The sequence below is a fragment of the Bombus vosnesenskii genome, unplaced genomic scaffold (genome assembly GCF_011952255.1).
Source record: "Bombus vosnesenskii isolate JDL3184/JDL3185 unplaced genomic scaffold, Bvos_JDL3184-5_v1.1 scf7180000014527, whole genome shotgun sequence".
Classification (NCBI taxonomy): Eukaryota; Metazoa; Arthropoda; class Insecta; order Hymenoptera; family Apidae; genus Bombus; species Bombus vosnesenskii.
This window is the reverse complement of record NW_022883502.1, coordinates 66,736-210,914: the sequence shown is the minus strand read 5'-3', so window position 1 is coordinate 210,914 and position 144,179 is coordinate 66,736. Positions and strand designations below refer to the sequence as shown.

The 144,179-nt window shown below is 31.7% G+C and overlaps 5 protein-coding genes, 1 non-coding gene and 1 pseudogene across 12 annotated transcripts; 3 read left to right on the top strand and 4 right to left on the bottom strand.

The window, feature by feature from the left end:
* The first annotated feature begins 13,263 nt into the window (after nt 1-13,263).
* Nucleotides 13,264-13,358, top strand: LOC117239992 (annotated as a pseudogene).
* Nucleotides 13,359-29,096: 15,738 nt separating this feature from the next.
* On the bottom strand, nt 29,097-41,183 carry LOC117239982. 2 transcript variants are annotated; one of them, XM_033505806.1, is made up of 3 exons: nt 40,959-41,183; nt 32,733-32,788; nt 29,097-32,625 (listed from the first exon to the last, which is right to left on the bottom strand). In XM_033505806.1, the coding sequence occupies exon 3, from the start codon at nt 32,616-32,618 to the stop codon at nt 30,753-30,755; it is 1,866 nt and encodes a 621-aa protein (XP_033361697.1). In that variant the 5' UTR covers nt 32,619-32,625; nt 32,733-32,788; nt 40,959-41,183; the 3' UTR covers nt 29,097-30,752. The 2 variants fall into 2 exon arrangements, with proteins under 2 accessions (XP_033361697.1, XP_033361698.1); XM_033505807.1 differs by having other exon boundaries at nt 29,097-32,619; nt 40,959-41,182.
* Nucleotides 41,184-53,258: 12,075 nt separating this feature from the next.
* LOC117239981 lies at nt 53,259-62,367 on the top strand. 5 transcript variants are annotated; one of them, XM_033505801.1, is made up of 14 exons: nt 53,259-53,600; nt 53,686-53,730; nt 54,016-54,177; nt 54,285-54,482; nt 54,894-55,013; nt 55,541-55,600; nt 56,747-56,858; nt 56,934-57,057; nt 57,198-57,333; nt 57,771-57,827; nt 59,227-59,352; nt 59,429-59,682; nt 59,894-60,081; nt 60,841-61,141. In XM_033505801.1, the coding sequence occupies exons 2-14, from the start codon at nt 53,712-53,714 to the stop codon at nt 61,139-61,141; spliced, it is 1,857 nt and encodes a 618-aa protein (XP_033361692.1). In that variant the 5' UTR covers nt 53,259-53,600; nt 53,686-53,711. The 5 variants fall into 5 exon arrangements, with proteins under 5 accessions (XP_033361692.1, XP_033361691.1, XP_033361693.1 ...); XM_033505800.1 differs by having other exon boundaries at nt 53,259-53,730; nt 60,841-62,367; XM_033505802.1 differs by lacking the exon at nt 57,771-57,827 and having other exon boundaries at nt 53,259-53,730; nt 60,841-62,367.
* A 7,749-nt stretch (nt 62,368-70,116) lies between these two features.
* Nucleotides 70,117-79,794, bottom strand: LOC117239980 (sialin). 2 transcript variants are annotated; one of them, XM_033505799.1, is made up of 9 exons: nt 79,583-79,794; nt 79,386-79,472; nt 77,892-78,136; nt 76,894-77,130; nt 76,641-76,725; nt 75,528-75,633; nt 74,970-75,231; nt 73,303-73,677; nt 70,193-70,441 (listed from the first exon to the last, which is right to left on the bottom strand). In XM_033505799.1, exons 2-9 carry the CDS (start codon nt 79,393-79,395, stop codon nt 70,193-70,195), a joined length of 1,569 nt encoding a protein of 522 aa, XP_033361690.1. In that variant the 5' UTR covers nt 79,396-79,472; nt 79,583-79,794. The 2 variants fall into 2 exon arrangements, with proteins under 2 accessions (XP_033361689.1, XP_033361690.1); XM_033505798.1 differs by lacking the exon at nt 79,583-79,794 and having other exon boundaries at nt 70,117-70,441; nt 79,386-79,395.
* Nucleotides 79,795-100,795: 21,001 nt separating this feature from the next.
* LOC117239985 (flavin-containing monooxygenase FMO GS-OX4-like) lies at nt 100,796-113,434 on the top strand. Its single transcript, XM_033505808.1, has 7 exons — nt 100,796-101,188; nt 103,317-103,551; nt 109,332-109,473; nt 110,009-110,320; nt 111,565-111,715; nt 112,272-112,546; nt 113,164-113,434. The coding sequence occupies exons 2-7, from the start codon at nt 103,343-103,345 to the stop codon at nt 113,374-113,376; spliced, it is 1,302 nt and encodes a 433-aa protein (XP_033361699.1). The 5' UTR covers nt 100,796-101,188; nt 103,317-103,342; the 3' UTR covers nt 113,377-113,434.
* Nucleotides 113,435-116,783: 3,349 nt separating this feature from the next.
* LOC117239991 lies at nt 116,784-116,890 on the bottom strand. Its single transcript, XR_004494604.1, has one exon. It is a non-coding gene; the product is annotated as a U6atac minor spliceosomal RNA (small nuclear RNA).
* A 13,762-nt stretch (nt 116,891-130,652) lies between these two features.
* On the bottom strand, nt 130,653-132,111 carry LOC117239986 (chymotrypsin inhibitor-like). Its single transcript, XM_033505810.1, has 3 exons — nt 131,946-132,111; nt 130,898-130,995; nt 130,653-130,745 (listed from the first exon to the last, which is right to left on the bottom strand). The coding sequence occupies exons 1-3, from the start codon at nt 131,995-131,997 to the stop codon at nt 130,665-130,667; spliced, it is 231 nt and encodes a 76-aa protein (XP_033361701.1). The 5' UTR covers nt 131,998-132,111; the 3' UTR covers nt 130,653-130,664.
* Nucleotides 132,112-144,179: the final 12,068 nt, after the last annotated feature.

Genomic DNA, 144,179 nt, shown 5'->3' with positions numbered 1-144,179 from the left:
ATGTTCGGATGTGTATGGTAAAGAAACACAACAAGTGTTGCGCGCTTGCTTCAATCGCTCGTAAAAATCTAGTCCAGTCCAATAACAAATCCACACATAGGCAAAGCGGGCGAGCGAGGAATTTTTAAGAAAGATGTTTCTTGACCGAAAGTAGGGCCACTTCTCTCGTATGTGAAATTAGTATTGGGTTGGACTAGATTTTTACGAACAAACGGAGCTCGCGAAGCAAATGGGGCAATGCGTGCGATGTTTCTTTAAAATAACAACTGGGAGATAAATGCGACTATCGCGTCGGCTACGTTCGTGTTCGCAGATACATACTGGAAATTTATGTATAGGCAGACTGCAATGTACTTAATAGTACATATTTTTATATTTTTGTAAACAACTGAGGAATATCGAGCGACGACTAAACCCTTCTGAAGGTAGCATATATCAAGGTCAAGATCATTGGGTCTGGCTCTCCTCTTGTCGATATTTACTAATCGTTTGAGTTCCACGCGACGCGATTGCATTGTTTAGATTTTGTGTCGAGAAGTCCCAGTACATTTGAACGTTACAGACGACTGACGGTATTTTGTATTTCATTGTTATCTTCTCAATAATTTTTATTGAACAACACTTGAAATATTTATAAACTAATAGTAAGCATATATGATAATATAGATGTATTTCATAAAAATAACAAATATGACGAGCGCTTTTGTTTTTTCAAAGACCCCTAGGACTCAAACGAGTAAATACGCTAATCATATGCAAAATATGCAACATAAAAAATACATTTCTGTAATAGTCTGGCGATAAAACAAATTTTACGTACTTATATCCTATTGAAATATGCATTTGCATAAACATCCGCATAAACGTTACAACCAGTCTTTTCCAGAAATTATAAAACTCAACTTATCATATCAGCTGTATTGCTAATCAACTATTATAATACTTGAAACAACTCTAAACAACCAATAAAAAAGAGTGACTATCTTCACTATTACAAATTTTATATTCTACGATATTGATCTCGCACAACATGACGTTTGAATACTATGTATAAATGTATTCATAGCTCGTGAATACATTGAAAAATAAACGTCTGATCAACCATGCATCCGCTGATCTCGATACGGACACATGTTTTCCTTCGCTACTTGTACATTATTCTAATCGTTGAGTATAGAGCAAACAACGATATCTATTTATAACGAAACCTATATGTATCAACAAATGCAAAAATTAATCGTTTTTCGATGCATTAATCATCCTAATAACGATATAAGATAGACGAATTTTCTATTTGTTGAAAATGATTTATTATAAATATTTATATTGTACATTATGCATAGATATATACATATATATATATATTTCCCATTTCAGAAATTTGTTAACTAATTAAATATTTATTACTCACTGACATAGTAAATTATAAATATTAATACACATTCTTTTATAAAAATTAAGATTCGATCTGTTTTCCGTAAATAACCATTCAATAAAAATTCTCTTTTATATATAACCGATAATTAATAATAAGAATACTATAAACATTTCAACTTTTCCTGATATAAAATTCAACAGAAGTATTCGGGGAAATAAAAATTAGGGCAAACTTACCAATTTTAATTACCTTGAAATATGTTGTCAATATTGAACAATTTTTTCCCTGTACATGTAACTACCGCTAGGCTTTAATTTTCAGGTTATAAAGCAAGTTATATTTAATATTATATGTATTATTTAACAATTCATTTTATACATTTTTAGTCTCCAAACAATTTTTCAATGACAAGGAGTATATTTGTTACATGTCTGACCAAATGTAGATTAGAATAAAGTTCAATATTCCATATACCAATCGATTCATCGAAAATTGTTTCACGTTAGTGTTGCCGGCCGTCTAATAGTGTTCGGGTACTATTCTAGGCCAATCTACATATATAGCATTGATTTTTGTTTTCTATTTAGACAATATTAAGAAATTATCTCTCTCGTAATCAAAGTTTAGATAGAATGTAATCCTAACCTGAATTTAATTGACGTTTTGTATGAATATTTTGGAAAAGAAAGCCGAGCGATGCGGCGGTTATGTGGATGAAGAAAAGGTTCTTCAGAATGTTGACCTTGACAACATATTTTTATGGTCACTGGAATAGGTGAAATCGACCCTAGTCTCAATAATTATCAATTGAACTGCTTAGAATTCTTAAATAATTAAAACATTCCACTGATTTTTCATTTTACATATAACGCATTAAATAACAAAAATGTTAAAATGTAATGTTAAGATTGCTTTGTCTAGAATTTTGAAATAATTTAATTGGTTTTTCATTTTCATCGTCAAAATGAAATTTTCGTACTTTTCTATTATCTCTTCTGTAAATATGATTCCATTTTTTAATGTACTTGTACTTATTCGAAATAAACTGATGATGAAATTTAAAAATTACTCACATGATATAGATAATTAGTCTAATTGGCTTTACAACAAATATTATATCACTAATGTTTTCGCTTATTATTAGTATTTTCAATACATTTATTCTCTTTATTTTGTTAGTCTTATTGCTCACATAAGCAACTCCAAATTAGGTGATACCACTATACGCTTTTAAAAATAGCACAGCAAATAGTCAAATACATAATCGCACTTCAACGTGATCTTGTTAAATTCGATTTGACAGACATTCCCTTTTTTTTTGCCTAGCAAGAATGACATCCAATTATTATCTTAGAAAAAAATAGATAATAGATTGTTCAAATATTATTTATTAATAAATCCAATATATCTCGTCTTTAATGTGTTAAACTCATACAATTACACGCTACTACTTTTATGGAATAACTTGATAACATAATTTTTGTCACTAGTAAAAATAAAGGAAAAGTAAATCAAACACAGAAATTACAAAAACTAACTTTCGCTCCTCAAACTATTTCAAACAAACCTAAGAAACTATTTTACAAGGAAATAATTTTCTCTGATATATCAGCATTAATCCATGACTCTTTCCCTAGATGTAAATATTATTATCACTTTTTAACTGAAAAAGAACAAATGAAGCAACATTTGAAGTATTTTTATACTGATATTGAGAAATTTCAGAAGTTTTTCGAAAAACAGAGTAAACGCTTCCAAGAACTTATTTTTTAGTATTATCTTATTACAGAGCAATATTCAATCATGTCAAACAAGTGCAAGAAATTACTTTACAAAGCAATCAACGAAAACATTCTTCTGACACGTGAATCTATGGCTCTTTCCCTGCATAAAGTCAACAGGAGTGACTAACGTAACTAATAATAATGTGATTATTACATTTAGATGAGGTCAGTTGTCGTTTAAGAATGAGTCGTGCCAATTATGCTATCCGCTTCTCTCTACTTAGTCACAGAACATTTCAAGCTTCGTTTAATGCTGCAGCAGTAAGTTGCAGATACAAACATCATATGTACGCCCTTGACATTGCCAGCAGCGACAACCGTGACACGTTAATGCGACTAGCTGTCAGGACAGATCGCGCTCACCTTTTGCGTTCTTGCGTAACCGTACACGATGGACGGAGCTAATTGCACAAGGACCTCGAGGCGCTCTTATACCGCGCGTGTCTGCGCACCGCGTTACGTCATAAAGTGCACACGGTTATTTCACAACGTTTCTGTAACCTTGAAACGCGATGCCAATGCCGACTGTTAGCCGTTAACAACGTATTCCGCCGCAAGAGTTCCGTAACAGGTATTAACAACGATTAGCATGAATAATAGTCGAAGCTGTTCTTCGATATTTACAAAATTTCTATAAGCTATTACATTTAGATCACGTAACAGTATTAAATGATTAGTAATTTGTAAAGTAATTTTGATAATTATTTACAAAATGCTTGAAATAAGTTATCAATATCGTCATTCTGAACAACTTTACCCAATACATGTCTTTAAGCAATTACATTTAGATACCGTAGCAGAATCAAATGGCTAGTAATTTGTAAAATAATTTTGATAGTTATTGACAAAATGCTTAAAATATGTTATCAACATCGTCATTCCGAACAACTTTACGCAATACATGTTACAATTACTCGGCTCTAATTTCCAACCTATATTCAAAAATATCTTTATCTCTATGTACTTTTAATACTATTTTTTTTTTTTAATTTCCACTTAAATTATGGCTAATTAGTAAGAAATCAGTATATTAGACTTTTTAATTGTTAAACTTATTGATCCATATTATAATTAATATTATGTAACTAGAAATATTTCTACCAGTATACCGAAAAATCCAGTTATTTGATTATCAAAACTATATTACCGCCGAAATAAAACTTCTGCGATATAACAAACATAATGTTGTTTACGAGTACCGTACATCTTGTCTGTCTGTTCGTCACGTACATATGTATTAATAATAAGAATCAATAGATATTTACACATGTATACATATACACATATATGTTCACCATGCGCAATCTATTGATAGTCTTAATTTTGAACTATACATAAAAGTATTTATGATACATTTACAAAATGGAATGAAATAAAAATTAAGTCACGCTAGCGTTACTGACCAGCGTGGCCCGAATATTACTCTACCATCCAATTACATCTATAACCCATTGATTTTTCTTTTCTTATTTATATTAAAGATGATTAACACCAATGAATTAAGTTTAGGATGAGCTATATAAAGATGTGGTCGTCGCGAGGCGATCACCAGAGTGAAACGTAATAGAAATTAAATTTAATTGAAGCTTTTGTGAATATCTCGGAACATAAGACCGACCGATGGTAACATGTATAGGGAAAGCTTTTCCAAAATGGTGACCTTAACAACATATTCCAAGGTTATCGAAATCGATAAGGAGTACTTCTCTTGTAAATATTAGGTTGTCCGAAAAGTTTCTTTCGTTTCATGAGGTGATGATAGATGAACAACAATTTCTGTTTTATATTATTTTATTGAATTAAGGTATGAATTAAGGTAACACATAATTTCGGTTGATGCAGAAACAAGCGTCAAGCATCGAAAGATGTAAGAATCTTTAGATTTATTACAATTACAAGTAAAAAGTCGTGAAAAACTGTGATTCTCATTATAGTGTAGAAAAATAAAAAAAGAAAACTTTATTTTTTTCTAACATCAATACACTTTACAATCTACTTCCGAACTCTAGGCGTGACTTTCTAAGACTGACTCTTATGATTTTACTTTCGATCGGATCCGATTACTTTCTTTTGTCATCCCTCAACATCCCCACCGTCCATGCATTTGCTAGGCTTCCGCGATCGTTGCCACGTGCTCTTTCTTCTAGAACCTTCGGTGGAAGGACCGTTGGGATGTTGATGGTTCATTAGGCACTTCAACGATATACATTGTCGCCGAGTGCCGCCACATCTTTATCTCTATCGTCAGTCCATCGGATTTGAAGTATGCCGGTCGTGACAATAGCAACGTTAACCGATTACGATGAAATTTTCAGCATGTATGTATCTGATATAAATCTGCAAAACATGTTATTTAAATTTTTATTAAAGATCGATGGTAACATATGTAGGGAAAAGTTGTTCAGAGTGTTGACCCTGATGACATATTTCAAGGTCGTTGAAATCAACGAGATCGTTCGCTTTGTACTATACTACAATTAATTTATTTGCAATAAATGGATTGTACAGATGTTGATTAAACAGGAAACGATGGTTGTTTAACGTGAACTAATCGCAATAATTAAGACAACTAGATAGTTAATTTGCAACTCTAGTCACCACGAATCCGTAAATATTATTTTGTATTGTATATAACATTTATAATTATTATTTTTATTGTGTTTAAAAAAATGACTTTTTACGTGTTTCCCATATCAAATTTTTCACTTTCCTCGATGAAAAAAATTTTTCGTTCTATGCTGTTTACTTTCGAATATAATAGTGTAAAAGTGATATTAAGGCTATATCTTGTCCGCAGTCTTTTACAACTTTGATTCACTTTCCTCTAAAGACTGGCTCTGAGGTCCAGATATATGGGGTGCAATTCTGCTTAACATTAAAGTATCAACACATCGTCGTGAACATGACGATGACACAACATGAAAGCTCAACGAATTTAATATTTTTCTGTGATCGAATATTTTAACTCGACTTTTCAGGGCAGGTTTTAAGGTACTATGAAAAACAATAGAGGAATCTTCAAATGATTAGTAATATTACTATTTCGTAGTATAATATTAATCTTCGTTACATTTACCTTCAGAATTTTCTGAGCTATATATTTTCATACATTTCTAAATTAATAGCCAATAATCAGAATAATTATACAATTAATCAACACGATATTGCAATTTGAAATATAAAAAATAGATAGAAATTCTCGCATTACGAGCTTTAAATCGTCTTATATATATAGAATAGGTTTGCATATTAGCTACACCACATGTTCTATGTAATCTCTTACAACTTTGCTCTTCGGATATCTGGTAATCTCTATTTAACAGACACGCCTCGACATGGTATGTCCTCGTGCAAGATAGCGCGGCTACACAAAGCGAATGCAAAATATTAAAATGTTCTTTGCCCTTTTGAAAAGCACAATGAAGATACACATAAAGGATGTTATACAGATGACAAGTGCAAACGGTCTAATCGTTAAAAAATTTAAGGTTGTGTGTTAATGAGAAAAATGTACGTTTTAAATTTGATGACTATGATTGTGGCGACACTCGATCACGGAACTTTCCAACGGCTTCGCGACACAAAGCGCTGTACCATCAAAGCGTAAGGCCGACATGCCTAATGTACCATCGATATCCCTACGGTTCTTTCGTCGAATATTCGGAAGAATGCATACGCGGCAACACCGTTGCGGACATCTAATAAACGCGTGCGCAGTGGGGATATGGAGGGGCAACAAAGAAAAGAATCTGTTTGGCTTCGAACAAAAGACTCATTCTGTCCCGAGCTGCGAAGTACGAAAAGTTTAGCGTCATAGCGAAGCAAACACAATTCGAGATACGCGATTATTAACTCTCGATTGTTGATCGTAAATTGTTGACTGTTGACTGTTAATAGTTTATTAAACCCTTTTTGATGAACATCAAGAGTATTTCTTGTGGGCACCTTACCAACTACCACCTCATGATCTACGTGATCGTATTACATTATACATATATGGGTGAAATATCTATTTTATTAAAATATCAAATATTTTAAATTATAAACTTGCCTTTTTTATATATATTTTTATATTTTATTATTTACATTTTATATCTCCGTTACTTTTAATAATATGCAAAAATGCCAAAGGAATAAGCCGTTCAATTCGAGAAATGTTACAATAAGTAAACGATATTCTCAAAGTCATATGCTTCGAGATTACAATCCCATTAGTGTTCTCTTTTAACGAGACTACACATTTCCATCATTGAGACCGAAAACCAATCCAATGACCTATAACACTATGACCGTAATGTGGCCCTGAATACGAAAAATTAAAAAATGTTTGCTAATAGATGCGAATAACAAACAACTACAATACAGAGATTATCGAAGGAAAGTTTATCGTAACAAGTGTTCAAAATTATTTTCGTTAATTTCTATCCACTTGCTAATTTGATTGCGAAATAAGCATTGCCCATTCGCGAGAATTTTTACTGTTACAGAAGCACAAGCTTACATCTTCACGTGTTTTGAGAACTTTGTTGAAAAAGTCTTCTCTTTAATAATGCTCATAAAAGGGATTCAGGTATTGCAATACGAGAGTTAAATTAATTTCCATTTTGTTAAACTGGCTTGTGTGAAAAGGAATTCTGTGAGGTGTTTCATCGTATCTCAATTGCTTTTCTTGTTCTTTGTTCTTACGTTCGACATGTTCACAGCAGAGCGATCCAAAATCAAGTAATAGTAATATTAATTTCTAGAAAATGATCGTTAATAAATTTTGAAGTACGACGTAGAAACAAAAATGTAATGCATTAAAAATGAAAATTGCCGAACGAAATAGAGAAAAGGTCTCGATATTTGTAAGAATATGAACAATTTCGTTGTAATTCCCCAATAACTCTTCGCGAAAAAAAATGGAATGGAATCTTAAATTAAGAAAAAATTACATGGTAATTACGTTTTAGGTAAGCATAATACAAGATAAGGTTATTTAAAAACTTGTTATTTGCTACGAAGTTTCAGGTGCTCGTAGGAACATGAAATCGTCGGGCGAAAGCGCGAGGCTCGCTTTCTCAACAATCGTCTTTCTTTTATCGTGACATCAAATTTGAAGTCCTTCGACGGCAACCAAACCGCTCTGTGTTCTCGCTAAAATTATACTTTTAGCTCATCGATGGCGAGTGACATTTCATTGTAGCAGTAAGCGTATATGTTACACTGTTGCCATTCTCATATATTTTCGCGAGCGTGGGTTTCGAGTTAAGTGCATAATTCTGTATTGTGACGATTCGTTCGTCCGAGAAGAATATTCCTGACAAGAATGTACTATCCTGAGCTAATTTCTCTATCATTCAACTACAACAATTTATTCTCTGGATAAAGTCACTTTTTGTTATTTCTTGCTGTAATGGAATGTGATATGGATGTATCCTATTACTAAGTAAAATAAAAACCTTGGAATTGAAGATTTACTGACGCCATTATCCCTATTTATTTCTTTAGTAGATAAGTGTAGATTTACAGTAATTGCTGTCAAACCTTAATAGCATTATTAATGTTATTTATTACCGGGCATGTTCTTTTTTATTTTGATAGTTTGCAAGAGCCGTGTCGCCAAAGATGTTTCTCCGTACGCTTAAATGCTATGTGTGATTTCGCTGATTTCTCCAAGTATGTCTAGATATTTTTTAGGTATAGTTGGCATTCGCCTAGTACTAACGTTACATATATTCAACTTTACTCGAAACTTGTTCAAACGAATGTGCACAATACCGAAAATTGACTAACCTCTGATCATTATCCTAAGGTTGCCATAATTTAGCATCAGTAACGTTCATTTATACCGAATGTAAACGTGATTATGTTATGTTCTTTTCGCTAATAACCGCTTTGATACGAAGCTTAATAGCAATACGCAATAATGGATTAATATATTTCTGAATTTTGTATATTCACCGTTACGTGAAGGTCATATTATAAGGTCATGTATAAGATTTCAATTTCAGCTATTACGCGATGATGATAGAAATATGTAATCCCATTGAGGGAAACATTGATGAGATTAGAGTCCCAAAAAATATAACCTTGAGAAAATTTTTGTTTACCTTAACATTCTTCGAACTAAACAGTTTAATCCTTTGGCATTTTTGCATATCATTAAAAGTAACGAAGATGTTGCTTTGTAACAGAGTTAACTACATATCCATATTATAACATGATAATTATAATTACTAATTAATACTGAATTTTCGTATTAAACAAAAATAAAAGCGAGAAATGAAAAGCTTTATTATAAAGATTTGTAATTGGTACATTTAACAAACCTTTTATTAAACAACTGATGAATAAATTGTTTTTTACTGATGAACATTGCTGTTCCACAACAAATGAACTAATGAACAGCAATAGAATAACGTATTAATCTTACAAATCGTTTATCAGTGATCTACCAATGAATAAGCATTGGTGGATAGCTCCATACTCATGACAAGCTCCATATACATGAAACAATCACATATGAATTTTGAATACATGTTCAACTACATCACAGACCACAAAAATATAGAATATTTGAAAAATCTAGATAAATAGAATACTTTCAATTTTAAATTTAAGTAGAATAATATGTATCAACTCTTAAAGAAAAAGTTAAAATGATATTTTTGATCATGTGGAAGTTTTTACATATTTCTATTCATAAAGATAACATTTGTTGCAATTTATATAAGATAAATATAATCGCAAAAGTATGTCTTAGGACATTAGCAAGAAGATTGGTATCTTTTCTTTTTAAGACAATTGTATGTATTACTTTAACGTACAGATATTTATTGTTGAGGTTGACTGATAGAGGAACGAGTGGATGAATTTGTAATAAAAAATATATTGAAATAAGCACAGGTATAAGTATAAATGTAAATACAGGTATAGTATATGCTGATCCAGATCCTCACTCTTACAGCGTTACAATGCAACAGGAAGAAAAGCGATAGGGAGCACGTTCTTATATTTATAGCAAAGGACATTACCAAAAAGTTAACTTTGTAGCTCTAGTTGAAGGCTGCAAGAAACACCAATAGAAATCTACTTATAGCTTTTTTGTTTCTAGATCTTGTGATCCAAAACAAAATTTATATTCAAGGGCACAATAATACGGACCTCTCCTTATTTCGAATTTTTTGTTTCATTAAATTTTATTCTCCTCGTAACAGCGGTCTCCAGGTTGCGGATATAGAAAAGAAAAGGTGTAGAGTTTTTCTTAAGGTAATTACTTCAACATTTATAACAATCGAATATTTGTAATAATGTGTATACGGTTTAGAGTATTTAGATAGAATAAATATTTATTTTTTTTCCTTATATGTGTATCAGAAGATATACAATGTCCGCAATTCTTCCAAGCTGATAAACACGATAGGTACTTTCTACACTTCTATATAGAAATGTATATAAATGTTAGAAATATACAGGGTGGTTGGTAACTGGTGGTACAAGCGGAAAGAGGGTAATTCTACGCGAAAAAAGAAGTCGAAAATATAGAATAAAAATTTTTCGTTCGAGGCTTTGTTTTCGAGAAAATCGACTTTGAATTTTCGCTCGGTACGCGTGCACTTTATCACGTCTCGGTATAACGGATCTCACTGTAGATCGTTGTTTGGATGAAAAAAAAAATTTAGTCTATATTTTCGACTTCTTTTTTCGCGTAGAATTACCCCCTTTCCGCTTGTACCACCAGTTACCAACCACCCTGTATATCTGTTATGCTCGGACATATTGTGAATACGGACATCGATTAAGTTCCTACCTTTCTTCTTTTTACTATGAATCACAAAAGATGAGGGAAGAGTATTATTCCGTACCAAGTACCAACGATATTCAACTTTGTGATAAATCGCGTGAATGAAAGGCATTCACTGTGTCCTTTGCCGTTCACATTCTGATGTGAGCGGTTTCAGGACAAAGAATCAACAAGCTGGAGGAAGACAGAATTTAGATGATCAAAGAGAACTGTAAGTAATTTTCATAATAGTCAGAGACTTTCACCAGAAAAAGGTAACGTTTGTTTACCAACAGAGTTCATTTGTAACAGACTGTTAAAAATTGCTATACCTACAGCGATTCTACACCGATCGATTCTTCATCTGACCGATCTGTTTAATTGAAGATCTCTTTTAAAAAGGGTGCTGTAAAAATATTCATCTCAAATTTGAATTTCAAGATCAATTTGTTTTTATTGCATTCTCTTATACAAGCCTCAAATGAGCCGTTATCTTGGAAAATGATCTTAAAGTTCCATTGACTGTTACATTGACGTTATTTACAATATGTTTACATTCCGCAATGATATAGAAAGTTAATAATGTTATATTGATAAGGAAACAAAAAACTGTATTCCTTACCACATGAGATAACATAATCTAAATAGAATGACACACCTATTTCATAATTTTCAACTTGCAAAATTACTTATTGCATGGAAGAACTTTTTAAAAAGGAATTGAATGTTGTCAATAAGGACACGATTTGACGTTATTAGTATCATTTCAACTGGATACGTAGAGAATACATAAACGTCAACCATATTCTTTTTAAACATAGTACAATCACATTCCTGTGTTGGTAAATGCATTTCATAATTTCATCTGAGCGCTTAATAGCAGTTTACGTCAAAAACCATTAGTTTATATATCAGGAAATATTTTAATATATGATAAACACAGGGTGGAGCATTTAAATGGACACACTTAATAATTATATTAACAATGGAAATGGTTATATGGAAAGTTGCAGAGAACAAAGTTATCTGAAGGGGCACATGCAATGGTAGATAAGTTTCTATAAAAAATATCGTGATGTATCAATTGATGTGTTAAAAAATATATGGTTTCGTTAAAAGAACGATGATGATCTTGAAATCTTTTTAAAGACTAACTTTCAGAAAAAATATCACTTACCATTATTTGTCCCTCTAAAAAGTATAACTTTCATTTCTAAAGATTTTCCATACGGAAAATTAATAACGGAGATATATATTTAGGTGTTCCTATGTAAATGCTTCAGAGAAAAGTATTAAATTTAGGAGATATTTTAATATATTATCACAATATTATACAAATGAAGTACAATATTATTGTTGTATTGTATCAACTTAATACTTCCCTTTATGGAACAACGAGATACATCGATCGCGATGTAAATAAATGTAATTTTATTCTTAGAAACTGTAGTTGATCTACATATTTCTCCTGCGTGCCCTCCTGCAAGGAAGCTAATAACAAATTGTGCCCTCTATGACGTTATTTAACTCCTGCTTGAAAGAGTTCTTCGTACATTAACTAATTTTGTAATAGTTCAATTTGTTTTAGGTGATCTATTTCTTGTGCTTAGAAGTAATTTCCTGTTTCTTCATTAATATGATACTGTTCACTCTTTTTTCGTTCTTTCTCTCTGACTCCAGAATGTAAACATATTGCAAATAATGTCAATGTAAACGCAAATGGAACATTAAGGTCATTTCCTAATGGAACGGTTCATTTAGAGCAAATGAGTCGTACATACCAATATTTTTCTAATTTATTTATAATTTCATGTAAATATCTCAGGAGCACATAAAAAATTAAACAAACTCTAGATTTTAATAATTGTTGATGCTATATTGTAGATCTATGATTCTTTTCTCCTACAGAAACTTACATCGAGTAACTTACAATACTTGAAAAGCTATCAGATGACCATTTTTCGGCGGGGCAGCCAGCTACGCTCGTTAAGGCTCAGAACTGAAGACGACGCGTCGCGAGTTCGAATCCCTCTAGCCAGGAATATGTTTTCAAAGGATGGGAAACCCAAAAATCTATCTCTTAGAAGTAATATACAACAGGCAAGCTGAGCCTTACTTGACTGTTGTGTGATACCTTTACTACGAGTGGGTGTAATTGTCCAGCAATCCGGGCCGACGAATTTTAACTCGCACTGGTCTACCGTCCCGCTCGTGGAGGTTTTAGCCGGTAAGAATCCGGCACTACCTTCTGCCGCCCTGTGTTCCTCGGCCACAGGGTTGGAAAGGTGTCTATGAAGATTTCCTCCACGTAAAAAAAAAAAAAAAAAAATTTTTTTTTATAGTATGAAAGGAGAGACGTTTAGCACTCCCCTAGACAAGAATGGAACACGTATATAAGGTAAGGCACTTTCGGCGGCACTTACCAAATTTAAGGAGCGGACAGAGAGGGAGAGAGAAGAAGCTCTTACCATAGTAGGGTAACACGGCGGAGGGTGATGGCGGTCAGGCGGCCCAGGGCTGCTCTACCGTTGCCCCCCTTAGGTCACGACTAGCAGGGAGGATGGGGCACTAGGGGCAATGGCCTCCCCTAGCGTCAGATTAATCAGTTAGGGAACTTATAGGATCGGCTCATTATCAAGAGGACGCAGGAAGGGCACCGACAGTAATTCGCAGGAGGCCCCCCCGGGCATTCCTGTCACACACGTAGGCAGGACATCGTGGAGTTTTAGTCGGTAAGAGTCCGACACTGCTCTGCTGCTGCTGCTGCCGCAGCGGCGGAGTGTCCATGAGGATTTCTCCACGTACAAAAAAAAAGATTATCTTTTTCTATTTACGATGTTGCAAAGCTATTGTAACCCTCAACTAATTTGTAATTTTATATATTTGATTTATAAATCTTATAAATTTATATGCAATATATTTATGATACTTGAATAATGTCTCTCATATAAATATCACAATATTTTAGTGTATAAAACCGAATAAAATGGATATTGAAATAAATGAAAAATAATAAAATAAAATTGCGGGACTCCTCAGATTACGGATGTTTCTCGAGGTATGTATACCTTTTTTCTGATTATCGCATTTCTATAATCTACATACATATACAAATATCTGCAGATTTACATATATACTATGTAACTGGTGGTACAAGCGGAAAGAGGGTGATTCTACGCGAAAAAAGAAGTCGAAAATATAGAATAAACATTTTTCGTTTGAGGCTTTGTTTTCGAGAAAATCGACTTTGAATTTTCGCTCGGTACGCGTGCGGTACGTTATAACGGATCTCACTGTAGATCGTTGTCTCGATGGAAAAGAAAAAAAAAATTTTTATCCTATATTTTCGACTTCTTTTACCACCAGTTACCACCCATCCTGTATATGGCAATAAATTACCTATGACAATTGTACTACAATAGCTCACTTAGATACAAAAAAGTTAAACAGAAAAATAGTATTTCTCGAGAAACGTTCTTTTCTCATTTGATATATTGCAAGTTACAAACAAAAATACATTTTTAAAGAAATTTTAATTTTCAAGAAAAGTCAACACAGAATTTTTATTATTTTCCATTTAATTACTTTTAGATAAATTTGTATTTTTTTAAGGCTTTTGTACTTCGAATAAATGCAAGGAATTCAATGAATACTTTTCGTGCAAAATAAAAATAGGTGAAATTTTGTCTGCGAAAAAGCTAGTTATCGTTTTTGGATAAAAGCAATGCTGCAAAATTACAAAATAACATTGAAAATTAAATTTTCATACAAAAATATAAGTTTGTAAATATTTTTTCCATTATTGATATAATTTGACATTGAATTAAGCTACAAATATAATCTTTTCCCCATATTTGTTTTTGTTCCATAAATATTTTGAGAAACTATTTTTAACTGTATATCTCTATTTTTATCGCTGTATATCTATTTAAATATGCGTTTAATAAGATAGTGCATAAATGTAGGGAGGAGGACGTTCAAAATCATTTTTTTAAGCTTTATCACTTTTTATTGTAAATAAAAAATCGCTGTTTTCAAAATTATTTTATTCTATATGAAAAACGTAATTTGTTTAGTATTTTAGTAGCTTGTCGTAAATATGACAACTGTATAAACGAAAACGAGATACGCCAGTATTTCAAATAAGTGCTCAATTACAAGATTGCAAAATATCTACATATTTATTTATGCACAGGATAATGTTGCTGAAGAGAAAACAGGAATCACTAAACGAAACAAGTTGTACAAGGTCGAAAGAAATCGATAGTCATTCTTTGGAAGATATGCTAACAGAATTCCTAAAACTCAAGGAAAGCTGCTTTTAACGATTCTTAGAATAATTTACCATAAGGAAAGAAAAACAACAAACCGTTCACGATACGATTCTCAAATATATACGAATTTATCGCATTTTGTTGTGTCATTTTTTAAAACTTTCATTCTATTCGTTTTTTCTATACATTTATTAATTTATGTATAACTGCTTACATATAATTTATGTAAAACTAATTAAAACTATTAATTTATGTAAAACTAATATTGATTATATCCAACAATCGAGTGTGAACTATGATGTGTGTATAAATTATACGGATATCTAATGTTTATATTACATAAATACCTAATTTTCATGAAATGTTTATAAAAATTTTAAAAAATGTATATCAAATGTTAATTAGATATATCTCTTTAAAATAAGAATTTAAATTAAATATATATTTTAGATTGAATATAACAAATGAAATGAACTAACTGACGATACCTAGCAGAATAAAAATATGATATATCCTCTAACTGGTCCATCTACCATTCAGGCACATTTGTTCATTTTAATCTTAGTATACAATACGTATATGCATTACTATTTTGAAATATTAGGTTACCTATTTGTTACATTTATTGTGAAAACTGTAACAAATGTCTCTTTATTAAGTATTTTATATTAAATGTATAATACGAATAAAATAACAACTAAACCTAACCCCATCTAACATTGGGTGGTAATGACAAAATCCGCAATCACTTAGTTGCCAGCCCAATAAAATAACTAGAAAATAAGGACAGTAAAAAGCATTCAATTTCTACTAAAACATGTGTTTTAACACTACTTGTAACCGATAAAGTAGTATATATTCTTTAACGACATTTTACTAAAATTCACCACAATTCATCTCGATACTTCGCGAAATTACTAAGATCAAATTACAATAATCTACAATACATACTTATCGACCTAAACTATAAAATTATTCGTATTAACAATAAAAAAAGTATTTGTATTAGATATTAACAATTAGAGATAGTTGCTAATATTTAATACAAATACTTTTAAGAAATAGTTATGTTTGACAGAGTATGTGCTATTATTGAAAGCGCTAAGAAATTTTTCACATGAAATTTGTTTAACTCGATAGAAGAAATTTAATGAAATATTTAATAATTATTATAAACCTAAATATTCTATTAAAATTCGTCTATAAAATCAAATAACTCTCCTGTGAAAAATTTGTGTCCGTAGATTTAGTGAGAGAAGCGATAAAGTATACATTTAAATGGAACATATATATATATATATATATATATATATTTGTATATTTTCAACAAGCTAATACGTCTAATGTATTTGAACCGCACATTATAGGCGTAATATATTACAAATTACAAAGACGTGCCTTAATGCGAAACAAAAATGTTAAGTAGCAGCTTAGTCACGATTTGATAGTTTAATAGTGGACATTCAGATAACTACCTGAAACCAGTATTCATTATACCTCTATTGTACCTTAACAGTAGTTCAACATCGTACAAAGCAATGTTATTTGGAACATTCATTTTCTTATAGTACCTACTCACTTTCCTTTCCTCTTTGCTGCTTTATCTGCCCTACTAGTATTTATGACCTATCTTCTTTTATTTCATTGTTATCCTTCTCCTATTTATAGTCTCTTCCACTGGTGTTTTTAGATTTTCTCATTCTTGTACTAAATACTTCTTCCTTCTCTTTCAATATTTTGACGTTTGTTGAAATTTTATACCTGTTTATGACTTCTAAGTTAAATTATACTTTCTCTTCTTCTATCTTTTTGCCTCCTAATCTTATTACTATGATTAATGGTTAGTAATCAAATTCTACTCTATTTCCTAAATAAAACTCTAATTCTGTCAGTTGTGTCCTGTTGTGACTGTCATCACTTCATTGATCACTGATGTTCCCCTCTTCTCCATTATACAAGTTTCCTTCTTCTCCTATTCTTGCTTTAAAATCTCCCAGTATCAACAATTCCTCCTCTGTCTATTCCAACTTCTGCTTTACTTTTTTTGTTATCCTCTTTTCTGTTATCCTCCTCCAATCTCTCTATTGCTATACATTGTCCAGACAATCCATATTTATTCCTCTACGTTTATTTTTCTTCCTGCTAGTCTATTTCATTATTCTAACCTAACCCCACTCTCCTTTAACTCCTGCCATAGCTCCACTGCTTGCAGTTCCCTTCCTTTTCTCCCTTTTTATATGTCGGGTTATCATTAGGATTTAAGTCGCGTAATGTTTCTTCATTTGATTTAGCCATTGTTTTACAAAACAGAGAATATATTTACACGAATAAACAAGATTTTACAAAATATTATGAATAATGAGTTTTATAAATGATATGATTAACAAATGATAAGTTTAATTAATAATTAGATTAAAGAATATTAAGTTTTATCGAACAATAAGAGGAACGAATAATATATCTTACGAATAATGAATTTAACGAATAATGAAATTAACGATTGATAGGTTTTACGAATAATGAATTTAATTTACGCTATTAACAATGTTCCGCGGTTCAAACGAATCCACGGTCAACGGGATAACTTTAAATAATTTTAAAACACAAAAATACGTTTGCTGAATCGCTCGGTAAATTACTCGATGTATCACTTTCCAAGGCGATCACACGAATGAATATCTGATGAAAATCTTTTTCGCTGTACGACTGCATTTGTTTGTTATATGCTCGCTGGAGACATCGAGAAGGTTCCAATCGTTGTTGCTAGGCAATTTCTGTCAAAAGTTTGTTGTATACTCTTTGGAAACATCGAGAAAGATCCGAACGCCGATATTAGGCAATTTCTGTCTGGAGATTGATTCCAAATACAACGTGTCCCATTATATCAGCATCTCTAAAGTACAATTCTATGTGATTTCTAGGGAGAACAATACAACCGATCCACACCTTCATCAGGCAAAACGTTTATCCCGTGACCGTGGCTACGTTCGGCGACCAGTTGTCACCTCGAACCCACTTTCGCTTTTCACAAATGTCAAACAATTACAAATGTCAATTGCTTAATTACAGTTATGACAAAATCTAGGCTAAAGCATTAGAAGGCTTCCTCAAAATTGCAAAGGGAAGGCTCCGGTTTTCCTTTCATCTCCGACATATATAATAAATTGGATAAGTTATCGTCCGTTGGTTTGTTTAATAAAGAGACGAGTGATGAATTCGTAATTAAAATTAATATATGTACAAGTACAGAGATAGTGTATGTCGGTTGTAATCGTCGCTCGCTCGAAATTTGTGTATCAATGACTCGCTATCCAACGGTATGTGACTCGCCTTAATGGTTGTCCTAGAGAGCAATCTAAACAATATTCGTCTATTTGTATCGACTAGTGTTATTATAAGAAGTACAAATGTAACTCCGGTTGACGATTACAAATGATGACGATAATATTTTGTCGGGAGTTCGTTTGCCATTGAACCTAGCAAACCAAAACAACGTTGGTATTCCAAGGCACAATAATATGAGGCAAGAACTTTTCTTTCAATTGGGAGAAGAACTTGCCACCGAATATCAAAAAGAGCAACAGCTGGGGGCAAAGAAGATCCAGCGGAACCAGTCAGAAATGTAAGTACACGTGAACGGAAAACATGCAAGATAAGATATTGCAAAAACAATAAGACTAGCAAAATCTCAAAGATGTGAACAATGTGCTATCCAGAAGTCTATAACTTGTAACAAAAAAAAAAAAAAAAGCGGCGGAAAAGAATAAAATGTACGTTATTTATTTCTAAATAGAAGAAACTATATTCTTTCATTATCAAATTGGTTATTATCTTCGTTCTATATTAAGCAATATGAGTTGTTTCAAAGAACGATCATTTGACCGGTCACGATTAAATATCAATTAATTTTTATATTTAAACAAAAAAATCTAACAGATGTATCAATTATTAATTTTTTCCTCTGCTCCTCTACCTGCTCCCTTCCATTTTCTATAATATTTCTTCCATTTTTCTGCACGACTCCTCCCCTTCTTTGTCCATTTATTCTATATAGATTTTATCCTCCGGCTCAAATTACTTATTTCATTCTTTACCTCCTTTGTAACTTTTCTCTTCCTTGTATGATCTCTGTCCTAAAACTTACCATTCTGTTTACTGTTATCTACACTGTTCCCCCTTTCGCCTCTTCGTCTCTCTGAGACAATTTCTTTAATATCCCTCTTTCTCTTTCTTTCTCGCTCCTCTGTTTGCTTGAAGTCTTCCTCTGCATCTCCTTCAGTTGCGGCTTTCCATATTTCAATCAGTTTTCTATCGTTAGAACTCTTTTTATCTTTGCTCGCCTCCAACGAAGATCTGTCCCTTTCCTTCTTCTCAAATTTTGCTCTATCTCCGATTTTGTCTTCTGTTATTCATTCATTACTTTACTGATATTACACCTTATATTGTTAACGTCTGTCCCTATATTTCTTTACCTTTAACTTGTCCATTTTTTACATTTAACCTTGACTCTTTATGTAAGTGTAATCATCTTACTTATCTATTATTTGATTATCAATAGACTTAAGGTCTCGATACTTTTAAATATTATCTACTAGAATTTACTGTGATTCTCTAATTTTTAATATTTGATAATTGTGTTATTACTATAACAAACATTTACAATTCAGAAATAAAATACCATATGATACAATGCTAAAAAAATAATTCAAAATAAATAATTTTCAACAAAAGAATAATTTAGATATCTTTTATTTAGAAATATTGCACTAATATTGAACGTGAAATCAATTTTTGAAAAGAATCTCATGATCAGAATTTCACCTTAAATATCCTTGGTAATAAGATAAGGTAAGGTAATAAGTAATAAGATAAATCACAATTATAATTCTGCTCGCGTATCTATAACATTGTTAGACAATCTCTAATCTCATGACCTAAATCACAAAACTTAATATCATGTAAAGATATTTAAATAGACTGAATAAATCATAACACAGTAGAACCTCGTTTACCCAATAGGTCTTTTTGATAATAAGTTAAATAACAAGTTCGTCGTAGGAAAATAAAATTATTTGCTGGGTTATAGATTACTCGTTTTAATTTTAATTTTTAATATTGTAATTATATAAGCTTGTTTTCTGATAATTATTGTTTGTGTAAATTAGAATACTATGCTAAAACTAATACTTTTATATTTAATTTTACAAATATTAATTAAACTTATTAAAATGTTTATGTCGTTAAATAATTACGTTGAATTATTATTATTAAATTCAACGAATGCAATATTTTGAAACAGAAAGTAAAGTTTCAATCGCAAACGAAATATAAAATGTTTAATATTTTGTACATAAATTAATATTAGTAGTAGCAGATCTCTAGTGTTTTAAGACGATTTATCTCTAATATAACAGGTACTTTGTTTCAATGTGATACTCTTTAGACTTAGTATGTGCTGAAAATAATACTGCGATGTAGTAGTGTGATATTGCACGCTCTTCGAGTATATTATTTAAACTATTGAATTGGCAGCTAAATGATTCCGGATTTTGTCATTAGGTGGTATTGCAGGTGGAATAATTTATTTCTCAAGTAAAATTTTGTAATTTATTTGCAAACAAGTTTATTTTCAAATAAATTGAACTATTGCTTTATTTGGAATAATTATTTGATCTTTTTCCTTATATTTAATCCTCATGCATTATATTTTATATCAGAGTTTATAAATAAATAGATAAGTTTATTTTCTTATTCGTTCTACAAAATATGAAGAAAAAATTGAATAAACTAAACAAAAGATTAACACAAGCTACTCATATAAGTTACTAGATTCGTAAGCGACTTTAGAACGACCACGAGATACGAAGCTGTCGTCCAGTATTACATTTTAACCAAACTTTGATAATTCTGACTATATGTGCAACAAACATGGCGTGGTTGAAATCGATGCGTCTTATTTGTCCGTGCCAAGTATCAATTTACTGGCAACGTTCAAAACATCGATGGCTCGATATTTATTACAAGGTACATTCAAGTTGCATGCCAACATTTTTCGTCTCGAACTTTAAATTATCCAAATTTTAACACTTTACTCAAGTTTTATGTATAAAAATGTATTTCAATTAGAGAATTACGGATGAATCAAACTGCACTTATTATTTATACTTTATAACCATCAAAGCTACATATAATAATATATTATAACCGACAATAAAGCTGGCGTTTGTAATTGCCGAACTTGACAGAAATAGTTTGTTACTTGATAAATTTTTCAATTTTTGAATTACAAGTCAGATTAAAAAGGGTTTAAACCAATGGAAATACTTCCTATGTTAATACAATCAATGATATTTAAACAGTAGAAGTATGTAGTAGTACATATAATAAATAATAATATATATCACATATTTCTATGTTCTCTTAATAGGTAATTTAACGTTATAGTCTGATAATTGTATAAAGTGATAAATATTGCTTATAATTATTAATTCATTGTTAATTTATATGCTTCGGTAAAATGTACATATTGTTATTATAAATGGATTAAAGCGACTGAATATTTACGTATAAACTATTTTTAATATCCATACATTGTTTTCAGTTCATCAGTTTCAGTAATTTATGCGTACAAAATTTAATGTCTATATACGTATGTATATTTCATTTCATTCTCACTGTTATATTTTATATACCATAAATATAGCTCTATTCATCTATTTACGGGGTACGTCATTTTCACACAAATCTCCAGAGGATACGCGAAACATTTAAAGAGAGAGAAAATCACAGTATTTTAAAATATATACATTTTAAAATAAATTTGAAAAAGAAATATAGAATTGTTTCATACCCGCTTATATAAAGTACTTCACTGGACATTTACATTCTCTTTATTGTTTATTATTTTAAACAGCTTTAGCTCTAATTAACCTTAATTTCATCACAACCTTTTGCGGATTTTCCAGCTTTATAAAAATAGAAGAAGTTAAGAAATCTAAAGAAAAATTACTTTTTGTGTACTCTAAAAAGAATTAATTTATCGAATTATCTTTCATAAAATCAAATTTCATTGTACTTAAAAAATGTTTGATAATTCACAAAACCAAAAGTGTCAAAAGTGTCAAATTAATAATTTAGTAGTAATTAAAAATGTATAAATGTATAAATGTTCGGGTCGAACTAAGACGCAATACACAGAAATATTCCTATATGTATAATCCAATAATAATTTACTCGAATTGAAATAATAATAATGGATATATTAAGTATAACCTAACAATAATAATTAGTCTATTACATAGGTACACATCTACGCAGTACTGACAATTATGTTACTATATCTGATAAAAATGTCTTTAATCATATTAAACTCCTACTTTAAAATATTTATTAAAGAAATTATTTCAATTGGAAGAAATAACTATATATTGTAATATATTAATTATGAACTTCCTCAAAAAACGTAACATTAAATTAAATACCACAGTACTTTACAAACTTTACAGTTTATTCACACTCTGATATAACGCGACTGGATCTGAATAGTTATCAATGACAACACTACAAAGGTTTGTCGCCACGAGCCTGAGTTAACGCATCTATGTCCGAGCAAACGATGCCAAAGTACGCGTGACATTGAACAACGTAGAACCAACGTCAAACGATATACGTAAGTATATGCGTGATAAACGCAAAACAAATAAATCTAACTGTAGTATATATATTAAATGGTCGATATTCGCGGTTAAGTTACGTTCAAAAGATCATTAATCGGCGTTAGTGAAACGGTCGATGAATAGACTTACCCTAGAGATACGAAGGGGTTGATGCAGGTCATGCCCACCATGCATACGAAATCCCCACGGAGAGCCTCCAACAAGGGTGACTTCTCTTGCACTCATCCCGCCTCTCTTATCACTCTCCAACAACCACTCACTCGCGTTTCAATCCGAACGCGAGACGCAACTACGCTGTTTGCTGATACAGACGCCACGCCGTCTCGTTTTACTCGTCTCGAGTTGACCAACGGGGTCGTAGTTCGCGCTTCGCGGCGCAAAATCGTCGATCGCGCGTAAATTCGTCTTGTCAACGCTCACATTTCTCGAATAACGCCTCGCAAAATTTGCCTGCTATCATTTATTATCAACGTTTACTCGAATGGTAGTCAGTACTCCTTAATCAGCGACATTACCGACCATGCATCATCTTTCAACGAACGAACGACGAAAAGGTTACGGACGAAAAGTTCATGGACGACGAATCATACAAATTATTAGTGTTATTGATAAAACAAAAAATAAATTTAACGATTCACGATGTTCTCGGTTATCAAATTACGAACACGAATATATAGTCACTGATGACAAGAAAATTGGAACGAACCGAGACACGAACTACACTCGTCGATGGTTCGCGGAATACTGACGTGACGGCGCATTCCCCTTCCCTATAATCGCCGACGCGCCACCCTCACTTGCCATCCTATGAAACTCAAGCCACCCGGCGAACACGCGTGCCCTCTCCTACAGCTACAATCAACATTTCTTAACTTACGATTCGGATGAACCACTTGTAGCTAATATTATACATATAGAGTAGACGCATTACCATTCGGTCGTATTATTTAAAGGTCACAAGAGAAAAACTTGATAAATATATTTTCAGCAATATTTTTAATTATAATAAAATCTTATTTGAAAATCGGATGAACATCTTAGATATAAAGGTATACGTCTTTTAAACAAGGACATATTTTATAAACCGAAGATATAACTATAAAAAGGTAATACTTTAATATTATAACAAGTACAACCTCGAAATGAGCAACATAGAATCGAGATCGACTGGTTGCTTATTAGGGATCATATATGCTACTCGGCTTGACTTTGTTTTCGAACGCAATAAGGAAAAACACGCGAAACGAGCGACAGGTTGGAGATAGCGGTGAAACAAAAAGTGATTGGCCGAGGAGCATATAACACTCCAGAATCGCTAACGCTAGAGAGAGAAGACATTATACATATTCTATTCGTCTTCTACTAAACGATGTTATTGTTCATTCGATCACAAAAATTGATTGCTTCTGGCTTTCGCAGACCTCTTACTCGGGTTTGGAACTCTCACTTCGTCGACGAGTTGTATAAGAAATAAAGAAGAGGGGATAGTGAACTGCTTATTTCGAGTCAGAAACTAGTAGCTTATTATTTATTATACGAGCCAAAACTGTAATACATAACTTTAAAATTACAAAAAAGATAGAAAAACGCGTTTAGCTTTAAGATCAAATAGCAGACATTTTTGGTAAGAACTTTGGGATTGTTTGACAATGAGTACTGAACTTTAAAACTACGTGTAACAAATGAAAGACATTACTTATCGCGTTCTTATTCTATACTCTTCATTTATCATTATTTTTGGAATATACTTGCAATTGGAAAAGTAATTATTATATCGTTCTTGAAAATCAATTAAATTCGTACCTCTAAATTGACAATTACAAAATCAATGCTACAGGTTTCTAAACAACCATCAGTAAAAGACTATGTAAACTGATATAATCTTCCATCTTCATCCTTTTAATTAAAATTTGGCACTTTGTTTAACAATTTATAATCGCCAAATATATTTTGTAAAATTTGTAAAAAAATCTTATACAATAATTAAAGTCTTTCAATCCTTTGTCATCAGCTTGTAGGATCAACTTACATTATAAATTATTAAACGATATTATTTTACTTATAAGTATCCTTAAGATTAATTCGCACTTGAACAATACTTGGATATTAAACTGTTTACTTTCGCTTTAATACTAAAACATAACATTTAACTAAAACAAAATAAAAAGGTCGACTGTTGATTTTTGAGATATATAAAGGTTCTGCTAATAATAATACATACGTATTGGAATAAAATAAAAAGTTATATGAAAAAGGAACAATATTAATTCAATATATTTTATAGAATGTCAAAAAACTATGTTTATCCTTTCATTACTTACAATGCAGTACTAGTGAAAAAATATAATTCTGATTGAAAACAATTATCAATGAAAATCTTTTTCTTGTAATACTAATTTCAGACATATTTTACTTTGTTTGTGAAATAAATTTAGGTATATTATAGGTAAATAATATTTTTTAAAATGTTAAAAAAGAGCTTTTTTAACATATTTCACAAAATTATGAAATAGACGAATATAATCAACAATTATGACAAAAGCATAAATTCAAGTATATATCAAATATATATTTATTGTGACTGCACAGTAGCAGACAAAAGTTTAAGACAATTATTCGTAAACCGGATTACGAACATCTTATACGCATATTGTTCTTCTATTCGGTTTGTCTCTTTGGAATAACATAGCTGTCTGTTTGACCTTCGTAACCTCAGACCGTCAATTAAATATAAACAATGTAGGAGTTGCAACAGTTAGTTACCGCTTAGCACTCGTAAACAGTGGACATTAGTTTAAGACGATCTGTGTAAAACGTAAATATGAGTAAATGAGTAAATGTCAAAATCATTGTTTAGTGCACCTTTTATTGCTTAAAATTCATTTAGGTAGAAATAGACTATGGGTAAATGAAAAAATTTCGTTGAAAACGAAAGGGAAGAAATCGTAAGGCTGCGAAATCAAAGCAAAACCTTCACTGAAATAGCAAATATAGCGAACAGGTCAAAAACGGCTTGTAAGCACGCTTGGTATAAATTCTTAAAGGCAGGCATGTATTGCGATCAACCGAAAAATGGAAGACTATGAAAACGGCAACGCCGAAAATGGATGACCGGATTCATCGATTGAGCGAAAAGTATCGTTTTCGTAGTGCAATTAATATTGCTGCGGAGATAAACTATAAAAACGATACACGAATTAGTGCTAGAACTGTTAGGAGAAGATTAGAAGGCTTTAACTTAAGGGGACGAAAACCCCGAAAGAAACCACTGCTGAGTTCTAGGAATCGAAAAAGACGACTTGCATTTGCTAAAGCTCATAGGCATTGGACAAGTGAAGATTGGCAAAAGGTGTTGTTTTCAGGCGAATCGAAATTCAATCGCGTCTCTTCTGACGGGATACGGTATGTTAGACGTCGAATTGACGAAAGTTTGAAAACACAGTGCGTTTTAAAAATCCTTAAACATGGTGGTGGGAACGTTGTGGGGTGGGCGTGTCTTTCTTGAGGCGATCCTGGTCCGATATGTCGTATCGATGGAATTGTGGCGGCACTCGATCACGGAACTTTCCAACGGCTTCGCGACACAAAGCGCTATACCTTCAAAGCGTATATTCCTACGGTTCTTTCGCCGAATATTCCGAAGAATGCATACGCGGCAACCGTCGCGGACATCTAATAAACGCGTGCGTAGTGGGGATATGGAGGAGCAACAAAGAAAAGAATCCGTTTGGTTTCGAACAAAAGATTCAGTCTGCCCCTAGTTGCGAAGTACGAAAGCGTCATAGCGAAGCAAACACAATTCGAGATACGTGGTTATTAACTCTTAATTAAGTTAATAACTAGTCGTTAATTGTTAATCGTAAATTGTTGACTGTTGAGTGTTAATAGTTTAATAAACCTTTTTGTTGAACATTAAGAGTATTTCTTGTGGGCACCTTCACCAACAATCGCCTAAGAATTATGGACCGTTTTCAATACATGGACATACTCAAGAACACAATGTTTGTTGAGGAAAATATTAGGTTGGTATGATCACTGGTTGCTACATGCAAAGTTGGTGCAACTTCTAACGACGCTCTTTTGTTTTTGGCGTCCGCCACGTGTTAATTATCTGAATGTATCCAGTGTGTTCATATGGCTGTACATGATGGTAAAATACAGAATACAAAAACCGAATCTGTGTGAATCAATTAAATATCAAACTCCAAGACCTATTTAATAACAATGTTGCCTTTTGCACGCAATAATATGCGTGATGATTTTATTCTTCAAAATGACAATGATCCGAAGCACACGGCTCGGGTTGTAAAACAGTGTTTTGGAGAAGAAAATATTACCGTGTTACCGTGGTCGTCGCAATCACCAGACATTAATCCAATCGAGAATTTGTGGAGCATCATAAAAAAGACAGTACAAGGTTATAAACCGAGAAATTTAAATGAATTTTACAATTGAAACAGCTTGGAGTAATATTACGGTAGATCAATGTAAAAAATTAATAGATGCTATGCCAGCAAGATGTACCGAAGTGATAAGAAATAACGGATATTGGAAAAAATATTGAATTTAAACAAAAATTGTTTATAATTTCTTACCAAAAATTAATATTTTTTGTGTAGTCTTAAACTTTTGACCGACGAAATATACAGATTTCGCTGTCTTTTTATAACTTAGCTACTGAGCAAAATATCAAAATGGAATTTTTTTTGTAAGTATACAAACAAATGTCTAATTAGTCAAAAGTAGAACACTGTATTTATATTTTGTTATGGAAAGTAAATCAATTATCTATTTTTCCATTTCCTCTTAATCTTTCGTTCGTTACTGTATGTTAGGACAGTCCTTTTTTCTACTTTTCGTTTTGAAGCTTTTTAGATTTCTCCTACCATCCTTTAAATTCCACTTTGTAAAAAAATAATACAAGTTAAGTCAAATAAGTCCTAAAGTTCCTCAGTTTTTGACCCTTTGCACTCGACGGCCTTTTCCGTCGGGCGTAGCAGTAACTCGAGGTAAATTTGCGCGTATGTACCGAGTGTCTTATAGGTAGGTGGTTAAGTGGCCTTTCGTTCTTTTGCTTTTTTACAGAATATATGAATTAATTCAACAAATTTCCAAATCCGTTCTTTTTGAGCTTCTAAATTTACAAAACTATAATACTTCTGCCACGATCGTCAAATCCGAACCAACGTCGGAGACGTTACTAATAGAACCATGGTTTTGGAAGAATTTGAGCATAAATATTTCACCTTCGTTTTAATGCGTAACATTTCACACTTCATAACAAACAATATAAAGAGCTTAAGAGTCTATTTACGAACCAATACTGCGCTCTCATCAATTGGAGAGGTCAAAATTTAACAAAATTTAACAGGAACTATCGCCTCTCATTCTTCTCTCGAGTTGCCACACGGAACGCCGTGGTGACGGAAAATAGCCTCTCGAGTGCAAAGGATTAATCTGGAATGCGATGCAACTGCAAAAGAGCTACTTTAAAACAAAAAATTGCTTATTAGTTAAGAAAATATTAAAATATTTATTGTTTATAAATTAAATAACAAACAAGTATAAAGAGTTTTATAGAACAAACATAGAAGTTAATTAAATAACAGAGATTAATACATAGAATTTTTTGTTGCTCTATCTTTCTAAGACTATAATAAGATTTAAGTATGCTGTTTAATTTGATTTTATCAAAGAGCTAAGAAATAAAACATTTATAAAAATGTACTAATTGAAATGAACTATTCTAAATAATTTTCAGGAACCTTTTATCCTTTAACAAATTCAACAAAAAGTAGCTGTGAATTGCAGTAACAGACATTATATAGTAAACATTTATATCTAAAAGTTCATAGAATACATTTTACTGCTATCACATAAAGCATATAATTATCAACAATTATCTACAAGTATAATTTTTTATAATATACGTAATAAGAATAAAATTTTTGGTCCATAGGATTTTGTTTCCTTAACTTACAACAAAGGAATAAAGAGGCGTATGACAAAACATAAATTTAACACGTTGATGCCGGCGTGCGCCATCGGTGGGTCACACGTATCTGTCCCGTGAGGCGACGTGCACTACCGATGGGTCGCTCGAGTTTGTTTGTTTTGTGTATCGCGATGGGTCGCACATGTACATATTTCACAAAATTGATAGTACAAAATAGGTTTGTATTATTTTATCTCAACATTATAACACATCTGTGATTTTTGGAAGTAGCTAGCATACATACTGGCCTTTTGTCAGTCCATTTTAAAAATTTAACGTAACCTAACACTATTTTCGTCGTGTATGTTCCTTACGTACGCCGTCGTTCTCCGACGAACACGCATAACTATTTTTTTTTCTGTACGGAATTGAAAAATTTGTTGATTCGCGCTATGAACGTTTCTTATAGAAAAATCAAAAACAGTACAAAATTAGAGTCCCGTCAGCTTTACTTAACATTTATAGATATATGCAAATTGATATTGCCAAACTACTGTATATCAATGTATTGGTTGAAGTCCATGGAATTCATTGAACCCAACAAGAATCATATAGTTTTTGTAATTTTGCCATAAATTGAGGCCAAAGTTGAAAAATTGTCAGTCTAATCCGACGCTACGCCGCCTCACAAAGCAGACCGTGCATTCGGACGCCGCCTCACAGAGAAAACCATAAATATCGGCGCCGGCGTCAACGTGTTAATTCTACAACATGTTATGAATGTGACTCAAGAAGCATCAATTTGAAGGCTTAGCATAATTATTAAATTGCGGATGTTTATGTAAATTTAAATTTTTAAAAGCACAGACACAGAACTGGAACCTTACACATAATTCATTCTTGCATCTATAACCCATTTGCATGATGGCCCTACTTTAAACGGCCATTTGAAGGCATCAGCGGCGTTCAACTGGCGACTGGTCCCCATCACCGTGCGCGGTCGGTCGTAGGTGTAGTAAATGACATCCGAATTCTTCATGGAGTTTATCGAAAATTTATTGTTCAAAACGATTGCTAGACAATGTTAGTTCGCAAACATCGCATCTTACATTCTTTATAACAGAGGAAAAAGTAAAAATTATTTATTTAAAAAAAAGTTATTTAGGCTAAAATGGAAATTAAATCATATCATTTCTCGCGGAATTCTTTAAAATGGTCAATACATAATGGTACATCGCAAATATGGCATTTAAAGACCGTTTCTCTGCGAGAACGTTTAGATAAGCATGCAATGCATCGCTTTGACGTTCTGTTTCCCTTCGCTGCAGTTGCACGTACCCGAATAGGAAAATGCCTGTCAGTATATCGCGTTATCGAATCATTAGGCGTCTCGCTTACTTTTATATTTGGTAAATAATTTCTCCGGTCAATTGTTGTTTAAAAATATGAAAAGCTCGATCCTTTTTATGATTTTTAAAAATTACATAACTGTTCAGTAACATCACGTTTATGAAGTAAAAAAATATTTTCTTACAGGCTTTTTTACATCTTCGCGTAGTATGTAACTTACTTAACATTTGATCGTCAACATCAACTCCATCCATATTCTAATTATAATCAATTACTATTGTTGGTTTTATACATTTTTATCCGGTATATCGGTTTGTTTTCTCTGTTTCAGCAAATCCTAAGCTAGGCATAGTTGTTAGTAAAACGACATATTTTTTACATACACTTTTTTTACATAGAAGACAGTCGCAGATCGCGTAATAATCCGCGCTTGGATTCAAATGGGTTCAATTTTCCATAAATATATAAACATCTGCAATATAGTAATTATATTTTCAACCGCTTAAACCATATATGTATAGAGACTCTTATGAAAATATATCAAAATAAAATATAAAAGTATGAATTTTCTTTAATATTCGCACATAGACTTATTTTTGTAAATCCTTTTCTTTTTTATCAACCCACAGATCGTATTTATGACGTAAGTAACGTAATGCATCTGGTTCCTCGTACTTTTTATTTTCTTGTTCTTGTTTCTTCTTCTTCTTTTTCTTGTCAACAGATGCCATTTCAATTGTACTAAGTATCACCTGTGGATTTTCTTTGACAAATTCTGCAATTTGCATGAATGGTGTATCCTCTTTCTTGTTGGACTTTTCGTATTCACTACGTTTAATGCGGATAAAGTCTATCTGGCTTTTCTCAAATTGATGTATATCATTCATAGTCGTCCATTCTATATTATCTAGATGCTCGCTGTTTTCATTATTAACAATATATTGATGAATTTCACCTTTGTCCAAATGACAACGATAATAGTACTTTTCACTGTCTTTTTTTAGTGAAAGAGTTTCCATATACTCCGTCATCAAATATCCTGTCAGATCTCGTTCATCATGAATTTTATGAATATCGGAATCGTGGCGTACAGAACAAAGACCAATGTATATGAAATTAGCGTATACACACTCGGTACTAAGCTCTACTTGCCCTTTGTCGATCGTTCGTCCTAGAGTAGCATGATATGTCAGCGTATATGGACGTAAAGGAAATTGAGATATATCATTTTTATCGTGTATCCTACTGGTTTGATATAACCAATTACGATAATCTGGTAAAATCTGATAATAATTAAGGTTAACCCGTCTAATTGTTTTAACGCGATTTTTATCTTTTAAAAAACTGATTGTCAAACCCTCAATTTTCTTGTTTTCAAACAGTATATCCTCCAAGAGAACAGCATGATGGACACCTGCTTCAGTAACGTATATATATTTGTATCCTGGTACTAACAGCAAGGTGGGAAAATATTTATTTTTACGACTATGAAGAGGAACCTCGATATCATCTAGTCCAAAACGAAATGGTACTTCATAATACGTTGTGCCAGTCGACTTCAAATGTTCAATGAAGCGATATAAACGTCTTGTAATGTTGCGATGAGTTTGAGCAATGTAAATAGTATCAAAATTTTCTTCAGTGAAATATTTCGGTCGGAACTGAGTGTATAAATGATAACGTAGTTTATAATTCAACGGAACGTTCCCAGCAGGTTGTACTTGCTGCAGAAGTTCATAAAAACGTGCTACTTTCTTTTTAAACTCGGTATCACATATTCGCATGTTTTTACTTAAATTACTTATTGTCAAGTCCTTCAATATCTGAATAATATAATAATTACTTTCCTTATGAAGTACAGATTTATTGATAGGCTGTAATTGCATAGGATCCCCAGCAAAAATTAAGTGCAGGTTATGTTTAAGGGACAGTATGTATAATAGAAGCAACATGGCCGGTGAGGGTATAGTGTATATGTCTAAAATAAGAACGGATGTGTCTTCAGCGACAAACTTTTTAGAGTACACGATTAACTTATAAAGTTCTCGAATTTTATCTTTATCGATCGTTCGAAACATTTTGAGCGCTTGATGATACAGTAGATCGAAATGATGCATACAAAAAGATACAAACGTGTACGATTGTATATTCTTCAAGGAAAGTTCACTTGCCTGGTCTTTGCGAAATATAATAACCTTTACCGATTTCTGGCACTTTACAGCCAAAGTGCACAGAAGAAACGTTTTACCATTTCCGCTTGGAGCATCGATCGCGATAATTGACTTAGTTTCTTGCTTTAATAATTCGCATATATCATGGTACGCTTGCTTCTGGTATTTATTTAAGTTTTTCATATCTAGCTCCTTCTCTTCTCCAGTACATCCGGTACAATTGGATTGACCGATGCTCAATGAACCGAATTGTTTTTTCAACTCTTGCACCGCAGCGTCACTCATTCTGTTACTTCACATTTGCATGTCGATAAAAAAAATATTTCTCTATTAATATATACTTCATAAAATTACAATGTTTAAGATAAACATTCGAAGAAGAAGATCTTTCTTACTTACCCTTCTAAATAATTTTATCCACTGTTTTGTTTTCCTTCTTCGGATGCTTAAAACATCTGCAAGTATAACACAATCGTTAGATCAAAATCTAAAGCGATATTAACACTTTACCAACCGATAGCCTATTAATCGACTTTTTGTCGCCGACAATCTTTCTCATTATTTGAGCAGTAATTTGTTATTTAGTACTAAGGTACCTTGCTCAGTTACGTGAGTTGCGTTGCTTTGTAAGCTGCCACAGTTTTATAGCAATTTGAAAAACGTACTGTTCGCGATGAACAAAAAGAATGGTATTAGAGAGTCTAAACCGAAACAGAGCTGGCGCCAGGGAGAATCTGCGCCTGAGATGCCGGTCGGACGTGCGTATGTTGGTTGAATCGCTAGCGGTCGGTAAAGTATTAAGTATCGAATATATAGATATTTTTATGCCTCGTATCTAAACCATTATAGATTACTTTCTCGCAATCTTTTTGTCTTCTTCGTTTTTTCTCTTAATTACACACCAACATTATAGCAACTATTCAGTACCGATAATAAATTAAGCGATAATTTAATATTCTTGGATATAAAATGTCAGTGATTATCGAATGAAAGACAAAATATTTACAGTTATATGAATCGTCGTACGAAATTAAAGGATCGTTAAATTTTCAATGAAAAATTGTCAACATTTAAACTGTTACAGCTTCGTTAAAAAATTTTACTACAACAACAGTTGTTTTTACCTCGTATAACCGGAAAGGAAAGCGAAGATACTTCTTCTTTTCGAAAATTTTATAAATTCAGACACCTTTATGGGTATTGCAATATTTTTTTTTTTTTTATGACTGAAACCACTATGTACCTGAAGATCAAATATTTACCTTCCTTCTCTTTACAACGACCTCTTAAAACTTAATGTACGACTTTTCATCGCTGTTTTATTGAACTTTGAATGAAAAGTATGCCGTTAACATTAGCATAATCCAAAGTATATACCACAAAGCCCAAACTATAATTGTTATATCTCAAAATTAAAAAATTATAATATAAGAATTAATATCTCTGTTTAAATGATTTTGGTTACGAATAATCATCATAAATGATTATTGATGATAAATATTTTTGTTGGTTACGAATAATCGTTACCAATGACGAGTATTTTATGTTAGTGGTTACCGATAACTATTATCGATGACGCGAATTCTTTTTTGTTACCGATAACTATTATCGATGACGCGAATTCTTTTTTGTTACCGATAACCGTTATCGATGACAGGAATTTTTTTTGTTATCGATAACCTTTATCGATGAGGGGAATTTTATTTTGATTACCGCTCACCATTATTATCGACGAGATACAAAATATATATGACACTAAATGCTTTTTCGTATCCGACATTTTGAGGATTACCCAGGTGATACACTAATATCACAAACGAGTATGTTTATTCTTCAACAGTATAGGACGAACTTGTGGAATCATTCTGTCCTTTCCAATTTCGTGAATTTTTAAATATGTTGTAAAGCTGTATATTGTATAGATAACCGTCAGTCGGTCTTAGTTTCCGCGATATTCGCAAAAGTATGCCGGTATCGCTACAGTGAATTCTGCTTACAGTTGTGCGCATATGACAGCGTATGCTCCCAACAACTAACACTGACGCAATATGTGATATAAATCAACATGTTCGGCAACTTCAGGCGGCGTATACCCAAGTATTGGTTGTTGGACGCATACGTTGCCTTAGACGCATAACTATAGACAGAAATACATTCTATCTTGTATCTGCAGTTTTTCGTATCTCGGAAACTAAACGAATGGACGGTTGTATGCATAAAAAAAAGTTGTCCAAATGTTAATTTCTATAACATATTCGGAAATCGGAGAGGACGGAACTCCTCTGCGAGTTCTGCAAAATTTTTATCATTTATAATGGTTATTCGTAATTGGCACAGTTAAATATAATCTTCTTTAATCATTTTATTTTTTGAGAAATTTCTTTAAGTTTCAGTGGTGCCTTCTATTTAAATACAAATTAATTTCTATTTAATAATTTCTCACAAAAAGAAATCGAAACAAAGAAATAACTATTATTTTGCGGCTATATCACAAGAAGCTCACACAATTGAATTTGCACGTGTCGTGTGCGTGTGTTTATTGTTTAGTACCTAGACTTCGCAATTGTCGTCCAAGTTTTCCGCGATACTAAGAAATTATAAGGCAACGATATTATTTACAATCGCATCAACCTCTATATATAAAACAAAATAATAAAAAAAAAATATGTAGGTTATTAGCGACTTACAATTAATTAAAATTATAAATTGAGATTTGTAATTTTTGGAAAAAATTGCTTTATTTACTAAGTTTTACATAATTATCAGAACCCAATACATTAAAGTGATTAGATGTAGCGTAGTATCTATGCAGCAAAATTGTTGATCTGAACGTGTATTTCCGATGATATTTTAGATCGCTAAAGCCGAAAATGAGCGTCATTTTCCACTTTTTTTGAAATTTCTGAAATGAAATGATTTTGAAAATTCGAGTTTATGAACATTTGACAAACGTCTTAAATGGAGAAATCTGCGAAAGGTCCTGATCATACAGAGCGCTAAGCGTTACGGGGCAAAACAAATCCTGGCACAGCCAATGGCTTTCTCTGTCGCTTGCCGCTCCGTGTGTTATCAAGGCTTAACCGGACATCTCACGGTGTAACGGCGTAAGAGCTGGAAAATAAAACATAACCTAAACCTAATCCAATACTTATGCTCAGGATTTAACTGCATACGCAGTAACCAATACAGTAGGCTAAGAGTATCAAATTTTAAAAAAGGTATCATCAAAATCCACTAGAGCATTGATCAACAGATTAATTGAAATTTTGTGTGCCTTATTTCCGCGAAGAACGACTCCAATTTTCGGCTTCAGAAACCTCACGAACCCTTAAAAAGTATTATTCTATCCAAATATTTTACTGCTTGGATACTGTACTAGAGCTAAGTGATTTGTTAAAAAGGAATTATAATAGTATGCTTTAAAGCGTATATTCTCCAACAGTAATCGAGATATTTTAACATTTTTTAGCATATTTATAGTATTGACATTTAACTTTTACAATTATCCTTATTTGAGATATAACTCAAGAAACTTACTACTATAGTACATATAATATATTACATATACAGGGAGAGGTGATAATCGTTGTACAATCGGGCAGGGTGCGATTCGACGTGCAAAAATAAAAACAGATTTGGTATAATATTTTTTCACTTGAAGCTTCGTTTTCGAAAAAATCGACTTTGAAGATTTAACAAATATACTTAAATTTGGCTAATGCTGGACTGCACATGAGTCAATAGTCGACAGAGGTTTAAACTATATTTGAAAATAAGTAAAAAATGCGCAATAAAATTTGTTCATGAAATACTCGAATTTAAAACAAAATAAATTTGAAAGTATATCATGTATGTGTACAGAAGCAGTTCGTAATTAAACATGTTTAAACCTTATTTCTTTTTAACGAGGTCTCAAAGAGGTTTCTGAGAAGTCAGAAACGAAGCGTCATATGAAATAATTTTATTCTATATCCATGACTTATTTTTCACGTAGAATCACCCTACTCCACCCTGTATGTACCTACAATGGCAAACAATAAAGTGTATTTAGTTCGAAAAAAACATTCTCCCCTTCCGGAATATTAAGATTGAACTTGAACTTGAAATTCTTTAATATCTCTCATTACAATAATTAAGAGAACAAACAATATTATCTTGGAGAGACTATTTTTATATAAATAAGAAAATTTATTGTGTGTGCAGTGGGCGTAATGCGTGTGTTGTGCAGGTAGTGAGTGTTGTATGCAGTGTAGCAGTATTATACGTTGTTTATTATTTATGTCACCATATTTATTACAAAATGTTACATACATTTGGAGAACTTTCGGACATGCATTTTTGTTACGATGCGACGGACGGTAATAGCACAAAAGCGCAACGTTTATACGGCAAAAAATATGAGACTATGCCCAGCGCAAAGATATTTCACAAAATAGACCAGCGATTGCAGGGTACCGGTATGTTAAGACCTGACGGACGAATTCAGCGCGACAATGTAGAAGGTAGAATGCTGCACCATATTCAAGAAAATCCCAGGTTAAGTACGATGATTATTGCTGTTGAAGAAGGTATCAGCAACAGCAACGTATAATCTGTATCGAAGAAGAAAACTCTACACCCGTATAGGTTTCAGAAAGTTCAGGAGTTAAAAACAGAAGATTTTCTCACAAGAAGAAATTTTTGCAAATGGACGAGTTGGAAAATCCAACGCAAATCCTATTTCCCCGTGAGCATATTATTTACTGGTGAGGCAATATTTAATAAGTGTGAAATAACAAACATAATTTTTTTTTATTATTTAATTTATACTTTGCAATTTATCCAGCTGGACATTTGATAAATATAACAAATATATGTAACGAATATTTCTGGGCATGTAAAAATCCACATGTACTAAGAGATGATTCATGCAGGATGATGCACCATCACATTCAACGCAGTGTAAGAGCATTTGACCAGCTGTTTTGGAAACAGGTGGGTCGATGGAACAGGACCTGTGCTTTAGCCTGCTCGGTCCCCAGATTTAAATCCCCTCGACTTTACTTCCGAGTACACATGATGACACAATACGGCAAAATTTTAAGAGAAAAGTCAAGCTCTGTTTACAAGGAAGCAGAGGACATATCGAACATTTATTGTAATTTAATGTATTTTTTGTGCACACTCGCGGTCGAGACAATCATAACGCGTGTGTGATTTTGTTGTGGTTCTTTGCAGACGGGAGAATCACAGTTTACGTGTCTGAATATTATAGTCTTCCTTTCTACGAGATGTAGGAAGTAAGCTGCTGCTTAGATATTGTTCGGATTGAGAATGACAATGACAGTGACCTCCTTTCGTTAATGTAAAGAAGTCCGATCGTATGCATGGGTATAAAACGATAATAAAACCAATTTGGATGTACGAAATACCATTATGAGGAACAGCAGCAATGAGCCACATAAATAAACTAGAGTCGCTTCAATCGAAAATACTCGGAATAATACTTAACACCCCATGGTATGTCAGAAACGACGATTTACTTAAAGACCAAAAATACCAATGGTCAAGGAAGAAATTGGCAGATACGCAAAAAAATACAAGGAAAGAATGGCAATACATCCAAACCAGCAGGCTGCTGAAACAAGAAAAACCCACATAAAAAGAAGACTAAGAAGAAGGCATGCCACTGACCTCGCCAAAGAGATAGATAAACAAACTGGATGGTATCCCGCTAGGGGTAGTCACCACATGTTATTTAGCAATAAAGTTAGAAAAATTTACCAAATGTCCTGCTGGACGAATTGTAAAGCACAAATTAAAAAAAAAAAACTTTGACTTTCGTCCATGCTGACGATTGTACAAGGGCGATTGTAGTATATTCAGAGTTACAGCCGTAAAACCGTTGAAAACCGCTAGCCTGTGCGCTAGCAAGGTAGAGAACGTAGTATACGACACTCTCAAGTGACTTCGCTATCTGTTCCTAGAAACAGGGATGACGGAATTCAAACAATGGCTGCGAGCGTTCGAAGCTTCACGTTTTTACGCAAACGTAAGACGTCAAAGCCCGCTAAGCTCACACACCATATGAATTTAATTGTGCTTAATTTATGGCACACAAGTGTCTTCCCACAGCCAAGGGTAACAAAAACCAGGCAGTCGTCCCAAGCGTTCGAACTTCATATTTTCTTACAATAAAAGCTCATTTGCATAAACTTATGCCAATACTAATGCTTAACACCGAAAACTAGCTTCACGATGATATGATGATACGTTGAACAATATCTTAATATCAACTGAGTTGTAATATAAACTAATATCAACTGTTATTTGTAATACTTCGTGCAGAAATTTATTACAAATACAGTTTGCTGTTTATCTATTTCTAAATATAAGCTTCCGGATACTTTTGTGACTCAACGATTTCTTGTTATTATTATTATTTAATTTGTACTTCACAATTTGTTCAACTGGACTTTCCGTAAATTACGTGATTTATCGATGATGTAAGTAATATATATATATATATATATACGTACTATGCGATGTATATATACATTGTGTCAACCATTTGACGCATGCGCTGCCGCAATCCACAACTATAGGCAAAATTCAATGTCTGATGCCGACAGTTTCTCGCGAATATATCGGAAACTAACCCGCTTCAATCCTTGTGTGTATCGGAACAATTTATTCAAAATGTTAAGCTTTACAACATTTCGAAAAATCATAAAAATCGGAGTCTAGTGAGTTTTTCTACAGTTTCAGCTAAAATTGGATACTATTATACTATGGTAGCTTATTAAATTCGTTTTGGCAACCTTTTTTATGTTAATCTAAAAAAATCTAAAGTGAATACATGTGAACTATCATCAAAAACTGATATAAAGCTTTTATTATAGCAGAGTAGCTATGTATATGTGCAAAATAAAAACTATGTACTATGATCTGCTATGTGATTGGCGGCACTGTTTCGGATTAACTAAGCGAATCTTTTCTATAATTATCAATTTATAATCATTTATGGTCTCCATTTACAATTTAGTTGTAAAAGATCTTCAACAGAAAGAAAGAAATTTCATCTCTCAATAGAACCTCGCATAGTTTCAAATAATCAAACACAGTGTCAGAAACTTTATTTTACTCTAAAGAAATGATAACATATTTAATTAAGTCTCTCCGCTATACATACCTATATTCTAGAATCACTCTATATATTATATTTCTTTTATTTTTATGTTGTTATTATTATATACCATGTAATCTACAAGTTAAAGCATTTATTATATTGTAAAGATGTTATCCTTTTAGTTTTTTTTTCCCAAATTCACTACTCACATATAAGAAAATCACATACATATAACAAACTAATAAAATATTTAACTAAAATATTGAACTTGTCGAAAATAGCAGATCTTTCGTTCGTATCAAATTGAATAATTCACAATTAAATGTATTCATAGAATAGAATGAGACTGAACTTTTCTTTGGGGGAATTTAGTTTTATCAGGCCTATTTTATTTAGTTTTGGAAACCACCAGATCAAAAGTAATACATATATGAAATCAAAGGAGAAATTTCATCTGGAAACAGATGCACAATTGGGTTAGGTTTGAACACGTAACAAGTTAAAGTACGTGAAAATTACGCTAAAAGTACTTGATTTAACTTTTTTTATTTAATTATTTTTATTATTACTTTATAAATATTTTATTTATTTAATTCTTTATTTTTTCGTGGTAAATTTTTAAATTTGGTAAATTTTGGATAATTGGTAAATAACTTGATTTAACATACGCATAACTTTTGAACCAATATATTCCTAGACTTAAAACTTGCAGTTTTGTATTCCACTCGTTGAGAATTGGACAATATAAAAGAAAGTCAATAATTTCTGATCTCCCAAGGTGAAGTTTAACTACAAAAGTTAAGAGAAACATTACTGTATGTAATTATAAAATGATCGATAACTACATACAAAAAGAACGTTCGAATCAGTATAATTTGCACGAAAATTTCAATTCTAACATATTCCACTAAATCAGTCATGAAATTTAATATTTAGATTGTTTACCGCTTGATCTAATTAAACCACAATTACACTATAATGCAAGTTGATCTTCGATTCTGGTCTAGCATAACCTTAACAGAGGTTAATTCGCGCTGTTGACCGATAAAGATACATTTGTCAAATCGTATATCAGGGATTTCTCCGGGAATGATTTATCGTATCACATAATGATTTATCAGCAAATCAAGAATTGCCCTTTTTGCTATTATATTTTCATTTCAAAATTAGACAAGAACTAAACATATAATGATGCGATCGATTTAAATATTATTTTAACATCCAATTCATAAAACAAAAAATGTCATAAGAGTAGATATATGCAGTTGAAGATTTGTATTTATTCCTAATACTAAAACATTGAGTATAAAAAAAATACATCAACATTTTTTTCATCAAAGTTTCTTTAGCTTTCATTAGTTTTTTTTGTAACATTTTATAACATAGATTATATAATGAGATCATGAAAAGCAGTTGTTATATAAAGACATAAATTTGTATCTCTGCACTTTTAATCACTTCATAATAAGAGAACTTTTGTATACAGAACAGAATAAAATTAAATATTATCTACTTACCGAACACTATTTTATAAGAATTTTAGTTTTATTCATCCAATTTGAACTTAATTATTTGCAGACACTAATCACATAAAGAAAACGATCAAAACAACAGTTTAACATAGGAACAAAAAGACGCAGGAACGACTCGAGATACGCGCTCTACGAAGGTATACGGTTGAATGCGACGTAATCCTCCTCAACAAGAACGCATGCTGACTCAACTTCAAAGCCCTGAACGTGGCATTGCTTTGACGTCCTGGCAAATCAGATAGCCAGTTTGTCTGTATGTGTTAACTATGTACATACATACTTCGTTAGTATCAAGAGATAAGAAATTTGTTCCTTTCACAGATCAAATTCTACTATGCAATCCATAGTTAATTCCTTAAAGTATGATCCAATAAATTAATTTATTCTTTTAAATCTTCGCGCATATTTTTTCATGCATACTAGCTAATTATTACTAAAATGATTGATAAAAATATACCATACAAATAAATTTATTCTGATTACACATATTTTTACATATATACATATTTTTTCATGCACACTAGCTAATCATTACTAAAATGACTGATAAAAAAATACCATACAAATAAATTTATTCTGATTATGTTATGTTAAATTTGTTCTGATTATGTTTAATACAGGATTATCCACTTAACACAGAACCCGCTCGCACGGAAACGTATGACAATGGCAACAGTATAACAATTCTCCCATGTTACTTACTACACAATCGTATGTCGTAACTCATCTATGAGCAAGAAGTATAGTTATATGTATATCTTATAAACTGCAACCAGAGCGAAAATGGCAGTGCTTACGCTTGTGGTTCTGATTGTATCCGGACTAGTGCTGCACCACGCGGTCAAGTGCTGAACGTAACACATCATCATTACAAGATTTTATAAAATAAGGGGCCTCCCCGTTTGGTTGCACGCTAGCATAGACAAGAGCTTATTGAGTTCCACGTTGCAAGAACCTATTTAATTGTACGGTTCTACGAAAAAATTCATATCTACTTTTCTGTCCGAGATAGACAAATATGTGAATAAAAGAAGCGCGCAATAACTAAACTAATTGTAAGTTCCTTAAGAAAGACAAATTAATTGTCTACTATATTCCCTTTCAAATGATTATGGGTCAATGGAACGATGCGGCAATTTTAATATATTTTCCATACACCATTTATATTTAATATTAACTCTTGATATTCGGCATGTCAATTGTACTAGCATTGATATTTTTTCATCGTCGCATGGAATCACTTTTTTTTTTCTTCGTACGTACTGTTGATACGAATTCAACTGTTGTAAAATGTTATAAATTTGTCAGTTCCTAAGGAATCAAGTGAGCCGAAGTTGCTAGCTACCAACTATTAGGTTGCTATAAACGCTGTAAACAAATATCGAATTTCTTATCTCTCACGATGCTTCTCAAATTGCCAAACATTATTGAATCGTCAAAACTCATTTTAGTCGACATACTTTAATCTACGAGTGGGAATAGTAAACATGTGTATGGTAGGTTCATTTTATCTTATTTGATGTTTTAATTTTTTGACTAAACTTCGTTTCCGGAACCAATCTTTTTTAACTTATTTTGCATCTTCTGATAGTACTCGATGAATAGAAGCTATAATACATCACATTTCACACCAGACGTGTGATATCACATCTGAAATATAAAAGTTTTTAGTGTATTTTAGTGTAGCGGCACTCGACAGTAAACTTTCCAACAGTTTATGTCACGCGACGCACGACACAAAGACCCTATACCTGCGGACAAGATGATTGCCAGATGTCGATATATTCGTACCGAACATTTTTTAGCTAGCCTAAGGACCCGCCATAAACCTTAGGATTTATTATAGCGAAGGCCCTCCAAAGAGACAAACAGTCTTTGTCTATCAGTCTCTAAGTCGACCACCTACTATGGGAACACACGAGAAATCTGCTTTCTCTCGCGTACGACGCTTCCCGCTAGCAATTTCCTCTCAAGGGCAGCTAGCATCTTTTTCCAACGGCCAAGACTAATCAGCCAATAAACATTAACGTACATTTCCCTCACTTTCCAAACCAAAGCTTTTCTCAACGAATCCGATGATCTCGCATCCTTAGACACATCCCATCACAGTTTTCCTTCGCAGCAGCATCGTGACGGAAAGTCAGTCTGTTGTATCTAAGCCTTCGACATCTCGTGCAATCATCGTCCGCACTCGTAGCGCATCTCGAATCATAGCTATCCGAGCTTTAACTTGTAACCGCGCATCGCGAACCGAATATTATCGCGAGTCTTGCGCCAAGTGTACTCATCAACATTACAGTTAATAAACTTTTATTGTTGAATACATCTGAATATTTCTTCCCAATCTATCACGACATACCACCTCATTAGAGACAAAATTCAATTCATAGACAGTCCGTGGATAAAAATCTAACCTATATTGGCAATTGTCGGCAGACATGCATTCACAATCAATCTACAAGTTTAGACTCTGAAAAAAAAAAAAAAAAATGAAAATCAAGAATAGAAAAATTGTGTTTTCGGCTTTGTTTTTCAGTTATTGAAAATTAAAAGTTGGCCAAAATATCTTCCTTACTCGAACGAAAGTAGGTTAACATAAACAGCGGGATCCTCAAATCGAACGATACATGGACAGCAGCTTATCTCGTACATGTTGTACAAACAAAAATTGACATTTGAAGACGAAAACCATCCTGCGCGACGTTGTGCAAAAAAAATCGTAGATTACTTTATATCTATATTATTACATTATTCCCTCCTACTCGTTAAAGTCTGTAACGGCATATTGAGAACAGCCTCGTGGAATTTTCAAGACAGTAAAGTCGAAAATGCAATTTTTTATTTTTGATTTCCATTTTATTTTAGATTTAAAAGTCACCCCATAAATTCATCAATCATGACATTCCCCAAGTTGTTTCCTACATATTTATGTCGAAAACCTATTAGTACCGAAGAAACAAACTTTCGGAAAAGTTGAAATACATAAATAAAATCATTAAATTAACTCGCTTTCAGTATTTTCTCGCACAAAAGCCGCCGGTATCATTATTCTGCCTATAATTATACGGCCTAGCAGTATATGCATTAGGTTGGTTGCCAGCCACTTTGCGACGGCCGAGTACCATGATCTGACCCAAACTTAACTTGTTTTTTGTTTATAGCATAGACAGTGCCGCACGAAAGAATTTAAATGCCCTTTAGAACATAAAAATTTTATTAAAACCAAACCAAAACTAGAATTTTTTAAAGAGGTTAGAAGGATTAGTTGATTAGATGACGTGCGAAAAGAATTTTGGAAATAATTGTTCAGAATCATGTCCCTGACGAGATATCAAAAAATCATTGAAATCGGTGTGATAAGGACAATGATTATCAAAAATTAATCACGTAAAATTATTTTCTCCTTGAAACCATTCAACTTTTATCTGAAATATTTTTCATTAAAATCGTTATTTATGCAGTAATCAAAGTGGTTTCATTCATACGTGCCACACGTTGTATACATACTTGTACTTTTCTTTTTCACTAAATCTTCATATCGTTAATGCTTTATGGTGTATGTTGCATAAATAATTGTTATGATAATATGGATTAATAAAGGTCATTTTAATGAGATTGCGTTTAAATAATGTATAAAAAAGATCTCAGGAATTGATAACATTTTCGTTATGTTGTAGTAGAAAATATAAGTTGATAAATACGTTTTTAGTTGATGTATAATTGAACTTATCTCGTACGAAAATTTAACTGCTGTCGTCAAATCATTAAATATTCTAAAACGCGATGTAATACATACATATACATATACCGTTATTAGTGTAACCGTGTAACTACATATAATGTATGTCGGAGATGAAAAGACATCGGAGCCTTCCCTTTGGAACTTCGGGAAAATCCCTTAACACCGTAATCTAGATTTTATCATATCCGATTGTATTTGTTCGAGATTTGTGGTAATGAGCTTGGGCTCGAGGCGACAACCAGTCGCCGAACGTAGCCGCGGCCACGGGATGAACGCTTTGTCTAACAAAAGTATGGAGTAATTCTATAGCTCTCCTTAAAAGAAATATTTGTAGCGGCACGCGACAGTAAACATTCCAACGGCTTCTGTCCCGTGGCTCGCCACACGCAGACCCTATTCTTCGAGTAAGATGATTGCCAGATGTCGATGCGTCTCCGCAGTACATGTTCAGCTAGCCCGAGGGCCCGTTATAAATCTTAAGATTTAGCTAACTAAAGTCCTTCAAACAGACAAACAGTCTTTGTCCCAACTTTGTCCCCGCTAGCAACCTTCCCTCAAGGACGGCTAGCATCTTTTTCTAACCACCGACATGGAAATTGACCAATTGATAGCAACGTCAATTTCCCTCACTTTCGGTCGAAACTGAACGAAGACTATCCTCGACGAATCCGATGATCTCGTGTCCTTAGACACACCCCATCATAGTTTTCCTCTGCAGCATCATCGCGACGGAAAGTCATTCTCTCGTGAGGTCGTATTAGCGAGTTACTTAGCGTCTGTACACTCGGTGGATATTCCACGTTTTAACAAAGACTTAGTTTAGTTATACTTCCATCGTATCCAAGCAAGTCGACTACGATTTGGGCTTTGGAAGAAAGCGCATCCTGTTATCCCGTTGACCGCGGATTCGTTATTGAACCTAGGATCATTGTCATTAGCTTCTCGAGGATTTAATTACCACAGTTACTTGTCAAATTCTGTAATAATCGTATTTGCACTAGTCAATGTCTTTTCTATTGCATAACGACAATGTGTAATCCAAATGGAGATTCATTTCACGCCCCTAACCCTAATTCTAATGTAAATCCGACATGTATAACTAGAGAGATATTTTTACCACAGATTTTTATTCCTTTCCTTTATCACACTTATCTATGACTTTATCAACTTTATTAGTTGAATTGAATATAATACCTACACTCATCGCTATAAATAGAATAAAAAGAGAAACGAGCTTCTCGTTTCCGGTAGATGATTTCATGTTCCTGCACACTCACGAAGATAATTATTCGCATTTTAGTAAACATCATAAGCATCATTTTTTTATTTTGATAGGGATTTTTCATTTTTAACTTTACATCGCATTTTTATGAATATCATAACCATTTTTCAAAATGTTGAGTTTTACAACATATCCAAAAATCATCTAAATCAGAGGGTAATTAGCTTTTTCACGGTTTCAACAAAAATAGAAATTAATTTGTTTGTAATTAATTAGAGTTTTTATATCTCCGTGCCTCGTTCTCAATGCCTTAATTGTTTATACTCTATACATATAACCTGATATAACTGTACTTCTAGAAATTTTTAACAATAGATGGCGCACGACATGTAATTGTGCAATAAGCATACATTATATACTTTTTCCATCCTCTTATGTTCCCTAGTGCGCGAGATGAGAGTTAAATTGATATATATGTACATACAAGGTGTTCGGCTACAGGTGTAAAAATTCGAAAATTCCATGAGGCGGTTTTTGATGATAAGCTGTTAGAGACTTTAATAAATAGGCAGGTACAATGTTTCTACGATTCTTCTTATAAAAACGATTTTTCTTATAAAAACGTCGTGCAGGACGGTTTACGTCGTCAAATATCATAATCTCTTTCTCTAGGATTTGTATGAGGGTGCCTATGTATTGTTCGATTTGAGGATTCCTGTATACTCCATTTTTTTTTTATTATTTAATTTATACTTTACAATTTGTTCAGCTGGACATTTGGTAAATTTTTCTAACTTGATTGCTAAATAACATGTGGATGGCTACCCCCAGTGGGATATCATCTTCGAATTTGATTATTTTATTTCTTTAGTGAGGTGAGTGTTTGTATGTTAGGTTATGTCCTTTGTGAGATCTGTTGGGTGTTTCCTTTTTAATCTTCTTTTTATGCTTGGTGTAATTATTATAAATTATTATAAACTTATTATAAATAATTAGCCACGTTACTGCGCCACGCCAGAAAAATTACTGAAAATTCTCAACGCGAGAATTGATTGTAATTTTAATAAATATTAAAAAAAAAAAAATGCTTGATGTGTCGATCGTTTCCGCTGCCAGCCGGTATACCCCATTGCTTAGCCTAACCTATTTTCGTTCGTGTAAAGAGGTTTGCTCTCGCACGGGGTATTTCGACTAATTTTTAATTGTCAATAACTAAAAAAACAAAACCGAAAATGCAATTGTTTTTATTCTTGATTTTCATCTTATTTTAGCGTCAATAATTACTTCTCAAATTTTTTCCACCTGTAGCCAAATACCGTATACATAGAGTGATTCAGAGCTGCACTACACGGTAATATATGCAAGTAAAAAAGGTCATATGGGCATGTGCTCTATATATTTTAGTTTTCGAATGGATTTTCGAGTTATGAATGATTAAAAAGAATATCCGGGATTTTCGTCTAGTTTTCTTTTTACAGAGCGAGATTGAAATATGAATTCATTAGGGTTTTATATTTGCGGTCATTTCAAATTTATTGTGTATTCAACGCAAGTGAACATTGTACACGACCTGCGAGGATGTATAGATGTGAGACTATTCGAAAAAATCGTATTTTCGTGCGAGTACGGAACTTAATGTTAACCTGATTCCTTAGCTGGCTATTTCACAACGACAAGGCCAAATGATTAAAAAACAATCGATTAAGATAGTACGAGATAGATAATAGGTAGATTAGATAGATAATATTAATCGATTAACAAATGATACAAGAGTGCTCAGTCAGGATAAGGAAAAAGAATAGTAAGTCTTCCATATGACAATCCGACATAAAAAAAACTAACGTAGAAAAAGAAAAATTCATAAGTCCAATCAGCAGCGACCGTTTCATGCGAAAGTAAATATATAAAAAGTCAACAATGACAAACTTCTAACAAATACAGTTTTTCTAACTTGCGCATGTGGTCTGCAGGTTGGCCTGCTAAATAAATTGCTGAAGATAGAGGAATTAACGGAACTGAAAATAAACGACGTTTGACCGTATCCTAAAGTCATCCCATTGCTCTTTCTAACATTTTTTAAGAATAGTCAAAACAGTGCTTGATTAGTCTAACACGCGATAGAGCAGATATTTTTGCTAAGGAAAGCATCGAGAAAAATTAGAAAATCATGTTTTGAGTCTAACATAAAAGCGGAAAAGTGTGGCAAAACACGCAATGGTGGCAATGATACTCAATAACGGTGAGTAACGGTCGTGCGCGTTTTGCGATTTTGTTATAAGGCAAAATATCCGTCAATATTGAGTGCTACTGCCGCCGCCGCCGCGTGTTTTGTTAAACTGTTTTGCTTTTTTATTAGAATCAAAACATAATTTTCTAGTTTTTTATGCTTTCCTTAGCAAAAATTAGAGTTAGATTTTCTTCTAATAAACTAAAAAATATAAGCAAAGACTGGTGCGTTTCAGGTGTCATTTTTAGTTTGATTGTTATTTAAACATGTTTTTAATGTTTATAGTACAATAACGATACATATCATTTTATTCCAGAGCGTCCACAGAATCTTTTCATCTCAATAACAACTCAATAGCTGTTACTGTAAAAACACAAAACATATCCAAAATTGAAAATTTGTAATTTTTTTCAAAATTAATTTTTTTGAAAATTAAGTTGTGGGGAAAAACTGCAGATTCGCGTTTAGCTCGCAAAAATCTACAAGAATATTCTATTGAAGGTTGCAAAATTAGATACCTATTGAGCAGTGTAATTAAAAATAAACATTGATTAGATTACGGTCGTTCAAAAGAGCTGCTTTCGCCTTCCTATCAGTGAAGAAACACTAATATAACAACGTAAGCTTTTTATTTTAAAAATATCATGCCGAAATTTCGTACCGACAGTTTTTAAGGATATCTCGGGGACTGGAACGAAATTTTCTTTTCGCGACGAATACACATACCAAATGTATGTACATATGAAAATATTTTTAATATTTTGACTTTGATGTACGTTGGATGCCGCTTAAGTTTGAGTTAGACTTATCTATTCGGGAATGATTCGTTTGGGAAGATATTACATACTTTAGCTAGGATGAGTTTATATATCTCACATTTCGATATTTAAACAAACTTTTACAAATTGTACAATCTTTTTTCCGCATCACATCTACATGCTCGGGTCGTAATGAACTTGAGGAAGGTGAGAAACGATTTTTAGTTTCTTTTACCATGATACTCACGAGTGTTATATTATTAAACAAATTAGAGAGTGTTGTACATTTCATGTACAGATGATTTCACATTTCGCTCCTAGTTCATATATCACAAAACAAAAAGCCAAGTTCATCAAATAGTAGTTATTTGTATGCAATATTTGTATGCATATGTATAATCACTTTCTATGCAGGCGGACCAATGCCGAGTAGATAACGTGATCAGTTATCGTTTACCAAAATGTCCCAGGTTCGAGTCCTAGCTGGTATGCCGTTTTTTCTAAAGAATTATTATATATGGTAATAATTGGCTTTACTCACGCAGAAACCACTGGGTTCTCATAAGAATATCGAAGTAAAGCTGTGTTTGGAGACAGTTAACCCGTAGTGAGGGTAACCGTATACTGATAGCACGAGAAAGATAAAATGGAGAATTTTTTTTTTTTATTTATTAAAATTACAATCAATTCTCGCGTTGAGAATTTTCAGTAATTTTTCTGCCGTGGCGCAGTAACATGGCTAATTATTTATAATAAGTTAATACTTGTTATGGATAAGTATAATAAAATGGAGAATGAGATATAAAATATAAAAATTTGAAAAAAGAAAAAGAATGTATGAGAGAAAGAAACAGGGCTAAAAATGGAAGAAATGTTTTCCATTGAGCAATATAGAGGTAGTTAACTTCGGCAAATGCCATCTTTAGACAACTAGAGAAAATATAAATCATAAAACATACTTCCTGTGCGTCACAGTTGCATTGTAAATCAGCGATATTTTATGAAACAAATATTTTCATATATGCTTTTCATATTCATATAAATGTTAACTTTTCTTGTTCGTAAAAATCTTACCAACATTTTAATTTATACGAACTGCCTTTCCATACATTATTTTTAATACAATTTCGTTATACAGGCATCGAGGTATCGTTGTTAGTACAATCAGCAAGGAGGCGCTTCAATGTGAAAAAAAGATCGAAGATACAGAATAATGTTACATTAAAAAATGCATTTATTCACGTACAGACAATAATAATGATATTAAAAAAAGGATAAGAATACAATATAATGAATGCAATATCATGATTCGAAAACAATACGATACTGCTAATGCCAAGTACACCGCTTGATTGCTAATGAATGTTAACCGTTTTCTATCGGTGCTATGGGTCAACTATCAAGATCCGCGAAATTCGATTATAACAATAAAATTTTTCATATGACGTTTAAATTTGTTTTCGAAGAAATCGACTTCCAAAATTTATCAAATATATTTGAACTTAATGATTGATTGATTATTCTATTTGTGAAAATAAGTAAAAAATCTAACCCAACATTTTTTCATAACACGCCTCGTTTCTGCAAAAGTAAACTTAAAAGAATCGATTAAGTACGCGTATACCAAACCAGTTCTTAACTAAATATATTCAAACTCTATTTTCTTGAGAACGAGACCACGTAAAATAACCTTGTACTGATTGTTTACTCATAGAAGCTTATATTTAGTCGGTAACTAGTCAAATTCACATATACCAAACAAGTATTTCAAGACGGTTTTCTCGAAAACAAGCCTCAAATGAGAAAATCTTATTCTATATTTTCGACTTACATTTTTCTCATGTAGATTTATATTTACTCTACATATAATTTGCACATTTTATGCAAATTATACATACATACATATTTATATAGGCAAACAAAGGAATAGAACCTAAGTAGTTTATTTTATTTCTTTACGGTGATGACCAAAATTGAACATTTTTAACAATATGCACATTAATTCAAGTACACAATATTGTATTGCAACTAATGAAGTGATACATAAAACTCAACATCATATACTATCTTCCAAAGCTTCACAAAGGTTTTTTTATATTTTTTATATCCTTGAAAATAATAAATTCGTTGTACTCAGTTTTGTATCACTTATATATTCATTGTAACATTGTTACTTTATGTTATTATACCTTTCTACAATATCAATTGTGTGATTCATGAAGTGTTTCTTAACTTTTTGTAAACACAAAACCAATCAACCAATTGAAAGAAAACCAAGAATAAAATAATAAAAAAAAAGTTATGGTTTTTCCAGAAGAATAATTGCAAGAGGATATAGTGTTAGTCATTCTCTAGATCAGAAAGAAAAAGATTTTATGCTAAATAATCTTTTTCATATGGTGACAAAAAAATTATTTGGTGAAACATTTTTTTGTTTTCCATTTCTAATTCCAGGTCTAACTGCAATTAATATTAAATGAATACGGATTATTGCACATGTATTTAACATATAATTATCATATATGTATAACACATGTATATACATATATATACAAAAAAAGATTATTGCCTTCAGAGTTTTTTCAGAAACTTTTACCCAAATCTTTATTAATTTTTAAATATTATGTTTGACATATGACATATGAGTACAAATATTGATCATTTCTACAAAGGAATTAATTGTAAATATCACTGAATGAAATTAAAAAGAAATATTGAGGTTAGATTTACTATATTTATTAATATATGTTAATACAGTAATATTATATATGTATACATTTATGGTTCAAGGCTGTGATTATATGTATAAGATTACTATATCGTAAAGAAAATTATTGTTACACGACGAATATTATAAATGCATACATAGAGTTATAAAATTAAATTCGTATTAAATATTGGTTATTTACCAAATATCCAGCTGAACAAATTGTAAAGTACAAATTAAAAAAAAAAAAAGGAAGGTTGCTTACTCAGATTTTATCTAAGCAATAATGGCAACTATATTTTCCACATTTACCATCAGTAAAGGAACTGTTTGTACATACATAAACAGTTGATCTCGAAAATATTCGAACATTAGCATAACTTTGATTTCTATGTCCTATATTAGAAATAAATACAGATAATGTTGAGATAAATGTCAGGTTGGTATGATCATTAGTTCCTACATGCAGGGTTGGTACGACTACTTACGACTCTCTTTTGTTTTCCCGCTCGCCATGTGTTTTTTTATCTGAGTATTCGATGTGTTGTAGTGGCTGTGCATGGTGGTGAAATACAGAGTATACAAAACTAATCTGTGTGAATCAATTAAATATCGAACCCCAAACCCTTTGAATAACAGATAAAACAATAAAAACGTTTTGCAGTATATTTGAGTATAATATGTAGAGGTCAGAAAGTAAGAAACTTTTAACTTAAAACAAGCTTGTTGTTCAAACATTCAAAGAAATGTTGAAAAAGGTGAATTTTCATGTCTCAAAAATATTCGGACACTTATAAATTGATTAATTTTATATCAAAGTCTAATAATTTATCCGATACCCCTTTGGTTTAATAACATGTTTTAAATAGTTTAATATGTTGAAGATTATTTTTTTATTAGTAATCGATACTGTATTTTATTCCTTTGTTAGAGGAATTTATCATTTTTGTTTAGTGTCTATTGTTCTTGTTTACTAATTCTCACATATGGCCGTACATGTGTTAAAAAGCTCGTTATCTTAGTTTGGTAACTTAAATTTGTAATGTATTGTATATTTGTACATATTACATATAATACAATAGCACATATAACATAATGTAATTGTACATTTGTCTTTGATTTATGTTCCAATACCAAAAAAAAATTTTTAACATAATAAACTGCTTAAAACATGTTGTTGAATAAAATATTAAACTTTTATAAAAAATTACTATGTTAGTTTTCTAACATTAATTAATCAAATTCAGTTTCTTTTCAACATGAGACAACAGTTTGTTTTAAGTCAAAAGTTTTTTACCTATGATATCTATATACTATATGCCAATATACTGCAAAACATTTTTGTTGTTTTATCTGCATCTATTTCTGATAAAGAACTTAAAAATTAAAGCTATGCTACCGTCCGAATATTTTCAAGACTAACTGCATGTGTGTATAGTATATGTGCACATATATATGCTATATGCACATATATAGTATATAAGTAGTATGTCATATTTTACAGGTATGGTATATATATATATATACACATATACATACATACATACATACATAGTGATAGTATATTCGTGTTGAGAAAAACAAAAATGACGCATTTGTAATATAGATTATACATGTCATGTAGTTAAGTATAAGTATGGTGCAGGGCGGTGGCATGTGTTGTGTCTTGTCATTATTTCGATCGATAATTATTTTGAGTATACAAGTCGATCACTTAATATCAACTACTTCTTGTGTTAATGAATTTTGCTCATCTTTTCTCTTATACATTACCTTTTAAAGACTGTCTTTATTACGTCCACAGAAAGGAAGGTTGACTAAATAGGATAAGGAGATTGAGGTTATATAAGGTTTTCGTTTTGACAGACGCGAGGCGCGAGCTCCGATACCCGTGGTGGGATGGTAAAGGAGGCGATTAAAAAGTCGAACAGCAGAGAACGACGTTGTCGTTAGTTGAGTGGACTAGTTCAAGTCTGTAGCTTGCATATTTTATTGGATTTAAGCGTTCTTGTTATCCATTATTTATTTAGTGCTATAAAAAAATTGCTTGTGTCAGATAACAGATAAAGTGAACGATTCGAAATGGATGATAAAAAAACAGGTCAGTGTATAAAAGATAAAGATTTTGTTTCAAATAGTTTTTATTAAATGTAATTTAACGTTACAATTTAATATAACGAACTGTTTTTTTATGTAATTGTATATATAACAAGAACAACTGGTAACATATATGTATATTTATAGAATTTATATTGATTTTGATATATTTCTTTTATTTAAATAAAATAATATATGATTTCTATAATTCTACTTCTTTGTCATGTATAACTGTGAAGTGTTGATGAGCTTTGTTCAAATTCTCTTTTCCTATGTTTCATTTATTTAGAACACATTGTCATGACACCAAAATGTAAGACTGCAAATTCTACAACTCTTATAATAGAAAGGCAGGCTTTAGAACCCCCAACAGAAAATGGAAATGAAAACAACGTTCATATTGCTGGAGGAGATCACAAAGGAATAGTTATTAATAAACAAGCAGTTGCTGGTACATAAAGTTCTATCATTATTTGATATATTAAAAATAGTGTTAATAGACAAAATATTACCAATATTACAAAATTAATGGAATATTATATCATAAAATTTTTATAGTTACAAATGGTGAAATTCATCCAGCACATCTTTGCTTACAATTCAGAGTATTCTTAGTGAGTGCTCAAAGTGGAAAACATACACAAGAATCTAGAACTCTTCAGTTTTGGTTTGTAGATACACTTTCAGAAGCCGAACACCCAAGTGTGGCACAAGAATTCTTCAGAGAATTAGTTACACCTCAAGAATTTCCAAGAGGTAAAATTTATTTAAGTAGTTGATAACATATAAATTATAATACTGTCTATAATCTATAATTAAACCATCAAGTTTTTATATATAGAATATTGATCTATTATAGTATATAAGTATAAGTTAGTTCTAATTTTGTTAAGCATTACATATTGGTAAACAACAATAACCTATTTTTATATTATCATTCTGAAAGAATATATAGATTATTGTTTCAGGTAGTGAGAACACTATTATAACTATAAAATGATTAAAAAATAATATGAAATACAAATAAATATTTTCTAATATAAAAACTTTTTGTGCACTTATATTGCAATAGTACAATTGGGTCACCAGATATTTCTCTCAGTAGTACTATAGTAATATGTAATTATAGTATATTTAATTCCAGTAAGCTATATGGGTTTGTTACAGATTATGTTGGATTTATCAAGAAAATAATGAAACTAATGTTGCATAAGTATTCTACAATTAAAAAGATAGAAGTAGAATTAAAACAGCTTGAAGAACCTGTTAATCTTCCAACTAGACCATGTAAGTACAATATTACAATTCTCTTTAATTTTACAATATCTTTTTAATTTTATTTATGTTTTATTTAAATTTTTGTATAGTTTAAGTAATATTTTTCTTTGTAAATGATATCATATAAGTTAACAAGTAACAACTAAGTGTTCTAGTTGAAAACATCATTACTTATATACATATCATACTTCATAACTGTATTAATTGTTTAATTTCAATATTAAAAAATTATTCTCAGACAAATTTACTGATATATTCATTTAATCATTCATGAAAATTATTTTACACACATACTTCTTTTACATTATTAAAATAACTTCGAAGTAAAGAGTAGTACCAAGATTTATTTGATTTGATTCATTGAACTAAGTGATCTTTATTGAAAGATATTGGAGCAGTGTGTCTCAAGTATACATTACAACTGAAACTAAAGGAAATGTATATTTAACATTTGTGCTGCTCATGTTACTTGTATATATGTACATGTTCATTCTATATGAAATAAATGTGTTATTTTTAATTTCTGTTATTCACAGCTGATACTGGTCATATACTGTTCACAGTTCTTCCATATAAGAAAAGTAGTTGGAAATCAGGTTGGAGATTATGAAGAAATTACATATTTTATTACGATTTATGTTTTTCGATATTTTATATGCAGGCTATTATATAAAATACAATAACAATTGAATATTTGAATATTTGCCGGTCAAAAACTTGAAGAAAAGTTTCTCATAGAATTTCTTTATCTATTTAGTTTTATTCTAATTTTATCGAATTTATTGCTATTTACTTTATTAGTGATAACTAGTGATAAACATATGTATGTTGAAAAAATAGTGCAAAAGCTTTTAGAAAAAATAAGTATATATAAAAACTGTTTATCTGCACATTGACCGGTAAATACATATTTTATTGGTTCATGCAATATAGTAGTTATAACAACATTGGCTTAACATGATTTTTTCGCATTAATCCAATATTAAACATTTAATATATATTTTAGTGTTTATTTTACCTAATAATGAAAACAATCATTTGTGATTATTCAATTTGCTTCTTCTCCTATAAAATATGGATTGATTGACTAAAAAGAAAAATTGGATATACACCATTAGAGATATGTACATATCTTATTCATGAAGTATATCATGTTTGTAATATGAATGCATGATTATGAATGCCATAATATTGTTATTTTGTTTAATTCGAAATTTTAACACAATGTAAAACTAATTAAGTTAAATGATAAAAAATAATACTATACATTTGAAAGTAATATAATCAATTATTATGTCTAAAATATCATTATTATTTGTAAAAAAGTATATATTTTAAGCATTTCAGAAGATTTATTTACAGTTTAACATATACATATTAGTGATTTTATTATACCATATGCAATACTCTTTATTGTTACTTTGATCTTAGTATAACATTAATGTGTTTATAAATAGTATTCATGGTCACTTACTACCATATAAAATTTTTACACTTCATTTCTATGTTATCAATTCTACAAAAAGTATTGGTAATATGAATTACATTTTTATTCTAAGTTTGATGTCACATATGTTTAGCACACACAAGTAGATACACAAAGGCTGTAGTTTATTTTATTTATAAAAAACTGAAAAATTTATCACAAATAATTTACTTTTTAATGAGCATTTATATATATTTTGCAGAATCATGAAATATATTAATGGAATGTGATAATATTTAATTTTTTTGTTTGACAGTATCAACAGATGAAACAGTTATTGGTCAGGTAGTTGAACTGACTTTAGAAAAAGTGTTGGAACTTATTGAATCTGCTTATCCAAATCCAATTACAGTGACTGATATAGCAAAGTATGATCTTTACTATAAGAATTTTTGCACAAAGATGTTAATGTAATTGTAAACAATGTGTGGTAATTATTGTAGAGAACATGGTTGGGATCCTTCTGCTGTCGAAATAAAATTAAAAGAATTACAAGAGAAGGGTGTTGTTAAAGCGATGGAGCATGGAGCTTTTACTAGAGTTGTACACCAAGATACCCAAATTCAAGTAAATTTTATTTTTAATATTTTGCAGTAAATTTATAGTATAGTGTCAATGCACTATTTTATGTATAATTATTTGTGGTAATTAATTATTGGACATTATATATGAAAAATTATTGTATCTCTTTTCTTACCTTTTCTTAGGTCGTAAAACAAATGCCAACAATGGCAAGTGCAAAACAACCTACTATAGCAATTATTACTGCACAGTATTGTGAAAAGTTGGCAGTTGATTCTATGATTGAAAACAAAGAAACATTTGTTCGTTATACTACTGTTGGTAAGATATATTTCATTTAATAACTCATAATTATTCACATAGATTTTATGAATTAATCTTCAATTATATGGCAGAAGGAATATAAAATAATATGATATGATAATTTATTTTCAAGATACAGGTTGTTGTTTATATTTTAATATTAAATGATTAAATATAAAGAAATGATATTGTCAAATTTTAAGATCAAAGCAGACTTTATTTACGTTTTTTTACGTTATTTAAGGTCTCTTTATCTTTTTTGGAAATTAACGTATGTATAAAAAATCTCGAATTTCAAGTCTAATTATGGAACTTTTTAGTGTATTCAAGAATTTGTATTAACTAGTTTGCATTACGGTATTATAATTATAGTATCATATATTAGTTGGCGGTAAAGGTACAAAATGTACTGCCTATATATATATATATATATATGACAATGCATGAAACTTTAGGTACGGCAAGCTCACCTGATGCGACAGATGGAGTACCGCGAGTGACATGTCGTTTTGGTAAAGTAATTTGTAATATAGTTCCTCTTTCGTGTCAATGTCCTTTAACGTTATAGCTTGCCAATTGCTTGTATTCAAAGCAATGAAGTGTCTCAATGGCACTATGCTGTGAAAAATACATATTATTAGATATTTTTATTAAAATACTACTTCAACGATGTCGCAGAAACAATATACATACCATATTGCTGTGTTGTAATGAAATTCATTCAGATTATCATCTCATGTATCATGTCTTCATCTTCAACCATTTACTTTCTCAGCAATATTAGCAAATTAAGTTAAATTTATAGCACACACATATTGAAGCCCAGTGCAGACATGCGACTGTTGCCGTTGCGATCTTGCTGCGATCACATGTCCTTCTTTGCTGTGCCTGTTAAGGACATGATTGGAATTCCATGTTGGGATTACTGTTAAGAACAGTAAAGATAAGCATATGATTGTAGCACAATCATAACAATGAAAGAGGCACGTCTGCACTAGGACTAAATGGGTATGGTTCAGAACTATCACAGGTTATATCTTTTGTTCATGTGTTTTTTGTTTATGTGTCTTGTTTGTATAAAAGATACTGTTATATCATTTTATTTCCTTCTACTTAAGACTGGTATTAACTTCTTTGAATTATTACTTCCATTTTTAAAACAAATAACTAGTTAACACTTACAAAACTAAATGTTATTTTCCGTTGCTTTTAACACAATTTTTATATATAAATAAGTTTATAATATAATGATATTAATATGTGTAATATATATATGCATTTTACTGTGTATTATTATCTAATTAATCCAGTACTAAATACGCAACAATATATTATACATTTTTAATTATTATTATATGTACGTTTACACATACATTGATTAGATGAATATAAATGTTTGGAAAATACTGAGTTATTTGTGGGATGTTAGTTCAATTAGTAACTTTTTCTAAAAATAGGAAGAGTGTGTAGGAATTAAATGATAAGTTTTACAACTTTTTATTACTATTTTTTATACCAAATACAAATGTGTTATGATAGTTATTTATCACTTCTTTCAACTAAAAAAAAATTATAAAGATAAGTTGATAAGTTTTTGGTGTCATCGCTAGGAGTTTATTTTTGCTTTATTTCTTATTGATATTCTCATATCGGAAACTTCTTAATCTGTCCTTGTATTTGATATACTGATAAATATATGAATTACTTATATTTATATTTAGTAATAGGTACTGAACACAATTGCATCTGTATGGAATGAGCCATTTTTAATCAATTTAGTCACAACATACATACACAAATACAATACCAGTTTTTTAATAGTAGCACAGTGCACATGTATCATACACATATTTTAAAATTAGTAATGGTAGAGGATTATTTCAATGCAAAATAAGATTACTTTTGTTATAGGTGAGTCAAATGTTTACACATTAGGTAATATTGGTGCACACAGAATTGTATGCACAAAGTTACCCACTGTAGGTCATACAAGAGAAGCAATGACTGCAGCAGGAAATACAACTACCAGATTATTAGGTAGCATTTAAATTGTTCTTGGTTTAGTTATAATTGGTATGCTTGATTATAATCAAATATTTTACATTTTCTGTAGGTACATTTCAGAAAGTTGATTTCGTTTTCTTAATTGGAATTGGAGGAGGTGTACCACATTATACAGATTATAATAAACACGTGCGACTTGGTGATGTGGTTATATCTTATCCTATTCCTCTTAATAAAAAGTATATTTATGTTTATTGTGAAAGTGCAAAGACAAATGAGAGTGGAGATTATCATTTTGAAACCAAAGAATATTGCCCACCAAATTTATGTCTTCAAGAAATTGCTGTTAATCTTAAAGATCAGGTAGATTGTTACACTTTTACGCCTAATGCAGACGAGCGACTTTTGCCCGCGCGATATGGTTGGATCATATGTCTTTTTTTGTTTTCCTAATTACGAACATCAAAGACAGGCATATGATCGCACCGATATTGCGCGGACAAAAGTCGTTCGTCTGCATAGGTCCTCAAATTTGCAACAAGAATCTAGTACAGTTATTAATGATTCTTACTAGTCAGAGAATGAGACAAATCCTCCATGGCAAACGTACCTGAAGGAAGGTTCAGATATTTTAACTAACCAGACGGAGCATGATTTTAAACCACCTCCACCAGAGTCTGATAAGTTATACATGGCTATTGGCGAAAGAGATGTTATTGAAGTTGCACATCCTACTGCACCTGCAGATGCGGCGAATAAAAGGTTATTGCTGTTTAATATGTTATTTTTAGTATATAAGATAATTATTTTTCAGCATATAATCATAATTATGACCTAAGTAAATATACATGTATATTTTTTTAAAGTTATATAATCTTATAAAATCTTCAGCAGTGTTTCCCTTTTCAAATATAGTAAATGTTGACAAAGGGCACTTAACTTTAACATATACTGTGAAGGACACTCTCCTGAGTTGCCTCTGGAAGGTTTTAGCCGCCGCTCGTTATTTCTTAAAAGGTTACTAACAAAAAAAGAATTTATAAAAAGCAATGTATAGTACAGAAATACTACACGCGTTGATCGCTCGCTCTACTCGTTCGTAAAAATCTAGTCCAACCCAATTTCAATTCTACATATATGCAAGGAATTTTTAAGAAAAAAGAATTTTGGTTAAAAATCGGGCCTCTTTTGTCTGTGGAATTGATATTGGGTTGGATTAGATTTTTACAAGCGAGCGAGCAACGCACATGATGTTTCTATTAAATAAAGACTGGGATATAAACGCGACTATCGCGTCGGTTATAATCACATACGTATATTTACATATAGGTAGAATACAATGTACATAGTAGTAGTAATATATTTCTGCCAATAACTTTTTGAGGAATAACGAGTGACGATTAAAACTTTCTGGAGATTCACACTTAAGGTGAGTGTCCTTGATAATATATGTCAAGATGAAGGTAATTAATGCTAGGTCCCCTTTTGTCAACATTTATCATTATGTTTTTTTATGTTCAGAACAAATGGCTGTCCACGAATTCACTTAGCACCTGTAGCATCTGGCAGACATATTGCACGTGATGATCAGCTTAGACAGAAATTTGCAGCCCGATTTGGAGCCCTTGCCTTTGATGCAGAGATGGATGCTGTAGTCGAAAGTATTTTGGGTAATTGTCGTGAAAGTTTTGCCGTTATTCGAGGTATTTCTGATTATAAAGATGGCTCTCGTATAAAGGAATGGCAGCCTTACGCCTCCTTAGCTGCTGCTAGTGTAATGAAATCTATTATTTGTGCTATGGACCCACCTACTAATGTGTAATACACAATTTCTGATGCTCGTTTTATTTCATTCCGGACAGCATTTTATGTGATAGTTGGTAAAAGTATCATCATTTCGTGTCTTTTATATCGTATCGTCGTTTTTTCAGTGCAAAGTGGACCAACTTCTTTTATTGGTTAAGAGCAATCGTTGTTTCAATTAGCGCACAAACAGCATAATTCAGAATTACTTAAGGAATAGCTTATTCTTCTTTTTTCTTGTATTTTTTTAAGTCGCATTTAATGTGATATGGATCAGTTATTTACTTGATAAGCAGGAGAAAATAAGATCGTGACCAAATATATAATGGTCATAAAGTAAGATGCACCAAGTGCATTTTAATTATTTAAGAGAATTGTAGTTAGTTTGAATGATTTTAATCTAGTGACTTTAGAATCAAGGACAATTCAATTTCACGTTTCCAAATCGTTTTCAAAGAATTTCTAAACTGCTAAAAAAATGGAATATGTATTTGATTGATAAAAGTGCTAGCTTACTTTTAAAATTTATTTCGATATGGCTATTTGAAAAATATTTTTACAATTTTTATATCTGAACATAACTTTTCAATATTATTTAATAATATATTTATAATATCGATGCTTCAATTATTGCTACACTTATTCATTTCCTAACATATTATAACAGTAATTTTATATAATTTGATGGAATATTAATGTATGGTTTTGCAGAATTATTCATATACTCTTTGTACTTTTCATATCTCGCTTATTGCCTATTGTATTTATTTAAGTATAATATCGAGAAATTTATGTACTCGAGAAAAATCAGTTCAATGATTCTAAAACTGGTGCCATCTTTATCCTTTTGAACACAAGATCATGAAAAAATTTTTACACAATGCATTTTTTTGAAATGAAAGAACCATACTTTTGAAATAATTACGTAATTTAAATTATAGCAATGAGGCTCTTGATTATCGAATATTAGCAGACAGGATTCGAAATAACGTAGGTACGGGAACCACAGAAAGCTTTAAATAAAGTCTCGGTATAGTCAGAAAAATAATTTAGATGTAGAATATGATATCTAAGAGTAAGGGCAGAAAGTACATTTGGCAGTATTTATCTAAACACAATCAAATTATCGTTCAAAAAGTAATTGTCCTACAAACTATTATATGTTTGTCAGAGTATATTACCATTTCACACAAATCTGTCCGCTTTCTCCATGAAGCGTATAATAAATACATCTATACATTCAAATTTGATGAAAGGAAGAAATATAAATAAATAATGCCGCCCAAAACTTTAATCGTACTTCAAAGGAGATTAAGAACTTGATCTTAATAGTTATATTATTAATTATTATTATAAAATATTATTATAAAATATGTTTACTTTCTAACGTGTTATGATTTTGAATGAAAGATTTTGAAACAAACATAGATTTTTGTTTCTTAACAAATTTTAATTTGATTTCTGAGTTATGGCAAAATATTTGCATATACAGGCTGTGTCCTCTAGGATTAACCACTATTTTTCAGATATTTCTAATAATTCGTCAAAGAAATGTTTTGAACAAAAGTTAGTAAGTTTTCGGTTCACTACACATTTGAATATTAAAAATTTCCAAAAATTTTATCCAATAAAAAAGTCAAGGGTACCATATGTTTTGGATTTCACGGAGTTGTAGTTTGCGTCAAAATAAATTCAACAGTCTACTATATAATGACTCTGAGATGACTTTGCATTCAGAAACTAATAAATTAAACAAATCTAACAATAACAATCATACCGTTTTGCATTACACGTTACAATGTACTATTACTAAATTTCTGATTTTCAGCTCATTTCAAAGTCATCTCAAGGTGATAGTATAGTAGGTCGTAGATTCGTCTTGATGTCAATTATAATTCTGTCACGTCCAAAATATATGGTGCTATCTAAGGAAGTCAACAATTTTTTGGAAATCTTTAATATCCAAATGTGTAGCGAATTGAAAACTGATTAACTTTTGTTCAAAAAATTTTTTGGTAGATTGTCGAAAATGCCTAAAGGATGGTGTTTAATCGTAGATATATCCTGTGTAGAATATACGCTATATAAAATATAGTGATATCAAAAACATGTACATATTTATATTATAATAACTCATTTCTAAATTATGAAATATTTTGTTTTAGTATATGATCTCTGAGTGCAGAAAGCGGTATATTTATTTTTATAATGTTCTTTTTAAAGTTTATTATTATTTTGCTATTACATTGCTGTCGCTATTTTGACATTTGTAAATGTCCATCTATTTTTTTTTTACTCAGAATTCTTAACATAGACCAATTTTTATTCAACTACAATTATATGATTAGCATTTTAACATAAATGGTAACATGGAGAAAAGATGTTTGTCAGGATATGTAGAAATGCTGGATAGAACTCATTTTTCTTCTGTAAAGTTTGTTAAAATGTATCTATTGTTGTTACAGCATATTTAAAATCTGTTACAGCTTTATAGTTTATCTTTTTGTACTATATTTAAAGATACACATAATTTGTTATGTACATATTTTGTATATTTATGAAATAGATGATCTTTACATATTTCCCAATGATAAGCAATCTGTTACAGATGGTTGTGATTACATGTTCGTGCTTCATTCTCTTAAAATTAGCTTAACTGTTTCCTCTTCTTGATATTGCATATTCATATATTCTGATTGTATAGCCCTACAAAATCAAAAATTGTTAATACATATAATAAATCAGTATACATTCTCATAAGTAAACAATATATAATATTTAAATGTTTTTATTATCATTTTATACAATTATTATTTAGAAATGAGTATGAATTTTAGAGCCAAAAGAAGTACGTGTGGAATTTCCTTTATATTATGTATCTTTTTCACTTTTACGATGGATAGTTTATGATATATCGATACATACATAGCCAATATTATTAAATTATATTTATATTTTAGAAGTAACTATTTGTGCATATATATGTATGTATTTTAAAAGATATCGTTTTTTAAAATTATTAGATAGCGTTAATCAAAGATTTCACAGTCATTGTATGTACAAAATAAGACTTTTATTTTTTTATATATAGTTTTCTTCGTTGCTTCTGTGCAATATATTGTTGCATTTAGCACATATAAATTCTTTCCTTATTTTAAATCGTACTATTTTATCTATTTTCTTTGATTCTATCCCTATCACGTTGCCAAAGTAGATTATGCCTATGATAAATAATCCAAAGTCTGATTTTAATAGATTTAACAAAATTTTATCAATTAACCGAATTATTATGAATTATGCATTTTTCTAACACAGAGTATAAAAGTAATATAAATATTTTAAATTTGATAGATTTGATTTTCAGTTTTGTTCCAACTTCTTTGGTGCGATTAAACGTTTGGGCGATGATATATGCACCAAATATATTAAAATTGTATAATTAATTAACATTAATTAAAGTGCCAATGTGTTCAATATATTTGGGTAGTGCAGAAATAAGATAGGTTTTTCTGGAAGATGAACGAATATCTTTATGTTATTATTCAATTCTATCTCGATGCATTTGGTTTATCACTACTGTAATTTATTTGGTATTAGAAGCAATTGCTACAGTAATAATTATGTATAATAATATTCGGGAAGAAATAAGTTTTTTCTTTCGAGAATGTTTTATTCGTTTATCTTCTAGATTAATATTGCTGTCGTCTGCATTAGAGACCAACATTACTGAATTCTACTGCCTATTTGAAATTCCAATATGGATATTCAAATACTTGAAAATTGTTTTAAAAAGAATTCGATAATATCTAAGCTTTGTTAATAACTTTAAATGTAATTTCCTCGCATTTTAACGTCTTTATAGATTCTAAAGCACAGGGTAGTATACGAGAACTCTATATTTAAGTGACATTGAAATATTCAATTCGAGCATAAATCTAAAAACTTAGGAAAGTAGTATATATACATTTAAATATACCTACATACGTATCGTTGGTAGCATTAAAACCTTCCAATTCTACCATCATGGTGATAATCTGCAAATTTTACAAGTGACATTGATCGAGTTTTTTCAATGATACTTGACCGCTAATCAAAAGTCATTATTTATTTATTTATTTATTTATTTATTCGTTCATCCGTTACATTTGAAACAATTACATTGTTTGGTGCGTTCCACTGAACCGTTAAAATACGTCTAGGGAATTTTACTTTCTTTTCGAAAATGCTATTTTATATTGTTTTAAATATATGTGCGTGTGGGCGTGCAAACAGAAGAAAAAGATAAAGACGCGTAAAAGATTTCTAACGGTAGGGGGGCCTCAGGTCAATTTAATCGATGAAAAGTATCACTTGTTGCGTAGAAGCACATTTTTAAGAAAATTCTATCAGATATAGAGAGTATCAGCTATCAAATATATATGTACGTATTATTATAAATATAGTCAAATACGTATAGCTATATATCTTTATTTCAAATATTTAGTATATAATACATAATATAATATATAAATCGTGAATTCTATTACGTGGTGAAACATTAAATTCAATTTACCTGATAATACAGATTCCTATGTAAGGCCTAAAATATTATGTACGAAAGGGACAAAACTTTGTTACATATTGTGTTTTAAGCGACGAGGTTGTCAACTTCGAGCTTCCAAAATATCTATGTATTTACATATATTTACGTTAGTATTACGCGCTTTCAACACTAGTCGCACTATTGTGTTTTCCGTCTATTTATATGTAGGTATGTTTTAAATTGCAAATACTACTGCATACGCATACATATATAGTGTATAACTACGTCCATTTAATTTATATTTCAAAGAAATTTATTAGCATCTATAATGAACATATAATCGCAATGGATTTCAATTTTGTCCGTTCAGGAACATGTCTAAGCCACAGAAATTGTTTTCTACATTATTTCACGCCATTGCTTCACAAACTGAACGTTTATACGATTCCAGTTTAAGAACTGGCAAATGTACTTGTGAATGCTTATTTAGTACATAGTGTGCGATGAAGCGAGCTTGAAGACTTCAGAAATGAAAGATCTATGCTTCTAGCTTGTAATCCGAGTAGTCTTCCGGCCAAAAAATCATTAACCACGAATGTCTTTAAGTAAGATCTTGGCATTTCAGTTTTGGTGTTATCTGTCTCGAATACGAAAAAATGCCCGATATGGTCAGATGGTAAAATGGGTATTACCAAAATCTTTTCACAATACGTTTCTCTGATATCTTTCTCTAATTTAAGTAAATACATTTATTATGGAAAAGCTATGCATATATGCGTAAGATAAGTCGAGTTGTCCTCCAAATTTTCGAATGTTTCTTTTTTCTTTTCTTTCCTTGCTCCTGATCCTTTTTGTTAACTGCTTTTTCCTTTTGCGTTTTCTATTTTTTTTTATCAAGATTAGTCACTTCTTTAGGGACTTTTAATTTGTTTCTAACGAATTGATATTAAATTCATTCTCTTATGATTAAGAATTATTCACTTGAATCTAATAAACACCTAAACCTAACAAGATTCCATTAGAAGTTATTTAGGTAATTTTAATAAATAATTTTGACAAATACATATATATATGTGGTGAAAATAGTGGTGTTTACATTTTTCTCAACGATAATTTTACAATTTGATTTTTCTAAAATAGAACGTTCACCTACATGTACTTCGAGCTTATACAGGGTGTCCTAATATTGATAATAAAACCAATACATAAAATAATAAGTGGAAAATATAGAATAATTTTCTTTTCATCTGATGCTTCGTTTTCGAGAAAATTGTTTTTGAAAATTTAACGATTGAATATAAGTAAGGAGTAAGTAAGTCAGCAGGAGGGTATTCTACGTGCAGAGATAAATGTAAAATGTTGAATAATATTTTTCGTTTAAGACCAAGTTTTCAAGAAAATAGATTCTGAACATGTGCAGGTCAGAATTGGCCTGGTATAGGTGTAATAGATTAATTTTCAAATTTTTACTTGCAAACGAAGCGTTTTCCGAAAAAATATTATTTTACATTTTTAACTTATTTTCATCTGTAGAGTAGCCTCTTATCGATTATTCGTTCCTATCTAGCCTGAAAGTAGACAAGATTACATATAGTTGACATATGTTCAAGTTCGATTTTTTTGAAAGCAGGCGTCATATGAAAAAATCTTTTTCTATATTTTCCATTTGTTTTTTCGCGTAGAATCATTTCCTTGTCGATTGTACCACCAATACTGAGACATCCTGTATACAAATATTAGAATTTATGTATTTAGATGCCATTAATTTCGCGAAATAAAATTTTGTAATATTGCACTGGCTATAGAGAACAGAAGTTACGAATTATTCGACAAATATTCTGGTTGTACCCATTGCCAATGGCGTTTTGCTAGGATTGTAATGTCTACAGGGGAAAAGTAAAGAAATTGTATCTAATAGTAAGTTACTTCACCGCGGAAGAGAAACTGTGATACTATCTGGACTTTTCTGCGTGAAGTAAGATAATACGTGGAAAGAGCCATAGTATAAAATAAATCGGTTCCATAGCATTTGATTTTGTTACGAAATAGATCGTTAAGGAAGTATTGTAAAATTGGAAAACAGAAGAACGAACGTATCGCTGAAGTCTTATTAGAAGAAGTTCAATAGAGATACATAGTGAGCTCTGGAAGCAAAGAACCAAACAGTATCGTATACTTTTGTTTATTACGAGCATTTTTTACTACAATTAATTTTTTCTTAAAGATGCTGATGACAATTCTGCAATAATATTGTACGTAAAAGTGTTACACACGATGTGTTTATCAAGTAAAATTTGATATTTAGTTGCATACAATCTGTACAGTAACAAATTGTCTTTATCGGTTGAATGATTAGAAGAAATTTCAACTTTAAATCTTATTGCATGTTTTAACATATTAATATAGTAGAAATACATATTAGGATTGATAAATAATTTTTTAAAAACAGTTTAAAATATAAATACTTTATAAACACATCGTGTAATTTATGTTTTTCTGTAATGCAATGTTGCAAAAACTGCATGTATTGTTATGTAACTCTTATGTAAGTTATAGACAACTACTTTCAGTTTAGATTAATGAAAATTTTTCGTGGCGTAAAATTCAATTTTATGTAATAAGATCTCTGGTATTTGATGGCCGAAAAATCGTTTCAATAAATAGAGGTCCATTGTTCTTATGTTTATCAACATATTCATGCCCAATTAAGATTCCTTCCTCCTTAATTCCAATTTCGCTATAATTAATCTAAATATCTTCAATAGTTTGTTGAAATAGTTTGGGAGCATCGAAACTTTAAGAAGAGATTAATTTCTTTCTTTATAGTGGTTTCTTTATCTTTAATTTTTTATCACAAAAGATTTACAGAAAGTGATTAACAAGCCGGATAATAAATTGTATATACTTATGATGAATTTTTTACTAATTATTTGCTTTCATATAATTCTTGTATGTTCATGTCATACGTTAGTTTCAATACTGAATCAAATACCTAAAACCAGATTATCTTTATTTATCTAAAGTATTGTAACATCATTTTATTATCTCTTTACGTTACTCAAGTGTAACGCACCGATTTTGATAAAATTTTATAGATACAGAATATAGTAAAAAATATAGTGATGACAATGCACGAATTTTGTATCTTTGAACGAGAAACAACAGATTTTTAAAAGGTCTATTATGTGTTTATGTCGAGTATACATCTAAACTCAGAAAATGGATAAATTAAAATTTTGATTTTTCCCTATTCAACGAATATATTTGAATTATTATCGAAATTTGCTTACACGAATTATATTTTCCAGCGGGAAAACAAAACTTTGCAATTTAATTTAGTGTTATTCTAAATAAGAAATATTTAATAAACATATATCATTACTTCTAGTGTAATAAAATATAGTGTAATAAAAATTCTCATCCCAAGGGTGGTCTGTATTGTTGCATTCTATAGTAAGCGGCACACACGGTGGTCATTTGCTATAATTGACCTGGATTTATACAAAGATGCTATAATGCACACCGCCTATTGACATCAGTTCTCTGTCTTGAATAGATTCCCACATACTTTAGAAAATACGTTTTCAATACCTGCTTTGACAGCTGTTTTCACCTTCTTTATATTATACAAATTCTATTATACAAATTAAATTATACAAATATTTTTGCTATGGTATGTGTCTACTAAGTTTCATCAAAATCTGTATGTCACACTTGAGTGATCTTCAGTATTTCATGACGATTTTCTTCAGAACGAAAGTTCATGTATTTTTATCGCGCTCATACATGTTGTTATTAGAATGCAAACAGTTGCAATAGTTTCAGAAGTTCTGTTTCTTAATTTTACTTAATTTTAATGAAACAAAGAAACTATTTATTTTTGTGTAGACTATCAAAAACTCACAAACTTATACAGCAAGTATCTCGCATGATCAATTGCTGTTTGTCTTTCTTTTTCCTACACATTTCTTTCTACTTTTTATATTAAGGATTTCAATTTCCGCGCAATATATCATATACTCAGAGTTGATGTGTTTAGACGATAAAATCAACCTGTTAAATAATTTATTTTTATACTTAATGTTAAATTGTTTTAGTAAACTAAATCGTTCAACATTTTTATGTGGAAATATGTGGACTATTATAATTTTTCACATTTAACAACTTGTAAAGATATTAGGAAGACACAGTAATTTAAGTTTATTAAGCAAAACATAAAACACTAGATCTTTCTATGAATTCGATGAAATTAATGTGAAATTCTTGATTAGAATACATTGATATTCAAAATTAGAGCATGATCTGTAATTTATTATGATACGCGACATTTGATCAGTCTTCTAAAAATTGAGAGGTATGAAATTTTGAACAATACGTTTCCCTTTCATTTTTTTCTCTAATTTCTCTTCTTATCAGAATTCTTTCAGTTGGTAATTCCTTCAACTGCAAATCACGAAAAACCGAGGTAAACGTTATTGTTATTATCGTTAGTCGTGAACACATGTTGTATTTTATTTCATTTTACAAATAACTCGGACACATGTGTATTTATTTCTCTTGTTCATCCGTAACCATTCCATCTTTTTCGCTCGTATACTTTTTTTGATTTTCCTCTTCGATTTTTATAAATGGCGTCACTGTCAATTTCTGCAACTCTTGCGCATTTTGCTTGTTTGACTTACCATACTTATTCCATGGTTGTTCTTTCGATGTTCCAAAGATCAAGCATATAACAGTCCCGACGATAGAATTAACAGCAGCTATGATGAAAACTAATCGCCATTGCGATACAGTTTGCTGAAAAAAATAATGTAAATGATAAAACGATATTTCAAATAATGTTATTTTTTAATATAACGTGTATGTATTGGTCTGTAATATAAATCTGTCTGTTTGTATAATGGTATGTTTTACGAAATTTTAAACAGTTTCAAATTACAAATATACACATTATTTCTTACTATATTATTCCATATTATAATGTTTATACAATGTTGTAGTTTGTTGTAAAATGTTATATAAATATTATAATAAAGAATAGCACCGTTTTAATTTTCAAAATAATGTCATTTTACATTTAGCATTGATTTTTTAGTTTTATATACTTTTACATAGTATTTCTATTGCGTAAGTATCGTTTTTTAAAAATATTTATCCATATATACTGGATCGAAAAAGTTTCCATACAATGGAATCTTTTTTAATGTTAGTAACTTTATTATTTTTATAAATTATAATTCCTTAGAAAAAAACGTTTACAAATCTATTGTAGAATTGGAATAAATTAATTACGAAATTCTAGTCTGGTGTATGGAAACAATATTAATTTGTATTTAATTTGATAATTTTCAACGAGCCAAAGGCATTTTGCTGTAAGTAAAGAGTGTTTACAGGAAATTAACACTTAGCCAACTGAATAGGGAGATCTCCCCTTTGTGAAGCACATAGCTGCATGACCGAACGGGGAGATCTCCCTTTTTGACGTCTTTTCGTTTTTTGTTGTTGTTGTTATTATCAGTTATTGTTTTCCTGGAATTGTTCCCAATTAATTGCGCCACTTTTACCGCTTTTATAAAGTACAGTATATAATAAAATACACCAATTTAGCGGTGTTAAATTTTATTAAAAAGTTACACTATCAGTTATGACTAAATAAAATTATAATGGAACGATACCACGCTGTAAAAAAATATTAAACTGCATTATGAATTTTTAATTTCACGTTCAAGTCGTGATCTTTACTCAATTATCTTTAATTTATCTTTACTCATCTTTGATGTTTTCAATTTTACCTATATTTTTTTATACTTTTAATACATACTTCTAATTTGGTGTTTTCTATAAACAATATGTGGAATCGTTAAATAAAATCATTACCGCAAATATAATTAATCACTTAAATAATTTCTAGACTTCTTTGTTTTTCAAGTAGTGAACATTTGGAAATATGATACTTGGAAAAATGCGCGATGGAAACGTATAGCCCGCTGTGGCGCGCGTGCTTGGCTAAGTGTTAACCCTTTGCACTGCGAATTTCATGTCAATTTCGTTACCAGCAGTTCCCAGCGCTTTTAAGCGTTTTATTTGAAATTTACTTTAACTAAAAAATAGGAGAATTTAAATAAATAGTCAGCGCCAGCTGGTAGCGCGCGCTAGAAATGCACACAGTATACGTGGTTGCTGTATACATGTTTTCCTAAGTCTTAAATAACAATAATCCTTGTAAGAACCGTGTATGAAATACCGTCTCACTGTCAATGGATTTAACAGATTTTTTAGCACGAAACAGTATACGATCGTTTGGATGTTTGAAATATATTGCGTAAAACGTTTTGATATTGTTTCAACAATGAGTAACTTTTAAGGAGTGATTAATCCAATATATCAATAAAATCAACAGAAAATGTTCTGCCGATAACGAAAAAATATATTATTGACTACAGATGGCACTGATATATTCCCGATATATGGGCTACCGAACCCAGGATTCGTCGCGTGGTCGCCGCCTATAAGCGGCGCTCGTACCCACAGGTCATCTCGCGGACGCCGCCTATAGGCGCTTATAAGCGGCACTCGAAGCGAAAGTAATTTTTTAGTGTATGATATATCTTGAAACAATTTCCAGGATCCAATTCTGCTTTTCTTTCGCACGTTTCACAAAAAAAAGGTGGACATGAAAGAATGTCGAGTGGGATTCGACAAAAGAGCTGCTGAGATAAAAACTGATGTCGAGTCACACTCCACATAGCAGTGCAAAGGGTTAAGATAATCGTATTTCGAAACAACTATGTATATGTATTAAGTTAATTAAAGTAAGAACCGAGAAAGTTTAATTTTAACAAGAATCATAAATTTTAAATGTTTTAAAAATAAAAGCAATATATGATATCAAGTTCTGATAAAAGCTTTCTGAAAGATAGAAAAGAAATGATATATGAACAAGTTTTGTTCAGTTTAGGAAGAAATAGAGCTCTACGATGTTGACAATTTTCTAAAACTGTCGAGAATCATGTTAATTCGCAATTTAGTACGGAAGTTGTACTTTAATTTATGTTATTGCTTGATCATGAATACAATTCTAAATGTTATCAAAAAAGAACGATAAAAAATTGCAAAGATATACCTGTTAATGAAAAATGTATCAAAATATGCGTTATCATGTATCTTATCATTATATTTGTCATTATGTTTTATCTCAAAGCGTAAAAAATGAAAATGAAACCATTCAGCTCACAAATACCTTTGACTATAACAGAATTGATTCTTTCGTTCATTCTTTTCGCATTATCACTGTTCATATTGACATATACTCTAGCAATTTTTTGTGTTTATATTTTTCCATATTGAAGTTAGTTAAATATTTGAAAAGTATTAGAATTTAAGCATCGTAATATCTGATCATTAATAAAAAAGTAATTATTAAAATTTTATGATTTAAAATTTCATATGAATCATATTCTCTTATGTCGGAATTTAATTTAAAGAAAATGTAAACATGTGTGCAATTGTTAGGTAACTTTTGAAACTAGCTTATTGAGTATGGATTAGTTGAGATAAAATCTCGAATGCTGCGTGGATTATTATATCCATGCTGTTGCAAAGAACTAACCTATATTCATATAAAGCAAAATAGAAAATTACTTTATATTCATACTTACATTATTGTTCGTCAAAATACCAACTACTGCTGGTGAAATGAATCCAGAGGCTATTACTATCATTCCGCAAAATCCAAGAAGAATACTAGCATAATTCGGACTCAAATCCACAAAAGTGGCCAAGGGACCAGCGGATATCGCACCAGTTACAGCTGTTCCCGCCATCACGAAGACCACCGCGAGCGTCGGATGACAACCGCTATAGCCCAAAGCCAAGATGAAAATCCCGTGCAAACCAGTACATACGAACAAAGCCAGTTTTCTAACGTTGGTTAAACTCATTTTGTTGGTACGTATGAGCCAGTCGCTCATGATCGAGTAATAATACGAGAAAATCATTCTTAGTATATGCGGCGCTCCAGACAAAAGTCCAGTCTGCAAACAAATTTTCATTATTGATTAGTAAACTGCCGAGCAAGTTTAAATAATAACAAGTAGAGGTTTATTTGATTTTTTAAGTAATCTAAATATTGAATACGTTACTGAATGAGAAATCTATGCAAATCAATCTCATTTTGTAGCTGACAGACAAAAATTAATAACAATATATACATATAAATATAGCAAATAATTGTCTTTTTGGCTTTGCTATCACAAGATACGTAATAGAGATTCCTCTCTATATATGTATTAAGTTGTCTGAAAAGTTTCTTTCGTTCTATAAGGAAATAATAGACGCACAGCGTTTTTTGTTTTATATTATTTTGTCGAATTACGTACGATCCATTTTATTTTGTTGAGATAAACACCGTGACATTTCACAAACTTGGTTTCACGTTTGTATGAAGGTGCACTGTTGTAAAAAACAGTTTTTTCTCTGAAACTGAATCTTTCAATCGTTCACTCAGAACCACTACTTATATCTTATACGTTGTATTGAGCAAGACATTATTTGGAATATTATAGCAAGATAATTATTTAGAAATGTAGCCTCTTCACCGATTTCAATGATCTTGAAACATGTTGTCAAGGCCATCATTCTCAACAACTTTTTTCTATATATGCAATCGCCGCTCAGTTTTAGTCTCCAAGATATTTGCGACAAACTTTTCTTAAATTTATCTTACGAATATTCATTGTGGCGTGTATTTTGGCGCAGGCGAACACGCTTAACGGTGACCATATTCCTATTAATATAACCTAACCTACACAATAAAGGTGAAAAATTAATGGGTTATAGATTGCACTAAATTTATGTGTAGCAGTTAATGCTATCGTAGAGATTTCAATGTTATTAAAATCTGCAATGAAGCCACACTACTAAATAATTACTTGCTGTTTTCGACTACTGAAGAGAATTAAAGGGAATTGATAAAAAAAATTGTTCATTTTCAATAAGATAACGTTAGACCTCATATACTGATGAAGAGTGCACTCAAAGTAGTGGAGTTTAGTTGAAATTTTCAATTTTACCCTCTAGCCTTGTTCCAGAAATGGGACATTTTAAAGATTTATTTTCGTTGATATTATCGTATTTCGCGAAGGAATTCATTTTCAAAAAATCGAAAGGAACAGTGGTTATGTTATTGAAAATTAAAGTAATAGTTCTATAAATATGAAATCTACATTTTATGTCATACTTTATAAAATTATCACAAAATTTTAATAGAATTGTAATAAATAAATAAACTATTTACGAAATTATGTTTCAGAGGATATGTTTTTACCGCATTGATATTCCATCCGTGAATGAAGTTAAAGTAAGTTGGAGCTTGAGTCATTAGGGTGAGAAAGCCCCACGCTCCGCTCCAGTGAGCTGCGATTGTAACCCAAACTGGACCAGATGTCAGTATATGTTTCCAAGGTATAACAGTTTGTTTTTCGTCGATCGAACTACCAAGATGTTCCAAAATATATTTTTTCTCTTCGTCAGATATTCGAGGATGTTGCTGAGGTGAGTCGTGTATGAGGAATAGCCAGAAACAGTACCTTGGAATTATTTCTTATGTCAAGATCTGTTTTTTGTAGTATAAAGAATATTACAGTATAGTATAAAGTATAGTATAGTGTAGTATAAAGAATGTTGTATATTTTGGCAAGATTATCCTTTCAGATTAACCACCATTTTTTACTCATTTTTGATAATCCACTAAAAAAATGTTTTGAGCAAAAGTTAGTCAATTTCTACACATTTGAATATTAAAAGTGTCCAAGAACTTTCTTTTTCAATAAAATCAGAAGCTGACGTTAAAGCAAATTTGACGACTACTATGCTATGATCTTACCAAATAACTCCAAGTAATGATGTTATATAAAATGCAGTGCCCCAACCGAATGTACTACTAACAACTGCGCAAAGGGGATAAGTTATAGCAGCACCGACAGAACTACCTGAAAAGTGACATATTTAAAAATCTGTCGTGCGGAACCATTAGCAGTTTTTTCTCTTAAGAAATGACTTCAGTCGTTATGATGCGAGTAATTAAGAATTAAAACGTTGAGAGTACAGGTGGATTAGTCCCACTACACAATATACTTGATAATTTGTCGTCTACAATAAATGTGAGCACAAATTAGTGTAACAAGTAATTTTGTTATAGTAGCTAGATCTGATTTGGAAGAAACGAATGTCTTCATTTTTGTATGATTAATACAGTTTATTAGAATAAACGAATACCCTAATCTCACATTCAGAAAGATGTGGTTTAGTCCACTTTTCCTCTCAATGTCTCAATTATGATCATAAGAAAGACCACTTTATATTTCGTAACTAAAATTAGTTAATACTAGAATTATATGATTACAAAGAAATCACAGTATACCTGAAAGACAATAGTTGCTCGTATTAGGAAAAATCGAGAATGTAGAATGATAAATTTCAATAGGAAAATGGTCGAAAAATATCGACATATTTTTGTGCTAACAAAAATCAGGATTCTAGATTCTATATATCATAATCTGGTATATAGACAATTAACTTTTAACGTACATATAAACTTAAATTAGTTAACTTTCACTGCAATTGTCTTTTTTGCTATATTATCAAGATAACAAAATTTAGTGCGTCAGTTTTAAGTTCAATGCATTTTTTCTGACAGAAGCCTCAAATCCTTTTGATATTTCATTATTTTAAAATAAGCGTTAAAATTTAGAAAACATTTCTACTGTAGATAACAGACGTTCCTATCATTTCATAATCAAACACTTAAAATATATTTATGTGTATAATATAATAATTATTATGTTAGACTAAAATATCATAAAATATTGCAGATATTTTATGCAAATTGTTTGTTAGAAATATACATATATAGTAATATGTACAATTATTATATATAATTATTAAATATACATATAGATAAGTGCATATATGTATTATGACATTGTAAATACTTTACCCAAATAGGAACTAACAAATTTGCTTCTCTCATTCTGAGGAATCCATTTGGCGGTCATGTCATGCATAGAAGGCCATACAACACCCTAAATAAATAATTTTAATCGAAAACTGTCTGAATATTTTTCGTTTGAACAACAACGATAGTTTTATAGATAATATAATTAAATTTAGACTATTACTGAAATATTTTATTTTAATTATAATATTACCCATTTTTATTTCATCGAGTTTTAATGCTTTTGTTGACTTACCGCGACCAGGCCTTGGAGAACCCGTAGTGTCACAAGAGCATAAAGGTGGTGATGGGTCATAAACGGAATAAAGAAGCCAAGAATCGCTGTTAAGAGATTTCCTAAGCCGTAAACAAGTTTTGTACCATAACGTCTTGCTAGAAGCCCTCCAGGAAGTTGCGATGTCCAATGCAACCAGTAGTAAGCTCCCAAAGCTAAACCTTGCTGATGCTCGGTCCATGCAAATCGATCATCGTCCTGAAACAATATTCAAACCCAGAAATATCATTAGTACATTTTTTATTATTTAATTTGTACTTTACAATTTGTCCAGCTGGACATTTGGTAAATTTTTCTAACTTAAAATAGTACATTTGTCAACACAATTTACATTTATTGAATTAAAGGATTATATTATCTATATAAATATGAGTTATAAAATTAGTTCATTTTCATAAAATAACTTTGTGGATTTTTGAAATTAATTTTTCAATAATGAAATCTTAAATGAAACGAATTTGTTTTCTTAATATGCCTTTAAATAAAAAATGGCTTAATTTTAGATTAAGTACATATATGTTTCTATATATACGTATATTTTTAATAGTAGTAACTTATTTTCAAATAGATGAACAAATGATACTTTCAAATCACAAAATCAACAGGTATCAATTTATCAATTAAAAAGTGATAAACATCTTTACACAAAATATTTCAAGTTTTAAGGTAAACTATTTAAGTATTTGTTCTATCTTAACGTTAAAAGATTTTATTTTATTTTACGACATCAAATGAAAGAATATATGAAAACTTGCTTTTATAATATTTAAACATATTTTTTAAAATATTCGAAAATGTTAAGCCGGACCGAAAATAATTCGACACTACAGAAGCTTGTTTAAGTATATGAACATGAAAATGTTAAAAGATGAGTTTTGAAATATATAATAATCATCGGAAAATGATGAAATTACAATTACAATTATTATTATACAGAAAAAGTATAAAAATATACGTACAATAGTATCTCGCTCCGAGTGTGATGTAGCAGATATTGTAGTCTCAAGTGTGTTGTTACTATCGTCTGTTTTATTGTATAACCGTAGATTTTCGATGTCACATTGAGAATTTGTTGCCAGCTTTGGACGAGGTATTACCATCGCTACTATCGTCAGATTCAAGTTGATCCGCAGCATATAATTTATAGCGAAACCGCAGAAAACAAGATACCAAAGCACGTCCCGGCATGATATCAGTTCTTTTTCTAAAATGCATTTAAGTTATTTGAACACATTCATGTATAATAAAATATAGTTGGTATTGATTTTTTATAATAGAATTGGATAATTATTATTTTAAAATTAATTTGAATCGACTGAAATACAAATTTTAATAAAGTACAGTATCTACATATACATGTATATACATACAATGCAATTCTTTTACTTTGAAACTTTCGATTTCATTTGTTTTATTGCCACACCTGTTTCTGCTATGCAAAAGAATTTATTAATACCAATAACATGTAACTCGCTAACAGTATTATTTCACTAACAGTACTTTTCACTAACAGATTTCACTAATAGTATTAACAGAATTGTGCTAAAGGACGCTGGTTTTATTGATCGAGATTATCAAGGAGATAATTCATTGTCTAAAATTTTGTATTCAAGCTATTGAAACTATTTTCAAGAACTACAAAAATATAATAAATTATAATTACCTAATAGTATGTATGGTCTCTTAATCTGAATCTTATCGAAAAATCTGATTGATGATTAAAAAGATGAATTAAATAGAAAACATAGGAAAGTTTGTCCAACTCGAATAAAAAATAAAGAATATATAAAATAATAATGTTGAAAATGACAACGTGAGTTCGCGCTCGCCATCCATATGCAGATGCACTAGTTACAATAAATAGTAACTAGAAGATAGTTCTAGATACAATCGATAGATTTAATCGATAGGTTTAAGATGTTCTTTTGTTTTTATCCCTAGAAAGTGCAATAAATGTGACTTATAATATTCTTTCTTTCCCTAAAGTGACTAATTTAAAAAAATAATGTATCAATTGAATACACATGATTCTCATAAATACACTGTAATTATATACATATATCTAATTAAATGAAAATGTTGTGGACCTGAAAACACAAAGCTCTTTGCATATAACGAATGTAGATGTAGATCATTTTTTATTTATAACATGACATCGATTCCACCACGTTGCGATTTTACTTTCCGATTACTACAATAAAATACGTTATTAATTAAAAAGTCAAACAACTTAATAATTAGTGTAATAAAATAATATAGAATCAAATAATAATAAATTCAATCGAACAGATATTTACATTAATTACAAAAGCTGTAATCTCAAATTTATATGACTGAAGTTAATGATCATTCTCTTCAGTACAGTTGCATTCATGGGCAATTTCAATTACTGATACTCAGCAATCTTCGCGTGGAATCGTGCATTTTCCTTTTTAAAAGAAAATTTTACTTACTATTGGCCATTTCGTCGATTTCTTTCCCTCACAGGTTACGATACTCCGCCAGTTAAATCGAACGAAGAAATTACGCACACGCGATGTCTTCCGCGAATAAAGTTTCTTAAAGAAAAATCTTAAAGATCATTAACGTCTTTATTCTACGTTTAATTGATAAAAGCAAGCTTTATTCTGTATCAATGTCGAAACGATACAAAGATAGTCGAACGTTTCTTGGAATCGTGTTGAGGTATACCGTTTTCTGTGAAAATACCTATAATTCCATTGATTTTACAGGAAGTCTCGCGTCACGATGTTTATTCATAGGAATATTGTCCTTTGACAGATTTTGTTAAACGTTTCGTGTATCTCTAAGTGTGTGTTAATCAGCTAGTGTCGCGGAGTATACTGCATGATTGTTCTTCGGCTATAATCACGCGTACCCTGAGGAATCTTTCTGCGAACCTCCACCCATGCAAAAGTAGTAGATAACGAAAGTTACGCTCTGTTCCGTACGTTTAAAATCCAAGCTTATTCGTTTCTTTGTCTCGTTATTCGACGAGGCTTGTGTCTGGCTACGCTCGTTATTTATTGATCATTAATTTATTTATTGATAGAGCATGCCTGTAAATCGGTCATTCCACGAGATATCTGTCCATTTCTTGAGTACATGATTTTAGACCGGACTTTTGTGTAGAGAACTGAGTAAATTTAGAGTAACGTCGCTAGCTTACAATAATATTTTCATAATTTATAGATATTCAATAAAAAATATTATATTACTGTTATGCATGGAAATATAGTACGGAAAAGAGAAACAGAGCTTGTTCTACTTATTATGTTTTAAAAATGATTGAACGCTAATTAAGTTCCAGATTTAGTAATGGAGATTGAATGTTGCATATTTATATACTGTGTTCTCTTATATTATTATAATTTATGGTAATAACAGTGTATCTGAAATTATAATCATATATTTCACAATTATTTTATTATATTTGAATACGATTGCATGTATCGCTCTATGTATACGGGGTGGTTGGTAACTGGCGGTACAAGTGGAAAGGGGGTGATTCTAGACGAAAAAAGAAGTCGAAAATATAGAATAAAATTTTTTTTTTTATTTTTCCATCGAGACAACGATCTACAGTGAGATCCGTTATAACGAGACGCGATAAAGTGCACGCGTACCGAGCGAAAATTCAAAGTCGATTTTCTTGAAAACAAAGCTTCGAACGAAAAATTTGTATTCTATATTTTCGACTTCTTTTTTCGCCTAGAATCACCCCCTTTCCGCTTGTACCACCAGTTACCAACCACCCTGTATATTTAAATGATTATTATAATTCATAACACATATTACGTATAAATTAAGTATCATAGGAATATAAGTTTTTAAATTATACGTAATTTATTGATATAAATGATCAATATTTTTTAAATATTATTCTTATTATACAAATCAACGAGAATCGATCATACGTTTCAAAAGCATGATTTCTTCAAAATTACTGTTTTCTTGTAAAAATAATTTATAATAATACATATATGCATTTCATTTTATAATTGAGCAACTATCATGTCAAATTTATTTATGATTTACTTAATATGCTAGAAGATTGACTTATAGTATGAACATTTAATGTAATGTAATGTAAAATTTTCATATTTATCAATATGTTCATTCAACCATTTCGAAGTATTACGTATTTCGAGTTTTATAAATTGTAAATAATATTCTCATTTCATAAAATTGTAGTATCGTAGAATAGATTTGAATTAGAGATCGGTTGAAAATAGAAAAAACCGTGTACGTCGTCCTTCTGTGGTTCGTTTACATTTAAGAGCGCCTATGTGACTAAAGTCACCTAGTTCTTACAGAGATATGAGAAAAACAAGAAACAACGTTAGAGCAGAAGGACGGTTTCGTGTTTCAAAGGCGGATGTCCGAGAGTCAGAGCGAATGGAGTCGTTGAAGAGTAGAGTCGTTAGAGGTTTCGAGTTGTCGAAGAGTAGAGTCGTTAGAGGTTTCGAGTCGTCGAAGAGTAGAGTCGTGAGAATTGATAGAGTTGTTAGAGAGAGAGAGAGTGTGTGTGTTAGATTCGTTGTGACGAGAGTGATCCAATAACTGTAAAGTTATTTGATATAGATACGAGTATTGCATTTAGTTTCCGTTAAATATCGTTCTCTGTCCAATTTATATTTGTATATTCAATTTAATATTAATAAATTGTAAGTAATCGAAAAAAAAAATTTCTATCCTTATTTTTCGATATTACAAAATTTTATAATATTTCTTTTGTTTTATGAAATTTTCATGTCTGGGTATTGTTATTCGAAATTAAAATACATTATATTATGTGATTTTATATTATATCATGTATTAAACCTGTATACGTACATTTTGATATTTCTGACGTGTATCAGATGTTATACTTTGCGAATCTTTTTCCACAGTTTTCCACAAGAAAAAATCCAGTGTCTCGACATTTAATAATTTGGGATCAAAGAATCAACCCTCAATACCTTGTTCTATAATGAATAATTGTTCAAAATAATGTTCATTTAACGTAATATCGTTTCAAAGGTTATTTTGTTATTATATATTTTTACTATAATCTGTTAACAAATTATGTACAAATATACAATATATGTGTACAGGGTGTATAAAAGGTGAGAATAAAAACCACCGTAGAGCGATTCTATACCTCTGTATCGGTGAAGATGTGTAAAAAACTGTATGTACAAAATTGACCTTCAGCATGATTTACAATGTCAAGATTTTTTAAATGCAACGTATTCTACTGGTCACTAGGAACAAAAGTCTCAAAGGAACCATAGATCGCAAATGACCGTATCTCATGAAAAACATGTTAAAGTTTCAATGATTCCTAAACTTCATTCACAATGTGTTTCCATTTATATTTGCATTTAATGGGAATGTAGCGTGCTATTTCCGTAGTAACAGGAAATTACAGAATAGTTTGTAAAATATATCAGAATATAGGAATAACGAATGGAACACAGAAGAGTGATTCTCAGCGTCTATGTTAACAATTTCGTACACAAGAATTAATATTAATATTATATATTAATATATATTATTATATTATATTATATTATATATTAACCTGTTTTTCTTATATTAGTATTACATTATATATTAATAATATATAATATATAATATATAATATATAACATTATATATTATATATTTTTATTAATATACAATATAATATTAATATAAGAAGTTGAATTAATATAAGAAGTATCCACTGTTGGACGTATATAAAATAAATCACATGACAATGCGACGAATATTAAAATTACAAAAATACATTATAAAATTCGCCGTGTTCAAGCACTCTAACCAAATGACTATGCTCTCGACGAAGTTTATATCGTTGGATGCTGCATAAATTGTAACGCGTTCCACACTTCTTAAGTCGTACATTATTTACGGATAGCAAAAGCAATTTCTGTTGTAATATCCTCAATCGACAAAATGTCAGGATTTGAGCTTACAGAAATCCATATGCAATGGTTGAAAGACTCACCATAAGCTTATGGTGAGGAATTATTGGAAATCATATTATTGGCTCTAACTTTTTCTCTATATCGATAGGAAGATTCTTACGCTCACATTTCCTAAACGTATTACGTGAAATTATACCACGGTAGAGTCGTCACTTTGTCTATTTTATGCGCGATCGTATTTCGTCTCATAACAATGTTATAATTTGAACAGATAACATCAGTTAAATAACTACATCTGATTGAATGTAGTTCCTACCATAAAAAGTCAATACGTAATGGTGAGAAGAAATTTAGTGAAAATGTAGAAATGCGACGTTAAATGTTTAAATATACAGAAAGAGAAAAGGAAGAAAAGCAGAAAGAAAGGAAAGGAAGCTATGCGATATATTAGGTCGTCCGAAAAGTTTCTTTCGTTTTAGAAGGAAATAATGGATGCACGACATTTTCCGTTTTATATTATTTTATCGAAGTACGTACGATATATTTTGTTTTATCAAGATAAAAATCACAACGTCTGACAGATTAGGTTTTCATAAAGATGCGTCGTTATAGAAGACGTGTTTATAAAAGAAAGACACTTTCCGCACAACCTAATACAGTAATGCTATTTTTATAAATGCTATTTTTCTTCCATTCGATTGCAGAATGTAAATATGTTGTAAACAAATCCAGTTTAAACATTATTAAAACTGTAATATTTTTACGACTCATGTTCCTTTGAGATTTTGGTTACTCCTGATGAGTAGAAACATGGCAATAAAAAATCATGTTCAAGATCGATCTTACACGAAATTTCTTTTTACAAATCTCCTCTGACCCACAGGTGATTTTTACATTTACTTTTTATACACCTTGTATATATTATACAGGGTGGTTGGTAACTGGTGGTACAAGCGGAAAGGGGGCGATTCTACGCGAAAAAAGAAGTCGAAAATATAGAATACAAATTTTTCGTTTGAGGCTTTCTTTTCGAGAAAATCGACTTTGAATTTTCGCTCGGTACGCGTGCACTTTATCGCGTCTCGTTATAACGGATCTCACTGTAGATCGTTGTCTCGATGGAAAAATTAAAAAAAAGATACAAAAAAAATTTTTTATTCTATATTTTCGACTTCTTTTTTCGCGTAGAAACACCCCCTTTCCGCTTGTATCGCCAGTTACCAACCACCCTGTATATTTCTTTCTTACTTTTTCTCATAGAATATGCTGTTACCGTTTGACAAGCAAAATCTGAGACAACTTGTACGTTAAAAAGACTAAAAAAACTCCGCTGACCTCACTGAAGAAATAAAATAGTCAAACTCGAAGATTGTATTCCGCTGGGGTTAGCCATCCACATGTTATTTAGCAATTCAGTTAGAAAAATTTATCAAATGTCAAGCTGGACAAATTGTTAAGTACAAATTAAATAACAAAAAAAAGGACTTGTACATTACAACACATTATCGTACACGTAAGATGGAATTACGTTTTATATGTATTTTAGTATACGTGCAACTATCACTGTTGACAATAGAACGACAAAGATTTATAGCTGGTATTACGCACAGCGGATCTTTGGGTCTATAAATCACCGATATCGTAAAATTTGCTGATTGTAAGTAGCAATAGTATTTTTGAATAACAATACGTTTATTGATATATTTTCCAAATATATTTATTTTATTTTTCTCGAACGATTCAATAGTTAATTAAAGCAAAGGCAATGTTTTGATAAACAAAATTTATTTTAAAAATTATTCTGGAGAATATAATTTAGAAAACTAATAAAATCGTAAATGAATTCATTTTGCATTTGTTACTTGTCTTTTTGAGGCTCGAGTACTTTTCATTTTTAACTAAAGCAATTAAAATTAAAATAAATTCAAATCGTGTATTTTCTTCAAATTTCGTAATAACAAGATTTTGTAACATAATTCTGATAGTTTACAAATTAAAATCATTTTCGAATTCATACTTTGCTTATTATCTGTATGCTTTAACGAAAGAGGAGGAAATTTTCTGTCGATGGAAACAAAATGTACCGCGTAAGCAATTACTCGCAACTAGTTTGATCATTGATAAAAGTAATTATCGTTGAATTACTTATTATACAATTTTTAAAAATATCTCTGCTTTAAGCCAATCATTGCATTCACGTATGAAATTATAACGAAACGATCGGTTACACGAATCGGTTTGTTGCTGAAATTCTCTCACTTTTTTAATAACCTCGAAATAGATAAACTGTATCGATTATGCATTCATCCTTAGTAATAAGTGACAATAGTATGAAAGTAAAAATGGTAGTAAATTTGTGAAAGATTAGAGTTTATAATATTCAAGCAATCACTTAGTTGCCAACTCAATATATTGCAATATGAAGACTTGTTGCAGACTTGTAATCGAGAACATAAAATGCGTTCGTGCACGTATGAGCTGCTCACTTGTTAAATCGGTTAACTTCGCAAAATAAAAAGTAGACAAAATTGATGTGGTTATATTTATTGTCTTTTAAAATTGCTTCTATAATATGTACGTCGGAGATGAAAGGACATCGGGGCCTTTCTTTTGGAATTTTTGGGAAGATCCCCAATACTTTAGTCTAGACTATTTATTATAGCTGTACTTAAATAATAAAACTTAGAGGTAGTTGTTATGATTCAATCCGATTATGTTTGCCCGAGATTTGTGACGGTGGGCTTGAGCTCGAAGTGACACAGCTGGTCGCTGAACGTAGCCACGGTCACGGGATGAACGCTTTTACCTAACAGAGAAGTGCCAATATCGTGGGACTCACGTTGTATTAACAATTAAACCCCGGGCAGGAGCAATGTTAGCTCTACGCGGGTCTGCCTAGCAACGGCTGCTGCAATTTTGTTGGTATCTCCGGCCAATATGCAACGAATAAACGCGATCGTAGGGAGAGGAGAGTTTCCATCAGTCTTTTATTCTTGCGATCACCTTGGAGAGCTTTCGCATCGTCTTTACGTGCAGTATTATACCGAGCGTCACAGCAAACGTTACTTTGTGCTTCAACATATATTCTACGTTTAACAAAGAGTTACGCCGTTGACCGTGGATTCGTTATTGAACCTAAGAACATTGTCATTAACATCTCGAGTGTTTAATCACCACGGTTATTTGTCAAACTTTGTAAAAATCAATATTTATACCAGTAAATATAATCTCTATTGTACAACAACGATGGCTAGTCCGAATGAAGATTTGTTACACGCCTCTAAACTTAGTGCCAACCCGACATGTATATAATACATAATATAAATATACATAATGTATATTTATGTACATAATATAAACTTAAATAAACATTGTTGAATGTATTATTATAAATGTAATTTTTATCTAGCGACCTGCAAAATGTATGAATAGTATGCTGGGAATAATCGTTAATATTATTATAACTTTCGCATAATTAAGGGAGTTAATCGACTTGGCTAGTGAAAATAAAAAGAAAATGCTTAATACCATCAAATTCATATCTAAACAAAATTTTATTACATAAAACTATTATTACTAGTGTGTGTAGATTTTAATGTTATTATCATCGAGATAAATAGTGTCCTTTTTGTTAGATCTATCCAAGCATTCATCATCATGATTTATGCTGAAATCTTTTTAATAACTGAGTTTAATAGGAGGAATTTATTTCAACAGGTTTAGCACATATCTCTTTTTGTCACAAATCTACTACTCTGCCGTAGGATATTGTACAGGTTGGTCCACATTTTCCAGAACTACTGGATCTATCTGTTACCAACTTAGCTATTAATGACATTGAACTCTGAACCTTTGTTAAAATCATATTTGAATCTTGTGATGTTGCGTTTTGACCTTTCTAACTTTATCCAATACATTTTAAGCCAATTTACTGCTAATCCTGTAACTTTAACCTTTCCTTTACTGATTCAATTTTCTGATGGCTTTGTACAGAAAAAAATCCTTCTGAGTTGTTCCAACCACATGAAACGCTATTTTCTTTTTACTGGTTTTGAGCAGTTTTTTAGATATCAATGTTTATAATATGGTCGGAAAAACAATGAAACATGCATGGCTAAAGACAAATTGTGCTATACATAGATACAGCTCACCTCTAGCGTTGATTTTTGACTGCAAGGTGTTAATTGTATCTTTTTTTAAATGTTACTTTTTGTTATGACAGAATATGACAACTAGTTTGTTTATTGTCTAATATGTACAATTGTATTAAAAAATTACGCAGATAAATTTTCATAAGTATTGAAATGACATTATTACAACAATTTGAGGGATGGATTCTGGGTTACATAAAGAGTCATCTTCCCTCTGTTCAGAGGGTACCGATCAAAAGTTCTATAAAGATAAAATTAATTGGATCTGCCATCCAACTCCTTGTCGATTGATAGTTGGCCGTATTCCGCTGGATCGGGTTGGCTCGGTAGTAAGGTGAGCCGCTTGAAGCCTCGATCCAGGATGCTCGTTGCCGTCTGACTGTGATCGTCCGGATGATGCCGCCGTCGCCAGGTTGAACTTGATGACACGGTCGAAGGGCCGTTGCGTTGAGGACACATTGTCTACCTCGTAGTCTGGATCGTCGTCGTCCCTGTCGTTGCCAAGAAAATTCCAGTTGAAATCCACGACCCAGGAAATGTTGACCCACCTTGGTACTGGTACTGTTGTCGAACAGCTCAGCCCAGGTAGTGTCGTTGAATAGCTGAGCCCAGGAAGTGTCGTGGAACATCGTCGATTTCATAAAAGCAAATGGGATCCATATGAAGATCCGTCGTGGAGAAGTGAAGGATGTGTACGGTTGATTGGGAGACAGGGTTCCGTCCGCTGATCCATCCGAATCGCGTTTTCTTGGTGATGATCCTTAATGGTTGCACTAGCTTGGCCCGTGGACTTTTCTTTGTCTCGTTAGAGCAGAGTCTCTTGGCCCAATTATCCGCGGAAGACGAAATCAGAGGCATCTTATCTGTCGTTTGTTCAGATTCCTTCAATTCGATTGGATACAGTAGATTAGAATCTACAGCTGCTAGCGTTTGTAGCCATTCTGGTTCATTGTGTCGATATTTATCTGGTGCTGGATTGTTCCGACGTAGTTTTCTTGATATCATTGCCGCTTTGCGTGCGATAGCGTCCGCTGGTTCCGCGTAAAACTGATTGTTCCGACTAGACTCTGCTTTCACGCGCCAGTTGCGCTCTAAATTGGCCAAGTGTCACCTTGGACCATTGAAGGTGTTACCATGCTGGGACTGTGCAAGGAATGCGTTGGTTCGTTCTTCCTGGCGAGTTCATCGGTGGATCTGGTAGGCCAGGTTTCCACCTGGTTTCATTGCTCGGGAGGGTTCCAAATTTCTTCGTAGTCTGATAGTTGATCTCCCGAAAGAAATACAGATAGTGTGACTCCGAAATATCAGATCCTTGATCGTGTTGTGAGTTCGTTCGAGCTTCTCGTTCTCGTCTTTCTTTCGTCTTGCTTGTGCTGGGTGTCATAATTGGTGAAGGAACGTTGGGCGTCGTGGCGTCCGTGATTGGAACTTGGTTCGACATTGGAGAGTGTGCTGACTTCGCTGGAGGCGCGGGCAATTTCAGGGAGAAGTTTAAGATCAGAGACTTGTTTATGGCTCTCTGTGGACTCAGTAGAGAAGCGTTGAGATTCGATGGAATGATCTGTAAATTACTGATACTATTTGAGTGATTCGTCACGGCAATCACGTCAATAGCAATAATCATAAGGAACATCTCGACTTGAATATATTTTATGACAAGTAAGGGCCCTAACTATATTTGCACAGCTAGTGACCGCCTCGACCGAGGGATGGATTCTGGGTTACATAAAGGGTCACCGGACGTATCACAACCAATTCAAAAAAATATTAATCATGTTCTTTAACGTAAGTTTGCTTTGTTGAATGCCCCTTTGACAACAATTCTAAGCAAAAGTAACTAAATAGAAATTTTTAGTAAAAGTAAGTTTGACATAAAGGAGTTTATTTTATTTGATAGATCGTATCACGACATATTTCTATTTGGTTGACCTAATTAAATAATCGTAGCTATGCTATAAATAAGTATAATTAATAATTGAAGAAAGAGACTATCGGAGCAGAAAGCGCTAATTCAGACTCTATTCATCACTTCCTGCAGTTCCCATTATTTGCTTCAAGATACCGCATCAGAGAATAAAGTGTGCAACACATGATATTAAATATAGTAATTTCTTATCATAAAGCAACCGAGTCGCGATAACAGTTAATGTATGCATTTCAAATGCGCAAGGTATTTCACAATTGCCTGTCATGATGTAGATCTTATTATCTTCGATTTTAAAAATACGTGTACTTCTGCTTTTGCAAACTAGTATACATTATCTTATCTTACTTTCTATTTCTTATCGTGAAAATTCAAATATGTCTCTTCTATCTCTTTATTAATGTTTATTTATACTAATTTCCATATTTGCATGATCTGACATAAAACATATTTATTGAAATAAACAAAATCGATTGATAAATAGAGGAAGAATGTTATTATTATAGTGAAATAAAATAATAGACTAAATGAAACTGATATTATTAATAATTAAATAAGACGATGGCCAAAAATTATGTTTATTATTTTTTAAAATTGATGTTATTTAAAATATATTTATTATGTAAATTAGCTTATTATTTCTGTAAATTAACTATGGTTTATTTTGAGTATAATTATATAAATTTAATAATTTGTGATAAATATCCTATCAAGAAATTAGCAATCTTTATAAATATATCACAGAATGTTATTAACAATGTTTTGATACTATTGTTTATTTGATATTTAAGACGTTCGTTATGTTCGAAGATTGTATTTTGGCATAAGAAATACCATATGTTGGAAATATTACTATATTAAAGTATAAAGCATAAAGAAAAAAGTCACGGTTATAGGTGACAACAAAATGTTACGTAAACTATTTACAATTAGATTGCCTTAACGATGGAAATTGGTAGAATATTTTGCGAAATGTAACGTAAATCTAGTACGATTATTGCACGTGGATGCATCAGATTTTCTATTGTACAGGGTATTTCACCTAACTTGATCATTTTAAATATTTGTCTTATTTCCTATGACAGGAAAAAATATTGAAGAAAGAGAATATTCGGTTCGAAGGGACAAGTGTAGCGATAGGCAAAAAAAATTTCTCAAGGTCACTTTTTTTTCGAGATTTCGAGGTCATCGAAGTATTTTTAAAAAGCTACATATTTTCATTGCAACGATTTTATAGCTCATAAGAAAATAAATTCAACGGTGTGCAATATGTTGACCTTGAGAAAATTTTTTTGTCTATCATCATATTTGCACTTTCGAACCTAATATTCTCTTCCTCTGATATTTTTCTTTATCATAAAAAATAACCGAAAAATTTAAGACGATCAAGTTAGGTTAAGTACCCTATATATTCCATATTTTCGTTTCTTTACTTTTTCTTTCTTTTTCTCCTCGATATTTCCACCAGGTTACTCCTTAAAATACGTGTTGACTTTGTACGGTAAAAACCATATTCAATCGGAAGTTGTAATTGTTCAACGGATGTAACTTGTTTACTTGTAATTTTATTTGTAAACAATTCCTTCTTTCACAGAGAAAGATTCACTGACCTCAAATCTCATGAACAAAGAGGATGCATGTGAAGAGCAAGTCTGCATTCTGCCCACGGTGACCAGTTCAAAAATTACGTTCAAAAATTGGCGGAGCGGCTCGTGATATACAGGGTGGTTGGTAACTGGTGGTACAAGCGGGAAGGGGATGATCCTACGCGAAAAAAGAAGTCGAAAATATGGAATAACAATTTTTCGTTTAAGGCTTTGTTTTCGAAAAAATCGACTTTGAATTTTCGCTCGGTACGCGTGCACTTCATCGCGTCTCGTTATAACGGATCTCATCGTAGATCGTTGCCTCAATGGAAAAATTAAAAAAAAAAAATTTTCATTCTATATTTTCGACTTCTTTTTCCCCCCCTTTCCGCTTATACCACCAGTTACCAACCACCCTGTATAGTAATTTCATGTAGTTCGCTTAGGAGATTGAAGCGTAGAAGTTGCAAACATGTTGTACTTTTTATCTGCAATGACAAATTAACAAGACGAATAATGTAGTTCCTAATAATCCCAACCTTCATTGATTGTGAAGAGTGAAGAGATTAATTACGGGATCATAAAATGACAATTGGATGGCCCTGTGTCAAAAGAGAAACGTCCTGTAGGTCCAAAAGACCGTGACTAAATGACAGTGGGAAGGTGGGCGCTTCTGATCTACGGCCGGCGGCAGCTCCTGCAGAGGGTCCAAATCCTAAGATATAAAAACGCTCCCAAAATCAGCACGCGACATTGTATTGCAAGACTCTGAATCGTACACACTCTGTCATAATACTTTGAGCCGTTATTCTGTTGGATTCAATAAACTTTATTATCATATCTAAAACTCCGAATTTATTTGCTGATTTGTGAACGTTCGAACTACGATGCGAACCAATCACTGGTGACCAGTTAATTTAGTGATTTCTTGTATCTACTACGTGACAACGTCAAAGGAAAAATTAAAACAAATATTATTAGAAGAATGTAAGTGTATCATGCAAAATTATTTACACAAAATTATAACATACATGCCAAATCGATTACAACATGTAATAAAACAAAAGACTATCCAAGAAGGTATTGACATTTAAAAAATTCATATAATATATGTGTTTTTTTTATGTAAGATCATTGTAGAAAATTAAATGTCCAAATATTTTGCAAAATAATACATTTAATACATACATACAGAACGAATAATATGAATACATTTCCTAATATGTTGTTTGTTACGCCACAAATTATTTGGTTTAAGTAAATAAAATTTGCGTTATCGTCAAGAAAAATACATGCTTTATTACAATAAAAAACAAAAAGTACATTAATTTGTAATCTGTAATTTCTTGTTGCTTCGTAAATAGCACACTATTTTCTCATTAAATGTGAATATAAATGTATAAATGTGATGAATAAATTCAATTTCAGAAGAATTAAAATTTCAACGTTTTTTTCTAAAGAAACAGTTGAGTTGCAACATATGATTCTTTTGACATTTTTCATCTTCGTAATGAGAAGAATACGATGCAATAAAAAAGAATTGTCCTTGAAAATCAATTTTGCACAAAATTTTGTTTACAAATCTTCACCAATTTAGAGGTGTAAAATCACTCTATTGTGGTTTTTACACTTACTTTTTCTACACCCTGTACATACTTCCCTCGTTACCTGTTCTGGTGTTATAATCCCCCCCCCCCCTCCCCCAACTATCATTACTTCTTCGCCTATCTCTTCCTGCTCAGTCCGGCGTTAACCTATGATAATAATTTGTGATGAATACCCTATACACAGTGTTTATGTGAATAGCTAAAATGTAAATATTTCCATTATCCCATTTATTTTGTATTTGTTAGGCGTCTTCAATGTTATTTGAACATCAATTTCCTTTCAATTCTATTCTCACTTTTCTGATTTCCATTTTTCTGATCTTAAAAACATATTCTACTATCGTCTAGCATAAAATGGAGAATATTTTGAAAATCTTTTATGAAGATTGTGAGAAATTATTGTGATTCTTTATGTAATAAAAAAGTAATGTAAATAGGTGGAATTGTTATTTATTCTAGAAAAATTAAAGTAGTTTGGTTTGTATCACTTAATTTTCTATCCTCTACTTTGGAAATAGTAAAAAGGAAATACATTTTTATTTTAATTAAATATCTTTTTAAGATGAAATCTATAAAAGATGGTCTGATAAAAAATATCTCATATAAAAGTATTTCCTTCTTTTCCCGTAAAATGAGAATCTGAAGAAAAAAATATAATTTCCATTTAAAAAGAGGTAGTTAAAAAAGAAGTTGATCTAACAAATAAAATTTACTCTTCGAAATCATGGAACTTTTATGTATCGTAACTTAAGACTTGAAATTATTTGGTAAGTACATTCGAATTAATACATACCGTATGCATATGGTATATTCCGGTACTATCGATGGTTACTTTTACTGTTACGTAATCATAATTTATGAGCTGGTCTAGTCGTAATTGAGCTAATATAAAAAATTTGCTAATGGATGTAATTTCCCTCTGTCGCAACCTGCGTATATGGCGAAACATACAATTTTCTTTTTAACATTCTTCGAGCACGAACATGACCGTATGTAGATACGAATAGAGTCAGAGTTGGGCAAAATGTAGAGAATAAATATTTGAAATCCTATTTTAAATAATAGGATTACAGATCAAATAAAGCGGTATCAAATTTAAATAAAATAGTACTTTACATGAAGTGAAACAGAAAATAAAATATTTTTCTTTTGATAACCTTGTCACGGACGGAGATTATCTGGCCTCCTACTGCACTTCTTGAATTTTATGAAACGGAAACAGAAACGCCTTTATTTTCAAACATTTATCTATACAATGAGACACAATTGCGGTTACGCTAGAATAACAGTTTTGAATAATTCTGATGAACATCTGGAAGCTATTGTCCTTGGAAATTTTAAAGGATTATATTTTCCATATACGTCAAATAAACTTTTTGATCCACTCCCACCTGAATTTTGATAATTCCACCTTTCGAAAAATTACGCTCCTCGGATAGAACGTTATGAAAAGTGTGACCGGGTTGCTTCGCATCGCGTTCATTAAGAGCTAGTATAGTGAGATCGGACTAAAGCTTTCTTTCTATTAATGTTGACCCTGCAGAATCCGCAAGATAACCTAAATTCTGCCCTTAGTCGCAGAAAAGTCCCAATGCGTCGAAACCATGTGCCGAAAAAAGGAAGGTAACACATAATCACACTCACTTATTCGCAACTTACACACATTTGTAACTATCATTTGATTACAATACACATATCTATGTTTCTGCATCAATTCGAGTATAATTATTTAAACTCTAACATTCAAGCCGCAATCCTATATAACATAGTTGAATGTATCCACACGATACGACTTTGGCGTTCGAATTGCGTCGATTTTTATCAGATGATTTTGCATCAGGTTCGTTTGCATCTTGCAGCTTCCTGATTTCCCATTAGATTCGTCTGCACTTTTTCCGAACTCCTAACAGTTCTCCGGCTTCGTGTCGGGTTTGTTTGTCCTATTTTCCAATCTGGCAGCTTTTCGATTTTATATCGAGATCGCTTGTGCTCTCCGCTTCGCTTTGTGTCCGCAAATGATTCCATTCTAAAGGCTTCCTAATTACTCATCAGCTTTGTCCTCGCGAACAATAATCCTAGTGGCTCCCTGACGCGGCGTCAGATTTGACCGTATATCGTATACCTGCTAACACTGCTGGCACGCGACCATTGAAAATGCTGTGTTTGTTTAGTATTGTGTTGGTAGGTCGGTTGGCTTGTCGGCTTTAAGATGCGATATGCAGTTAGGACGTAGCGTAACCTTACTTAATGTATTTGCCTTTCACGCTGATCAAAGCCCAGGCTCGTAAGAATCTGAAGCGTAAAATAAAATATTTAAACTTTGAATTTAGATATTAAAGTATTAATGTATTTTTTGACAATGAAAATAAACTGAGCATAGAGACAATGTCAAAGCACAAAAAAACCATAACCTTTACTTTAAGTATTGATTATTCGCATAGGTTATAAATTGCATCATTCAAAGTTTTCATTACACAGGTTCGTTACTTTGTGGATAAAAAATTAATTTAACGAAACAGTTTTTCAACTGCAGCAGGCCACGTTGTATTATGTATGCCTTAAAAATAATTTCTTTATATGTTTCTATTAATTTGTTAATACTGTAAATTCACGATTCATTATCGTCACTATTTTCTATAATGGAAAGTATTTATGTTTCATATGTAACAGGAAATATTTTATATTTATGTTGATGGTTATAATGAAATATACTATATCAATATAGGATCATAAATATGCTTCATCAAAAGGATTATAATAAAAATATGAAATAGCATCAAATTGCTATATTTCGATAGAGCACATAGACGGATTGGTGACTCATTTGCTTTAATAATATAATTTATTTTAATAATACTATGCAAGTACGATACACAATAATAATACTTTACTAATAATATTCATTTTAATACCACTTCAAAGTGTTGCTTATTTTTATTCTTGTAAGTTACGAATAGGATTGACTTTCTTTCATTTTATTATGAAAGATATTTTATATACTTATTTTGATTTCTATTATGTAATAAATTTGATATTTTTCCTTCAAAGTTTTCCGGCAAAGAATTCAGTGATGCGACGTTTGAAGACCAAATGAATTAATTTTGGAGACCAGATAATTGATTCCTAATCATTAATCATCAGCAACATCGCCACCTGATGTTTTGATAAAGGAAAGGGTATCAAATACTAAAATGTTAAGAAACTTTGTATATTAATAAAGATATTGTAAATAGATTAATATATTTTTAGGAATAATATCTGATTAAAAGATATAAAATATCTATATATGCGCTGTCTCCATCCTCCCTCTCTCTTTCTCTTAAGTTGAAAGTAGCATCAGTTCAATGGCACATTATGTAATATGGCATTGTATAATATATCATTAAAAATATATAATGATTAATTACTTTGTTCAAATTTAATTAATTAATTAATACTTTTACATTTAAATATTTCATAATTCTACGCGATACATATTCATTATTTTATTTTTTGTTCTACTCATTTCATTTTATTTTTTATTTTTATTTTATTGTATTTTATAATTATACATATTGTATATGACAATATATGAAAATGAAATACAATTAAAAAAATTATAGCTTATGTTTACAGGTATGTTAAAAATATTAAATATGAAACTATGAGAAAAAAATAATGACTTAAATATAAATATTAAATACAACATACATCTCGATAGTAATTGAAGTTCTATTTATCAGAAAAAAGTAATAAAGATATATTATCAAGGAAACTTTTTTTAAATAAATAGCTAATATAAACATAATGTTAAATTTCTGGGAAAAGTGAAGATATTGATATATAATTTCTAAGAAAAGTGACATTCTATCATATTAATTACACACACACAGATTTCATATGTTTATATTTTATAAATCGCAAGCCTTCTGTTTTTTTATTTTTTGTCTTATAAAACTACTCAGTTCTATATATAACCATAACCTAATTATAGTGCATATATATATTTAATTATAAGCATGTATATAGTTTATTTGTCTATATGTATATAGTTTAGATTTTGCTTTTAATGATTTTAATATCTTAACTAAATAATTTCTTTGATCGCTATTGTTTTCCCAACTTTTTGATGCATATCGCAAAATTCATGAAGAGGCACATAGAATGTTCGTTATACGCAGTACCGGCCCTGCATTCGAATGACATATATTTATGTACAATGTACATTTTTATATTGCGAACTAGTCTCACTGACTACACAACTTTCTGTGATTTCATCAGAAATGTCTGTCGCTCAGCAGCAACATAATATAAACAAAATATCTTTTACTCGGCACAGAAATTAAATTGAATGTTGCATCTCCTTATTCGATTTAACAATTGCGTACGGTAATAAATATCAAAGCCCCAGTTGCCTTCTATAAGGCATAAACTAAATCAACTGCATAACGAAATTATCGAGTTACCAAATACAATTTATTTTTATTATTTTATTTATTAATTATCAAATACAATTACTAAATAGTCGCAGACGTTCCATTAAATTAATGTACAAATATGATACTAAAAATTTGATAAAACTGTCTTCCAATTTGTCATAAGATATAATTTTATATTATGCTATATTAGAAATAATTCTTGATACATAATTCTGTATCTATAAATTTCTACAAGTTATATATACTGTAGTGTTTTACAGTTATATTATACACCTATATGCTGTTTTGTATAATAATCTTGATATTTTATATATTTGCAATAATTTTATTTTGACAGAAGAATCAAGAGAAAAAGAGAATTTGTGTCTGAAATAATTGTGACATGAGACTAATTTTGAAGGATATTGTTTTGGCATAATAATACTTTTTAATTTCACAAAAATTATTAGAAGTATTAAAATATAGTGCAATATTTAATATTTTAAATTAAAAAGTGAATTTTTCAATTTTTACTTTTTACATAATTTATATTGGTTGTATGTTATAGGTTATGTAGTAATTGGTTATGTAGTCATACTTAAGGTGTGATGTCTCATTCTTCATTGCCTCACGATGTTAGTAAGCATCAATTTTACTTGCAATATATAGATGGTAAACTAAATAAGTTTGCATGTTTATACGAAGTCATTAACCTTCTGTGTGTGAACTCTAATCATTGCAAACGTCATAATTTGGGTTTAATTCTTGCTTATAACTCTGATATCATGAATGAGATACATTTATCAAACAGAATTAAAAATAAGATAGAAAAGTTACTACAATATATGCGTATACTAACATAGAATAAATAAACTTTGTTCTCCTTTATATAGACTTGATAATTACGTACAAATCTAATGCATTTTGATGCCAATGTACAGAAATATATTATGTTTAATAATAATGTTTTCACTTTCTTTACTTTCTTTCATATTTTGTGAAAGTAAACTGTTTTTTCTAAAATTATACATAATTTATAGAAATCTTTAAACGATCTTAATAGTTAAGTTATTACTTATTAATAAATAACATAATCTTCATTTTAATATAAATTTGGCAAATTTTTTAATCAGCGAATCATATTTTTACTGCTATGATATTATTCATGTTTCCAGCAAAAATAACAAATTTATGATTTAACGATATTCTTGCATCATACCGTTTACTACACTTCACATATGAATTACTGAATGATTAATTAGGGCAGATATTTTTTTGTTATAACGAATAAAGATATCTACTACATTTTGGAAGAACACAAATAATTTTTTAGAATGTTATTACTTTAATTTATTTAACACATCAAAATGACGGGGTTTTAACGTTTCTATTTTTGCAATTACTAAAACCATGCTCGCATTTTTTACTTAATTGATGTTTTCATTGAAACAGAAATAAAATTATATGTACCTGTTTATTTTCATCATATCACTTGAATTATAAACATCCATTTATTCAATTAGAAAATTTAGGCATTTAAGCATTTAAGCTTTATTTCATTTTAATATTTTGATTGAATTACTTTATTAGAATATAAAAGCCTATATATGTACATTACAGATTAGTCATCCCAATGTTAGTAAATATTGATAGAAATACAAGTTATATGGGTTACAATCATGCTTCACATTTATTACAATCTCCTATTGTATTCATTAATATGCATTACTATTTTATCTTAACTAAATTGCACTGTACTATATAATTTATTAAAATATCTAATACATACTCCACAGTATCAATCAATTAAGTAGACTATCTAATGCAATTACTTAACACTAGCCATATTGATATGCTTATGTAGTATTGAATGCTCGTCATTTACACTTCAACCTTGACAGCGTTATTTTTAATGCAGACAAACTCGGCATACCCCATATGATTTCATCGGAAATGGATTTAACAAATTTACCATTTTATCAGTAACTTGATGAAGTTGCCTTTTTTTGTTGGCTTTTGAATCATCATGCTTGCATGCATGTTATGTTTCTAGTGAAGAAATGTGCGGATTGAATATACGTATCACGGGATGTATGTATATATGTGACATATAGTGGTATGCACAAAACTCGTATCAACCTGACACTGATTTTATACTCGTCGTGATTTTATTTGATGCAGTTGCCCACGACCCCCACACTGGCAATGAACCAAAATCTAAATAAAACAAAGACAAGTGAATAGGTCCAAAAATTGACATAGGCTGTACCAAAGTTTACATAATATTTTATGAAAAAAATATTATCAAAAAAATATTTTTAAAAATATATAAGAATAAATGTAATATAAATATAATATAACGTCATATAATATTATACAATATTAATATTGTTATTATTATATAATATTATATTAATATTTTATTATATTATATTTATATTATACATATAACATAATATTTGTTATATAATAATATTTAATAATAATATTTATATTATAATATTTATTAATTATAATATATTGCATAATAAATTGTAAATAATAATAAATTTGTAAATAAGTTGTAAATTATAAATCGCAAAATTATAATTAATTACAATATTTATATAATAAACAGTATATTAATATATATGTAATATATGTAAAAATTTTTAGTTTTTAAATTTTGTTTCTGTTACTTTTAGGGTATAACAATATTTAATAATTAGATTATGGGCGTTTATGCAAGTTCATATATTTGTAAATATGACTAAAGAAATGGAATTTAAATAAAGATTTATTTCCCTGGCATTATAATGAATACTTTGGATATGTTTTATATATTTTTACATATTATGTGCATTCTATGCAGATATCTTCAAATTTTTCACAAATCAAAATCAGTAATCTATTAGAAACAGTTTCCAAGAAAATATTATCCGTGAAAATATGAGGTAACACAAATTTATCACTTTGTAATATTTTTTTGATAATTTAATAGCCTGCTCATATTGTTTACATATCATGCGTACTTTGGCATAATTTACTATCCTTGTCACATCGTGGTAGTTTTTACGCTCCAGTTTAATTAAAATTATAGATAGAAATGAATATTAGTTGACTTTCAAGATTGCTTCCTAATATATAATATTATATAACATATAACATACAATAATATCAAGGAGGAATTGTAGTGTTTTCGCTATATCTCTGAAACTTATCTTTTATATCTCTCATTTACTACTTAAGGGATGTGTTGAAAATATTTATTATAAAAAATGATTAAAAATTATTTTGAAAATTATTATTTTTGTTAAATTTCTTTCATACGTATCTATGTGGAAAAATATGTTTGTTTTACGTATTTAAATAGATATTTATTTTTTAGGTCACATCGTAAAAGTTTTAGATCATGTACATTTAAAACCGATTCAAAATAGATAAGAATATTAAATGATAATTCAGGTTATCATATCGACTGACATTATATTCTTATTAGCTTCTTAATGAAGTTCCCATTCCATTTGACAAGATGTAGAACTTCTGTTATTTATGCGACTATTCACCAAGACATTAGTGGAAAGCATTATACTTCACTCGGTTGATATTCTAATGAATTATTTCCTTAATAATCTATGTAATACACGTAGATTAGATTTGATTTGTAAATTTAAAAGAAAATAATTTTATACCATATTTAAGGAGAAAAACATAACTCTTGATAACTATATATGTAATATGATGTATTACAGTTAATTATCTAATACTTATATTGATTGAACTTCAATTTATGTTTTGCTGTTTTAAAAAATAATTATTTAAATAATTCATCCAAAAATTCTATAATTACATTACTGAAACAAATATATATATATACCATTTCGCTTATTTTTCTTTATATTCCTTACAAAGTCATATTCTTTATTTAATATATTTTATGCGAAAACATTTTGTTCAATAATGTTTCAATTTTAAGACAAAGCACTACTTTTTTCTTAAATTTTATTCGACTTACTTTTTACATGAAAATTTAAACATAAATGTTTGTATCTTTTTTTCAACACTTTTATCCTTTTTTTTTGCTATGGAAATTAAAAGAATCTTGTAATACCTGTAATCTTGTCAAGTTTTGTATAATTTTAGAGATTAATTTTATAATCATATCTTTTTTGTTTATTTATCTTTTTGTTAGTTGAGCTGTGCCGCGCGACAAGTTACAAGTATATTTCTAGAAAGAAATGTTTCCCGCATTTACGTAAGCCATCGATGATCGGAGGGGAAGCTGGCCATAGAGCATCGACGCCGTTGCATCTAGCGGCTTGCTTTCGGGTGGACAGTCTTAATTCTGCTCCTGAGCGAGTCGCTTCGTCATTAGTTTTCTTCTGGTACATCGTATTCAGTGACGTCTCCATATTTATTCCTTTTTTTCCGTCTCTGTTTCCTTCGACAGATTTAGCATTGCACGCATAATCACGACGTCAAAGCTGCACAGATCTATTATTTCCTCCTTATCAAGAGTTTTTCTTGAACGAAAAGAGAAAGTCACGACAAGTATTAAGATAATGTACTTAGTTTAATATTCGACAAGTTATAGTTAGTTTGTTTACTTTGGTTGCAAGCGGAGTTTCTGCCTTGCCAATCGAACGATACCTGTTGGACTACAAGAAATCGATCAACGTGCACACACGATTCTACGCAATGTACGTATTCACTTTATTTAATTCATATTTTTCAACATCCTTCCTTTTACAATTTTATGTCCAAGAGTTATGTCAAAGTTCGTGTCAATTTTATATAGCGGTTGCATCATTGATGTGTTTAGCAGATAATTATTCATTTCATTAAACTTTTTTTAGAACTGGGATCAATGCTTTTTATCATCAGATTTTTATAAATTTATGAGATTCATGATCAAGCTATCATAATTCACTATATTCGCTGTAATACATAATAGAGGGGAAAACTATTATTAGTTACCTAAATCTCAAACAGTTGTTGGGTTGATAATTACTGTTTTTGTATTCGTACGTAATGATTGAAGAAATAATTTCTTTTTAATGTCGTAAAAGTTTTATGTTGAAATACGTATATAAGACTGGTGCAATGCTGTCAGTTTTCTAAGTTTTCTAGGAATGTCAAAATTTTTAAATTGTTAAAAAATCATGGTAAACAGTCACAGTAATTGAACACACTGTACTTTGTACAAATGTAACATATTAGTAGTAGTAGTCGTAATAGTTTACTAGATTCTTTATGAAGTTATAAAACTTCCTGCTTACATCTTAACCTCTTTTTATGCACAACTTCGTATCAAAGAATTATACATCGTACTTATTTTCACAGCTAAAATCCATACAGAGAACGAAAAGAATATACACCTTAGGTAAACTTTAAGCTATACAAAACTATATACAATTCGTCAAACGAATCAGAAATTTTTGCAATATCTACAAACACTTAACCAATATGAAACATATATATATATATAATTGGTAATGTAATAACGTTTTCGATAAAATTTAAATTTGTAATAAAGAAAAAAGAATATACAGGGTCATTGGTAACTGGCGGTACGAGTGGAAAGGGGGTGATTCTACGCGAAAAAAGAAGTCGAAAATATAGAATGAAAATTTTTTATTTAATTTTTCCATCGAGACAACGATCTACAGTGAGATCCGTTATAACGAGACGCGATAAAGAGCAAAGCCTCGAACGAAAAATTTTTATTCTATATTTTCGATTTCTTTTTTCGCGTAGAATCAGCCCCTTTCCGCTTGTACCACCAGTTACCAACCATCCTGTATATAAAATATTATATAAAGTAATTTAAAAATACATATTAAAGCTGTATAATTTTTTATCAAATTCCTGTGTTCCCTCCTTATTTATGATATTTTTTAATATAAAAAATATCTATAATATGTTTCTAAAACTATTTAATAAAAATATTAATAAAAATTTAATAAAAAAGATTAATAGAAGTGTTCTTTGCTCGTTAAGAATTTGCTTTCTTAAACATAATAATACATTTTTAATAACTTAAAATTAGTAATGTTTTTAATTATTACAACAAGTGATTTGTAAACACAAACAGATTAATTTTTCCCTTTCTATTCCTTTTTTCTTCCTTTTCCATAATAAATTAATATAATTAATTCTATATTTTAATTACCTTTTAATGATAAGGCCATGAAACAATGTGTACAATTGCGTTGTAATGTTATTGAGAAGTGTAAATAAAGTAACTTACATATTGTTTTACAAAAATGTACTAGAATAATAGATATTTTATAGAAAATATCTTTTTATTTATTTTTTCGTTTTATTACGAAAATCAGAAGAGATTTCTACGATTTGAAAAAAGATATTGTATACATTTTTGGAAGTCTTTACCATGATAAATATTAAGACACAGTATTTAATAATGTAAAGTTACTGAAAAAAGATACTAAATGAAACGTTACGTTAACACAATAGTGTCCATTGCTACTAAAGCTACCGACGGCTAAAGTATCAATCTATTGAGTTGGCAACTAAGTGATTGCGGATTTTGTCATTAAGTGGTAATATACCAACCTAACCTAATATACCAACGAAATCAAAATAAGAGCTATGCATATATTATATAATGCAAAGAAAAAAATAAACTTTTCTATAAATTCTATAAATCCATTCAAATATCGAAAGATGCATCGTTGTAAATCTGGGAACTTTTAATAAAAAGTTATAAAATAGCTATTTTGAATATCATGGCCTGTATTTGTACAATACTCATTACAAACTAAAACTGAAAGTTATCCAGCGTTTCCTTGTATTTCATTTCGATAGATTTCAAGGAATTTCCTGTTGAAAACATGCCGAGTAGCAAAACCAGAATCGCTATAATTGGTGGTGGAGTAGCTGGACTGGTGGTAGCTCGTCATACAGCCGCCAAATTGGACACTTACAGTCTTACGTTATTCGAGCAAACCGATCAAGTTGGTGGTACATGGATTTACACTGATGAAACCGATGTCGACAAGCATGGACTACCGGTTCATAGTAGTATGTATAAGAATCTAAGGTTAGTGCAACATTTCATTTGACATTCTAGTCGCCATTTCTCGCTTTACTTGTGGTAATTTAATGTCAATTACTTCATTGATACACCCTTGACAGACCAAATCTACCAAGTAAATAGTTTACCATTCAATGTCTTGACATAATTATAATCTTTCAATTTATGTTAATTTCAAAATTAAATTTTCCAGGTAACTACTTAAATTTATAATATGTTTTTAAATAAAAATTAAAATTTTTACATTTTAATATCAATTTGTAATCTATATATAAATTCATAATATACATATGTATTGAAAGTTATTATCATATTATATTACATATATAAAGTTATAATATACATTTATAAAAGAAATAATAATTGCTGACAGTCGACTGAGTGGTGGGCAATGTGGGTAGTCTATGTTCACTATTCAACAATTTCTTTGGACTTTGCCAGGCAGCAGTGTGTAGTGTGTAATGCTGACATTGCCCAGGTTATGTCGAGTTTACATACCCCGCACATACAGTAACATATGATAGTGGCACAACTCAAAAAATTTCAAATTTACTTTTATTGAATGTCTACATTATGTTTGCACTCTCATCATGTAAATATTTATAATTCCATCAGATTTGCTTCAGAAGGTAAGATTGTTATTTATGCCGCTATCAGTCTGGGCTTAGTTTTACAGCAACATTGACTCATCTTCAATTATTTTATGATACCATAAGTGGAAGATAGTACTGCTTTCGAGAATAATAGCATATTTTGTGTCAAGTCGAACTTATAATATTGTTAAAATGTCTCACGAAGATTTCTTTATAAATTTTGAATCGCCTCTCCACTGAAATTCACGTTTTCTGAGTTCTGTTACTATGAAGAACGAAGCAGTGATATGTCTACATCAAAAGATGGCGTTTACAAGATTACATTTATTAGATAGTTAATGATTTACATGTTATTATGTAGATATTATCATCCTTGATATTAGTACTGCAATAAATATAAATACTATTTAGCCGTAATTAATACGTTCTGATATTGGTCAAAGAAATACAGGGTGGTTGGTAACTGGTGGTACAAGCGGAAAGGGGGCGATTCTACGCGAAAAAAGAAGTCGAAAATATAGAATACAAATTTTTCGTTTGAGGCTTTCTTTTCGAGAAAATCGACTTTGAATTTTCGCTCGGTAGGGGTGCACTTTATCATGTCTCGCTATAACGGATCTCACTGTAGATCGTTGTCTCGCTGGAAAAATAAAAAAGAAAATTTTTATTCTTCGCAGACATTACCATAACTTGAAGGTATTGTTACATTTTAACATTGGATAGGTTTAATGCCATTGAACTTGCAATAATTAAACTATATTCGCGTTAAAACTCATAGCTTAATGGATAATATGAAAATTTCTTTGGTAGAACACAAAGATGTTTCCGTTTACATCGTTTGGCAAACAACTTACCAAATGAAATCTTTTAACGGCACCGTTTTCCTGAATAAGATTACGTACAATTTCGCTGTATGTAAAATTATGCCGAAGATGTTTTCGTATATTTTGGAGAAGCTTTTTTATATTTTGGACAAAAACTGAAATAATTTCGGCAGGAAAAATAAATAAAAGATGAAAGAAGGTAGAATGTCTGCGATACAAAAAGTAAATAAAAGGTAGAAAATAAAGTAAAACGTAAAAAGTAAAGTAACAACTAAATAAAAAAGAAAAGTGCAGAAAATGGTGTTTACGAAGTGAAAAATAAATGAAAAGAAAATAAAGTTGTCTATGGGCGATAACCTTTAAGTATGTATAAGAATTGTGCATAGATTAGAAAATTAAACTACACTCAGATTGAAAAATAAAAAGATACTATTTTTATAGTATTTTTATTATATTATTTTATTATTATATTATATTATTATTATATTTTATAGTATTTGAATTTCAATTTTTTTTATTGTTTCAATTAATTTTATATAGTTGATGTGTGCAATAACAGAAAGATTTCAACTAATTATTACAATATCGTTGTAATGAAATATGTGGTTATATAATATCTTAAATCTGTAATAAAGTCAGTTTAAACAATTGTACTTTATCTGTTTTGATATTTTAAATAATTAAGTAGTAATAACATGAAATACTTAACGTACGCCATTGTCTTAGAAAAATATAAACAATCAAAATGAGTAAAAATTAGGAATTATAATCTTTTATTGCTGAAATGAATACTGTTGTTGTAAAGTACATATAAGCTTGAGCATATAATTACATAAGACAATTTAATAACAAAGCCTTAAAATCTTTTAAAATATTAAAATGTTAAAAAAAGTTTGTTAAACATAATACATCAACATAAAACAAGATGTAATTAATAATGCATAAAATACAAAAGAAACGAGAGAAACAAAAATAAAGAAGTGACTAGTGCAGTTATAATAAAACAAATTATCGAATAATCGTTATATTTTTTAATCTAATAGTAGCAAATATTTATTGTTTTTACGCTCATTACAATACATTGCAAATCACAAAAATTATTATACATTGCCTGCATAATTAGTATTGAAAAATATCTTATCTAAGATAAGAATAAGAAATACTTAGAATTTACTGATAGAAATTGGAATAATTGCTTTTACACGAAACGATTTCCAAAATGATATTATTTATACTGATCTTTTTATTTGTACTATACTACGCGACAATATACTATATTATGCTACTATATTATACGATACTAGACTGATAAAATTCCATTTGAATGGAATAATCTGTCATGGTGGAATAGTTCAGATGGCAAAATACAATAATTTCGGAATTAAATTCGAATGCAAACCAAATACCGTTCACAATTTGGGTTATTCGATCAGCGATGCAAACACAGGATCATCGATCGTATTTGTTTTTACGCCATTTATACAGTAAAATGGTTCTAGACAATCTAGCTGGTTGCGATAAACTTTGCTGACACGCGATACACTTCTTGACATAGTAATGAGACAATCGCTTTGGTAAGCTGTTCCGGAAATTGTTAGAAATGAAATAAAAACACGTGATAGTAATAAAGCAGTAAAATATTAAGAGCATAGTTTGAAGTTCTTACATATAAAATATGTTTTTCCGCTTGGTACTGAAATATTACAATTTTGATTTTGGTGGCCTGTATTTATGAAAAAATTAAGAACCCTTGGCATCTAGAAAATGACAAACTGGAAATGATTGAAAATGAAATTAAGTAAATTAGTGTCTATGTTAATGCAATAAATAGTAAATTTTAGAAAAGTAGTATAATAATAGGTATGTGTATAAGAAACAAAACATGAATGTTGTGAAATACATAGGAAACCTCGAGGATACATTTCTGAAGATAACATTGGAGGTTAGAATTACAATCGAGGAAGTTCATAATCCAATAAAGTAGTTTTCTACTGATGGTTATATTTCTTCATTGATTTTGCTATTATCGCGACTAGTCGTTCCTTTCAGTTCATTCCGTTTAGAGCAATACTTAATCTAAACGTAACTATAAAAAGAAGTCGCACCATGATTCAGACTTAATGAATCGAAAAGTCATCTTCACGTTTAGAGTTAACGAACAGTTACAAGAACAATTACTTCACGATTATGCATACAATTCGTTAGAAGAATATTTTACAGCTCTTCTACGATTTCAATCGTATAAAGTATTTATTTTACTTAATTTTTAAACTAATAAATAACTTGGTTAATTAATTGATTTCTGTATATTATACAACACTTTAAAACAAACTCTGCATTAAAAAGAACAAGTCACTGCCAATCACTGTCAATCGAATTTTTGTTATCATTTATGTTGTAATCAATGTAATGTGTTAATACCAATTAAAAACATATGTCATAGCGTATTATGTACTGTACTATTTTACTGATGAAATAAGAACAGGAAAAGGAAATATTTTATATATTAAATATTTATAATATGAATAATTAATAATAATAATTAATAATAATTAAATATTTATATATAAATAATATTTATATATTAAAACTGTATATGTTTTATTTATAAATTATCACAAAAACGTCCTTCAAAATTTCGCGATTTGTAATTTACGTATTGTATCGATTATATTTGTATTGATATCATATGCATATCATAAAATTACATGCTAGCTCGGATGACACAGTGTTGGAACAATAAATATGTCAAAGAAAAATTTGTTTATGAACAATTACATCTTACTATTTTTATGTCTGTATTCTGTATTTTTATTTTTAGTTCAAACAATTAATTTTTACCTAAAATGAAATTACTTTTTAAAATTATGATTACTCTAGTTTCAATAATTTCTTTTGTACAACTTGATCTACGTACCATTATTGTTTATATATTAGAGATATTCTCTTGTAGAATGCAGAGATTTTAATTTCCATAGCAAAGTTCCTTTTTACTAAAGTTATGACTCACATATACATTCGTAGTGATTAATATTTGTACATTTTGACGATTATTAAAGGTTAAGCAAGATGTGTATTGCGCATATAAAATTTGATAACATACGATAGTATGTACATATTTGGGTCACATGTAATTACACTTATACAGTTTCCATGATTTTTGTTTTATTATAATTAGAAACATTCTTCGTCGATCTGTATGGAATATAGAATTTATTGCAAGAAGACCTTAATAGGTTATGAAGATGGTAGGCTTGCAACAAATTATACCTAAAGATACCCAAGTACCAAATGACGAGAATGTTTCTTAAACAAGAGAAGAATTCTGTTATTCTTACATTCTTGACTGTTCTTACCTATCTTCTGGTAAATAAAGAGTGCCACCTAGGCTTCCTCTATAACGAGCGACTGTTTTACCGAGCATATCACTAACATTATCGACAAGGCAAATGAATGAATTTGGATTTATCTTCTGATTTTCTAGGGATTTCAGAAATCCCTACGCTTTAAAAATTCTGTATAATCGTTTGGTCATATCTTGCTTAAAATATGTTGGTATCATACGGTCAAGTTCCTCATTAAAGCAAATATATACATTCAGCTTATTATAAAAACAGTATAAATTCCTGCTGTGATAAATTTACATCAGGCGTCAATGATTATTTATAAATACAGAAAAATGCGATACTGACACGTATGATAGTTGTGATACTTGTGTACTGTGATTGTTCAATCCACAATCGTTATCACAACTACGTGTCAGTACTCCACAAAATGAATATGCTGATACTGCAGGAAGATTGTTGATATTATTTTTTTATGCAAAGTTATCAATGATCTCATTGACAGTCTTCTGCTACTTCGGCTTATTAACTTCAATGCTTGTTCACATCCTTTATTGATTGATTTCTGCATGAATGATCTTACATTTAGCGACCTAGTTAGAAGAAAATGCAATTATGTAAATGGTATTCCTGCCTGAATAGATCTCTTTTCTGGTTCTTTATATAAGCCCAGACGATCAGCTTTGACATTTGACATTGTAACGCCTTTTTTCTTTTTGTAACATGTTTGTAAATTTTGCGTATTTTTAATTGATACAGAAAAAAGAAAATTACGTCTCATCGATTAAGAACTAGAGAAATTAGAAATTAGGAAATTTCTGAATTAATTGTTGCAATTATTTTACAATCATTTTACGATCGACTCAGTATCGAGAATGTAATAATCAAAAATAAAAGTATATATTTAAAAATAATTGTTAAGTAATTATACATTTTTAATGTTAAGTAATTAATTACTTGTAACAATGTTTCATTTATTTTAGGGTTAAATAATTTCTTTCATAAACTATCGTAATATGTTACAGAACAAATCTTCCTCGGGAAATAATGCAAATACCTGATTTTCCAATGACACATGACGAAGGGCCATCATTTGTTCATCACAGCGTAATTCGAGAATATCTTTCGGATTATGTAAAATATTTTAATTTATATCCGCATATAAAGGTAACGAGGCAGATCAATCCTTAAGTGACAAAATTTTAGTATCTCACATATATGTACGTTATCTTATTCTAAAAAGTATATTTTAAAGTATTAAGTAATTCATAAGATTAGTGTACCATAAAATAAATAATTTGCAATATAAATATTTGTACAGCAAATTATTTGTTATAAATTGTTGTTGAAAAATTCCTTTTCCATTGTTTCCATTGTTCAATTTAGTCCGGTCAGTTTAGTACAGTGTCCAAATTTAGCATTTCATCATTTGGCAGAGATTTCAATTCAACTATGTATATATAATATAATTATATATAATTATCATATAAAAATATATAATTGGTATCTGTGTCAATACAAAAGGAGTTTTTCAACAACAATTTGTAATTTCAACAAGTTTGTAGTAAATAATATAATGGAAGCTTTAAATATCGATTACCAGAAACGTTATAGACTTTCTCAACATAAAAATATTTAATTTTAAGTTTCATATATTTGGTACTTTCACAAAAAATTAATTATATTATAAATTATATTTCAGTTAAATACGCTGGTAAAGCACGTAGAACCAGAAACTTTGAGAAACGGTCAAACAATCTGGATGGTCACGTACGAGGATTTGGAAAGCAAAATAGAAACAACTAAAACGTTCGACGCCGTGGTCTTGTGTAATGGTCACTATACCGTAGGCCATATTCCACACATTCCAGGTATTGAAAGTTTCCCCGGCGAATCTATACATAGCCATCAGTACAGGGTACCGGAAGTGTACACTAGGAAAAAAGTTTGCATCCTCGGTGCCTCTTGGTCTGGTATTGATATCGCCATAGAAGTCTCGCAATACGCCGAAAAGGTACGCGGAATTTCATTAAGTGTTACTTTACCGTAGCTATGCACATATCTTTTCTGTCAATTGACATACAATAGTTTATTTATTCCAGTTTTGTTTCTAGCTTTAAACGCCTGAAGTAATATACAAGAGCTAAATTGAAAAGTTTCCATGCATGTGTTAAAAACTATTCTTGATGATTCACTTCTCTCCAAAAGAGAACTAGTTTTATTTTTGTTATATACATTTAATTATTTTATAATAATACTTTACAATTTTGTAATTAATATTCATTATATTCTACTATTATATATTAACAGTTGTGGGTGTTACCTGCGATTATATTATAATTGTCTCGACTGTATCCAATTAAATCATGTGGATATAAATCTCGTGACTAAATCCTTGTTGGTGTTATTAGTTTGAATCGCGTAAATTTTTCATGCATTTCACGTATCGTAAATCACGTAAATACAATGTCTTGCTAGCAGAAATACAAAAACAGTTCTACTCTAACTAAAGCTTGTTTTTGTAAATTCGATGAATTTTCATTGCTCATGATATAAATCATTTTTTAATTAATGCGTTATTATTTTAAAAATTGAAAAATTTGATCTGCGTTGTTTTTGTTATGAATCTCTCAATTGCATCAATGCTGAAACTTATGCGATTCTGTGTTTTTTAAGATTTCTCTGTATACATGAATAAGTTATTTACGACCATGATAGAAGGCATCGTCGTTCGCAAAAAATTATTCCTCGTTATCAGTATCTGCTAATTGATTGAAGAGTCGTGTTGTAATATGCAATTTGTTTGTTCTCAAATACAATGTTAATTGCTTTGAGATTAATTAATCAAAAATGATTTTTTATTAATTGTATATATATCTAAGTAAAATATTGTAAGAAATAGTTTCACATTTAGCTCATTATATATTACATATATTACATGTATTATTATTATATTATACTTAGTATACAGTGTAACAAAATGATATTCAATTCATTCCAATAATGAAAAGATCATTTTCATGGTGTAAGTGATTTAGATAGAGTTCCTATATCATATTATATGCGAAATCTTTTTTTTATATAAGTGAAATACAATAATATCCAAATACAAACGTTACTACAGTAAGCTTTTATCTTATTTCAAAAAGACAATATTTGAAAGATTGAAAATTCAAGTCTACTTAAAATAAGCTTTTCTGCATGCGTTTTCTCTGTAACTACATTGTTGAGAAATTACCTATATGTTTACCAATCCAGGTATATTTAAGCCACAACCTACCAGAACCAGTTGATTCGAGAATGTCGAAAAACGTAGAACAGAGGCCTGGAATTCAATCGATTCAAGGAAACATATTCATCTTCCACGATGGTTCCACGGCTGAAGTAGACAACTTCATATATTGCACCGGTAAAATGACTTGATCTCCTTCGTACATATAAGTGATCGAGGTATCCCAAATTAATTATACATAAGTAAGTGGAAGTTTGTCAGGGCCCTGTCGAATTTTCATTTTTTAACATATATTCAAATATTTGAAATTCTTCGTGTCTTTCTATTTTCTAAGTAAAATTAGATTGTACAGATTGTTACAAAATAATGATTAAATATTTGAAATAAAGATAGCAGAAAAAAGTGATAAAACTTCAGTTGCCTTCAGTTTCAAAATAGTAAATTTCAATTAAAGAGGGTTTTACAATACTTCAATCTATATATCATACTTTATTTTTAAATCATCAGATCAAATAAATCATCAGATTTATCAATATATTCTAATATTAATTCCCACTCTCCCATTTGAGTTGGTACCTTTCTCTTAATAATTTCATTTAATTTAATTATTTTATAAAATTTAATAAAATAAACTACTCCAACCTTATATATTTGTTTAGTCCCTCGGTAGGACCCTGACTTTCTCAACTGACCATTAATTGATACCCCTTTCAACGAAATCTTATGTTTTCAGGCTATAAATTTACGTATCCCTTTATGTCGACTAAAGTTGAGATGCGTACGGACAACAACCACGTCGAGCCGATTTACAAACACCTAATACACATGGATTATCCGAATTTATTCGTAATGGGACTGCCTGCAATAGTAATTCCATTTCCTATGTTTCACTTGCAAGCTCAGTATATTTTAAGCATTCTCGAAAATCGCATTAAGTTACCTTCTACTGAACAAATGCGCGAAGAATATCAGATGGAAAAGGAAGCTCTTCTCGACCTTGGAATTCCGGTATACATTTTATTAATTTGCCTAATATACACAATACCATTATACTTTTTTTTGTAATAAGGATTGAAAATCACTGCAGTATATCCGTCAGGTGATATTTTAATCTTTATTTTTCATTTGTTTCGTACGTCGCATGTATTTTTAATTTCTTAAGTCATAAGATATCGAAAAAAGCAGATATCGACTTGAGGTCGAAGAGATATTTTTTAATCATCAACAGATTCAAAGTAACAGATTTTCATTTTCCACAGATATCATGAAGAAAACCGCTGTCATACTTATATTAAATTATATTAAATCATTGATTATCTGTTATTTACAATTTGTATTATTGTATTAACAATAACTAATCCATAACTATTGAAAACAATACGTCGTAATCAAATGTTGTCTTAAATGGCACATGTCAATTTTAGGAACCATAATTAGTAATTTTCAAATTAGTAAATAGTCCTGCAATAAGATGTAAGATTTTTGTTTCGTTTTATACTATTTTCACAATAAGATTAACTTGAAGAATACCTATAATTACAACGATATCGCAACTTACTATAACATAATATTGTTTTAATATCCAAAACACAACGAAGAAATAAAATAAATTAATATTTTTACAGCTAAGACATATCACGAAACTAAAGGAACGGCAATGGGCGTATTACGACGAAATAGCTGCGGCTGCGAATACTGCGAGTTTCCCACCAGTAATCCGAAAAATTTACGATCACTCGAATGAAATGCGTGAATTGGATTTCACCACTTACAAGAACTACCAATATCGCATAATTGACGATGAAAATTTTGTAGTGTGTTATTGTAAACCTTGTTAAGCCTTAAACGCGGAAATCAAGCAGAGCTGTTCTAATTAACGAATGTTTTGCATAGAAATCGTTGAAAGTTCGCTATTACTTGGCGTTCAATGATATTTCTTGTGTTTTCTGTTCTATTAAGCTCAAGATCACTTTAGTGTCTTTGTTTGTTTAGCACTGAAATACCAGTGCACTATGTCTACAGTCTAGATAAAACAAGTCGAAGGATGATAACGTTTCGCATACTTCTTTACGAAATAAAGCGTGTGTCGAGACGAGAATGAACAGACATAGTTGCGAAATCGAACGCAGCAAACAAAGCTTAACAGCGACTATTTGTTCTGTAATGCTGTTTGATATATTTCGGTATCGTTTATATATTTGAGCGAAACTGCCAAGCTTGTACGTATATGTGCACACGTCAATTGCATTATACCGTTACTTGTGTCAATTAAAAATTGAGGAATTTTGTGAAATTTTGTAAAGTAGAAACTTATGTTAGTATGTGGACTAACAGGTTAATTTACTACTATGACTTAAATCTCCTTATTCATTATATAATTATGTTATCTGACTTTAATCATTTCAGAGTAATATATTACTACTTTTTTAAATCTAAAATTAAGTTTTTGAAGTTTAATATTATAACAATATTAGATTTAATCATTATTGATTCTTTGGAGAAATTCAAGGAACTTTGATTGGTGGTATCAAGATTCATATTAATTCTTTGCGTAGCTTCAAACAAGAAATGAGTACAAAAAACAAAATATAAATAATAAATTAATTTGGGAACAATGAACGAAATAAAATGAAAATCTCTTATCTATCTGCGTCTCTATCTCTTCTCTGTATAAACTGTCCGGCTACAAGTGTAAAAGTATATGTAATAAGATAAAAATCAAGAATAAAACAATTGCGTTTTCGGCTTTGTTTTTTAGTTATTAACAATTAAAAATTAGCCGAAATATCCCCGTGCACGAGCAGATCTCCTTACACGTACGAAAGTAGATCAGCCTAAGCAGCATGTTTTGTAAAAAAAATCGCAAATTAAGCATTGTACCTGTCTATTCATTAAAATCCATAAAAGCATATCGAAAACCGTCTTATGGAATTTTCGAATGAAGAGGATTAATTTTGTTTGTCTAATCGTTTGCCTCCATAAATAATTAATAAATAATTGCACATATGAACAATGTTTATACAAATTTCATACACGCACCAAAATCGTCGAAAAATCGCATGCGCATCAAGTATTCCTGAGATGATACTAAATGTGGTCGACACCTATTTGCATACCAATTACTAATCACTGCATATTACAATATTCATATACATACACACGAAATAAAATATGAAGAAACGAAAATAAACTACAAAAAAATTGTTTAAATTTATGTTCGCAGGATTAATAAAGGTTTTATGTAGGTAATGTGTAATAATGCAAATTAATATACAGCCAAATTAAGAGTTATATTTATCGCGTTGAAAAGCTCTTTTAAGTTTTCGCTTTCGTTGCTGAAATGACACTACGCTTGCAAAATGCTTCTAACCATTTTTAGACACATCTGTTGTGTTACCTGTTCGTTTTCTTAATAGCCATACTTGTTGTTGAAAGAATAGATCTCAGATATCGTGACTCTCTGGATAATTTCGAGAAAATTATACAAAGAAAACAAAAGCGTTGACAAAGAACATTGTAATTCTTTTTCTGAATGAGAACTTTCCACTATTACCTTGTTACGTAATATGTTTTAGCGATTTTAGTAATTTGATAAATTACTAAATGTTCAGGAAGGACAGAAATATTTCGACAGCCAAAGAGAAACATTAGAATTGTATAAACATAAAATTGGAGTTAATTGTTGATTTGATATAGGTTTAAGTCATTCTACTATATATCTTTTTTGAGCCTTTTCATGTTTAGTTCTCCGAACTTTCTCATTTCCTTTATTTTTGTATTCTTTGTTGGCTTTTTAATCTTTTTTAGCTAGTTCCAACGCGACTGATCTGGGTGTGTAGTGTGTATAGTGTGCACGGTGTGTGTTGTATGTATCGTGCGTATTGTGTACCTTGTTTGCAAGAAAATAGTTGCTATATTGAATATTTACAGTAATATAAAACACTTACTACTTTCTAAGCCTGAGTAATATTTCCGGTGCGTGTGTGAAATTTGTGTAAACATTGTTTATATCTGATTTATGAGACAAACGATTAGAGAAAACATTACTTCTGTCTACTCGAAAATTCCAATCTAATTCTCTTCTCTTAAAAAATTTCTCGAAAACTTCGGTTATAGCTTCTTTCACCATTGCTACTTTAAAAACATTATGTATATTCATTTACGTACGCCATACAATTGTTTTTGGTTTACAAGAATCCGTATTATCGTTTAAATTAGTCAAATTTAATATATTCATTTAGGAATTTATATTTAAAAACAGTTGTTTGATGCAGCGTGAAATTATGCAGCATATTTTTTAATAATCTTATATTATAGTTTCTCTTTCTTTTTAAATAAGATAGAAATAATTATGAGTAAGATAAAACTGATAAATGATCCAAATTAATTAGGAATTTAGGAATTTATATTTAAAACGAACGAGTTTTAAGTGTTGCGTCGGGTGTTTAGATACTACGTGACTTTGTAGCGATTTCCATAAACAACTGTATAACGTGTACCTTTTTTAGCGTTTATTCGCAAAACAGCTTTAATATAATAATAACTATATAATAATATAATATAATAATAATAATAACATAAACGTGTGATATTGACTGAAATGCCACAGATCAATAAAATATTAGTTATAATGAATCCAATCCAATGGCTTTAAAATTCGAGTACTCGCAGAGTATAATTTCTTATATTTAATTACAATATTTGCATTGATTATTTTAGGCTTTCTTAGGGCATACGAAAATTACGTTGATGAAATAAAATAAATAAATGAGATAAAAAAACATGAAATAATATAAAAGGAAATAAAGTAATATGTGATAATATAAATAAAATAAAACAAAATAATTAATTAACCAATTTACAAATAGAAACTTTCGAAAAAATTCAAAGAAATATGTTTACTGAATTTGATCCAGAATGTCGGTAGGCGCCACTTTCTAACCATCAGTATGTATCCAAGTTTTGCCTATGATTATATTTCACAAGTTTGGAATTTGATAATTAATGGTGTAAATTTTGTCAGTTGCATATCAAATTTTTTTATCTATTTCGTTTTTGATTACAGGATGTCAATGGATCAAACATCTAGATTCGCGTCTAATATATCGTTCGAAATCCAATGCTCAAAAGGATGTAAAGATCATTTGTCACAAAAAATGTTTGGTAAAGATTATTCGCCAGTGAGAAAAAATTATTAGCACCTGCGTTATCCGGAAGGATAGCGGAAGCCCTCCGCGGTCCTTCCAAAAAGATCTGCTAAGTGCCGCCGAAAGGCGACAGTGCCTTACCATTTATATATGTGTTCCACCCTTGTCTACGGGAGTGTTAAACGTCTCTTCTTTCATACTACAAAAAAATTTTTTTTTTACGTGGAGGAAATCTTCGTAGACACCTCTTCTTACCACCCTTACGCAGGTGGGCAGAAGGTAGGCCGGATTCTTACCGGCTAAAACCTCGACGGGCGGGACGACGGTAGACCAGTGTTGTGCGAGTTGATCATCGGGCCCCTGTATGTTTAATACGAAGCACGTTTAACCAAGTGTACTCCCAGAAAGTACATCCACACCACACGCAAGGGAGGGGCTGGCCGCTTGCTTGTTGTATTCTTCTAATAAATGTTGTATGTTTCTTTTAATAAGAAACTTTCTCAATCCTCTGATAATAATTTGTGCTCCTCTGTATGCCGAGCTGATTGGAAAGTATTTGATTCTTAATATGGCAATTAATGTGGCTTCAAACGATCGAATTTGCAACAAATGACCGCAACGGCAATGGGTTGGAAGAACAAGAAAATACATATGTATACATTCTTCTTTTTTGAAACAGGAGAACTTTATTTATTTCTTTGCTTTTCCAACGGCACTGGAACGATGTCTTAGGATAAAATATCGTTCATCTGCATCGACCCTTAAGATACACGAATAAAAGGGGTTTTTATTAGCCAACATAGCCCTACATTTCCGTTAGCGGAATTTTCACATGTTTATTACAAGTTGTATGTGTATTAATACAAGCGACGGGTGTGTATATCGCAACTGGTACCACTATGCGATTGGCCCAGACAGACGATATAAATGTCGTCCATTTGATCCGGGTTTAAGAGTGCTTCAAACGCAGCTGCGTACGACCGTCGTCGTTGACCGACGGTTCGGTTGAAGAAATCCGACGTTAAATTGGGTGAGTGGCGCCGGGCGACTTCTCCAACCATCTAGAACTTAGAATTTTTTTTTATTATTTAATTTGTACTTTACAATTTGTCCAGCTGAACATTTGGTAAATTTTTCTAACCTAATTGCTAAATAACATGTGGATAGCTACTCCCAGCGGGATACCATCTTCGAGTTTGACTATTATGTTTCTTTAGTGAGGTCAGTGGGCCGTTTTCTTCTTAGTCTTCTTTCTATCAGAGTTTTGATCGCTTCGGCAGCCACCTGGTTTGGACGTGTTGCCGTTCTTTCCTTGCATTTTTTTGCGTATCTACCGATTTCTTCTTCGACCATTGGTATTTTTAAGTCTGCGTATATTCTTGTTTCTGACATACCATGGGACGTTGACTATTGTTCTCAGTATCTTCGATTGTAGCGACTCTAGTTTATTTATGTGGCTCGTTGCTGCTGTCCCCAATAGCGGTATTCCGTACGTCCAAATTGGTTTTATTATCGTTTTATAGATTTTAAACTTATTTCCTATGCCGAGTTTCGACTAGTTAGCCAATACATCTGTCTTCTTTTATTTCTCAAATCGTCACTCGTCGACGACAACGCGAAAGTAAAATCATCCTTGTATTCGCATTCCGGTTTCCAAATTTTTGTTCTGGTTTGTTCTAAAGGTGTAGATATGTGTTTCAAATAACATTTTACTATATGCTATTATACCTAAAATAAAAAAATTCACTTATTTGGAGATTATTTCTGGAATCTTTCAAGACAAATCACTTAAAACGAACTAAATTCTCTCTACGTACGTAAAAGTTGTTATTACTCAAAATAATTGCATATTATGCTTTTGTTTCTGACATCTAAACTTAAACAATGAACACGAAAAGGATACGTTACGAACATATTCACTCTTTCCGCAAAGAAAACGATTAAAACACATTTCTCGAATATCATTGCGACGACGATGATGATCGTGCCACTACTTATTAAGTAGTAAGAAAAGAACTGTAGTATGAGAACTCCGTACGCTGTAGAGCATTGACCTCCATGAGTTTTTGTTACCTGGAATTTGTCTTCCGCGTCATATGCAATAATATTATTCGAAGCGATCGATACAGTGCTATCAAATTCTTTCGAAAATTTCAGCGGTGCTCTCAGATTCATTAAATGTTTAGTTGCGGTTGATCAGCCAAGTCACAGCTCTTATCGGCAATGTCGTGACTATGGTGCAATAGCAACACAACGAGATATTACAGTGTACCGAATGATTTTGCACTAAATCTTGGCAACGCTTTGCAAGATTACGGACGGCTGAATAAACTATCACAGCATATTGTGATTTATCATGATGGCGCTGGAGAGGACCAAGTACGTATTCGATCACAAAATGGAATATACAAAGACCAAGCTAAACAGTATGTTACACCATGCGGCTTGTCATAGGTCATATTCTTAACCGTCGATCGTGCCATTACAATGTCGCAGACGGATCGTCGCGTCTGCCCGGCAAATAAACATTGTAGTGGCAAGCGCATAGTTCATTAAACAGGGCGACTTCCAGAAACGTCGACTCGTGGCCGTTATTTTACCTCGCGTAAAAGAATATGGCGTGATCCGAACGTAGTGGGGATCGTCTTCCAGAAAAGACGAAAAAGATCGAAGGGCGATCAGAACTTTTCGAGAAGTCGAACCGTCAACACATATCATACGTCGCGCATTACTTATCAACCAAAACGCAGTTATATTTTCTTTTTGTTCCATTTATATCTCTCTAGTTAATAAGTTGTTGAAATAAACATTAATTTATTTGTGTTAAATCTGTGCAATTTCATTGAACTACCCTTATTATCATAATCGAAATAAGGGGATCAATCAGTTCGTGGCATCGATTATTTAATCGTAACGGGAACTTACAACTCTCGTTGACATGCTATTTCGCGATCGCGTCTCTCCGCGAACGGTCGAAACACAGTATTTACGAAGGAACTTCTGCACCTGTTAAAATAATGTTTGTAATAATTGCCAAACGAATTAATTTCTTTAAAACTTCTTCTTATTTTCAATAGAATCGTCAATAGAATTAATACTCGTATATTGATTCATATATTCAATAGAATCTACAGGTAACAAAACACCAGGTACTTACAATAATCGATGATATTGTCACGTAAAATAACAAAATAAAAAAAAGAAATTTGAGATGAAAAATAAAAAAAGAAAACTTCATTTTTTTTCTAACAATAATCCACTTTACAATCCACTTCCGAACTCTAGGCGTGACTTTCTAAGACTGACTCTTATGATTTGACTTTCGATCGGATCCGATTACTTTCTTTTGTCATCCCTCAACATCAGTTCTGCCCGAGCAGTCGAGCTAGGCGAACGTAAAGTACAGTGCTTCTGACATAGTGCAAGTGAACCAACCAAGGATGCAAAAAGTTCCAACGATAAGAATATTAAATAAAGGAGAAACATACACTATAAATAGGGCAGTAGACCAACAGTGCCCAATCAAAACAATAAGTGAAGTACAGGACTGCTCAAATACAAAAGAAATAGAAATGGAAATAATACAAGAAGACGATGTAAAGAGCAATACCAACAAGGATCTACCACAACATAACGAAAGCTGGAAGACTGTAACTCCCAGCAAAGAAAGAAAAATAAATCCAAACACAAAAACAGAAAGACAGCAATGGCTACAGGAAATTCCCACACAAAACTCCTTCAGCTCACTGACAGAAGAGATGGACACAGACCCCACAGAAAAACCAAGAACACACACGCCTAAACCACCGCCAATATACATAGACGCAAAAATAATAGACCCCCTCATTGACCTGCTAAACAGCACGGCAGGAAAAGAAAACTACACTATCAAACAGCTCAAACTGGACCAGGTAAAATTACAAACTAATACCCCAGAAACCTACAGAAAAGTAATTAAAGCGCTAAAGGAAAAAAACGCTGGGTATCACACTTACCAACCCAAATCCGACAAGAGCTACAAAGCAGTAATCAGAGGTCTACACCATAAAACAAATACAAACAAAATATGCGAGGAATTGGCCAAGATCGGACACCAGGTAAGAACGATCAACAACATAACCAGATTTGACACTAAGCAACCACTACCCCTATTCCTAATAGAGCTAGAACCGAAAAGCAACAACAAAGAAATATTTGAAATTAAAAAAATCTCAAACACAATAATCACAGTCGAGCCACCCAGACACAAAAAAGACATACCACAATGCATGCGGTGTCAACAATACGAACACACAAAAAACTACTGCAAAGGAAACCCGGCGTGCGTCAAATGCGCAGGGAAGCACCTAACAGTGAACTGCCCACACACGGGAAAAATACATGACGTAAAATGTCACAACTGAGGTGGAAATCACCCAGCCAGCTACAAAGGCTGCGTAGTCAGAAAACAACTACAAAGCAAACTTTTCCCGCCGATTCGAAACAGGACACACAACAATTTCCACACGCAACAGAACAACACGAAACCTATGCCAACACCAAATACACAGTATGTAATGAACAATAACCACACCAACACCAACACGGTTAGAAACCTAGAAGCTACGCGCAAGTAGTCAATCGGCCGTCACCCCCCAGTTAATCAAGAACAGAACAACCACAGCAACGACGCTACAGAAATCAAAGAGCTAATAAAACATTCCATAAAAAAACACCGAAATACTCACAAAAATGATAAGCGACCAAAACAAACTCCTCAGACAGCAAACACAGCAGATAACAGTCATGTTACAATTACTTACTAACATGATGAGCAAAAAATAAAAATAGACACGCTTAAAATAGCAGCCTGGAACTCTAACGGCCTACAACAAAGGGCCCTAGAAACTAAAACATTCCTGTACAGCAATAACATCGACATACTACTCATCTCAGAAACACACCTCACAATAAAAAGCTACATAAAAATACCGCACTACACCATATACGACACCAAGCATCCCTCAGGGAAAGCACATGGAGGGACGGCAGTAATAATAAGAAACGACATTAAACACCATTTACACAGCCAAGTTTGTAAGGAATATATCCAAGCAACCACCGTTACCGTACAGACTAACAGCAACCAACTGCAGTTGTCAGCAGTATACGTACCGCCGCGACACAAAATCACAACGCAAATGTGGGAAGACTACTTCCGACACTTAGATGACAAGTATATTGCAGCGGGAGACTATAACTCAAAGCACACACGATGGGGATCAAGAATCACCACACCTCGAGGCAGAACCTTGGAAAAATACATCAGAAATTACAACCTCAATATATTATCCACAGGAAGACCGACATACTGGCCGACAGACCTGAGCAAAATACCTGACCTGCTAGACTTTGCAGTTACAAAGAGACTAAACGCAAGTAAACTGAACACAACACCCAGCCTCGAGCTTACCTCCGACCATACGCCCATAATAATTACAAACAGAAACAAACCAATTCTCTACAGCAGCACAGAGAAGCTATGCAATAAAACCACCAAATGGCAAATATTCAAAGAAATAATAGAGAGCAAAATCAGCTGCAACATCCCACTGAAAACACCTGAACACATCGATCAAGCAGTAACAACACTCACATAAACTATCCAAGAAGCAGCAAGGGCAACTACGATACCTGAAACAACCAACAGACAGACAAAAACAGTTCCACTAAACATCCTCGAAAAAATTAGAGAAAAAAGAAAAGCGAAAGCAAAATGGCAAAAACACAGAACAAAAGAAAACAAAAAACACCTAAACAAACTCACAAAAGAAACAAAAAACAAAATAAAAGAGCACAACAACAACGAGTTCACAAAGTTCATCGAGTCACTATCTGCTCACGAGAACTGCAACTGCTCCCTATGGAAAGCCACAAAAAGAATAAAGGAGACAACAAAAATGGTACCAGCAATCAGAAGAGCAGACAACACATGGGCAAGAAGCAACGAAGAGCAAGCTGAAGAATTTTCCAACCACATTTGAAACACATTTATACCACATAATATCAACAACAGCAACCATAATAGTCATACAGACGAGGACGCGCTAACTACTAGTACACCAACTGAAAATCACTACACCATACCCAAAGCAACAGCACAAGAAATCAGAAACATAATTGAGAAAACAAAAAACAATAAAGCACCAGGAATCCACCTAATTAACGGCAAAATCTTGAAAAACCTTTCGCCAAAAGCGATAAGACAAATCACAATAATAGTAAACGCAATACTAAGAATCCAATACTTTCCAAAAGCTTGAAAACTGGCACAAATCATAATGATACCCAAACCAGGCAAGGACCCACACGAAACCAAGTCCTACCGACTAATCTCACTACTTCCGGTGTTCTCCAAGATACTAGAGAAAATAATCTACGACCGGATAAAACCAATAATAGAGAAGAACCAGTTAATACCGGATCACCAATTCGGATTCAGAAACAAACACTCCACAATAGAACAAACGCACAGACTCGTCAATGAAATCCTACAGGCGCTGGAAACAAAGCAATACTGTACAGCCCTCTTTATGGACATAGAGAAAGCATTTGACAAAATAAACCACGAAAGCCTACTACAATGAATCAGGAAACAGTTCCCGGGGCAGATATACCAACTAATCAAATCATACCTAAGCAGCAGAAGCTTCATAGTAAAAATCAAAAACACACACTCGGAAGCTAAAAAAATCAAGGCAGGAGTTCCGCAAGGAAGCGTCCTAGGACCAATTCTATACACATTATACACGGCCAACATACCAACAACTAACAACAGCAAAATACTGACATTCGCGGATGACACAGCTGTACTAGTCAGGCACACTAACCCTGCAACATTTACATTACTAAGTTACAGTTACAGCAACAGTTACATTACTACAAGAACATATCACAAAAATAGAAAAGTGGCTTCAATCAAAACAAATCAAAGCAAACCCCGAAAAATGCAAACACATTACATTCACACTGCGAAAACAGAAACCACCAAACATTGTACTAAACGGCACACGCATAATACAAACAAGGCAAGTCAAATACCTAGGACTCCACTTAGACTCACGACTCACATGGAAACAGCATATTAAAGCAACAATAGACAAAATACAGATGGCAAGGAGACAAATGTACTGGCTAACAAGTCGAAAATCCAAACTAAGCATAGAGAACAAACTAAAAATATATGAAATGGTCATAAAACCAATCTGGACGTACGGAATAGCACTATGGGGAACAGCAGCAATGAGCCATATAACCAAAATAGAGGCAACGCAATCGAAAATACTCAGAACAATACTAAATGCGCCATGGTACGTTAGGAACGAGGACATTCGGTAAGACCTGGGAATACCAACTGTCAAGGAGGAGATTAACAAAAGTGCAAGAAGGCACGGAGAAAGAATAGCAACGCACCCAAACCGGCTGGCAGCGGAAACGGTCGACACATCAAGCATAAAAAGAAGACTAAAAAGGAAACACTTATAAATTATACCTATCTATAATAAGTATTAACTTATTGTAAATAAACAGCCATGTCACTGCGCCACGCCAGAAAAATTACTGAAAATTCTCAACGCGAGAATTGATTGTAATTTCAACAAATAAATAAAAAAAAAAAAAAAAAGGAAACACCCAACAGATCTCACAAAGGACATAACCTAACAAACACGATGGTGGTACTCCGCTGGGGGTAGCCACCCACATGTTATATTAGCACACCGCTATAATATTTTACCAAATGTCCTACTGGACAAATTGTAAAATTGTAAAAGAAATAAATAAAAAAAAAAGAATCCCTCAACATCCCCACCGTCCATGCATTTGCTAGGCGTCCGCGACCGTTGCTACGTGCTCTTTCTTCTAGAACCTTCGGTGGAAGGACCGTGGGGATGTTGATGGTTCATTAGGCACTTCAGCGATATACATTGTCGCCGAGTGCCGCCACATCTTTATTTCCATCGACAGTCCATCGGATTTGAAATATGCCGGTCGTGACAATGTCACTTATGATTAATCCATTTTTTTGTTGTATCTCATTTTAAAGAGTGGGACGAAGTGCAATGACATCTACGCATACAGGCTACTGCGTAAAAGTGCAGGAAATGATTATGGTTCTTTGTCATTCTGTTTACTTACATTATTTACTTGGGACGTTTTAAGATTACAATCACAGCCACTAAACAAATAATATTTAACACTGTATAGTAACTGATCAAATTACTATTACAGTCACAGTCCGTTGATTTCTGGTCACTGCAGGTGCACGATAGCTTCTACTTTGGATTTTAATCCGCTGTGTCAAATTCGACATGAGATAGAAACTATAGAAAGCGCGGTTATCTATTATTTATAATATACAGAGTGGTTAATAGCTGGTGGTACAAGCGGAAAGGGGGTGATTCTAGGCGAAAAAAGAAGTCGAAAATATAGAATACAAATTTTTCGTTCGAGGCTTTGCTCTTTATCGCGTCTCGTTATAACGGATCTCACTGTAGATCGTTGTCTCGATGGAAAAATTAAATAAAAAATTTTCATTCTATATTTTCGACTTCTTTTTTCGCGTAGAATCACCCCCTTTCCGCTTGTACCACCAGTTACCAATCACCCTGTATATAATACATATGTCACCTTAACTCGCTTTTTGTTTGTCATTTCACACGCTAACAAAGATAATTGGAAAAGGCATAGTTTTTTATATTCTGTACGCCCGTTTCAAATGAGCATACGTGATTATCTCTGTAAATATCAAAAATGTGAAAAATGTTTCAGATGGGGGTTATTGAACTTCATGGGGGAACTTAATGAGATATTTCCATTCTTTTTACATTCTCATTCAAAGAAATTTAAGTGCCAATGTAATTTTTTTAAATGTAACGTATACACTTTTTTATAACCTATACGATATAATACTTAATTTTCTACAAAAATGAAGATACTTAAAGCCGAAAAATTATTAATCTAAAAAATATTTTAACTTTAATCTTGTAAAACTTATCGCATGAAAAACAAGGAAAACATAAAAGCACTGTGTTGCCTTTCCTTGTCTTTTAATACCTTAATCCTTTGTTCTGCCTGCCAACTCCCGATTACTCGGACCACACAAACAAGAAGGTCGGTCACGCGTCGAACCATTTAGCTGTTTAGTCGTGTGCTCGAACTTGCGCAAAATGTATGCGCCTTATGACATGTGTATTTCTGCGCAACGAAAGGAACTGTGAAATGATAAACACGTTTGGGCACAACTAATTCTTTTAAAACGTCTGGGAAGTAATTAGGATAGATTCATCAGTGAAAAATAATTTATTATTTCAAAGTATATGTATCAATGACAATGTATCGGTAACAATTTATGAATTTATACTTAGTTTAAATTAATAATGCTTTGAGAAAACTCGTAGAAAATAAGTAATCTTCAACTGTGTGATATTTTTCGAAACAATGAAACACAATAAGAAACACAATATCTCAATAATATAATAACATACTTCTCACTACTATCATCAATTTTAGATTTTCTATTTACTGACATGGTAGGTATAAGTATCGTTTACTTCTTTTAAGGAATTATAACAACAAATTACAAACGTAACAAAAAATTACACGTAACTAAAGTAAGAAAATATCGAAAACAACTAAACCACGAGTCTGACACGTGTTGTTTACGTTTGTCGTGAACCAAGTACCACGATTTAGGCTCGTGCTTGTTATTTTTTGCCCAAATTTCTTACCACGAGCCTCACTCGTTGTAGGACAAAGGGTTAATAAGTTTAAAGTTACACTATCTTTTGAATCAATTATTTTTCGATCCAAGCATCTTAATCCTTTTTTGTAGAGAATTAAAAAATGCATTGGCTAGTATAAAACAATCTTATAACTGCTTTACAGATATTTCGGGTGAGGATATTGAAATGGAAAATATCGCCAGAGAGCAATGGAAACTAATTAACCAAACAAGAGAAGAACAACTACTGATCCGGAAGATGCAAGTATGAAAATGTGACCTAAGAATAAAAATGTAAAATCTAATTACAAGTGGGTAGAAGGCTCTCAACCAGCAATAAAAGATATCACGTATTGCAAAATCTAAATGACGAAGATATAGAAGGAGCTAATTCTTTAGTGATTAAACCTCCACTTTTTTTCATAGAAACTCCTAATATTGGCCCACTAATGAAAACACTAAACAAGCTTGTAAGACCCAAGTAATTTTTAATGAAATAATTAAAAGATAAACAGATCAAACTGCAAGTTCAGATGCATACAGTTATTGAAGCACTTGAAATAAAAAATTCAAATTATTACACTTACCAACCAAAGACTGAAAAGAAATTTAAGATAGTGATAAAGGGACTACACGCAAAACTTGGCGCAAAATATATTGACAGACCTAATGGAAAAAGGACACAAAATAAATAATATAATTAAACTGGTCAAGAACAGCACATTGACACCGCTACCAATGTTCCTTATAGAATTTCAACGAGCCAAAAACAACAAAGTATTTTTACTACAAAGGTTCTGTTACTTAGGTATGATTTGAGTAAGTGTTAGGTAAATGATACATTTACACTGTACATGTGAACGTGTGTGTAAGCGTTAGAGGGCGTCCAGGTCTTAGTTGAGACAAAAGACTGTTGCTAGATGGGAGAAGCTTCTAGAGGAGTCGGTTGACACAAGCGTGCGTGCAAGAAGGTTATCGAGGTCTTCAGAGTGTAATATATATATATTTATATACAGCTATACATATGTATAGCTGTTGTGTGTGAAATAAAGTAAACTATTTGTATTTCCGAATCCTTTCTATACATTAACAGTAAGTGGTGGATTTGTTCCGGGAAGAGTTTTTTTATCGTTTGTAAGAGGCTTTCACGGTTCACTTTGTCAAATGCTTTCTCAATATCCATGAACAGGGTTTACAGTATTGTTTCTTTTCTATTGTTAGTAAAACTTCGTTGACGAGCCTGTGCATTTGCTCTATCGTGGAGTGTTTGTTTCTGAATCCAAATTGGTGATCTGGTATTAATATTTGTTGGAATACAACGATATTAATCTTATACAGATGAGGTGATTGATATCCCCACTAGCGTGCGTTCATTAGATGTACCGCGGCGGCTGGCGCGTGTATGTTCTTCCGAAAATTCGGCGAAAGAAGCATAAGGATATCGATGGCACATTAGGCACGTCGGTGTTGCGCTTTCACGGCGTAGCGCTTTGTATCGCGAATCCGTTGGAGGGTTCCGTGGCACGTGCCGCCACACGGACACCTACACAGGCATATGAACAGGGCACTTACACAGGTCATACTCACTACTGTGTAGAGAGTGGGGTTCAAAATCTTTTAAGGGACCATTAACTTTGGCTCAAAGAAAGTACGACTTATCATTAGCAGAAATTAAAAATGCAAGAGGAATGCAATAGCAAGGACTTGAAAAAACATATCCACGAGAACCACATCAGCGGAGAAAAGAAATACTAACGCTTTTGGAAGGACACCAGCAAAAATGAAGATTGCAGCGTCCGCAAAAATAATTACGCGTCAAAACTCCGCGTATTCGTGGAATAAACGGTCACATGCCAATTATCCCATGATAGTTTGTAGTATAAATAAACGTAGCCACTTAGAATCAGTCAGTTTTCAGTTGAGAGTCAATCAGTTCTTTGCAGTTGAGTAAAGAATTGGTCGAGAGTTAATATCAAATTCTGAAGAACAGTAGTCTTTGCGAAGCCGAGACTTGTTTTTAATCTAATTTTTGAGTAACGTCAAGAAGCAAAATCGAGCATTTATTAATCGTCAACGACTCATACAGTTAGTCTTTCAACAACTATACTAACTTAATACGACATTCCAAGAGTGGGTATATGCATACATATAAACAAGGTAAAAATCTAAAAATTGTAACATTCTCTTTTTCAATAATTTCAGACTTGTACCATATGCACTACTCGAATAAAATTATTCATTCACTATTATTGTCAACAATCAAGAAGATATTGAAATTATTTATTTGTTCCCGGAAAACTTGAGTCTTGAACGTGGAAACTTGAACGTGAAAGCTTATTTACCAGTCGAATTGATACGCTAGTTAACGCTACCCACATTGTTATATTAATAAATTAGAACATCAAGGATACAACAGTTTGGAAATTGAAAATAGTGCCGCGCTTTAGAAGGATGCAACAAGTTTTTGAAACCATTCCATTCAGTCGTTTGCGTTGCTTCAAAAATTAACGAACAAGAATCCAACTAATCGAAATAATTTAAGGACTATTTCTGGTAGTTTTGATTTAACACTAGGTTTACGGGACCCGCCAATTTGACGGATTTCGAACTTCGAAATGAAATATCTCAAAAACCATTTAATTAATTTTAACCATTTTGCATTTTCCGAAATATGGAACAGGTTTATAAATAATAGTCAGGCTTGTTATAAGCCATATGAAAATATTTCGATAGATGAGCAATTATTTCCAACGAAAGCTCGGTGCAGATTTATACAATATATGCCGAATAAGCCCCATAAATTTGATGAGTGCTCGTATAGATAGGTATATACGAAACGCCCGTAAACCTAGTGTTAAATGTAATTCAAGAAACCCAAGATTCGACATTTAGAGTAACACATGAAGTGGATAGGTCGTAATAGGTATTGCACAAATACTAGAGTATAATTAACAGTATATTTATTAACAACACTCGATGTACACTTTACATAGCTCGCGATTGCACTTAGCGGTACAAGTTCGACTTCTAGTCGATGCGTTATGATAGCGATTGAGCAAAGTGTGCTATACAAGTTCGGATGATGATTGCCCAAGATGCGTCGAGGAACTCTAGTCATCTATCAACTACCAACTGACTTTCCGTCACGATGATGCTACGGAGGAAAATTATGACGTGTTTAAGGATACGAGATCATTAGATTCGTCAAGGAAAATCTTCGTTAGGAAAGTGAAGGAAATGGAATTAATCTATTAATTGGTTAATCTCTAGGTTGAGGAAGGATGCTAATCGCCCTCGAGAGAAAGTTGCTAGCGAGAAGCATCATACGTAAGAAAATCCGTATTTCCCGTATTTTTCCGTAGTTGGTAATAAATTTAGAGAATGCTAAGATAAAGACTATTTGTTCGTTTGAAGAACCTTAGTTAGAGAAATCCTAAGATCTATAGCGGGTCCTTAGGCTAGTTAAAAATATGCTATGAAGATGTTTCGACATCTAGCAATCATGTTGTCCGAAAGATAGGGTCTTTGTGTAGCAAGGCACAGGACAGAAACCGTTGGGAAGTTTGCTGTCGAGTGCCGCTACACACGTATCGATTACGAACACCGAAGATGAAGACAGGATTGTGAAACTATAACACTTACTTATAAACTATACTTATCTATAATAAGTATTAACTTATTATAAATAATTAGCCACGCCAGAAAAAATTACTGAAAATTCTTAATGCGAGAATTGATTGCAAATATTAATAAATAAATAAAAAAAAAGAAAAAGGGATTGTGAAATTAAATAATGAAAAAGGATAGTTTAATTTAGTAAGAAAAATACTGCCTGATATTTTTATTGAAGTTGTACAGAACTGTAAGAGGTCTACAAACTACTACAAAGTTGAAAAGCCGGAGGTTTTTTCTAACAAAAGTTGCCTTGTAGTTTCTCGTAAATAATTAAATTATTATTGCAAATCTTCTGAAAATAGTTGTAGTTTCTTACAGTATCCATACTATATTATTTTAAACCAAAATTTTATTATAGAAAAGAAGGTAAAACCCATTTGCATATAAATTAATCTTTTTTATTTGATTTCTGCATATATGAAATAGAATATTGGATAGACGTCTATTCAATGAAAAGGAATTTTTGTGAATATAATTCAATAATAGTCAGAGTAATAGTCCTTCTTTTACATCGTCTCCAGAGAAATTAATGTTTTTTTTGTCATTAACAATTATCTAGTTCGACACATTTTTGCCACTCGTTTCTAACATATCCATCTACACACTCACAGCCTGGAACGCATTGCTAAAATATAAAATAATATTTAATCTATTGTTGTATTCGATACAAGTAACTTATGATTAAATAACTATTGGTATATAGAACTGTAGTATTATTTTATGTTATACGAGACTATAATATGTTTAACACATTTTCCATAGACTTTAAATACCAACCAATGAGCAAATTCTGGGATTAGGTTCCTCGCAAGTTAGCGGGCAGGCAGTACCGCAGTCATTCCACACTTCGTTAACTGGGCAGCTCGCCTGGGTCACTGTTTTCATTTGTTAAATGATAATAGAAATTTTTAAACTTGTTAAATAAATAAATCTTTTCAAGTTTATAATATTAGAAATTAATATTTTTAATTTAAAATTAATATTCTTTCATAAATGACTCAGACTCAATGTTGAGCACTATTCATTTGTTAAATGATAATAGAAATTTTTAAACTTGTTACATAAATAAATCTTTTCAAATTTATAATACTAGAAATTAATATTTTTAATTTAAAATTAACATTCTCTCATAAATGACTCAGACTTGATGTTGAACACTACTCCTATAAGAAATTTTCTACAGTCTGCTACACGCTTATCTTTGTTCACTTAAATATTTATACGATATTTAAAAGTTATGTAAAATGTAAACAAGAGTCGAAAAGTATTATAGAAACAGTTATGAGTTGACAAAGCATACGTTACGAATAAAGTTCTAAAACTGCGAATTTTATTTAAATGGAACAATATCTTAAATTAAAAAAAAGAATAATAAAGATTATAAAAGGAATGCAATTCTGATTGACGATTCATTTAGAACGAAGTCGATAATAAATTTACGTGTGCCTAACTTTATGTATGTAATTTTGTTTTTCCTATCCTACAGTTCTATTTAGATTATTTGGCAACAAGAAATGTAAATTTTGTTTGTTTACACCAATAATAAATATTACAATTCTAAATAAAATAACAAATATTATCTATCCAGTATATTCTTTAATAAAACTATACAACGCTAGTTAAGATACTTTCTTCACTGAATATAGGTATTGCAGAACTTTTTTTTCAAAATACACAAAATAATTTACTTATAATTCTCAATGAGAATTGATTGTGAAATTCTTCTAAATATAAACAAAAACAGAAAAAAGAAAAATACACCAACGAAACGCCTTATATATGCACATGCAAACAAGTTCAATAATTATTCAAAATAGATACTTACAAACAAAATAGGTTGCCATGATGACGAACAGAGCCAGAAGGAAGCGATACATTTTGATTATATGTATGTTATTCGTTGGATGGTGTGTCTGAATGTAATAAACATTTAGTCAGTGGCTGGTTTTATATAGCCTGAAATATCCTGTTTACCTTTTTACATTTGGTACTGTTTACATAAGATTTATACGGTGACGAAACAATACGTCGTGAAAGAATGAATAACAGATTAAAAACGGAATGCTTGCATTTTATCAGCATTTTGCTGTATTAACACATATTGACGTTTTTTCGTGTTGATTTATTATTTACGTAATTAAGTTTTATCGTAGTTACTTGTTTACACCTATTGGGTTGGCAACTAAGTGATTACGGATTTTGTCATTAGGTGGTATTGAGAAAATCCGCAATCATTTAGTTGCCAACCTAATAATACGCCATTCATTCAAGAAATATGTTTCGTTTTCTAAATTCTATTAGAATGAAAAGCAAAACAGGTTTATTTAATGGGGTGTCCTGAATTAGAATGTTCTAAAATTGCGCCTTTTTGTGATTTTTTTAGAAGGGAAAGAAGGAAATAAAGTTATTGAATTTTGAGGTATGGTTTTATATATATTTAACGATTACAAAAAAAATTTTCTTTAAATAAAAAAAAATTATTACAAATCTAAGCCTATTTCTATTTATATATTTATAACAATCCTAAGCCTATTTCATGGGCTGCAGTTTTCAATCGGCGGGAAAGATTCGGCTCGTAATTCTTAACTGAAACAAAAAATCAAAAAAGTATTAAATTATTATATATTTTTCTTGTCTCGATGAACTAAAAAATTTCGTCAAAAAGTTTATTTAAATAATTGTTATAGCACCTTGAAGTTTATTTTTTCTTTTTAAAAAAACACATTTTTTCCTTAAACCCGCCAAAATTTTTAATTTCACACTATTTTCTGCCTTTTTTTTAGTTCATCAAGAAGAAAAATATATAATAATTTAATCCTTTTTTGGTTTTTTGTTTCAGTCAAGAATGTGGATCTTTCCCGCCGATTGAAAACTGCCACCCATGAAATAGGCTTAGAAATCTGTTATAATTTTCTTTTTACTTAAAAAAAAATTTTTTTGTATTCGTTAAATATATGTAAAACCATACCTCAAAATTCAATAACTTCGTTTCTTTCTTTCCCTTCTAAAAGAAATCACAAAAATACGCTGTTTTAGAACATTCAAATCAGGACATCCCCTTAATACATTTACAGAAATACGAAAGGAGCAGAAATATTTAATTAATTCCGATAGATTTCAAAATATATTAATTCATAGATAATCATGAAAAATTTTGCACCGATATTCATATTGTACGTTTTGAAAAATAATTAATCTACATACATGTTATGTTCTCTAGATTTAAGCATTAGATTCAACTAGAATCAAACATACAATAAACACTTATATTTCAAGTTATAGTACCACGCCAGAATAATTGACTTATAATTCTCAATGAGAATTGATTTATTTGGTAGACTTTTTACAATCAATTCTCATTGAGAATTATAAGTAAATTAAACACCCAAAACTTAACATAGAATTGCAAAGGAGACACAAGCTACACAACATAATTTACTTAAGCAAAAGTGTCGCATTAACACCATTGTCAATGTTTCTCTTTGAACTTGAATAAGACAAACACAACAAGGAAATTTATGATACCAATGTGGTATGTGATACGTTCATAAAAGTAGGAACGCCAAGAGCTAATAATATTCTACAGTGTGTGAACGACATGGACGCACGAAAAATTATTGTAATAAATTACCGACTCGTGTCAAATATTCAGGTATGTATCTCTCGATTAATTGCTCATATGTAAAAAAATAAAAAAGGTAATCTGTGCAAATTGCAGAAACAATCATCCGGCAAGCTACAAACGTTGGATTGTAAGGAAGGAGTTGCAAAAAAATTATTTCTTTAAACACATAAGAACCAAATATCGACTGCATTAACGAGTAACAAATCTTAAGCAAAAATGATAAAATAAAGTAATAATCAAAAACTTATAGAAACAAAAGAAAAGATCTGAATACGATATAATAACAGCAAAAATATTAAAAGAAATTCCGGACAAAGGAGTAAGATTTTTATCTTCAGGCTAAAGAATTTTCCACAGATATGGAAATGTGCAGAGATAGTGTTATAAAAAGCAAATAAGAATTTAAAACCACCATCCGCTTGTAAACAGTAACTTTCCTTCCAATTATATCTATATTGTACTCTGGTTTTTCCTTGAATCTGTTAATCGTATGTTGTGTCGTGTCGAGTCGCCACTTAACCAGGATCATTTTTTCAGCCATTGTTTAAGAACGGATGGCTTTAAGCCGAACGTAAATGTTGAACGGGACGAAGACTAGAGACACCCCCAGCAGCATCAGGCTTTTAACTTTTCTTATTTTTTCCCACTCAGGAATTTTACAAAAACTCGTCCAACCATTCCATAACCAGCTATCGACGCGACAAGCCAACTTTCTTTTTCCAGACATTCTCCGCAAGCCACGAATAGGATAGAAACAAGAGGAATCTTGTACTATTGGGTTGGCAACTAAGTGATTGCGGATTTTGCCATTAAGTGGTATTAAGACAAGATCTGCAATCATTTAGTTGCCAACCTAATATATTATAGTTTGAATGTATATGTTAATATTAAAACTATTCGATTCTTCGATTCATACTATGGAATCCACCATCCAAAATAATAGAGAAGACAATTGACAAAAGATGAATGGAAGAAATAATAGCTAAATAGCTATTTTATAATAATAGCTATTATAATAATATTTATTATAATATATCTTTTTTTTTGTACGTGGAGAAATCCTTGTGGACTGCAGCAGCAGCAGAGCGGTGTCGCACTCTTACCGACTAAAACTCCAAGATGGCCTGCCTACGCGTGTGACAGGAATGCCGCGGGACCTCTTGCGAATGACTGCCGGTGCACTCCCCGCGTCCTCTTTATGGTGAGCCGATTCTAAAAGTTTCCTAACTGATTAATTTGGCGCTAGAGGAGGCCATTGCCTCTAGCGCCTGTAAGTCGCGACCCGGCGGCGGGACGGTCCTGGGCCTCCTTACCGCCATTACCCTCCCCGCCGCATTAAAAAGATTTTTTTTTGTTTCTTTTTCTTCCTCTTTTTTCTTTTTTCTTCTTTTCTTTCTTTTATCTGAATGCTGGGCCTGTGCGCTTTTTATTTTTTCTTTTTTTTTCGTGGAGGAAATACTCATAGACACCTTAACAACCTTCACCGCCCTGTGAGCCTGGGGACACAGGGCGGCAGAAGGTAGAGTGCCGGCCAAGCACTCTTACCGGCTAAAACCTCCACGGGCAGGACGGTAGGGATCAAGTGCGAGTAATCGCGTTGGCCCTGGAGTGCTTACCAACCAACTCTACCAAGCACTCGCGGAAAGTACCAACACACCACACAAGGGAGCTCTGGCTTGCCTTGTTGTATATTGGGCTTTTAAGAGAGATTTTTGGGGTTTTCATCCTTTGGAAATATATCCAGGGCGAGGATTCGAAACTCACGACGCGTCGTCTTCAGTCTCGGGCCTTAACGAGCGTAGCTACCCACCCTGCCAATAGCTAAATACCTAATCCTAGGCCAACAATTTAGATTAGAAAGAATTAGAATACAGTAAAGTAAATACACAGAATGACAAGCGACGTAATTAAATCAGTGGAAGAAGGAAAATACTGCACCGCGTTGTTTCTCAATGTGGAAAAAGCCTCCGCTAAAGTCTGAATGATTTTATGTATTATATGATAAAATGAAGGATTTTAAGGAAGTTATAAACAATTCTGCCGAATAGCACATTTAGAATTATTTTCTCCCACATTACGAATAGGTATTTGTATGTTAAAATTAGAAGTGTAAGTGTCCTCTCTCAAAGAAATTTACGGTTCCACAAGAAAGTGTCCTCGAACCCATTTTCTATTTTGTTTATTGCTAACAACGCTGAAGACGGAAACTTATTCCTTTGCTACGTTCACATTTGAAAATAAGCTAGAAAAATTTGCCGAATGTCCAGCTGGACAAATTGTAAAGTACAAATTGAACAATAAAAAAAAAAAGAAAAAGAACATCTGAATATACCCCATCCAAGCATGGAAACATTAAAATAGCAAAAAGAAACCTAAAAAGCACCTATATAATATAGAACGCTAAACGAGAGATAACAAAATCCAATTAAACTCAAACAACTGTTCGCACATTGCCTTCATTTTTAAGAAGAAATTCTAAGGTTAAATTGTTAAATCAGAAAATCCAACAAACGACTTCGGTTAAATATCTTGTACTGCATTGTTGGACTGGAAAACATTAAACACCTAATGGTAATTACAATACTGCCCGAGTAGCCGAGCTAACTGGACGTGCAAAGTAGTGCTTCAGAAAAGTGCGGCAAGTGGGGAAGAGAAAGTTAAGAACGGCTACGCCTATAGCCAAATGGTGGAAACCCGTGTCTTCTATTAAGAAGACTAGCAAACCTACCATGAAAAAAATTACACCAATAAAAATTATAAACAAAGAAGATCAGTACTACATATACAAAACAACAGACACATCAAAAACAAGTCAACAAACAAATCAAGGACATGACTGCTCAGCCACAATTGAAGTTGACATGGAAACCAACAAAGAAACAACTCAACAGGACGAAAGATGGAAGGTGGCCAGCTATAACAAAAAAAGAAAAATAACAGGTAATCTAGATACGGAAAAGCAGCGATGGCTGCAAGAATTACCACTAAGAAACTCCTTCAGTTCACTTACGGAAGAAATAGACGACGACCCAGCAACCAAAAACACAACTAAATCAACGAACACTACAAAACCACCACCAATATTTGTCGAGGCCCAGATAATAGACCCGCTTATAGATCGACTAAACGATACAGTCGGGAAGGAAAACTACATAATAAAACAAACAAAACTAGAACAAGTAAAAATACAAACACCCCTGAAAGTTATAGGCAAGTGGTAAAGTAATTAAGAGAAAAGCATGCTATATACCACACGTACCAGCTCAAAACGGAAAGGATCTACAAAGTAGTTATAAGAGGACTGCATCCAAAAACTAACACAAAAAAACTAAGTGACGAATTAGCAAAAATTAGCCACCAAACAAGAACTATAAACATATGACAAGGTACGATACGAAGCAACCACTACCGCTATTTTTAATAGAGCTAGAACCTAAAAATAAAAACAAGGAAATTTTCGATATTAAACAAATTTTAAACACAATAATTAGAGTCGAGCCACCCAGGCACAAAAAAGACATACCACAATGCATGCGGTGTCAACAATATGGATACACAAAAAATTACTGCAACAGGAACCCGGCGTGTGTCAAATGCGCAGGAAAGCACCTAACAGTGAACTGCCCATACACGGGAAAAATAAATGATGTAAAATGTTACAATTGCGGTGGAAATCACCCAGCTAGTTACAAAGGCTGTTTAGTAAGATAACAACTTCAAGGTAAACTTTTTCCGCCGCTTCGTAACAGGATATACACTAACTCTCACACACATCAGGATAGTACAGTAACTGAAACATCAACAAACATACAGCATGTAATGAACATCAACCATAATAATACCAACACCTTTGGTAGTCGAAGCTACGCGCAAGTAGCCAAACAGACAACACCCTTAGATAATCAAAACCAGAACAATAACATCGACGACGCTACAGAAATCAAAGAACTGATAAAGCTATCCATTAAAAATACGGAAATGTTAGCAAAAATGATAAGTCAACAAAACGCAGTCCTTAAACAGCAAACGCAACAAATCACACTCATGCTACAACTACTCACAAACACGCTAAGTAAAAAATAAAAATGGACACGCTTAAAATAGCAGCCTGGAACTCTAACGGCCTACAACAAAGGGCCCTAGAAACTAAAACATTCCTGTACAACTATAATATCGATATACTACTTGTTTCAGAAACACACTTCACTATAAAAAACTATTTAAAAATACCGTACTACACCATATATGATACCAAGCATCCCTCAGGAAAAGCACACGGAGGAACCGCAGTAATAATAAGAAACGACATTAAACACCATTTACACAGCCAAGTTTGTAAGGAATATATCCAAGCAACCACCGTTACAGTACAAACTAGCAGCAACTATTTACAGTTGTCAGCAGTGTATGTACCACCGCGACACAAAATTACATCACAAATGTGGGAAGAGTACTTTCAACATTTAGGTGACATGTATATTGCAGCGGGAGACTATAATTCAAAGCACACACTATGGGGATCAAGAATCACTACACCTCGAGGCAGAACCTTGGAAAAATACATTAGAAACAATAACCTCAATATATTATCCACAGGAAGACCGACATACTGGCCGACAGACCTGAGCAAAATACCTGATCTACTTGATTTTGCAGTTACAAAGGGACTAAATGCAAATAAACTATATATAGCACCCAGTCTTGAGCTTAGCTCCGATCATACACCCATAATTATTACATACAGAAACAAACCAATACTTTATAACAATTCAGAGACACTATGCAATAAAACCACCAAATGGCAAACATAATTGAGAACAAAATCAATTGTAACATCCCATTGAAGACACCTGAATACGTCGAACAAGCAGTAACAACACTTACAGAAACTATTCAGGAAGCAGCAAGGGCAACCACCATACCTGAATCAGCTATAGACGAACAAAAATAATTCCGCCAGACATCCTTGAACAAATTAGAGAAAAAAGAAAAGCGAAAGCAAAATGGCAAAAACATAGATCAAAAGAAAATAAAAAACACATATATAAACTTGCAAAGGAAATTAAAAACAAAATAAAAACACAATAACAAACACAAAATAACAAAAACAAAATAAAAACACAATAACAATGAGTTCACAAAATTCATAGAGTCACTATCTGCGCACGAGAACTCCAACTACTCCCTATGGAAAGCCACAAAAAAAATAAAGAAGCCAATAAAACTAGTCCCAGCAATCAGAAGAGCAGATAATACATGAGCAAGAAGCAACGAAGCACAAGCTGAAGAATTTTCCAACCACCTAAGCAACACATTTACACCACACAACATCAATAATAGCGTCCACAATTGTCATACCGACGAGGATGCGTTAACCACTAGTACCTCAACTGACAAACACTATATCATACCTAAAACAACAGTACAAGAAATTAGAAACATAATCGAGAAAACAAAAAAGAATAAAGCACCAGGGATCGACCTAATAAATGGTAAAATTTTGAAAAACCTTCCTCCAAAAGCGATACGACTAATCACAATAATTTACAATGCAATATTAAGAATCCAATACTATTCTAAACTATGGAAACTAGCACAGATCATGTTACCTAAACCAGGCAAAGACCCACACCAAACAACATCTTATAGACCAATATCACTACTTCCCGTGTTTTCCAAAATACTAGAAAAAATAATTTACGCCCGCTTAAAACCAATAATAGAGAAGGAAAAATTAATACCAGATCACCAATTTGGATTCAGAAACAAACACTCTACGATAGAGCAAATGCACAGACTTACAAATGAAATAATTCTAGCAGTAGAAAACAAACAATACTGCACAAACTTCTTTATGGACATCGAGAAAGCATTTGACAAAATAAACCACGAAAGTCTACTTCAATCAATCAGAAAACAATTCCTGGAGCAAATATACCATTAATTAAATCTTACTTAAGCAGCAGAACCTTCCTAGTTAAAATTAAAGACACATACTCTGAAGTTAAAGACATCAAGGCAGGGGTTCCGCAAAGAAGCGTCTTAGGACCAATTCTATACACACTATACACGGCCAACATGCCAACAACTACTAATAGCAAAATACGGACATTTGCGGACGACACAGCTGTACTAGTCAGGCACACTAACCCTGCAACAGCAGTCACATTACTACAAGAACATATTACAAACATAGAAAAGTGACTTCAAGTTAAACAAATTAAAGCAAACCCCGATAAATGCAACCACATTACATTCATACTGCGAAAACAGATACCACCAAACATTACACTGAACGGCACGCACATAATACAAACAAGGCAAGTCAAATACTTAGGACTCCACTTAGATACACGATTCACATGGAAACAGCATATTAAATCTATAATAGACAAAATACAATTACCAAGGAGACAAATGTATTGGTTAACAAGTTGAAAATCCAAACTAAGCATAGAAAACAAACTAAAAATATACAAAACGATCATTAAACCAATTTGGACTACCACTATGGGGAACAGCAGCAATGAGCCATATAACCAAAATAGAGGCAACGCAATCGAAAATACTCAGAACAATAGTAAATGCGCCATGGTACGTTAGAAACGAGGACATACGGAAAGACCTTGGAATACCAACGGTCAAGGAAGAAATTAGCAGATTCGCAAGAAGATAAAGAGAAAGAATAGCAACGCTGGCAGCGGAAACGTTCAACACAACCATAGAAAGAAGACTAAAAAGGAAACACCCAGCAGATCTCACAAAGGATATATCTTAACAAACACGAAGATGGTACCCCGCTGGGGGACATGTTATATTAGCACACCGCTATAATATTTTACCAAATGTCCTACTGGACAAATTGTGAATGTGAAATTTTAAATAACAAAAAAAAAGAAACTTTTCCAGTTCTATGATAATCGTATTTGCACTAGTCGATGTCTTCTCTATTGCATAACGACACGTGTAATCCAAACGAAGATTCGTTTCATGCCACTAACCCTAATTCTAATGTAAACCCGACATACATATCTTCGCGGGATAATCCGTGGAAATTTCATTTGAGCCCCGAATATTCGAAATATTTCTTACGATGATGTAGAAATTTTAAACACGTAAACATGAAAAAGGTAATGAAGAATAGGGAGGTTAATTAATTAATTAATTATTATTATTAATTAATTTCTCATATTGTAAGAGCTGTGAAACAGCGTAATAACTCTGTCAGAGGTTTGTTTCCTAAAAGGCTGATGATCGTGACAACGACACGCAACGTAAATAAATTCGCTAGTTCGCATATTTTCGAATTTTATTGCGTGCAATTAACTCGGCCTCTCGAAAAGTGGGCACGTGAGTTAATTAATCCCTTAACCTACAACGGGATCGGGACAAACGTAAATATTGCGGGCATAGCCCGTAGTATATGATCGGACCAAACGTAAATGTTACAAGCATAGCCCGTAATACGATGATCGAGCCAAATATAATATATAATAGCATGTCTACGTTTTCGGTCCAAAATTCTCGAACATAAATCATATGTTAAGAGGTTAAGGGAATCGCGCGAGAGAAGAAGAAGGCGGTGTCGTTAATTAAAAGGATCGCAGATACGTTTTAGTCTTATTACGAATCTGACTGCCTGCCTTAACGGTCAGCAGGAACAATGCAGGAGTAACAAAAGCATGGTCAGCGTTTTCCTCATAAATCGCCTTTTCTAACTCGCTCATACGGAAACGAGAGAATCAGGGATTATTTATTAGGGGTTACTGCAATTATCGTAATGCTTTGTTTCTTTAAATCAATTTCTTCACAAAAAATTTCTTCACAATTAACTCACTTAGACTTACAAGTAATGTGTGCGTTTCAGAACCCGACCTTTTGATCGACCGCGCCATACCTCGAATAAAAATTCATACTGGCTTCGCATCTAGGTGTTCGTTTTCATTCTCGTCTACCCTCTAGCGCCCTCCGCCCGGAGAACAACGCGCATACATGGGCGCTACACGACTTGAAAAAACCCTGCTCTCACCTTGTGGCTCATTGGACAAGTTGAACCTACCCTTTCGGGCGGCAGCTCGCTTAGCCGACGCCACACGATGCATGCATCGCGTCGCGTCGTTACCAGCGGCGGCCACGAGGAGGCGGAGCTGCCAGCATATAGCTCGGTCCCAGCTGGTTGGCTTTCCAGCCGATTATCTCTGCACCGTCTCGACACCTATTTGTATGGTTACCGCCTGCACCGACAGTTCCAGGTTTCCTCTTCGGCTCACACGTTTTGTGTTTTGCACAATTTATCTTTGACGTTGTATAAATGCGTTAAACAATAATTTCAACTTGTCGTAATTGGTAATTTAATAAATTCGACGAAACGAACGCGGCTCGTTAGTTCCTCGAGTATCGATTGTTTCTTAATATCCAACGATCCACTCAAGGAGAATAGAATTCGAAGATCACAAGGGAACATAACAAGTTCATTTTGTCGCATTTTGGACGTTACTTGACGCGCAAGTTGGAATGTCCCGTGTCGTACGTTTGGTTAGGTGAAGATCAAATTACGTTCTTCTCGTGGTCTTCAAATTCTGCCATTCTGAAATGTGATCTTTGCGCGCTTGGAAATTGGCGTTTAAATAAGTAACTAAGCCGTGTTTCCCTTATCGACATCGATATACTATATCGATCATGTTACGGTTACATGCTGTGGTTCGCCTATACGTTATTTCCAGTCGTCTCGATGTTTCTCGCGTGAAGCGCTTCGTTGAACAAGCTCAAAGTTCGGCTGGCGTTTTGCGGGCCCTGCACAACGGCTCGTAACTCAGCCCGCCTGTATTTTACATTTATTATCAGACTGCAGCTGTTACGTAACGAACGGGTCCGCGAGTTCAAGCTCGCGCTCGTGACGTACGTGCTACGAAATATTGTACGTATAAGCGATACCGATGCACCGCTTGATCCTGTTCTCTATTTTTACGGACTGTTCGTGCTGCTTGTGGTCGTGCTACTTTATAGCCCAGTTCGAACTCTAACTATGAGCTTCGGGTCGAGATGAGAATCTCATTGTAACCTACAGGTTCGAAAAAGACTGATAGGCTTTGATCTACGTGGTGGTTGGGAATTTTCATTTGTTTCGAGTTCGCTTAGCTGATAAATAGTGAAAGTGCATTTCTTCAAAAATAAAGAAGAAAGCGAAGTAGATGGAAACGTGGGTCAAATTTGAAATCACTTCTCGGTTATGTGGAGGTTGATTAAACGTGTTGGTGTATATAGTGATGAGACAAGTTAATATTTGGTGTAGTCAAATGTATTTAAAACTATCGGCAGTACTCTTCTAACGATCTCCTTCTAACGAGTTTAAATTCGACTTCGGTTGACGGTTGCGCATAGTGGCGATATTGTTTTGTCCGGAGTTTGTTTATTATCAAGTTTCGTACATCGAGACGGTATCAATGCCCCGAGGCAAATCAACAACATGAGTTACTCTCGATTCGCATCGTCCTATGACTCATGTGCCGCTACAATATGCGATGGATAAAGTGATAAATAGCTTGCGGATGTTTACGCGTCTCTGAAAATGTTAAAAGATGTAAGATGTTTAACGCGAAGTATTCGTGATAATATTCGCTGTAATTTGAAATATCTGCGTGCAGTCTCGTAGATTTTGAATAAAGATTTATCTTTTATCAAAAATACATACATGTTTTGGCCTATATATAGCTTTGTACTCTTGTAAACTAAAAAAGAGGTTGAAAAAAAGTGATGTTGACTCTTGGAGTAAAAAATTCATTTAGAAATGCACCAAGAGAAGGAAGATAAATTATTGACGAAACACAGGATAGTCATTTCCGATCCAAAAGAAAAATGCAACTAAAATAATATGTAGATAGCAATTAAGGCAACATACAGATATGCAAAATGAAAAATAAATGTAGAAAGATACTGTAGTATCGTAGAAATTAAAGATATAAATTTTTCCCCGATTACTTACAATTTATTAATATTGATTGATTATGAATATTAATTGAATATACAGGCGTTAATTGGACAGAAAACGATGTTTGTTTATCTGAAACTAAATGCGATACTCGTATCTATCTCAAATAACTTTACAGTTATTTGGTAACTCTCGTCACAACGAATCTAACACACTCTCTCTTTCTCTCTCTCACTAGCAACTCTAACAACTCTACAACACTGACAATTCGATCAATTCTCTCAACTCTACTCCTCGATGTCTCTATCAACTCTGACTCTCGCAACACACTCACTTTTCGACTCGCATACTCTGACCTCTCGGTCTAGCCCCTTGAAACACGAAACCGTCCTTCTGATCTAACGTTGTCTATTGTTTTTCTCATGCCTATGTAAGAACTAGGTGACTTTAGTCACATAGGTGCTCTTAAATGTAAACGAACCATCAATCAATTTTTAAATCAAAGG

Coding starts and splice junctions, on each gene's coding strand:
- LOC117239980 (XM_033505799.1), bottom strand. Junction 76,726..76,893: donor TTCTCCAAGGCCTGGTCGCG/GTAAGTCAACAA, acceptor TTATTTATTTAG/GGTGTTGTATGGCCTTCTAT. Junction 73,678..74,969: donor ACGGATGGAATATCAATGCG/GTAAAAACATAT, acceptor ATTTGTTTGCAG/ACTGGACTTTTGTCTGGAGC.
- LOC117239982 (XM_033505806.1), bottom strand. CDS start 32,618: ATGAGTGACGCTGCGGTGCAAGAGTTGAAAAAACAATTCGGTTCATTG.
- LOC117239981 (XM_033505800.1), top strand. Junction 57,828..59,226: donor GCGAGTGACATGTCGTTTTG/GTAAAGTAATTT, acceptor CTTTTGTTATAG/GTGAGTCAAATGTTTACACA. Junction 59,683..59,893: donor CTGTTAATCTTAAAGATCAG/GTAGATTGTTAC, acceptor GATTCTTACTAG/TCAGAGAATGAGACAAATCC.
- LOC117239986 (XM_033505810.1), bottom strand. CDS start 131,997: ATGTATCGCTTCCTTCTGGCTCTGTTCGTCATCATGGCAACCTATTTT. Junction 130,996..131,945: donor CATGGCAACCTATTTTGTTT/GTAAGTATCTAT, acceptor AAATGAAAACAG/TGACCCAGGCGAGCTGCCCA. Junction 130,746..130,897: donor ATCCCAGAATTTGCTCATTG/GTTGGTATTTAA, acceptor TTTATATTTTAG/CAATGCGTTCCAGGCTGTGA.
- LOC117239985 (XM_033505808.1), top strand. CDS start 103,343: ATGCCGAGTAGCAAAACCAGAATCGCTATAATTGGTGGTGGAGTAGCT. Junction 103,552..109,331: donor AGTATGTATAAGAATCTAAG/GTTAGTGCAACA, acceptor AATATGTTACAG/AACAAATCTTCCTCGGGAAA. Junction 112,547..113,163: donor TTCTCGACCTTGGAATTCCG/GTATACATTTTA, acceptor ATATTTTTACAG/CTAAGACATATCACGAAACT.